Genomic DNA, 144,179 nt, shown 5'->3' on the forward strand with positions numbered 1-144,179 from the left:
AATGTAATTCAAAGTGATTCAAATTTTGCTTATTATTTTGAAAACTAAACGGAATTTCAATTCTGTGAAAGATTAAAGACAAAAAAAAATCCTAAAAGTGCCGACTACTGGTACACTTATCCCATGTGTACAACGCAATGATTAGCAGAAAACTTTTATGTAAACTGCTCCCGAGGTAATTTTTTAGAACGTCTTTTCCGTTCCTTTTTTAATATTCTCGTCATAATTTAAAGTCTTGTTATGCTGCGCAATTCCCCATTTCATAAGACTTACATATTTTTCTTAAGGTGTCGATAGGTTTTCTTACTGGCTTAAGTCATCAAGAGCCTAGGGTGAACAAGTATAGATTATAGCCTGAAGTAGAACTAAGTCAACCTAAAACAAAGGAGGAGCCAGTAAAAAACCTTCAATGTATCTGCACCTTCATTCCGGCTTGAAATAGTTACTTCGGTTCCAAGAGCCTGTGGGTGTTACAAACGATAAAACAAACCTTTAATACCATCAACCCTTCTGTAAGTGAAGCTTTTGGAAAAGTTATCATGAAACAATGCCAATTGGTTTTGCATTTGTTTGAAAAATATCCAAAAACGGAGAGAGAAGAGGTGAGCACCTAGGTGGGTATCCAGTAATTTTTAGTTGTTTGCTGCAACGAAATTGTTAACAAACGCCATGACGGCTAATACGTCAAAAAGTTACTGGCATGAATTGTGTGCGACTTGAAAAGTTCATTGTTAAAAACGACCCCCACACTCTCCCCCAAAAAAGGGGTGGAGTTTTAATAATTTCCTTTTTGATGGAAAAGAAGTAGTTGCTTAACATGCAAGAAAGAGACAGAAAAACGCCGCCCCATTAACAAAGGCCATCTTGAATTTTGCTGTTAGCATATGAGACAAAGTTAGGGGCGTGTTTTGGATGATAATAGCTCCCCAAACAAATGCCATTGCCTTAGAGCAAGAAAGAGAGGGAGAATATGATGTACACGAGTGAAAGAGATAGAATTCTACCTGTCATGTTGTTTTGCTTGGTGGTGGAAAACAAACGCTCGCTGTTCCATTGATGTTGCTGTAATTGTATTGCCCTGCTATTTGGCTTGGTTTATTTTACGAGGTTTTATCACCACCGGCACGACGCAAACGACTACCACCATTTCGAAGCGTGTGTGTGTGCAAGCGTGTTGGTGAAGACGGTTCAAACGCAAGTTCGGCAGTTGAATGCTTATCGGCTTTTCTTCCCTATCACTCACACACAGTGCCAAAATCTAACTGCCAGCGAGCCAACTCAGATAGGCCACAGTTTAGTTCGTGTGCTGCCACAAGCAATTCAGTATTTTATGATACGCAAACAAGTGAAGGCATACGACCGACAAGCCACGACAAGAACGACGGCAAAAGAAAGTTTTATTTCTTTAAAACCTCTCATCACATCAACGCAACGCAGATTTTACGGCGGTTAAATTATAAAAATATAAAAATTAATAATACAACAATTAACCGAAAAAAAAAACTACAACAACAAGAAGATTTACAATATAGCTAATTAGCAATAAATTATTGCAATTATTAATTAAAACAAAAAAGAATAAAACAACAGCGATTTGTGTGGAAAAGTAGAACAACAAACAGCAGTTAAAACATTTTTGGATTATCTCATAATTAAAGTGGATTGTCTCATATCTCGATTTTGCATAAATCGATAAATCAATCAATCAAATACTCCGACGCTCACACATCAACATTTTCTCAATTGAGCATAAGTTGAAGTTCCTCATTAAGAGAAGGAGAGTGGCAAACAAAGTGTTGTGACAATAGCTCACAGAGTAATCAAGGTTTAGTGAACTGTCATTGAATGACAGCTGACAAATAATTAATAAACAAAAAAGAAATTGACAAATAACGGGCTTTAAATCCCCCCAAAGAAGAATATCCAATAATAACAAAAAATAAACGAAGAGAGCATTAAAAGATTTTGCAACAAAACCAAGACAACAACGCGTGCAAGACAAGAAAAATAAAAAAAAACGACGAAAGGGAGAAATGAAAAACAATTGAGTGTTACAGAAATAGAAATTATTGCAAATGAAAAATGAAAAAAATGTAAAACATTGTAAATAATAAAAAAAAAAAAAACAAACAACAACCACAAAAATTATAAAATAATACCAAACACCAAGTGTTCTTCGCCACCAATCATCCCAGTGACAATCTATTTCTAACCTCAAAATTTTCTTCTTCTTCGAAAAACAAGCCGCGTGACCCACACCGCCATCACCACCATGGTTTCCTTCTACAACACCCTACCCTATACGCAAAAACACAGCGCCAATTTGGCCTACTCCGCCGGACAACCCTGGCAATGGACGGCCAATTATCATCACACGCCACCCAATCATCAATATCTGAGCGATATGGATTCAACACATGCCGCTGCGGCCCATCATCAAATGTACTATAATCCTCATGCCATGTATCATTCGGCCACAAATGCTGCTGCGGCCGCCGCCTCGGATTGGCATTCCCCTTCGTCGGCGGAGAATTTCTCACAAAATTCCCAATTGTTGAGCCAACAACATCAACAGCTCCTAAATGGTACCGTCGTTGGTGGCGGTGCAACACCATCATCATCGTCGGCCAGTGCCAGTAGTACAACATCGGCAGGTCCAGCGTCTGGCAGTACGACACAATTGAACGAGACCGTTAGCAGCATTGGCGATGTCCAGCATCCGCAGCAGCAACAACAGCAACAGCAGCAGGCCCAGCAACAGGCTCATCATCACATCACCGAGGGATTGCCATCACCGCCCATTACCGTTAGTGGCAGTGAAATATCCAGTCCGGGAGCCCCAGCCTCATCATCATCGCCGAATCACATAGCCCATCATTTGAATAATAACCATAGTCCATCGACGGCCAATAATAACAACAACAATACCATAAATCACAACAACAACAATCGTTCGTCACCGGTAAAATCGCATCAGTACTACGATTGGATGAAGAAACCCACATATCCGGCCCAGCCAGCACCTGGTGAGTTTGGAAACAGCATTCTTTTGCAAATATTGAGTTTGAATTTTATAGCAAAAAAAAAAAGAATAATTTTTTAAATTTATTATTTTCAAAATTATTAGTTGTTACATTTTGCATTTTATGAGATTCTTGTTTTGAATTTCTTTTTCAAAGTATGCCACCGTTTAAACTGGGCAGTTTTTTTTGTCAATGCCCGCAGGATGGGGAATAGCAACTCCTCTCATGACAATACTAAAACCTTTACATTGACTTCCTTACACGTTACTCGTAGGTGTGATATTTATTATCGAAGGAATTGACAATCTAAATAATGTGTTTTATTGACTCATGTTCGGTGTAAATTAGCCTTAAGACTCCTTTCCGCAAGTTAGTTGGCGTTTCCACAAAAAAAATTGTCTAAAATCAGGATTGTATTTTACTTTCCTATACACGCTAGTTAGATTATTTTCGTCAGTGTCTAGCATTTTTAATACAATAGTAGCCAAACATTTTTGACATTACGATACGATGAAAATATTGCTGATCAAAGGAGCAGAAAATAAACAAAAAATATAAATTTGTCAATGATATTTTGCCAACAACTTTTGGAATTTTTGAGGCGCCTACGTCTCAAAGACAAATTTTTCCATTTGAATAATTATTACATTAACTCGATTCCCCTGACTTTTGTATTGGGTTTAAAATTTATTAGCTTTGTTCGCATAACTTTTAATGATGGGAAGAGCAGAATGTTTTTAAATGCTCTCTGAGAGAACTACCTTAACCATAAAATATTGAAACTGAAAATTAAGAAACTTAACATGTCAGGCAATAATATACACGCTGTGTTTCCTCCCTTTTTATATCCTCCACCGAACTGTGGATGGTATATTAACTTTGTCACTCCGTTTGTAACTCCTCGATGTACTGTAACTCGAAATAATTGAGATAGCAGGCTAAAATGTTTAATGCACACATGTTTATTTTGCCAGTAGGCAGGTTAAGTTCGTTGATGGGCCATGTCGGTCCACGTTTTCGTATAACCCCCATATAACGGTACATCTGAATTTTCGACATTTTAATGGTATCATAGATTTTATAGAGCGGAATTGATTCAAATTTATATTTGAATATATTAATCTGTACTACAGCCTATGTCAAAAAATTGCGTAAGCAGGTCCACGTCTTCGTATATACCCCATACAACGGTACCTCCCAATATTCGGTATTTTGATGCTTTTAGCGACATTATAGACCGGAATTGTTTCAAATTTCGTATTTGAAGATCTTAATGAGCATTTCAAACTATGTCCGACTTGGTATAGGCCAACGGTACCTCCCAATATGTGGTATTTTGATGATATTGGCAAAATTATTCAACGGAATTGTTGAAAATTTGATATTTAAAGTGAATATTCGGTATTTTGATGATTTTAGCGACATTATAGACCGGTATTGTTTCAAATTTCGTATTTGAAGATCTTAATGAGCATTTCAAACTATGTCCGACTTGGTATAGGCCAACGGTACCTCCCAATATGTGGTATTTTGATGATATTGGCAAAATTATTCAACGGAATTGTTGAAAATTTGATATTTAAAGTTCGCAATGAATACTATAGCTTATGACAGAAAATTACTTATGCAGGCTCAAGTCTTCGTTTATACCCCATATAACGGTACCTCCCTATATTCGGTAGTTTGATGATATTAGCGATATTATTCTCCGGAATTGTTTAAAATTTCGTATTTGAAGTTTGGAATCGGTACTACAGCGTATGGTATTTTTTCCAATTTTTTTAACTTGTCAAGTTCTTTCAAATTGATGGACTCTTTTTTAATTGTCTATATATATAAAACCACTTTAAGAGAACTACTATACCCAGGAAGTGAGGGAACTGGAACCTACGAAAATTTTATTGTTTTCTGCCAACCGTTCTATATTGATATATCAGTTAATTCTAATTACCTTGACAATAATGTCTTTTTTGTTTACTCCAAAATATTTTTAAATCGCTATTTTTTCTTATTTTAGCCTCCACCAAAAATGGAGGGTATATTAAGTAATCGTCGGAAACACCTTAAATTATCTAAATTCCCGATAAGCATACAATTCTAAGTCGCTATCTGCTAAAAGCAGTATAGAGGTCACAACATTTAAGACGAACGAATGAAATTGGGCTCAGACGTTTGTAGTACCCCTAAATATTAAAAATATATAGGTCAACGTTTAAGTATAGGCCCCAAATAACGGTACCCCACAATTTTCGGATTTTTGATGATTTTAACCACATTTTTTTATGGAAGTGGGGATAAGATCAACGTTTTCCGATACAAAGGATAATGGTATCTCCCGATATTTTGATGATATTAGCCAAATTTCTGGATGGTATTCGGAATGGTATTTGTATTTAGAGTTTGTATTGATCTCCGGATATTCGGCATTTTTATGATTTTGTTAAAATCGTTTGATAGTTCGTAAAAGATTTTGCCGATATCAGAACATAGTCTATATTAGTTGAGATTTTTTTTGTAGCCCCATGCCCCATACTCGGAAAGGTTCAGCCCAGCCAAATTTACTTTTACATTTTTACTGTTTTTACAAATTTTAACTTTTTTTGGTACGGGGACAGTAAATGGTTGTAAAAATGGTAGATTCTTGCAGATGGCCGAACAAAGCTAATATCAATCATATCCTGATCAATAATGATAGATCTCAATGCCTGCAAAAAATTGTTTCTCTCTCTCTTCTATGGTTCTTTCTTTTAATTTCTGTAAGGATGTTTAACATTTTTCCGATTTTTTTGTTTCGAATTTCAAATAAATTTATTCGATTTACTAATGGAATAATTTGAATTTCAAATAAAATAATTCGAATTAAAAATTCCCGGTTTTTAAATAGAATGTTTTGAATTAAACCTGCAATAGGTGTAAATCCTTGATTTGTGGATGAGAAAAAGAAGCTATATCTTCCTCTCATCTGCGAACAGGGAATTGTGGGAGGAATGCCTATCTGCATTAAATTAAAAAGACTTCGCATACCCACAAAAGTATTTCAAAATGTTCAGGCTTATATGTAAGGTGGGTGAAAGCCCAACACGAAGTATTGCATTTCCAAAATTCTACACAAAGAATCTACTGGCCGAATTTCGAAAATATCACAAAATATGATGAAATCCTCATCTTGTACAAGAAGAACAACTGAAAATTCTGAATATTATTTGTTTGATTTTAATAAGTACAAAATTAGACATCTCATACCCTGACGCAATTTTAAAGCCATTGAAATCTTATAGTATGGAATTTGGCCTTAGACCTTCTCCCTGTGAAAGGGTTGTGCTAGAATTCGATGGAAGTTGGAAGGCGTACCCAGTAAAGAATTTTTTAATCATTCAAACGAAACGAATTGATTTTAACGCATAACTTCAGTTAGTCTACTTTGTCGGAAAGAAATGTTATTTTGGACTACGTAAAAGTCAATTTTATCCTCTGTTGCCATTTTTAAAACGTCACTTTTCTTTATGTGGAAAAATTGAAGCTTATAACTAATATTTTTCAATTAAAATCCGAAATTTCATTTCGATTAAAACTTGACGATGAAACTTAAATTTTGTATTTAGATTCGAAAAACATTATTTTTAGGTAATACCGAAGGAGTGGCAAAAATTTCATATAGATCCGTTTTAATTACGCTTGCTGTCATTGAAAAATTATATAAATAAAAATCATAATTTTTACAATTTTCTCCAAATTAAAATCATAAATATTAGGTTACCTATTGACAAAATGTTGTTGGTATTGTTGTGATTTAAATTTCATCAAACCTCTCGCCCGGTCTCTCATTCTCTCATTCATTCACATGCCATCATAATATTGACCACTTGGATTAAACATAATGCCAGGGCAATAAATGTTAATTGCAATCCCAAAGATTTTATGGACTTAATGGAATAACCACATAACAAACATACATACCGCAATATACACACATCTGTACACACACACACACACACTCATATACAACAAAAAATAAATGGTATGTGTGTTTGACATACCAGGTAGATGGGTGACTAAGTTTACATTTAAATCGAATGGGGTTCATAAATTGAAGAAGAAATTATACAAAAACTGTAAGCAACAACAACAAACGTAATTTTTTGTCTTTTTCGAGAGATAAAAACAACTGCAACAACAACAATAGCCACAAATAAACATTGACACAAGCAGAAAACACAAGCAGACATTTAGTGAAGCAACTCAGGGAACAGAGAAGAAGTGGGAACACACATCTTTAAGAAAAGGTGCCAGGGAACCAAAACAAAAACGAAATCAATCATTAATTTGAAGTTTGATTTTTTTAGTTCACAGAGAGGGAAGGAGAACAGAAATAAAACCAACCAAACTGTCATTTCGCTGGTGTTGACGTATAGTTGGCTCCCCTCAACTCCCTCATTGGATACACCATGAATGATTTATTTATTAGTATTCCAAAAATTAGTCGTCTTTAATTTTTATAACATCTTAGTGTGTTTTTTTGTTCCTCTTGCTCATTGAGAGTATTGATTTTGATTATGTTTATGGTCGTTGGGGATTTCATTGAGAAATCCACAACGGACGGGGGGAAAAATCAACTCAAATTGTTTGTTTTTTATATGTTTTGGATCATAAATCATTTGGGTTATCGTCAACAAACATACATGCATAGATATGTCAAAACCCCAAGAACACATAAACATTTCTTAAGGCACATTCACACATCAAGCCAAAGGGAAAGATTTTTAAGCTTTAAGTGCGTTTAGGCACGAGTAGAAACTATTAAATGGCTTATAAATAATAAATTTAATATATTGTGGTTTTGGTTTTAAATCAAAGGATATAAATTATCCTGGACAGATGGGGGATTCTGGTTTTAAAAAAAAACCTTTTATTCAAATGGCGGAAATATTTGAAATTCCAATGGCATGGAAGGGATTAAAGGGTAGAATTTTCTAAAAACTTATTTTTTGATGTGGAAATTGCTTAGCATTGCAAAATACTGGGTGAGATGAAAAAACTGCAACCAACTTCAGACTGCTGTCATTTCTAAGCCACTCGTCCGGTAGCTGTTTAAACTATTCAAGTGACAGCTCATTATATTTTTTACAAGCGTACTAAAGCATTTTGGTGAAAATTTTCCAGAAAAAAAGGGATTCGTGATGGAGTTCAAGCGTGATAGTGTGATTTCTTTATATTTGGCTGGAAAACCAAAAGTGGCTATCGTTAGAGCACCCCAGAATTTAAATACGAAAAAATCTTTTGTGTCTCGTACCATCGCACGTTACCGTGATACTGGTAGCGCAGCCCGACGTCAAGGATGTGGACGGAAGAAAAAAGCAACATCAGCAGAAATGATTCGCAAAGTAAAGAAGCAACTTGATCGAAACCCGCGTCGCAGTGGTCGAAAAAATGGCTCGTGAGCTTAGCACATCGCAATATTCCATTCAGCAAATATTTAAAAATGAGTTTGGGGTAAAGCCATTCCAAAAAGTGCAAGCCCTTACACCGCAACTGAAAGAAAATAGACTCCAAAGAGCTAAAGAGTTGCTTCGCTTGGCCGAATTTGGTTTTCTCTGATGAGAAAATATTCGTTGTCCAGCAGTTTGTAAACAAACAAAATCATCGTGTTTACTTGCCAAAGAGGTCAGCGGAAAATGTGCACCTTCGGTTGGCCACCACAACTCAAGGGCCGGCCATGGTGATGGTGTGGGCCGCCATAACAGCCGATGGTCGTTATCCGCTCGTATTAATCGACCGTGGCATCAGAATAAATGCCGAATATTATCGCGAAAATATTCTGGAGGGTGTATTAAAGCCTTGGGCACGCAGACGTTTTGGCCGCAGACCTTGAACTTTCCCACAGGACTCAGCACCATCGCACTCAGCACGCGCCACCCAAGAATCGTTACAAAATGAGGTTTCTTGCTTCATTTCCAGCGCAAAATCGCCACAAAAAATTTCCGGATACCAATCCGTAGGATTATTGTGTCTAGAGTATTTTGGGAAAGCAAGGTTGGCACTAAAAAATACCAAAGTGTCGATCACCTCAAGCAACGCTTCGCCGAGAATGGACCAAAATACCGCAGAGCAACATTCGCTAGCGTGTAACGGTTTCATTGGCCGTTTGAAGGCCACAATTCGTGACAAAGATGACCAATTCGAACAAATCTGAAGTTATTTTAAAATTTAATGCTATTTCCGACATTTTTCGCTTTCATTCAAAAATATTTTAAAAAATTTTAAAAAATATAGCGTTTGACTTTGTTGCAGACCCTGTATTATCTTTGGTGTCTTATAGTGAAGTTTTGTGAAGAATATTTTTGTCTTTGACGTTATTCTGCCAAAATGATGATATATAGAAGAATTTTGCATAAACTCACATGAAGTACTGATTTAACCTTAAAAGGTGTCCTTAATATTTATGAATTCCTGGCGTTTAGCTAAGATTTAGACTTTTGATGTCTTCTAGGACCTATAGTAGAATTTTATGGCAAATAATTTTGTAGAATATTTTGACTTGCTACGATGCCGTTTAACGCGAGTTTTTAATCATATTTCCAAAAATGGACCAAAAAGACCACTTTGGTTACTCGCCTGAGGGTTAAAGTTTTCTACCGAAATAATCCGTGTATAGTTATCAGTAACATTGCTGATACACCTAAAATGCAAGGATTCCAAGGAATCATCATTCGAAAATTTCAAAAAACATTGTGGAGGGGGAACATGTCTCCTCTATTTAGGTTACCTTGCTATTTAAGACTTCAAAATGCCGGCACCCGTATCTTCTATTTTTGGCTCTATTTTTTTTTATAATCTAACGAGGTTTTCCTGTAATTATTGATTATGTTTCCCGGTGTAATAAGTCATCACTGATACCCACTACTAGGCTGTGTGATCTGCAGACATTGACTCCCCTCTTTCCGAGATCGTTTTTATAAAAAACAACAATAAAATGATTAAGCCGGACAATTTTGCAACCACAAGATGCAATAATATTTAAAAGTGTCTATGCTTCAACCTTACAAACCTTTGGCTTACAGCAAACTCACAATACCCTCTCTCTGCACACATTGATCTTAATAACCCTTAACTTAATAACCCTTAATTATTGAAAAGATTTCTTTTTTTATGGCCAACCACGCCCCCACACCTCTTCAAAGGCAATTGCTCTACAACCCCCTTATGGACCCATTAAGACTCATAAATGAAGAAAATTCAATTGAAGCGGAAAGCCAAAAAACAAACCGTATGTCGCTATTTTCGTTTTTATTGGATGAACAAAATAAATTGGAAATTTTATTGGCCAATAAACAAAGTACTTGAAAAATTCTATCACGAAATAAAAAAAAAAAACACAAAAAAAAAAAAAATGAATATCAACCCTCCTTATACATGTTTAGCCTGGAAAATATGTAGACCGTTTCTATTCTTGATATGACATTTTTTAGAAAGAATCACTTTGGAGCAGCGACAGAGCAGATAACACGGCACTGGAACAAAAACGCTCTCAAAATAAGAATCGATATTTTTTTTTTGAACAATAACAGCAGTATGAGGAACGTAATGTATATTTTTATTGTGTTGTTGTTGTCCGCCGTGAAAAAAAAAAACAACAAAAATAATTCCTTTCTTAGTCTGGCTGGCTTGGTGACGGTGCTATTGGTTTCAAGTTTTCTCTACTCTGTTTTTTTTTGGGGGGAATTTTATAATCTAATCGCGCAAAAATTGAAATAAAATGTTTTATGGTCTCATCTAGGGTTAATCGGGTTTTGTTATCGACGGCAAATTGAAGGCGCGAAAACAAGAACAACATCAAGGGATATCTTCAATCTACTCGACAGTTTATTTTGCAAATGGAAATGTTGGTTCGATTTGTTTTTTTAGGCCTTTGTTATCCGAATAATGGATCGGTATATAGAAGTTTTAAAAGTACGTTTGAAGAATTATGTATACAAAGACGCGATAATCGAAAAAATAGCCAAACATTATGTAGGGAAATGGTTAATACGAAAACACTGAAGTTGAAAAATAAAACTATGAGACAAAATGCATTTTTTCAATAATTACGGGTAAAATCCAGCAGATTATGAAAGTTGAGTTGTAAAAAGAAGATACGAATATCGGCGTTTTGAAAGTTAACATTAATAAGTAAGCAAAATAGAGAGGGCAAGTTCCCCACTCTTCTAAAATTTTGGAAATTTTAGGTTTAAGATTCCTCGGAATCCGTGCATTTTAGGTATATAGTGTCTTCGGCAATATTTCCGATAAAAATTTGAGGAATATTTTCGTAAATATTTTAACCCTTAAGAGAGCCGAGAAAGAGGTGTTTTTTGGTCCGTTGTTTTTAAATATTCATATGGAATTCATATTCAGGAATTCTTATGTACTAAAAACACATTTTAGGGTTAAAGTCGTATTTTTTGTAAGTTTTCGGAAGAAAACAGCAACATCAGCAGAAATGGATCGAAAAGTAAAGAAGAGACTTGATCGAAACCCACGTTGCAGTGGACGAAAAATTCCTCGTGAGCTGAACATATCACAATATTCCATTCGGTAAATATTGAAAAATGAGCTCGGGGTAAAGCCATTGAAATTGCAAAAAGTGCAAGAACTTACACCGCAACAGAAAACCAGTAAAGAAAGCGGGGCCGACTTTATGATACCCTACACCACTTTGCTAATTTAGTTGAGCTCCACATAACACTTAAAACTTTTTATGGGAGAATTCAATCATACACGCTATGCTTATAATTATAATTTAAAGTTCAAAGGACTAAATATGCCGAAGCATTTGTATCTTTTAAATTCGGACTTGTATTGCCCATTTGGTGCACAATTAATTTGAAATCGGATAAAGATATATATGGGAGCTATATCCGAATTGGAACCGATCTCGATAACATTTGGCAAAGATATTTCTGAGCTGTATTTGATATATTTCCCTGAATATCGTTGTTACGAAGTGCATATTACGGCTGTGGGTAACAAATATAACAAATCGGATGAACAGTATATATGGGAGGTATAGCTATATCTGAACCGATCTTCACCAAATTTGACATACTAGCTTCTAGACTCAATTCGATCGTAAGTGCCAAATTTCATCCCAGTTGAACAAATATTAGACGTTTGGTGCACAATAAAAAGTAAATCGGACGAAGTTATATATGGGAGCTATATCCAAATCTGAACCGATCTCGATAAAATTTGGCAAAGATATTTCTGAGCTGTATTTGATATATTTCCCTGAATATCGTTGTTACGGAGTGCATATTACGGCTGTGGGTAACAAATATAACAAATCGGATGGACAGTATATATGGGAGCTGTAGCTATATCTGAACCGATCTTCACCAAATTTGACATACTAGCTTCTAGACTCAATTCGGTCGTAAGTGCCAAATTCCATCCCATTTGGACAAATATTAGACGTTTGGTGCACAATCCAAGGTAAATCGGACGAATTTATGTATGGGAGATATATCCAAATCTGAACCGATCTCGATAGAATTTTGCAAATATATTTCTGAGCTGTATTTGATAAATTTCCCCAAATATTGTTGTTATAGAGTGCATATTACGGCTGCGGCTGACAAAAATAAAAAATCGGATGATCAATATATATGGGAGCTATAGCTATATCTGAACCGATTTCGATCAAATTTGGCATACTTATTTTCAGGCCTAATTTGGTTGTATGTGCAAAATTCCATATTATTCGGACTGATATTACACGTTTGGTGCACAATAAAAGGCAAATCGGACGAAGATATATATGGGAGCTATATCTAAATTTTTACCGATTATCTCCAATTTCAATAGGGTTCGTCCTTGGGCCAAACAAATGTTGTTTGCAAAATTTCATCTGGATCGGGCAATAAATGCGAACTGTACTTTGTTTACAAAAATACATGGACAGACGGACGGACGGACATGCATAAATCGACTCAGAATGTGATTCTATGCAGGTCATCAAAACTAACTATGGGTCTATCTCGTTTCCTTTTGTCTGTTACAAACAAATGCACAAAGACATAATACCCTGACCACCTTGTGGTGTAGGGTATAAAAATAGACTCAAAAGAGCTGAAGAGTTGCCTTCCTTGGCCGAAAGTGGTGAACTGCCGAATTTGGTTTTCTCCGATGAGGAAACATTCGTTGTCCAGCAGTTTATAAACAAACAAAATGATCGTTTTTACTTGCCAAAGAGGTCAGCTGAAAATGTGCACCTTTGGTTGGCCACCTGAACTCAAGCGCCGGCCATGGTGATGATGTGGGCCACCAGAACAGCCGATGGTCGCTATCCGCTCGTATTAATCGAGCGCGGCATCAGAATAAATGCCGAATATTATCACGAAAATATTCTGAAAGGTGTATTAAAGCCTTGGGCACGCAAATATTTTGGCCGCAGGCCTTGGACATTCTAACAGGACTCAGCACGCGCCACCCAAGAATGGTTACAAAATGAGGTTCCTCGCTTCATTTCCAGCGCACAATGGCCACCAAAATCTCCGGATACCAATCCGTTGGACTATTGTGTCTGGAGTGGTTTTGAAAGCGAGGTTGGCACAAAAAAGTACCAAAGTGTCTATCACCTCAAGGAAGCGCTTCGCCGGAAATGAGCCAAAATACCGCGGAGCAACATTCGAGCAGCGTGTGACGGTTTTATTGGCCGTTTGAAGACCATTAGTCATGCCAAAGGTGACCAATTCAAACAAATCTAAACTTATTCTAAAATTTGATGCTATTTCGGACATTTTTTGCTTTCATTCAATAAAATAAAAAAGGAAAAGTTATGGCGTTTGACTTTATTGCAGTTTTTTTTATCGCGCCCTCTACACCCCAATATAACGGCTATATATTTTATTTATTTATATTTTAAGATTTTAACAGAATTTTTAACGAATTTTACTTTTTTGAAAATTCCAAAAATCCTTTCCGAAATGTTGGAGGGTATTCAAAGTTCTGCCCTGCCAAACATACAGTATTTTACTTGTTTTTAATAATAAATGTAAATTTAGCTAACGGACATTCATTAAATCTGAAAAATTTCCAATAGATCTAAATATTTTCGAATAGATTTGTCTGTTTTTCAAACTATGTGTATGTTTGTGTTATTTTATAATTGTTTATATAACCTTTACTTAGCACTATTTTACAATTAGCAAATAATAAATATTATTAAATAATTAACCCGGACCTGTAGCTTTCCAGCTAAGCAGCTAGCTAGAACGAAAGCAAAGTTAGCGTAAACGCACAATACCTTTCCATTGCCACCTCCTACGCTCTACGCTCATGTATCTCCTCTCCTCTCCCCTGATAATACAAACAAAAACCTTGTCATATTATTTTGCGCTCCAGCGATAAGCTTTTGTGTCTATTCTATTCTAGTTTACAAGAATTGTATGGACAAGAAGTTGGATATTTAGAATGTTGGCACTTGTAGCCACCTCTACATACATACATCTGTGAATGTTGTTTTTGTTTAAAAGTAAGCCACCAAAAAACAAAAAACAAACGCGATAAATTTTTACACCTTTTTTACGGTGGCATAAATTGTTCATGAATGTTATACTTAGAAGCTCCGTTTGTTGTTTTTTTTTGTATCCACGAGAATGTGTGGAGAGTTTATCTTTTAGGTTAAACGCATTATCCATAAAAACATACATATGTATGTATGTATGCATGTATGCATTTATAAGGAAAGGTGGAACAAAACAACAGCTGAAGCTGTTGGAAAACAAAACAAATTATTATATGGCCAGATTGTTTTATGATTGCTTAATGTCATTTCAAATATGACATATTTGAATGTGTTTTTTTTTTTGATAGAAATGGTGCTGGCGGAAATCGTTAACACAGGGGAAAATTAAGGGCTGTAGATATATTGTCAAAAAATCGCAAATAATTATTATAATAACTGAGCTGTGGAAAAAAGACAAATGTAATTTAGTAGGTGATTATTCTTATAGAACGTTTACATACAAATCTTAATTCGGATTAAAATGAGCTCATTGAAATTCCAAAAAGTGCAAGAACTTACCCTGCAACAGAATGAAAATAGACTCAAAAGAATTAAAGAGTTGCTTCACTTGGCCGAAAGTGGTGAACTTCCGAATTTGGTTGTCTCCGATGAGAAAACATTCGTTGTCCAGCAGTTTGTAAACAAACAAAATGATCGCGTTTACTTGCCAAAGAAGTCAGCTGAAACTGTGCACCTTCGGTTGGCCACCAGAACTCAACCGGCGGCCATGGTTATGTGTGGGCCGCCACAACAGCCGTCGAAATAAATACCGAATGTTATCACGAAAACATTTTGGCCACAGACCTTGAACATTCCAACAGGACTCAGCACGCGACTCCCAAGAATGGTTACAAAATGAGGTTCCTCGCTTCATTTCCAGCGCACAATGGCCACAAAAATCTCCGGATACCAATCCGATGGACTATTGTGTCTGGAGTATTTTGGAGAGCAAGGTTGGTACTAAAAAGTACCAAAGTGTCGATCGCCTCAAGCAAGCACTTCGCCGGGAATGGGCCAAAATACCACAAAGCAACATTAGAGCAGCGTGTGACGGTTTCATTGGCAGTTTGAAGGCCATAATTCTTGCCAAAGGTGACCAATTCGAACAAATCTAAGCTTATTCTACAATTTGATGTTATTTCCGACATTTTTTCCTTGAATTCAATTAAAGGTTAAAAAAATGTAAAAATTATGGCATTTGACTTTGTTGCAATTTTTTTATTTCACCCTGTATTTTAAAAGCAAAGACCAAAAGCTTGAGGGTTAAAATTTCCCACGAAAATTTTCCTCGTATTTTTGCCCGCAATATTGCTGACCACACTATATGCCCAAAAAGCACGGAATCCGAGGGATCTTAATTTGAATAATTTCCAAAAATGTGGGAAAGAAGGGAGAACTTACCTTCCGATACACACGTCTTATTTTTTTATGCCCTCTACCATAGTATGGAGGGTATATTAAGTTTGTCAATCCGTTTTTAACACCTCGAAATATACATTTTGGACCCCACAAAGTGTATATATTCTTGATCAGCATAAAATAAATCTATGTCGATTTAGTGATGTCCGTTCGTCTGCTCGTCTATTCGTCTGTGGAAATCACTCTGGCTTCCGAATGAAATGAAGTAGGTTCATAAAATTTTATTCAAATGTATATTATGTCTGCAGGACTTTTGGTATTGAAAATGGGCAATGTATTACCACTTTTTGGTATAGGCCCCATATAATGGTACCTCCTTATTTTCGGTATTTTGGTGATTTAAGCGGCAGTATTCACCGGAAATGTTTCAAATTTGATATTTGAAGTTCGTAATGAATACTACAGCCTATGATAGAAAATATTCCATGCAGGTCCACGCCTTCGTATAGCCACCATACAACGGCACTTCTCGATTTTCGGATGATGGATGATTTTAGCGACATTATTTACGGAAATTGCATCAAATTTGGTATTTGAAGATGGTAATGTATACCAAAGCCTATGACAGAAAATTGTCGGTGCAGGTTCACGTTTCGGTATTTTGATGATGCAGGTTCACGTCGTCGTATTGACCCTAATACAAAGGCTATATTCGGTAGTAAAAAAAAAATTGAAAATTGACAAATTTGTTCCAAGTGGTAGAGGGTATTCATAGTTCGGCCCGGCCGAACTTATAGCTTTTTACTTGTTTTAGCTCTACTTTCATAATCTGCTGGATTTTCTCCGTATTTATTGAAAAAACTTGAAATTTGTCGCACAGTGCTATAGAGGTTTATCCGGGTAAAGTTTTTTGCATTTAAACGCACTATTACATTTCAAGGGATATTTATATATCTAATGGCGGGATAATATGGTGTTAAACCAGGCAGACTACATTTAAAAATTTGTTTATGTTTTGTTTACTCTTTGTTTATGTTTCGCACTATGATTCGTTTTACAGTAAGTGTTTTGACAACTAATGTAGATGATCACCTACTGCCAGGGTTCTATAGTTGCTGTGTGTGCTATTGAATTTCGATTTGCAAACGATTATTTTTTCTTGTTTGCAAATCAAGTCATTGAACTCCATATTATTTAAATGAATAAACAACTTAATTGTCACTTCAAAAGTACCCCCCACCAGTCAAAACATACATAAAACGATTTAAAAAAAAAAAAAACTTGATTTAAATTTAGATTTGTTTGAAATTGTTTTTGTTGAACGTTCCAAATTTATTATTATTGCCACGACTACTTTATTGTATTATTAAACGATTAAATATTATGATTTTATTATGGAAGAAAATGATTTCCAATACGTTACCATTCCAAGTAAACCAAATAATCAAAATAATAAATGCATCATAAATTTTATATGTGTATGTATTTATTGGTGGTAAAAAAAAAACAAAAATAATTTTAAATATTTATATATTTTTGATTTTATAAACGTGCACATAACGCTCATCACGTTTCTGTGTTACTTTGTTGTTGCAATGCAAATTTCTCTATAAATTTTTGCCCACGCCACAAATACGCAGTGATTGACATTTTGGCTTTTGACGGCTTCACTGTCATTACGGAGTTGAGTGAAAGTTAAATGGAAATGAAAATACTATTTAATAGAAATGTTTTGTTTTTTGAGCTTCAAATGTTATTAAGTGTATTATTATATTGTTGACGTTGCTGATAAGGTGGAATTTCAACAGGGTGAATTTTGTGGTTCATTGGGAAAGTGACTTAAGTCATCATTTTTAAATTAGAATTTTTAATATAGAATTTTTATTGTTTGAAAGGCTAGTAGGATAACCATTTAACACTTCAAATTTAATCGATAAAAAAACGACCTAAGAGAGACAGGTTTATCGATAGTTATCGTCTTCATGAAGTTATTGTGGTAGCGTAGCCTGACGTCAAGGAAGTGGATGGAAGAAAACAGCAACATCAGCAGAAATGGTCCGAAAAGTAAAAAAGCGACTTGATCGAAACCCACGTCGTAGTGGCCGAAAAATGGCTCGTGAGCTGAATAAATGTTGAAGAATGAGCTCGGGGTAAAGCCATTGAAATTGCACAAAAAATGCAAGAACTTACACCGCAGCAGAAAGAAAATAGACTCAAAAGAGCTAAAGAGTTGGCTCGCTTGGCCGAAAATGGTGAGCTACCGAATTTGGTTTTCTTCGATGAGAAAACATTTGAGTTCAGTTGAAAATATGCACCTTCGGCTGGCCTCCAGAACTCAAGCGCCGGCCGTGGTGATGGTGTGGGCCGCCATAACAGCCGATAGTCTCTCTCCGTTCGTATTAATCAACCGTGGCTTCAGAATAAATGTCGGATATTATCGCGAAAATATTCTGGAGGGTGTATTAAAGCCTTGGGCATGCAAACATTTTGGTCGAGGACATTGGACATTTCAACAGGACTCAGCACCATCGCACTCAGCACGCGCTAACCAAAAATGGTTACAAAATGAAGTTCCTCACTTCATTTCCAGCGCACAATGGCCACCAAAATCTCCGGATACTAATCCGTTGGACTATTGTGTCTGGAGTATTTTGGAAAGCAACGTTGGCACTAAAAAATACCAAAGTGTCGATCACCTCAAGCAAGCGTTTCGCCGGAAATGGGCTAAAATACCGCAGAACAACATTCGGGCAGCGTGTGACGGTATACCTCCAGATATTCGGTATTTTGAAGGTTTCTGCCAACTTGACGTTTGGTGTTCTTAGTAGGCCCGTTCTCCACATACAAAAAATATACGCCACAGGTCCACAAAGTGGTACTGTACCTCCCGATTTTCGGTATTTTGAAGGTTTCTGCCACAATTTACAACCAAATTAGCTGAAACTTGATAATTGGGGTTCTAGATGGGTCAGTTCTCTCCTTGCGAGAAATGTTCGATTCAGGACCACAAATTGGTATAAGCCACATATAACGGCATCTCCCGGTTTTCGGTATTTTGAAGTTTTCTGCCATAATTTCCAACGAAATTAGCTGAAACTTGACGGTTGGGGTTCTTTGGTAGGTCTGTTCTCTACATACAAAAAATATTCGCTAAAGGTCCATTAATTGGTGTAGCCCCATATAACTGCACCTCCAGATTTTCGGTATTTTTAAGGTTTCTGCCACAATTTCCAACGAAATTTGCTGAAACTTGACTTTGTAGGTCTGTTCTCCACATACAAATATATGCCACAGGTCACACAGTGGTATAGTCCCATATAACGCTACCTCCATATTTTCGGTATATTGAAGGTTTATGCCAACATTTCCTACCAAATCAGCTGAATCTTTACATTTGGTGTTCTTGTTAGGTCTGTTCTCTTCAGATTTTCGGATTTTTTAAGGTTTCTACCACAATTTCCAACCAACCGGTCGGCCGAACTTAAATCTATTTTTACTTTCTCTTTTAAGTTTGTCAAATTCAAACGTCGACTTTTCGATTTTGGCCTTTAACAAAAAATTCGATTTTTCGATCTTTCGATTTTTCCTAATCGGTAAAAAATCAATTTTCGATTTGTTAATTTTCTAATCAAAGACAACTAAATTCCAACATTCAGCCCAAGATATATATCAGCTTTTAATATATCCTCTGCTTCAGAACGTGTACGAATGTATAAAATACCTTTTTCTCCCTTATGAAAACGAAACAAATTTGCAATGCCAGTAGATTTTTGCGGGTTCTGGAACATAATGATTATCAGACTTGGGAAAAATATCAAAAATTATTGTGACTTAGTCCATTTTTGTTAACAATGCCCCGGTAATTTTATCATTTCTTTATTCGATTGTTGGGTTGTTTTTTCCTGTGTTTTTTTGTTCTTCGGAAAAACCCAAAATTGTTTTCGACTAATCAACGACTTTCAATCATTCATTGCCTTATTTTAAATTCCCTTGATTGGCATGGACATTTTTTTGTTGGGTGTTTTAACGGGAATTTAAAGAAAAAAAAAAAAAAACATTTCAATTAACGCACGAGATTGTGGAATTTTATCTAAAAAAGAATCGGCGCCCAATGGTTGTTTTTAAAATTTGGAATTCGTACGTGTGTTTGCTTTTAATTTTGGGAGGAGAATGATAAAAAATATGTTTGTATTTTTATTTGGCTGGAGTTTTCACAAGTGCTGTTGAAGAACTTTTGGCGCCCAACGTCAATACATTTAAGAAAAAGAATTTAGAGGGAAAATATGCTTGAATCACAGATATTCAAAGCAATTATCTTAACTTTAACGTTTCCTGGGAATAGTTGTAAGCACACCACCAGTTGCACTCTGAGAACTATAGATTCGCATCCTGGCAAAGAATCAATAAAATTTAAGTTTTTAATTATACTCTCTTAAATAACTTTGAATCTCATATGTTTCAACTTCGCCAAAAATGAGAGAAAACCAGTCTCATTCAGTAGAACCGATTTACATCGATTTTAGTTTTGTCTAAATATTTCCATAGCAAACTGTAGGTATGCCTCACCTTATCTTCCACTCTTTTTTCTATTTCTTGTATACGGTGGCCCAGAGCAAAACATAATCCTTGAGCTAACATATCAAGAGAAACCTCTACTTATCCATTAAATGACATCAAATCTACAAGCACACGTTCGAAAGCCACAACAAATACACCCTAAACACACATGTGTGTGCCCATGGGTGTCACAATGTCTGCCACTGTTATTGTTGTTGGACCGGTGTTCTGTAGTTTTCAGATAACAATCGATATTCTTCGATACGCAACTTTGTACACATTCTCCATTTCAAATGTTCGGTATTGCATCTGCCATAGAATATTGAAATCAAATATGAATTTGACGAGCATTTGAGGCCATGATGTTTAGTCTAAGGTTGTATGAGTGTGTGTGTGGGGGTAAGAGTGTTATCAGACGTACACTACACAAATACAGATGGAATGTGAGGAAGGACATATGATAGGGTATGAAGTAAAAACATTTAATGAAATGTCCATCAAATGTCGTTGGCTATTATTCTAGGTAACCATTAAGGAGAGAAATAACAACAAACGCAATGAAATATGGAGTTCGACTGTAGTTGCTAGGGTTGCCAAACTCATTTCTTGTTTGGCTTTAGAAGACTTGGAAAGGAAAGAAGGTTTTGATTTGAAAGGGTTTCTTGTAAAGGTTGTATATCTATAAAAGAGTTGTACGAAGTCTTCTCTGCATAGAAGAACTGCCGAAAATACTTTCCTGTTTAAAAGAGAACTGCAACAGGTATTTCTCTGCATTGACGAGAGCTGTAGAAGGTCTCTTCTCTCCATAAAATAGATATACTATTAGAGTCCTTCAAATAGCTAAAAACGCCGAAAACTCAATAAGGAGTTATAACCATTTTAAAGTTTTATCCCTTCTCCTCATAGAAGAGGTCTTTTCTCAAAAAAAATCCTTAAAAAGTCTTCTTTTGCCTCCATAGAAGAGCTTTTAAAGTTCTTCTCTCCTTAGTTCTTCTCTTCTCTCCTTAATTTTTCTCTTCTCTCCTGTTTCAGGTCTTCTCTTTTCTCCATAGAAGAGCTGTTACTGGGCTTATCTTCTCTCCATAGAAGAGCTGTCACAGGTCTTCTCTTCTCTCCATAGAAGATCTGTCACAGGTCTTCTCTTCTCTCCATAGAAGAGCTGTCACAGGTCTTCTCTTCTTTTCACAGAAGAGCTGTTACAGGTCTTCTGTTCTCTCTATAGAAGAGCTGTTAAAGGTCTTCTCTTCTCTTCTCTCCATAGAAGAGCTGTTAAAGGTCTTCTCTTCTTTCCATAGAGGAGCTGTTACAGGTCTTCTCTTCTCTCCATGGAAGAGCTGTTAAAGGTCTTCTCTTCTTTCCATAGAGGAGCTGTTACAGGTCTTCTCTTCTCTCCATGGAAGAGGTGTTAAAGGTCTTTTCATCCATAGAAGAGCTGTTACAGGTCTTCTCTACACAGAAGAGCTGTTACAGGTCTTCTCTTCACAGAAGATCTGTTACAGATCTTCTCTTCACAGAAGAGCTGTAGCAGGTCTTCTCTTCACATAAGAGCTGTAGGAGGTCTTCTCTTCACAGAAGAGCTGTAGCAGGTCTTCTCTTCACAGAAGAGCTGTAGCAGGTCTTCTCTTCACAGAAGAGCTGTAGCAGGTCTTCTAATCACAGAAGAGCTGTAGCAGGTCTTCTCTTCACAGAAGATCTGTAGCAGGTCTTCTAATCACAGAAGAGCTGTAGCAGGTCTTCTAATCACAGAAGAGCGTCATAGAACAGCAGTTACAGGTCTAAGTCTATCTGTCTAAGCCGACTATGTAAAGAAGACCTGTCTTTGGTCGACTGCGTACAGAAGATCCTCCAAAGGGTTTCTCCGTATAAAAGGCTTGACGGAGGTCTTCTCTCTCCCAAAGGCCTTCTCTGCATAGAAGACCTGCCAAAGGACTTTTTCGTATAGAAGATCCGCCAAAGGCTTTCTCCATATGTGAGACCTATCAAAGTCTTGTCAAAGGTATTTTCCATATTGAACGCCTATCAAAGGTCTTCTCGGTATATGAGACCTGTTAAAGGCCTTCTCCGCATAGAGAACCTGTCATATATGAGACCTGTTAAAGGCCTTCTCCGCATAGAGAACCTGTCAATGGTCCTCTCTAAACAGTATTCTCCAGTTAATGAGAGTCGTATCCAGAAGTCATCAACATGTTTGATTTGTTGTCATGGCCTCCAATAAGTCCAAGAGTGCTATTTTTGAGAATTTTTGATAAGAGTTGCAACCCTAATGCAGTTCCATGAAACTCTCCATTTGATTGACATTTGGAATTATCGAAATGGTACCTATCGAAAGTGACTTAACAATAATTGAACTGCTTTCTACGATTACAAAGAACCCTGTAATGGTTGAAATAAATACCCATTTGCGATAGCTAGGACTCCCTACCTCCTCCCACTCTGCTCAAGAACTACATTGTGTCTGATTAGGTTTTTGGGGGAACCCAAATCAAATATTACTCTCCATATGGTTTGGTTTGATATGGCCTCATATAAATTTTATTTAAATTGACACCTTAAATCTGTATGTGTCATTAAAATTGACATGTGGCATTAGATGGTTAATTTTCGAGCTTTCCAGTGAAAATATTAGCCTGCCGGGCTGTCTGGCTTATCAGTGGAAAAGTAGCTTTGCTTGCAGTGCTAACCTGTCAAAAAAAACTCAGCCATTTTTTTGGCATTAATCTTGGTCGAACTTTCGTCATCGGTTTTCAGTTTCAGAACGAGCCATCGAGCGAGAGTGAGATTTTGTGATTTTGATTAGTCGAAAGAAGGGGTTTTCATTAAATTATCAATTGATTGTTGTGACAAGAAAAGCTTGCATTTCAATGTTGGTATTTTTTGTTTATTTTTGATCGCTGGTTTGAGGTTGAGGTACCATAGTTTGATAGATATAGAGTTAGAGGGCCTGCCTGTGAATATTATATGTGTCATGTAATGTCTAAACATTATCTTATGAGGGGATTAACTTATTTTTGGCTCGAACTACTTTTTGGTGGTGGTAGTGGCAGGGGAAGGGGTTTTTTGCAGAGAAATATATGAGCTCTTTGCCATCGTAGCAATGTAGAGTTATTCAGAGTATTTATACGGTAAACAAATAAGCAGAAAATTGATTGTAAATTTAAGGCCTATATTTTGGCTCTCGGAAAATAGTCTAAATCTCTGTGTATGCGTGAAGCTATTTTAATGGCATTATAATGGCTAGGGCTGTAAGTTTGTTCACCCTTTTCTCTAATTTCATGAGTCTGACTGCATAAATTCCATGGGATATACAACTTAAGTGACCAAAAGAGTACGTGCAACTACGTGGTAGCAATGGGAGCAATAGTTTCACCAAATTGTTGAATGGTTGAATATGAAAAAAGCTATCCGATTTGGGCTGATATTAAATATATGGTGAACAGTAACCGTAAAATCGGATGAAGATGTGTATCGAAGGTATATTCAAATCTGAAACGGTCTCTATATAAATGGCAGATGTATTTTTGAGCTGCATCTGATCTCCGGTATCAAATATCATCCTTCTTTCTAGGATGAATTCAGTCGCAATTTTCAAAATTCAGTCCATTTGGGCTGATATTAGCCATTTGGTGCGCAATAAATTTGATATCGGATAAAGATATATATGGGAGCTATATCCAAATCTGATTTGATCTCCATAAAATTTGACAGAGGTATTGTTGAGGTCCATAAGGTATCTGGTTCCAAAAATAATTCTTGTGGAGTGTATATTACGCATGTGAGGGACTTAAAACCTCAAATCGAACATATATTTGGAAGATATAGCTAAATATGAACCGATTTTCAACAAATTTGAAGTACTTCTTTCTAGGATGAATTCAGACGGAATTGCCAAAAATCAGGTCATTTGGACTGATATTGTTTATTCGGTAACCCGAAATCGGTTGAATATATATCTAAATTTGATTTTTACCAATTTCAATAGGGTTCGTCCTTGGGTCAAATAAATATTGTTTGGATAGTAAATGCGACCTGCATTTTGGTCACAAAAATACATGGACAGACGGACTGACATGCATAAATCGACAGAGAAAATGATTCTATGAAGATCCTCAAAAGCAACTATGGGTCTAACTCTCTACTACTAAAGATATTTTTTTGCAAAACACTAAACGTTTAACGTCGGGCACCATATTCAAAAACAAGGTATACATTTCCCCTACTTTGAGGTTTTTAAAGCCATTAAATTAATTTTTTATTAATAATGCAATCTATGGAATCCCTCAAGAAGCTATCAGCGTTGGGCGCCATTCAAGGATTTCAATCTAATTAAGAGTTACAGATTCTGTATTTAGTCAAAAAACCATTCTAAATCAAAATTTTCATTGGATTTGTCTGCTAAACAATAAATATTCACTTCTATCAAGGAGAATCTACGTTGGGCGCCACTTTTACAAACGTAATATGTCTTTTTTCCAGTTTGAGGTTTTTATGAAACAAACATAGAGTAGTTCGAATGAATAATTCTGTTCCAAGCTAAATCTATGAAATTTCTCAAACTCCAGAAATACCTCAGACGTTCCGAGTTGGGCGCCATTTTCAGCGGCATAGTAGGTTACATACTTTTGCATTTTCAATTAACAATATATATTTTAATTAAATATTAATTATAAGAAGAAGGTTGGGCGCCACGTATGAATTATTACAGCACAGACACCTACTCATTTTTCATAGAGCGACTTCCTTGGTTGAGTAATTTTGAGCATTATCACGGGAACTTTTCAGACTTAGTTCGAAAATTATCTCTTGAGACTAAACATTTAGGTAAAGCTTTATTTAGGGAAATTTGTCGATCTTCAAACCTGTCAGACTTTTTTAAAATCTACTTCTAATAAACTGGTTTACAGAATATCATATTTTAAAGCTAAGAATGTGATCAGATGACTTTTTGGGCTTGGAGTACATGAGACCGTTTCAAAGAAAAATAGACATACAATTTATATCTGTATTTTCATTAAAATTTTGTATCCAGTTTTTGGCATGTCGTTTGATTGAATTAGGCCCACATTCATATTATTATTATAATATTTGCCACAGATACCGACTACCGAACTTAGTGTGGAATCCAAGAGGATCATCATTCTTTCCAAATGCCATATCCTGCCAAAAAAAAAAATAAATAAAAATTTTGTTCAAATTCTTTTGAACGTCTTAAAGTATGCATCGCACTCTGTTCTCTAATAAAACTCATATGTTCACAATGAAATCCATATTAATCGAGATTTGCCTCCATTTTAGTAAAATTAAAATTTTAAATTTTAAGTTTTGTTAAATTAATGCAAACGGTTTGCATACACACAATCAATTCGATATGTCATTTCGAAGGATAAATTATTTGGTTTCATGCCATACTTTTATCAAAGAAAATACAAATTGCTTTCTAACGCCTAAAAGTATGCATTCAACTCTATCTATTGCAGAAACATATATTCACAGAAAAAATTCTTTATAATTTATTATGAATTGGACTTTTCCTCTATTTTAGAAAAAAAATTTACTTTCTTTGAAAAATTGATGTTTTTTTAATATTTTTACTTTTTTTGTAAATTAGGATTACTATTTTTAGATTCCTTGTTTTAAATTTCTGTTTTTTAATCCCTACACATTTAGTTTAATAATGTCAAATAATTGAAAAAAGTTATATTGATTAATTTCGGCAAGAATACAAATTATGGAGAAAATTTATTTAAAATGCCTAAAACTATGCACCACACTCGATGATATAACAATAACATATGGTCCCAAAGAAATTCGTTGTTATTTGCTATAGATTTTATTTTCCTACTCATTTAGTAGAATTATTACCTTAATTTGCAAATTAATGCTTGTTTTTTTTTGTTTTTTTTTGCGATTTTTCGATTTTTAGCTCCTTTTTGCCTCTATTTCTACACCCTTATTAATGTCAAATTTTCACTTATCATTAAAGGAAACTGCACAGATGCTGAACATTATATGGCACCAAATTTAGATGATTTCAACGATATATTGGATTCGAGCGGTATGGGTTTTTTTCCTGCAATTTCTATGACTTTGTAAATGAGTGTTGGCTTGCAAGGCATGTGGAATGTTTGAAAAGTTCAGTTTAGTTTTATTTTTTTGGTTTTCATGTCTACATTGTTGAAAATTTCAATTCATTTTTCTTGTTGTTAAAAATATTATTCAAGCATGACTTTAAATGTTCATCGTTTTTCATGGTTTTCTTTTTGAGATTTTTTTGTGGAACGTGTAATATTTTCTTTTTCGGTATCAAGCCACTGCATGGTACGTGTTTGAAATACTAAATATTTTTTTGGAAGTAGGTATTTATTATTCCAAGCATACGATGTTTTTTCGTGTAGATCCTTGGTTTTGTTTTTTCGGTTTTTTATTTTCAAAAAAAAAAAAATTCTCTCAATATTAACGATTCACAGCCATTTTGATTTGGAGGTCGTACATTCTGTGATTGCGTGAATTTGTGTTTCGATTCCATTGGTTTTCGTTTGTGCTCAGCCCCATCATATGCATGCTACTAGAGGCACCACACGCCATTTTTGCCATGGCATTTGTTTGATGGCGATACCATCAAACATGCAACATTGGCCACATTTATATGACTTGAAAAAAAAAAAAAAAACAGAAAAAAAATTTTTGAACAACAGCCAATTTAGCTTTAGCGAAGGCAAAACCGGTCTATGGTTTAACGTACCGGCCTCCATAATGGAAGGCATAACAAAAAAGGGGAGCTCAACCACCACATAAGCCAATCAACATCACAACCAATCGCCATCATTCGTTGCCACATTAAGCCTTTTTTTAATGGGGGGTATCCATGGATACAAAATTGTGGTTGAAAAAAGTTTTTTTTATTTCTGTTTTTTTTTAAGAGAATTATTGTCACGCAATCGGTTTTGGTTTTCGTGTTATTTCTAAAATTTTTACCCCTTCCATTGGGGTTAATGATTCCATGGAATTTATATATATTTTTTTTCGATGGCATCATTGGCCCCATTGAAATTAAGCCACGAAAAAATTCACGCCATTTTGTTTTTCGAAAAACAATTAGTTTTTTTTTTTGAAACATTGATGGGATTTTAGCATGAAAAATGTGGACAACACTTATATCAAACAATGCTATGTTGTTTTTAAAAAAACAAAAAAAAAGCTTGAAATTCGTACTTTGCTTATGAAAGTGGCGCCCAACGTTGATCTCATTTATATTAAAACAAATTTAATACTATTTGTGAAAGACCTGCAGGAATAAATCATAATATGCTACTTGAAATGGCACCCAACAATGTGTATGAAAATGGGGCCTAACGATAATCTCTTTTATGTTTCAATTTAATAGAACAGTGTTTGGCTTGCTTGTTTGGGATACCATAGTATTTTGTTGTTGCAAAATCGTCAGGCAAAATCCCATTATTGTTGTTTTTATAAAAACAACGTTTGTTTATGAGTGGAGAACGATGGTAATGTTTACCAGGGGGTAAGGTTTCAATTTAATGTAATATTAATTGGAAATGCAAAGAAACTGCAAGAATAAGTCAAATGGCGCCCAACGCTAATCACATGAATTGTTCTGTTGTTTTGAATAGAATAACATAATTATTTATTTAAAGAATACATCCCATAAATTATAGGTAGCAAGTGTACGTTTGTAAATGGAGCCTAAGCTTTGCAGAACTACATGAAGAAATCGTATTCGTATTAGAATATTTAAAATATATAAGACAATGAACGTTGGGCGCCACTTTTTTCCCCAAACTTAGCATTATTTCTTTTCCAAAACATTGTCTATGAAATTCCACAAACCCCCAAGGTACCTAAGACCTTTAACGTTCGGCGCCACTTTCAGAAAATATATTAAATATTCGTATTAGGCGCCCAACGTATTTGCCTATTTCGAGAATATTTTGGATTCAGTACAGGAAAGGGAAAAACATTAGTGTAGCTACAGAACAAATTATAGAAATTGGGGTCAAAGGTTTATTTTCTTTGGAACTATCTTTGAGAGTTTGCTTTGGAAAATAATATTTAAGTTAGACCACTCGCAATTTGTTGAAGTTCCTTAAAAAGAAAACGTCGTAATTTATTTCTGAGTGTGGCGCCCAACATTAAAGATGTTAAGTATTTTGGCGGTTTGAGTCATTTCAAAGACAACGTTTTGGAAAAATGTATTACTTTGCTACTTAAAATGGCGCCCAACGTTAAACGATTTTAGGTATTTTGGTGGTTTGTGTGTTTTCAAAGACAACTTTTTTGAAAAAAGTAGTACATTGCTACTTAAAGTGGCGCCCAACGTCGACTGGGTTATGTATGAGAGAAGGGAACTCTACGGAATGGTGCTTTTTATACCCTACACCACTTAGTTGTAAGGGTATTATGTCTTTGTGCATTTGTTTGTAACATGGAGAAGAAAGCGAGATAGACCCATAGTTACTTTTGAGGATCTTCATAGAATAACTTTCTGTGTCGATTTATGCATTTCATTCCGTCTGTCTGTCCATGTATTTTTGTGAACAAAATGCAGGTCTCATTTATTAGCCGATTGATATGAAATATTTCAAACAAAATTTGTTTGGCCCAAGGACGAATCCTATTGAAATTGTTGAGAATCGGTTCAAATTTAGATATGGCTTCCATATATATCTTCAACCGATTTCGGGTAAATTGTGCACCAAATGGCCAATTTCAGTCCAAATGACCTGAATTGGCACATCCGAACCAAATTCAGTCTAGAAGCAAGTACATCAAATTTGGTGAAAATTGGTTCAGTTATAGCTATAGTTCCTACACATGCGTAATATGCACTCCACAAAAAGGATATTTGGTACCAGATAATTTATAGAGCTCAAAAATACAATTGCCAAATCTTATCGAGATCTGATCAGATTTGGATATAGCTCCCACATATATCTTCAAACGATTTCGGGTTAATTGTGCACCAAATGGCCAACATCTGTCCAAATGACCTGAATTTTGGCAATTCTGACTGAATTCAACCTAGAAACAAGTACTTCAAATTCTGGGAAAATCGGTTCAGATATAGCTATAGCTCTCAGATATATGTTTTAACCTATTTGGCGTTTTAAGTCCCTTACATGCGTAATATGGACTCCACAACAATGATCTTTGGTACCAGATATCAGATACAGCTCAGAAATAGGTCCCTAAAATTATGTCAAGATCGGTTCAGATTTGTATATAGCTCCCCTTATATATATCTTTATTCGATTTCATGTTTTTGGGCACCAAATAGTTAATTTTAGGTCAAATGAAGTGAATTTTGGCACTTCCGACGGAATTCAGCCTATAAGCAAGTACTACAAATTTTGAAATGCCCATGACATAAGCTATTGTCATAAGTTTTGGACACTCCTTCTGCTGTTATTTTTAACAGTGGCGCCCAACGTATACAAGACTGATTTACTTATTTTGCTTTGAATATTTGGGTTATTTTACGCATATTGCTTTTGAAAGTGGCGCCCAATATAAATATGTTTTTATGCTATGAATTGGTCTTGTATGTATCTATAAAATGTGCTACATGTTTTGAAAGATAAAAAAGATACATTTGAAAGTGCATGATTTAAATTTTAAATCAAAATTTGATTATGAAATGCCGGCTTTCGTTAAAAATTTCCGCTCAGTGTTTTATTTTTGTAAATTATACAGATTTTGACCGAAATATATTAGTTTTCTGTCTTTTTATCCTGACGACAAAATATACAGTGGATTTCAACTTCTAATTTCAATGCGAAATCCCCTGGATTTTAGAGTCGATTTTATTTGACGTATACGAATATGAAATTGAGAGTTGAGTTAATTTACTAAATGTAAACGTACCTTAAGAGCATTCAAGTGTTTTGTCGGGACATAAGGCAGACTGGAATTCTAGAAAATACTAACAAAGTAAATTTTTCCATTTTTTGTTTTATAAATATTATCGTTTTATTATGGCTGCAAATTTTATCAAAACATATATTGATTAAATACCTGTTTTATTTTTTAATTGATCCCTTAAAATGAAATATAAAATTTATATTGTTGTTGTTGTAAAAAATATATTGCCCATTGATATCCATTAATTTTATCCAACAACGTATCTTTTATCGAATTTCTTTTAATTTTTTTTTATCAAAATTGTGAGAAAACACACCACCACCCCACCAAGAAAAATACTTTGAACCCCTTGTAACCCTATAACACACAAAAAAATTAAATCCCTGAAATGGCCACAGAAAAATAAACGTCAAATCGAATCAAATGATTTTATGATGTAATTTGCTGCTAATATTTACGATATCAACTCAGCTGATAGCATCTTAAGGATACAATCAAAATGCCAAATAATGTTATGGTTATATTGTCGCTTTGGTGACGCTCATCGAGACCGAAAAAGACCATCCAACCCAAACAGCCAAGTGAACATTTAACTGGAAAAGCACAAGAAAAAAACTTTTATAACTTTCACATATACACACACACACATTTGTCTTGAAGGGGGTGTGTGTATGTGTTTGGCGTTCTTTCTTATTTTGGTTGCTGTTCTCTATATCGTATGTGGCATATGCAACACTTGAGAAATTTACGACAGGTCCCAGTCCTAGTTATCCTTGGGAGAGATGTAGGGAGGTGTAGATAAACTTAAAGATTTTAGTGTGTTTTTAGCCACTAGAAAACTTTTATCTTTAAGTTGTGATTTTTTGCTCTTCCGAAATCAAAGTTTGGATTGTTGTATTAGTTTTAGGTGGAATTTAAATGGATATACGAGGCACGTATTGTAATTTGTGGGAAATCACCAATATTCCCACACATTACAAAATGGAAAGACATTTATTTAAAAAGTACATGGTCTCGAAATGTCTGCATCTGAAATAAATAATTGAAGAGAAAATCCAGCAGATTATGAAAGTAGGTTTTAAGACGAGACAAGTGTATTGGCGTTTTAACATTTTACATTGCCAAGTAACCTAGTTAGAGCTGGCAAGTTCCTCTCTTTTCCAATTTTTTTGATTAGTATTCGGATTAGTATTCCTTGGAATCTATTAATTTTAGTCATATGGCGTCTTTGTGGCCTTGACCCTTATAATAACTAAAATGAGTGGGTATTTTTATATAAAGGCTGTAACAAAAAGTGAACCTATATTGAGATTTTTTTGAGACTCCTTAGGTCATTATAAACTCAGCACGGAAGAGAAAATTAGACAAAAGATTCCTTTTTTTCTGAAAGTGTCGCCCAATGTCAAAGGTCTTAGGTATTTTGGTGGTTTGTGGAATTTAAAATACTATATTTTTAAAAAATGTCATATCTTATTATTTTATGTGGCGCCCAACGAGTTTGGAATTTTAAGTACTTGAGAGATTTAATATTTTAAAATAATGGCACGGTACAGTGTAAAGAATATACAAGGAGTGAAGGAGAACTGTATAGCCCCCATATAAATGTTCATATAATTATTCACTGTAATTATATCAAATTTGTTATTTGAAGTTCGTAATGGATACTGAAGCCTATGACAGAAAATTTTTTGTGCCCGCCCACGTCTTCGTATAACCCGCATATAACGGTATCTCCTGATATTCGGTATTTTGATGATTTTAGCGACTTATTCATCGGAATCGTTTGAAATTTGGTATTTTAAGTTGGATATTACAGCCTATGAGAGAAAATTATCTGTGCAGGTCCAAGTTTTGGTATAACATCCATATTTTTGATGATTTTAGCTTTGAATATTGTAATGGCTTATGACAACAGTTGCCTATGCAGGTCCACGTCGTGGTATAGACACTAACATAACGGCTACATTCGGTATTTTTAAGATTTTAACAGAATTTTTAACTGATTTTATATTCCAAAGTCTTTTCAAATGATGAAGGGTATTCAATATTCGGCTATTTTACTTGTTTAGTATCAATGAGGGGAAAATCTTACTTTGCTTCAGACAGTGAAGCCTGCACATCTAGAAACGTTTATTTTCAATTTGTTTTATTATGGTATACTTGAAAGAGAAACAGTTACAATTTTTTCAGAAAGTGGCGCCCAACTTTAAAGGTCTTAGATATTTGGCTTTTAGTTGAATTTCAAATCTACGTTTTGGAAAAGTTCGTACTTTTTAACTTAATGTGGAGCCCAATGTTGATCATGTTTGAGAGACTTTTGTTTTGAAATAATGGTATGTCAGTATAAACAATGCACAGGAAGCTAAGGAAATTTGTTAATCAAGTTCTGACATTTTTGCCCAAATTCTTTCTTGTGTCATTTGAGTGGCAATCTTACTCAGACCTAGAAACGTGGATTTTTTTTATCAAGAATTTCCATAAACGTATAAATTTGGAAATTTGTTTATGAAAGTGGCGCCCAACGTTAGAGGTCTTAGGGATTTTTGGATTTTTGTGAATTGTTAAGATTAAGTTTTAGAAAAATTCCCACTTTGTTATTAAATGTGACGCCCAACGGTGATCGTGTTGGGAATTTTAAATATTTGAGAGATTTTATATTTTGAAATGATTGTATGCCGCTATAAAGGAAGAAAGCAAAGGAAAATTTTTTATTGATTTTCGAAAATGGCGCACAATGTTATTTTGACTAGGGAATTCTACTTTCAGAACTATGTTTTGTTGGATCGTTGGATGGGAAATCTTACTTTTAGGCCATTTTAAACATTTGAATGATGTCTAATGACGTCCAGAGTTACATTTAGTTCAGAGTAGGACTAGATGGAAGTTTCAGGTGAGGAAGGCCATCATTCAAGCAAACTTTCACCCTTTGTTAACAGAACTTTGAGATATGTCAACAAAATGCTTACATAACGGTGCCCAATGCGTACATGGTTTCTTTACATATTTTGATTAATAGCTTTCGGAATGGTTAAAGCAATTTTGTTTCTGAGAGTGGCGCCCAATGCGTGTATGACTTCTTTATTTATTGAAATCGCAGCTTTCGAATTTATTGAGGTAAAATATTTTTGAAAGTGGCGCCCAACGCGAATATGTAATTTTTAGTTGTTTTTATTGCAGGAAAAGTCATGTGAGACTGAATGGTAGCTCTGACACTGCATAGTGGGTTTTTAAGACTGTTTAAGGACTTTCTAAATATTTTTATTTATTTTTATGTATATCAGAGTTGTAAACTCATTTTTTTAGTTTTTTTTGGGAGTATTTAATATTTGTAAGGATTATCAAAGCTACAAACGTGGACTTTTTCAAAAATATTAAGGGCTTTAAGGACATTAAAGAATATTATTTTGAATGTGCAGGTCTACATTGGTCTACTGATAGTTTCAAAAGTTTCCTGGGTCTAAAGAAATAAAATAATTAATGTACAAATCCTGATTTCTATTTCTTTGAATTTCTCTTTCTCCCAACTCATGATATCGATCCTCGTATACATTTCAACTCCATACAAGTGAAATTAAAGCACTTCATATACATTCATATTGTTTTTCTTGTTTGGTTTTGTTTCAATTCCAAAGAGATTGTCCAACAGTTTTTCTTTTTCATGTCCACTTTAGAGATTGTTGCCAAAATCCAACAACACAAGTTGTTACAAACAAACAGAATATTTCAACAGTTTTGTGTTTGTAGCCACAACAACACCAAAACTATGTTTTCCCAAGAGAACCATAAAAGAAATTACATCTCAACCAACAAACACACACACTCAACATAGACCTCTCCACAACTTCCCACAAGTCAGTTGGCAAAGAAAGTGATGAAGATGAACAAAAAATCGAATCAAGTTAAACTTTAACCTTAGCTCGGCTGCTGCTACTGCTGCAACCACTGACTGGTAGTCCTTCGCTCAACCTAACAAACCAGACAAATGTTTCCCAAGACATTTGAAATATGGCAACACGTCGAGCAAACAATCAACAACCTCTCTCGCAATGCGACACACACCGGCATTCTCTTTGCCTTGGAATAGCCACTTAAATGCAACATCCTTTAAATATGCCAGTCAAAACATTTATGGGGTGATAATTGTCCTGCCATTGTTTGTCAGCTTAAGTAAGGACCAGCTTGTGGTTTCATAACTTATTGTCTATGGCCTTTTGAGTTTGGCCACTGAGCTGGGCCGGATTATTGTCAACACAAATGTTTTTGGCTTACCTAAATGAGAGGGCGTACAATTGCCAATTATTTATGCGGTACAGAGAGGTCGGAATGTTTTGCTTTCATGCTCCGCATGGAAAGTCATTGGTGGTAGTTTTTGTCAAGCAAATTGGTTGTGAATTTAAATGAGAATAAGGAAATCCTGAATGTGTTTTACATTTCCATTAAAATGTCCTTTGGGTGTTGCATACATACACATATACATATATTTCCTTGTGCTCTTGGAGGACAGTTATAAATGTTATGCTTGTAATTAATTATGTTATAATTCTTTCATGGGGGTCTTTCCGTGATTCTCCATAACATCTGGTCAGTTTTTTTTTGGTGCTGCAATCTCACTTCCTTCCTTTCTGACATAATAGCCTACTCCCTGGTCTTATCTATTCCAGATGTGATTCACAACATGTCATCCGGTTATAATATCTTGACTTTTCGCTCATTGTCAAACATTTTCATTGTGCGCGAATATTTAAATTATGACTTGCCGTTCAGCGTTTCAGTTGACGGATGCGGATGCGTGGTTGGAATGGTTGTCGCTATCCTTGTTGACTTAACGAAGAGATAAACTGCGCCACATGTCAATCAAAAATAATAAATATTATTTTGCAAAAGACAACAATAACGTTGAAAGTATGTTAAATATTATCATTGGATGGTTGGGGAAGAAGGAGGAGGACAAATAGACAACGAAGTATAATTAACCCTACCTGGGAGAGATTAATTTTAAAATTTTAAAACTTTTCATATTTTCGAAGGATGATCTATATAATTAACCCTACCTGATTAACCCTACCTGATTAACCCTACCTGGGAGAGATTAATTTTAAAATTTTAAAACTTTTCATATTTTCGAAGGATGATCACCAATCTTTATTTCCATATCAACGAGGACTTCTTCACAGGATTTTCAAAAATATTTTTAGAAGGACATTCGATAATCTTAACTCCCCATATGAACGAGGATTTTTTCAAAGGATTTTAAGAATATTTTTTGAAGGACAATTGACAATCTTTACTTCCTATATAAACGAGGATTTTTCAAAATATTTTCGAAAAACAATCCACTATCCTTACTTCCTTTGTAACCGAAAAATTTTAAAAAATATTTTTAATGGTTAAAATACTCGGACTAAAAGTGGATTTTTAAGAATATTTTTCAAAGACCAATCAGAGCTTTAAACGTTTGTTAAAAAAAGATTTCCAAGAAAACCTAAATATTTTACAATTATTTTTCAAAGGTCTATCAAAGCTATACAGGTGGATTTATTTCAATTATTTGCGGAAAGGTGGACCTTGGAGGTACCATTAGATTTGAAACAGACTATATCAAAATATATATCCAATAGACATTTGTAGCAAAATCGATTGGAAAATGTTGTTAAGATACTCGAAATAGGTAAAATCCGGAGGTACCTTTATATGGGACTTTACTCCAAAATATGGACCTACATTGAACATATTCCGTAATGAATTTTTCTACCCCCTTAAAAATCAACATGCCAAAAAAGGGCCAAATCAATTGAAAAATATGGCCAAGATCCCGGATATAGTTAAAATCGAGAGTTACCCTAATATGAGGGTTATACCAAAACGTGGACCTATATCGACAACGATGGTTTCTTCTAACTAAGAACTCAAATCATATTTAGACCTGTACCCTCAGCTAATGTTCGTTTCTTTAAATTTATTTTGACTTGCCTTATGATTATTCAAACTGGCGCCAAGGCAGTGGGCCAATATTGTCCATCTCGCATCTGATAAAAATTTTGTCACATGCCAGGTTTGGGCTATATCGACTACTTCCTTTACTTTACCTGAGATATGTGTCCCCTTGGATGGGAAGGTATCAGAAGGAGTAGGCCAATAAATCCCATATTCACATCAGATCTTGTGCTGGTAAAAAATATTGGGATGTACCAATTTTCAGAATAACCATTTGCTAATTTTACAATTAATGTGGTAATGGAAATTCCAAATTTTTACAAGTTTTGGGCGAGGTACAAGAGGGAGTGGACCGATATTTTCCACATTCACACTAGATCTTGTGTTGATAAAAATATTAGGAAGTGCCGAGTTCAAAAAGAATCGGCTGCTTATTTTGCATTTTGTGAGGTTTATGGGTATTCCAAATTTTGACCCTTTGTGGGGGAGGTACCAGAAGGAGTCGTCCGATCTAAAACATCTGGATGACAGATTTTGTGTTTTTAGAAATATTGGGGTGGTCAAGCTTGAAAGGTATCAGATGCACGAAATTCGAATTTTTAAGCTCTATCTTAAAATTAAAGAGCAAAATATTTGAAGCCCCTTGTTTATGGTTAGGGCTCTTTATATAATGGACCCAAAAACCATTTTGGGCTCACCTCCATTCGGAATTTGTTAAGACTATTATTGAAACTTAAAACTTTTCAAGTGTGACTATTTAGGCTTTTTTATTTCTTTTGAAAATATAAAAAAAATATTGGAAATTTCAGTATTTCAGAATGTGAGTATTCAAAAAAAAAAAAAAAAAAAATCACAAATATTTTTTTGAAAATTTTCGAAAGATTCCCAGATCATTTCAAATCCACATAGAAGGTCTGTGAAGAATAATAGAAGTTCTGGGTATTGCTTAAGAGAGCTACAGAGTTTTTTTTATACATACATATACAAGATCTTTAGATTTTCTGAGAGGAGATGTGTAAAATTCGGCAGATGAAATGATATTATTTGGAATTTTTAAATATTTGAGAGATTATATTTTTTTAATTAATGGTATGTTATTTTGACTAGGGAATTTTACTTTCCAGATTTTCTTGCATAAATGGATTGGAAATCATTTTTTTTGCTTCAGCAATTAACTGCCATTGTTGGTTGTCTTGGGTATTTTAAAAATTTCAATGACGTCATATGATGCCCATAATTATCAATTTTGTATAAATATTCGAAGAAATTCCATTCAAAAATAACATAGATATCTCATTTAATTCTGAGTTGGCCTAGATGGAGGGGTCGGCTGAGATAAGTCTTCATTCAAGAATTCGTTTACCCTAATAGGACTTCAAGGTACGTCAACGAGATGCACACATTATGGATTTTTCTAATTGTGTTGTTCCTGTGAAAGTGGCGCCCAATGCGTAAGCCATGTACATATTTACATATTTTGATTGCCGCTTTCGTACCGTGGCGCCCAATGCGAACATGACTACTTTACTTATTTTAAATGCAGCTTTTTGATTGGTTAGAGCCAGTTTAGTAGCGCCCAATGTGAATATGTAATTTTTTTGTTTTTTGTATAAATGTCATGTGAAACTGAGTGTCAAAGCTTCAAAAGGGGATTTTTAAAATTGTGTAAGGAGTTTTTAAATCCTTAGTTCATATGACGCCCAAAGTTATCTATTTTGGATATATACTTGAAGAAACTCCGTTTAAAAATGCCAAAGATTTCATATTTAATTCAGAGTTTGGCCAAGTGAAAAAGATCGACAGAGGTTGGCATCACTCAACCAAATATTCGACCATTGTTAACAGAACTTTGAGATACGACAACGAAATGTTCACATTATACATTTTTTTATCATGATTCTAAAAGTGGCGCCCAATTTGAAGTTTTTTTTGTAGATGATTTTTATATAGAAGATCTATAGATCCTTTCATAGAATATTATCTTTTCATAAATCTGTGGATATTCCCATTGATGAGCCATAGATTTTCTTATAGCAAAACCTTAAAAAAATTTCATAGAATTTTTTTTTTTTTTTAGAATTTCTAATGGAGAATTCGTAGATCGTTTAAATAAAAACAGTAGATATTCTTATAAAAGTTCTGTAGATTCCCCAATAGAAGTTCTATAGGTCTTCAAAAATTCCATGAGTTTCTCATGGGAAACCCCTTACATATGCCAAATTTAAATATCTCCCATTCCACAGGTAGGGTATTGCGAATAGACATATTATCATCGTTCAACCCCAACAAAGAGAATACGGACTTGCTTGACGTTAACTGTCATCACTACATACCGAAGACGTAAGAACAAGTCAAGAAGAAAACATGAATCCGAAAGATGCTCCGGCGTTCATTCAAGCTGTCATCAGACTCGATGCTTGGTCTGCATGACTGCCTGACTGACAATTTTGTCGGTGTTGTTGTTCTTGTACTTACTGAACATCGTTTGCTCCGTTGTCGTTTTGGGTTATAAATATGCAAACACTTTGCTGTCTCCCTGGAGTTTGTTTTACCAATTTCTGGTTCATGTTGTTGTTGTTGGTGTTGCTGGTGGTTTTCAGTTCAAATAGCTTATTGTTATTATTGTGCGGTTCAGTGTTCTAATTTAAAATTTGGAGTGTGTGTGATTTCGTTAAATAGCAACAACACCACGGCCACCTCTATGTAAAATACGTGTTTTGTGAGTATTTGAATACGACACACAATTAAACACAACAACAGCAAAAAACACACACAAATAAATAAATATTTTCCCAAGCATTAGATGGAGAATAGGAACGGCAGAACAACTGCATGATAGATAATCGTGGTAAGAACAACAAATCTTGGTGTATTGCTCCAAATGCAATACCATCAACGACAACAACAACAAACACCATGCCATTCTAGGTGAACCAAAAATACGCAACCAGTAACAAAACGTTAAGGTGTACGTGCTTAGCCCGGTTCAGCGTCACATTCATTTATATGCCACCCCAGCCAGCCAAAGAGCTTATCTAAGGTCTCTTTCACACTATTTGTTTTTACACTTTTATTTAGATAAAAAATAACACACATGAAAAGATATAATAACAAATAATAGACACACTATCATCATGCCTGCCGACGAACTGAAGACTTACATTGAGAGACAGATAGCACAAATTTATTAGAGCAACATTTTGTTGTTGGCATTGTGAGTGCAGGAACATATGGGATGGTCAAATAGCTGAATGAAATGTGGCTATTTGTGTTTGGAAACGGACCAATTGTTTGTCACAATGTTTGTTGTGCAATTTTTCGATTGGGCGCCATTTAGTTAATTATTTGGTTTGTTTGAGAAAAAAAAATTGCCATAATTTGTCTAGACAATGTCAGATTTTACATTATCTTATTTAAATGTCATAGAAGGTAAATATGTTAATTATAAGAAACAGGAATGGGCAATACCGGCCTTCTCCTTTTATTACTTCCCCACAAAAGGTCAAAATGTTCGAAGAAAATAATGTACTCCACAGAAAGAGAAAGGATAATCGGGTTTTGCTCCAACTTTGCAAATCCTGTTATTAGCATCAGTGCCAGGCAGATGCGAAAATGGACAATATCGGAAAACTCCATCAAAATTTGGAAGAATTATAACTCTTATAAAATTTGATGTAAGTGTCCGATTATCTACAAGTTAAACACATCACAATATTTTTATTAACCCAAGGTCTGGGGGGGAAATTGGGAAATATCGGTCCACCCCTTCTAGTACCTCCCCCACAAAGGGTCAACATTTTGAATATCAACGAAGCTAATAAAACGCGAAATTAACATCCAATTCCATTCGGACTTGGCACATCTCAAAATTTCCATCAACACAAGATCTGTTACAAAGATGGTAAGGATCGGACCATTCCTTCTGGTACCTCCCCTATAAAGGGTAAAAGTTTTGAATAACCAAAACGATCATAAAGTTCGAAATAAGCATCCGGTTCTCTTCATATTTCACATATTTCATTATTTCTACTAATAAAAGATTTAATGAGGAGATGGAATATGCCGGTCCACTCCTTCTGGTAACTCCCCCACAAAGGGTCAGAATTTGGAATAGCCATGAAGCTCGTAATGCGAGAAATAAACATCTGATTCTCTTTAAATTTCGCACATCACAATATTTTTATTAACCCAAGTTCTGGTGTGAAGTTGGGAAATATCGGTCCACTCCTTCTAGTACCTCCCCCACAAAGGCTCAAAATTTTGAATATCCATGGAACTCATAAAGAGCGAAATTAATATCCGATTCCATTCAGACTTGGCACATCTCAATATTTTCATCAACACAAGATCTGTTATAAACGTGGTAAGGATCGGACCATTCCTTTAGTACCTCCCCTACAAAGGGTAAAAGTTTTGAATAACCAAAACGTACATAAAGTTCGAAATAAGCATCCGGTTCTCTTCATATTTCACAGATCTCATTATTTCTACTAATACAAAATCGAATGAGAAGATGGAATATGTCGGCGCACTCCTTCTGGTACCTCCCCCACATAGGGTTCAAAATTTTGAAGATCAAAACGCTGAAAGAATGCGAAATAAGCATCCAACTCTCTTCAAATTTTACACACACACAAACATTTTCGCTAACACAGGATCTGTTGTGAGGAAGATATATATCTGCCAACCCCTTCTTGTACCTCGCCCACAACGGGTGACAATTTTCAATAATTTTATCTGTCATAACTTGCGAAACAAATCAGCGATTCTCTACAACTTGCTGTATCTAAATATTTCTATCAACCAGAAATATGAATATGGAATTCATAATTTCGCATAAAATTGGATCAAGATATTCGATTTTCTTGTGATTTTCCCCATACCAGTATTTAATACATGAATGGGAAAAATTAAATATTTCGGTCCACCATATGTTCTAAAAATTATCACGTATCTAATATAAAGTGAAGGAAGTAATCAGTATAATCCAAACCTGGTACGTCGCAATATTTACCTTTCCTGCGGACTCTAACATTAAAATGACCTCCTCGATGTCTTTTCGGAATTTGGTTGAAACTTTAAATGTCATGGCGAATGTATGTTTCTCCCCTTAGATGCCAATTTTGACATTTGAGGGTACTACAAAAGTTGCTTTGTTGTAGCCATTCGGTTACCTGTTAAATCTATCTTGCACGCTCTTTTCTTAAGCAGTTCATACTAATCGCTAGAATCGATTAGGAAGCGATTAGTGAGCTGCTTATTTTGCTGCTCGGTATTTTCCGATATTGAAAATGTGGCCTCTGATTATTGTTAGAGAAAATCTTGAAGGTTGGATAAAATGGGAGTGATTGTTTAAATATTTTAGTCCATATAATTTTCAACTTATTTATCAAAATTATTCAAACTTTTGGGGGCTGGAAAGGAATATATTTTTATGTACATTGCCCCTATATTCGATTTATCTTAAAAGCTTTCAACTCAGATGATCTAGAGTTAGCATTTTTTTGTTAAGTCTATTTATAAATATTCAGTTTAGTTTTCTTCCATAACTAAAAAAAATCTTATGACACTTTCAAATCGTTCTCCATTCACGTGAATCCATTTACTAGCAGCCTTAATATATCATATGTGGAAAATTCCAAAAAAAAAAAAAAAAAATTAAAACACAAAACTCAAAACAAGAGGAAATCTCCGTAATAAAATCTCATAGGTGTCAAATCTATTTGTCATTTTCCTCGTCGAGAGGCACGAGAAGTCAGAACACAAGAAAAAGTTGCGAAATCATTTGCACAAATATAAAATACAAATCTAATATTTATTTAGATACCAAGAGGCATTCCTTTTTGGGTGTAATTTCATCATGCTTTATAATACGTGATCTGAAATCGCATGAAAAATGGTATTTTTCACTTTTTTTTTTGTATCCAGTATTTGCTCTGGTTTTTTTTTAAAGCAGAGTCAACAAAGATTCGAAAAAATAAAAATAATAACACGGTACAATGGAAAAATGGTGTTATCACACGCTCTCTGTGAGACACCTAACCCTAAAACAAATAAATCTAATCAAATAATAGAAATCATGACAGCAAGATGTTACAATAAAATTTAAAGAGGTCTGAATCGAGATTTGGGTGTGTATATGTTCGTGTGTGTGGGTTTGTCTGGGTAAATAGAATAGATGGCGGAGGAGGGAAATTTCTTGTCGGTCTCTTAAAGCCATTTGCTTATTTACATGAGCAGTATATATAGGTATGGGGTTTTTAATGTGAAAGCTATCAAATATGTCCTTGAGAAGTCGTATTTTGCCATTGAACTTTGAAGATTTTTGAGAATTCCGAAAAGAAGTCGATGAGTTTATTTTAATATTAAAGTCTTCAGAAGTGGAATTCTCTAACTCATTTGTGAGTAGATTAAATTAAAGTAGGTAGGACTTACTTTAATTTAATCTACTCAAAAAGTTAGGGACTAACGAAGTTAGGGACCGAAAGTATGAGTATTTAAATGTTAAGGATTTCCGTTGGTAACTCAAAGAACTAGTTAGAGAGTCCTACTGCTGTGAAGTTTTTGAAAATATATGATACCTCTAAAGGCAGATACTTCTGCTGCAGCAGAACTTAACCCTATATCGCAGAGCTTAACTTATTTAAATTAATTGCTACGAAATATTGGTGTTTGATATTATCTTTGTTTTTATACCCTCACCCATACAGCTACAGATACGGCCAAAACGTGCCTCATCGAAATAACGGTTTTAGACTCTAGGTCTCTTGGGACCAAATCCGTTTCAGAGCATTTCGAGTCGATGTAGAGATGTCCGTCTGTCTGTTTGTCAGGCTGGTGCGCACGGTAACTCTCGAGGGGAGAATCCGATTTGATTCAAACTTGGTTCATCGTAATATTATTGTCCAGCTCAGATCGAATTCGGAGATGGGCAATGTTGGTCCACTCCTTCTGGTACCTCTCTCACAAAATGTCAACATTTTCAAAGAAAATAATGAGAAAGAGAAGGTATGATCTGATTTTGCTCCAAATTTGCAAATATTGATATTTGCATTAGTGCTAGGTCAGGTGCGAAAATGGATAGTATCGGTTCACTCCATCAAGTACCTGCCACACAAACGGTCAAAATTTGGAATAATTCTGTCTTATAAAATCTGATGTAAGTGTCCGATTGTCTTCAAATTACACACATTACAATGTTTTTATTAACCCAAGGTCTGGTGCGAAGATGAAATATATTGGTGTACTCCTTCTGGTAGCTCCCCCACAAAGGGTCAAAATTTTGAATATTCATGAAGCTCATAAAACACGAAATTAACATCCGATTCCATACAGACTTGGCACATATCAGTATTTCCAACAACTCAAGATTTGTTATAAAGTTGGTAGAGAACGGACCATTCCTTCTGGTACCTTCCCCGCAAAGGGTTAAAACTTTGAATAACCATAACGACCATAAAATTCGAACTAAGCATCCGGTTCTCTTGAAATTACGCACGTTACAATATTTCTATTAGCCCAAGGTCTGGTGGGAAGATGGGATATATCGGTCCACTCCTTCTAGTACCTCCCCCACACGGGGTTCAAGATTAAAAAAAACAAGTTAAAAAGCAGTAAGTTCGGCCGGGCCGAACTTTTAATACCCTCCACCATTTACAACGAATTTGGAAATTTTCAAAAAATAAAATGTTTAAAAAATTCTGTTAAAATTTTAAAAATACCGAATATAGCCGTTATGTTGGGGTCTATACGACGTGGACATACATATGCATTGTTTGTCATAAGCCATTACCATATTCAAATTCGAAACTGGACCCGCACCGACAATTTTCTGTCACAGAACTTCAAATATCAAATTTTAAACAATTCCGGTTAATAATGTCGCTAAAATCATCAAAATACCGAACATAGCGAGGTGCCGTTATATGGGGGCAATACGAAGACGTGGACCTGCACAGACAATTTTCAGTCTTAGGGTGTAGAATCCATTTGGAACTTAAAATACCAAATTTGAAACAATTCCAGTGAATAATGTCGCTAAAATCATCAAAATACCGAATATAGGGAGGTACTGTTATATTGGGGCTATACGAGGACGTGGACCTGCAAAGACAATTTTCTGTCTTAGGGTGTAGTATCCATTTGGAACTTCAAATACCAGATTTGAAACAATTCCCGTGAATAATGTCGCTAAAATCATCGAAATACCGAATATCGGGAGGTACCGTTATATGGGGGCTATACGAAGACATAGACTTGCACAGATAATTTTCTATCTTAGGGTGTAGTATCCATTTGGAACTTAAAATACCAAATTTGAATCAATTCCGGTGAATAACGTCGCTAAAATCATCAAAATACCGAAAATCCGGAGGTACCGTTATATGGGAGCTATATGAAAACGTGGACCTACATGGCCCATTTACGAACTTAACCTGCCTACTGGAAAAATAAACATGTGTGCAAAATTTTAGCCATTTATCTCAATTTATTCGAAAGATAGCGTGATTACAACAGACAGACAGACGGACAGACAGACAGACAGACAGACAGACAGACGGACAGACAGACAGACAGACAGACAGACAGACGGACATCGCTAAATCGACTTAGAATTTTACGCTGATCAAGAATATATATACTTTGTTGGGTCTGACATGAGTATTTCGAGGAGTTACAAACGGAATGACAAAGTTAATATACCCTCCATAGTATGGTGGAGGGTATAAAAAAACAAAGCGCTCAAAGAAAGCGAAATAAGCATACAAATCCAGGCAGGCAGCAATATTTATATCATATTTATTTAGGTCCGATACGAAATGGACAATATTGGCCCATTCCTTCGGAACATTCTCCATAGGGGGTCAAGAATTTGGATAATCGTAACAGAAGTCAAAATAAATATAGGGTGAAATAAAAAAAAAACTGCAACAAAGTCGGACGCCATAATTTTTATATATTTTTTTTTAAATTTTATTGAATGAAAACAAAAAATGTCGGAAATAGTATCAAATTTTAGAATAAGTTCAGATTTCAGAAGTTCAGTGATCGAAACATTGGTATTTTTTAGTGCCAACCTTGCTTTCCAAAATACTCCACACACAATAGTCCAACGGAAGGGTATCCGCAGTTTTTGGTGGCCATTGTGTTCTGGAAATGAAGCAATGCACCTCATTTTGGCGCATGCTGAGTGCGATGGTGCTGAGTCCTGTTGGAATTTGGCACATACAACCAAATTAGGCCTGAAAATAAGTATGCCAAATTTGATCGAAATCGGTTCAGATATAGCTATAGCTCCCATATATATTGTTCATCCGATTTGTTATTTTTGTCCTCCGCAGCCGTAATATGCACTCTGTAACAACAATATTTGGGGAAATATATCAAATACAGCTCAGAAATATCGTTGCTAAATTTTATCGAGATCGGTTTAGATTTGGATATAGGTCCCATATATAACTTCGTCGGATTTACCTTTTATTCTACACCAAACGTCTAATATTTGCCCAAATGGGATGGAATTTAGCACATACGACCGAATTGAGTCTAGAAGCTAGTATGCCAAATTTGGTGAAGATCGGTTCAGATATACGTATAGCTCCATATATATTGTTCATCCGATTTGTTATATTTGTTACCCACAGCCGTAATATGCACTCCGTAACAACGATATTCAGGGAAATATGTCAAATACAGCTTAGAAATATCGTTGCCAAATTTTATCGAGATCGGTTCAGATTTGGATATATCAATCATATATATCTTTATCTGATTTCAAATTAATTTTGCACCAAGTGGGTAGTACAAGTTCGAATTTAAAAGATACAAATGCTTCGGCATATTTAGTCCTCTGAACTTTAAATTACCATTATAATCATAGCATGTATAATCGAATTCTCCCATAAAAACTTTTAATTGTTATGTGGAGCTCTACAAAATTAGCAAAGTGGTGTAGGGTATCATAAAGTCGGCCCCGCCCGCTAAAATAATTCCAGCAAATATTTCCATGCGTGAACTTTGAATTATTACGTTTGAAGTGACTATAGTAGTTTCCTTTTCGCTCCCATCAAACAATACAAAATCAACTCAATTAATTATGATCCAATAAATGCTAATTTATTTATTTAATAAAGTAATGAAAGCTAACAGCGGCAGGTAGTAACGCCATCCACTAAATCTAATTACCATCATCCATCATCATTCAATAAATAAATTTAATTACATTATTTATTAATAATAACGGCAAGCGGTACAACAACTAAAATAGACTACCAGACAATAATAACAATAATAATAATGAAAAATTCCGCATAATAATAATAAAAATGTCATAAATTCATAAATAATAACAATTGGCTGTTAAAGTAAAGAAGCGCAGAAAAATATATGAATTCAATAATTTCTTTTATCATTTTGCTATATCGAATGGACAATGCCAGGGAGATACACAGGTGGATGGGACAAAAAGAGAGAGAGAGAAAATCAAAGAGTATTTTCCAGGGACGTGGCCATAATACAGTTGATATTCCTCTCCCTGGAAATGTGAATAGTTTTACAGGTGTCCCACCCTCCCGCAAAAAAAGTTTATATATTCCAGGGCCTTGGAACTATGACAAACACATATTACAAATCCACTATTATAAAACCGTAAGCCTGAAATTCTCTAAATATATGAACGGATAACAATATACGGTACCATTTGTTTGCACGTTTCTTGTTGAGTGGTTCTTTGTCGGCACGCTAGTTTCAGGTGCGCTGATGATGACGATGTCGATGGCGGCAACTAAACAAAATATTACTCTATTAACAATTGATGATGATAACTACAACAACTAAATAAAAGAACCAAGTGGTGACTGACTAAACACTCAATTCAATTATCGTCATCCACATTTATTAACTTTATGACATTTGATGACATTCCGAACTATTTGTTTTCTCGGCTTTTTTTTTTGAGGTCTGATTACAACTCAAAAGCAAAAGGAGAAAATTAAACATTCTTTTGCAAATGATTGTAAATCTCAGATATATTATTGGATTTTGAAATATGAGTGCAAACGAAACGAATTTCAAAGGCCGTTTAAAAGAAAAGTAAACAAAGAGGATTAATTTATAACAAAATGACTTCTATGAGAAATAAAATGCAGAGGCAACGCAAAATGAACAAATGCTTAGCAGCGGTGCTCAAAACAGTGTTCTAGAACATGAAGAGAAAAAAGATATAATTTAAGAGAAAATTCAAATTAATGAACATCAGTCAGACAGAAGAATTAAAAAAGAAGAAGGGAAAACAGCAGCACTCTCTCATCACATAAAATAGAAAAATCACTCACCTGATTTAGTTAGATAAAGAGAAAATCAACGGTACACAGAGAGAGAGAGAGAGAGAGAGAGAGAGAGAGAGAGCGACGGTACACAGGAGAGCTTACAAATACAGAAAACGAATTGAACATAGATGGGAAAAATAATGAAAGAGAAATGCTTAAGAGAATTTAAGTATAACTTATTAATAATTTAATAATAATTAATAACTATAAAAAAATCAAAAAGTAAGTTGAAAATTATACGTACCTGTCTGCTTATTAAAGTTCCAATCATAACGGAACATCATAAAAGAGAAACAAACGCTAGCGTGAATTCTTGCCCATCTATGGAATTGGTAAATCCATAAACACAAAGGAGGGCAAAGATAATACGAAATCTTCAACCGATTCCGGGTTAATTGTGCACCAAATGGCCAATGTCTGTCCAAATGACCTAGAAGCAAGTACATCAAATTTTGTGAAAAAAAGGTTCAGATATAGCTATAGCTCCCTCGAATATGTTTCATCTGATTTGGTGTTTAAGTCCCTCACATTCGTAATATGCATTCGACAACAATGATATTTGGTACCAGTTTTCAGATACAGCTCAGAAGTAAGTGTTTATAATTTTATGAAGATCGGTTCAGACTTGGATAAATAGCTCCCATAAATAACTTTATCCGATTTCAATTTTTTTGTGCACCAAATAGCAAATATCAGCCTAAATGGACTGTATTTTAGCCTTTGCGATGAAATTAAGTCTAAAAGCAAGTGTCTAAATTTTGGTGAAAATCGGTTCAGATATAGCCATAGCTCCAACATAATACAATACGAAAGAAGAGAGAAAAAGGAACGATTAAACTATTTAAAACAAAACTATATTTAGGACCTAGTTCCTTTTGATAAAAAGAACGAGAAAGATTGATCCGCTTCGTAAACTGGATTATCCAACTCTACATGAGAATATTTGGAACAACTCTAGGTCAGTAAAAACTCTCGAATTTTTCTGAATACAGTGGTTCGAACACCGTAATTCCGGGAAAATATTATTTTTTGGGAGACGGACCCAGATACCCGGATATTTGACCTGAAAATCCGCCCCAAGACCCGGGGTTTTATAAAAAAACGCGATCCACAAATCCGATATGGACGCTATAGATATCATTTGAAAGCTAATGAAGATATCTATTCAACAGGTGGTAACATGATGGATGGAAGGATTGAAATCCTATCAAAATTATCGACTTTTTGGAACAGATTTTTATAAAAGAAAGAAAGAAAGAATCGAAAAAGTGCCCTTTTTGGGCGTACATAACATTTGTACCATAATTTAACGAACCAAAGTTTTTTCTAAATCTGATACTTCGATACTAACACCGGCGTTTTTCATACTAGAACATAAATTCAATGTGATGAACAGAAACGGGTCGACCGGGTTCAAAGACCCATATATCTACATCCAGGAAATGTGTTGTGGACTCCCATAATGGAGCCTCGTCGACTTTTTGTGGATTTTATAAATTCTGATCCAAAAACTCGGTAGTTTTGATATAACTCCCGAACCGTTTCCAAAAGTCATGTGATCTCTTATTGGATTGGTATTTTCATTTCAGCTTTCAATTGCCTGTATCGACTATATAGGTTTTGTAGATCCGTGTCTAATCCATCTTTCTGTTTAAATATCCGCGTATCCGGTCCGTCCCCAAAGAAAAAAATACTTTCCCGGCATCAGGGTAAAAATCTGAGAGATTTTACTAAACTAGAGTAAAGCCGAATTTTTCTGTGTTATTAGTATAAGTTGTGATTGACATAGCATAAGTTTGATTTATTGACAAATGGAGGCATGTCTAATAAATATTTATTTAATTATTGTTTAATAAAAGGTACTTCCAACATTTTGATGTCAAATACGTGAGTAACATTGACTTATGAAATTACCTAAATTGTTTCAAATTTCGTATTCAAAATTCATAATGGATACTACAGACTTTGACAAAACATTTCGTATAGACCCATATAACGGTACCTCCCGAAATTCGGTATTTTCATTATTTTAGCGACATTATTCACCGAAATTATTAAAATTTCGTATTCAAAGTTCGTAAAGAATACTAGAGCCTTTACCAAAAAAATTTCGTATGCAGGTCCATGTCTTCTTATAGCCACGATACCCCCTCAATTTGGTACTTTGGTGATATTAGCGACATTATTCACTGGAATTGTTTCAAATTTGGTATTTGAAGTTCGTAATGGATACTACAGCCTTTTAAAGAAAAATGTCTGTGTAGGTCCAGGTTTTGGTACAGTCCCGGTACCTCCCTTTATTCGGTATTTTGATGATTTTATCGACAAAATTCACCGGAATTTTTTCGAATTTCGTATTTAAAGATCTTAATGGATACTCCAGCCTATGACAAACAATTACTTATGCAGGTCCACGTCTTCGTATATCGGTTTTCGTTTAAGCGGTATTTTTCGGAATTTTTGAAAACTTAAGTTTTTTTTTTCAAATGGTGGAGGGTATTGAAAATTTGGCCTGGCCGAACTTAGTTGCTTTTCTGCTTGTCTTTAAGTTGTTTGGTTTTTTCTTTCACTTTGAATGCTATTCTACTAATTGCTTTTTCTACTTATTGTCTGTGTAAAAGCTCGCTGAACGTTTCCGTTTCGGCAAACGATTTTGATGCGATAGTTCAATCAAAAGGTTTGAACCAGATTGAGCGGAATTGAGATAGAAAATAACTAGATTTTACAACTCTACTCTCTATTTGGAACGTCTCTAGGTAGTGAACTATGAACAGGGGTGCTCAAGAAGAAATATCTCTTTTCAGTCAAATTTCTCTTTGCTTATTTAAATCAAGAACAAAACAGCGTTAAGTCATTATTTATACAAATATTTTTATCAATTTGCTTTATAAATTATTTTGGCAAACATTCGTGTTTAAAAACAATTAAATAGAACCGTAAAATATAAAGAAAAACAGAATATTAATTTTCTCTTAAATTACTTCTTTTTTCTCTTCATGTTCTAGAACACGGTTTTGAGCACCGCTGACTATGAACTAGTTTCCCGAACTTGAAATAATCAGTGAAATAAACTGGGTTTCACAACTCCACTCTTTTCTTTGTATAATCTCTCTATCTCGTTTGAACTAAAAAATTATTTAATTGTTATGTTTTGTATCCATTCTTTTGTACATAACATTAACTAGATTGCACGCATCACTCAAATATTTACATTGTTGCAATTCATTTCGTACTCATGCATGTTGAGTCTAACCCAAATAAGACAGTCCTTAAAAAAACCCAGGGTATTTAGTTATTGTATCATCTATCTACCAGCCAATTGATGCGGCGCATTTGATGTTAAAACCAAAACTGTTATACAAATGTTGCATTCAAAGCCCATATAAGCTGGGACAACAACAACCATATCAATGAGAATGCATGCAACTATAACAACAACAATATCTATTGACAATGGCGAGCATGTGGTTTATATAAAAATGAGTTAAATGGATTCAACAGCCAACTATTGTTTGATATAGCCTATAACAACTATTCCAATCAAAACATTATTCCAAACACTACCATCCACCCATCCAACCATCATGGCGTACAGATACTTGCAGGTATACATATGTGTTTACGAATGTTGTTGTTGTTGCTATTAGGGTTGATATGTTGAAAATATTGACAAATAAAAATGTATTTATCGTAAACAAATATTGTATGAATTCGATTATCAACAATGACTTCGAGGCCTATATTGTCGATACGATTAGATGTGCGTGCGTGCGTGTGTGAGAATATGTTTGATTGATTAACCATTGGTTGTAATGGCGGGAAAGGAAACCAGTTTGTTTTTTTCTTTTTTTAATGGATTCCATATTGGAGTCATTATGTCTGATAGGAAAAATGCACTCTTTCATGTGTTGTTGAACAAAAAACTATTTTAATGCGGAACGGAAATGGATGAAACATGGAAGTTAGATACATTTCATGACCGGGGAAACGAAGTGTTAGCTAAGGTTTGTTTAGGTGACCTTATTGTATCCGTTAGTTATTGTTATAAACGAGGAATGATATTTATAATAGTTTTAAAAAACAAGTGAAGAAGCAGCTAGGTTTGGCCGGGTCGAACTTTAAATACCCTTCACCATTTGGAATGAATTCGAAATTTAAAAAAAAAATAATAATAATAAACAAATTCGTTAAAAATTCTGTTAAAATCTTAAAAATACCGTATATAGGAAGTCGCCGTTATATTTTGGTCTAAACGAAGACGTGGACCTGCACAGGGAAATTTGTCACAGGCCATTACCATATTCAAATACGAAACTTGAAAAAAATCGGTGAATAATGTAGCTGAAATCATCAAAATACCGAATATAGGGAGGTGCCGGTATATGGAGGCTATACAAAGACCTGGACCTGCATAGACATAGATATTCATGTCACGGGCTGTGGTACCTATTAGGAACTTCAAGTACAACAGAGGGATGGAAAAATATGGCTATTGTAATTACGTTAGAGTTACAACGAATAAAGATAGGAAGCTAAAATGTTGCATAGATCAGTTCGAAGATGGGCTATATCGGTCCACGATATCGAATAGCCCCCATATAACGGTACCCCCACATATTCGATATTTTGACGTTTTTGGGGGCATTATTCACCGGAATTGTTTGAAATTTCATATTTAAAATTCGTAATGGGTTCTACAGCCTATGCCAAAAATTGCGTACGCAGGCCTACGTCTTCGTATAGCCTCCATATAACGGTACCTCGGTATTTTCGGCATTTTGATGATTTTAGTGACATTATTCACCGGAGTTGCTTCAAATTTCGTATTTAGAGTTCGTAATGGGAACATCAGTGTATGACAGAAAATTGCCTATGCAGGTCTAGGTCTTCGTATATGCTCCTTTATCAGTACCTACATATATGCGATATTTTGGTACAAAATTAACCGAAATTGTTTCAAATTTCGTATTTGATTTGATGATTTTAGCAACATTATTTACCTGATTTTTTTCAAGGTTTGCATTTGAATATTCTAATGGCTTAGTTGGCGTTCCTTTTGCAGAATAGTTTGTTGAAATAGTTAGATTCGAATTGTCAAAACTGTTGTGGCTGTGATTAAGTATTTAAGGACGAGACTAAGTGGGAGAAGAATCGAGAAACGAAAAAAATTGAATCGTGTCGACAAATGGACCAAAGGTGTTACATGGAGTATGGGAACTACTTAAACTAAAGGTGTTAGATGAACTATGTAAACTACAGGATCCATATGACCCACACGAACTATATGTACTAAAGAAACTATTCGAGCTACAGGAACTACAGGGTGAGTTAAAAAACTGAAGCAAAGCCAAATGCCATAATTTTAACCAATTGGTCACCTTTGGCACGAATTATGGCCTTCAAATGGCCAATGAAACCATCACACGCTGCCCGAATGTTGCTCTGTGGTATTTTGCGTCATTCCCGGCGAAGCGCTTGCTTGAGTTGATCGACTCTCTGGTATTTTTTAATGCCAACCTTGCTTTCCAAAATACTCCAGACACAATAGTCCAACAGATTGGTATCCGGAAATTTTGGTGGCCATTGTGCTCTGGAAATGAAGCGAGGAACCTTATTTTGTAACCATTCTTGGGTGGAGCGTGCTTGGTGCGATGGTGCTGAGTCCTGTTGGAATGTCCAAGGTCTGCGGCCAAAATGTTTGCGTGCCCTCCAGAATATTTTCGCGATAATATTAGGCATTTTTCTGATGCAACGGTCGATTAATACAAGCGGAGAGCGACCATTGGCTGTTATGGCGGCCCACACCATCACTATAGCCGGCGCTTGAGTTCTAGTGGATAACCGAAGGAGCACATTTTCAGCTGACCTCTTTGGCAAGTAAACACGATCATTTTGTTTGTTTACAAACAGCTGGGCAACGAATGTTTTCTCATCGGAGAAAACCAAATTCGGCATTTCACCACTTTCGGCCAAGCGAAGCAACTCTTTAGCTCTTTTCAGTCTATTTTCTTTCTGTTGAGGTGTAAGTTCTTGCACTTTTTGGAATTTCAATGGCTTTACCCCAAGATCATTTTTCAATATTTGCCGAGCTAACAAGCCATTTTTCATACACTGTGACGCATGTTTCGATCAAGTCGCTTCCTTACTTTTCGAACCATTTGTGCTGATGTTGCTGTTTTCTTTCGTCCACTTCTTTGACGTCGGGCTACGCTACCAGTATCACGGTAAGGAGCAATGGTACGAGACACAAAAGATTTATTCACATTTAAATGCTGAAGTGCTCTAACGATAGCCACTTGTGGTTTTCCAGCCAACTATCACGCTTGAATTCTATCACGAAAAACATTTTTTTCTGGAAAATTCTCACCAACGTGCTTTTGTACGCTAGTAAACAATATAAAAAGCTGTCACTGGAATAATTTTAACAGCCGTCGGACGAGTGTCTTAGAAATGACAGCAGTCTGAATTTGGTTGCAGTTTTTTCTCACCCTGTATATGAACTACAGGAACTATGGGAACTACATGAACTATGTTAACGTAGCGATATGAACTTGCGGAAGAGAATTTTATAAATAGTCGTCATCGAACCTAAGTTTAAGTTTATAAAGCCTGAAATTCAGGAATAACACATTCAGTTACGGATTGTAAATGTAGATGTCGTTATGTTCCAAAGTTAGTCTACAAACCACCGGCTTTATAAGAATTCCATTATTTCACATTCTGTGTCAATTTATGTCAAGGTTCTGAATATTTTTTTATGGGATTATAAATACTCCACCTGACGCTTAACCACAAGTTGTTTCTCTTTCTCCTCTCTTCCTGTCTTGCATTATTATTTGCCATTTTTTATATTCACATTCTTGTAAATGTTGCCATGTGAGACTGAGCGTTGGTTCTCTTTCTTTGCCATGGTGTAATAATAAATGATATGTAAATATTTTTTACACCTTACGAAGAAACAAAACGAACTTAATTATTTTACTATTTATTTTGTTTAGACAGAACTAGACAATTAAATGAAGCAAACAATGAACGAGTGATGAACAAACAATATCATCAGATACCCATATCTAAAAGCATCGCTCTCACTAATACCCATATTTAGTGCTGGAGACTATTTCAAGATCTTTTCTTTTTCTAATCAACGCTAGTTTTGACGACATTCTCCATGGCATGGAAGAAGAAAAGATAAGATAGATCAGGTGAATTCTATTTTTTTTTTATTTTTCGTATCATCTAGAAATTTTTGAGATTTAATACCGGGTATTTGTTGCCAGTTTGGAAAGTTACGCACGCAGCGTTGGCGGCGTCTCTCAACAAATATTACGACAAAAAAAGCGACAGATGATTTTGCAATATTAGGCAGTTTTATGCTTAACTTCACACAATCTAATTTTAAAATGTTGGATGGTTTTCTTTTATCTGAAATTTTGTTTGGAATAGTTTTAGGGATTGCGATGTGAGTTAAGAGGGGGATGAAAATTAAAGACAACCTAGCTAACAACAACTTTTACATGTCCCCTGAAAATAGATATGCTTTATATGCCTCCTATGAATTCAAGATCTTTTATTGGAGTTCTATGGATGGAGGACCATATACATGCCTTCCATGGAAAGAAGTTCAGAGGTCGTTTGAATATTTGATTTATACTTGAAGTCTGTTGCTTAAAGATTTTTTTTACGGGTCCAAAAAGATATATAAAAAAATTCCAATCTTAATCGCCATCTCTATTACCCATAACCCCATCCAAAAAAAAAAAAAAAAAAAAACACTTCCACGATTTTTTTGGTGAAGATATAAATAAAGCGAAATATTCAACTTATCTATGAACCGTAGGGTTTGGTGTTTTTTTGTTTGAATATTTGTTGTAGAATGAAAAAAAAAAAAAACAAACTCAAATATAATAAAATGGGTTTGTTGGTACGGGGTTTATGGTGGGTGGTTGGTTACTTGCTCGCATGGTACCCATAAGGCCTGCTGTTAATATCTCTTTTGTATGTGAAGGCAATTAAAGTTCATGTTTAATTGTGTATATATATTTCTTTTCTACTTTTTTTTGGGCAATTCTTTTTTTCTTTTGTACTTTTTTTTTGTTATTTATGTTTGTGATAAACAAAACGCATGCAAGAAATTAAGGTGTGAACAATTTTTTATTATTGTGTCACTCAGTCAAGTTTAATTTTAATTTAATTGTTCGTTCTGTTTTATTTTTTTTTCGTCTTGATATTGCTCGTGTTTTGTTGTTGTTGTTGTTGTTTTTGTAGATTTTTGAAGGTTATTGTTGACTCATATGAATGGAGTGGGTGTAATATTTAATCATAGGTATTTTTTTTTAAATAAATTTAAAGGAAAATGCGAAAATTAAATAAATATATATGGCGCCCAACGTTTTACTCCCAAATTGAACTCGAAATTTTTACTTTCTTTTGAACCGTTCCCATTATTGGTATATTTTGAAATAGTTTAAAATTAAACTTCGGAAATTCACAAAAAAAAAACAACAAAAAAACAATAAGGAAAAGTCAAAATTTTGTCGGCGCCGACTATATGATATCCTACAGAGCTTCCTTAACAAAAGAATTTATTTGGAAATTCACAAAAAAAAACAACAAAAAAACAATAAGGAAAAGTCAAAATTTTGTCGGCGCCGACTATATGATATCCTACAGAGCTTCCTTAACAAAAGAATTTATTTGGAGTAATCATACCACCTATCAACATTTGGCTTTAGAGCAGTTATAATTTGGGAACTAATACGGGTGAGATGAAAAAACTGCAACCAAATTCAGACTGATGCCATTTCTAAGCCACTCGTCCGACAGCTGTTAAAATTATTCCAGTGACAGCTCATGATATTGTTTACAAGCGTACAAAAGCATTTTGGAGAGAATTTTCCAGAAAAAAGTTATGCGTAATGGAATTCAAGCGTGATAGTGTGATTTCTTTATATTTGGCTGGAAAACCACAAGTGGCTATTGTTAGAGCACTCCAGCATTTAAATGTTAATAAATCTTTTGTAACGAGCGATTTATTCACATTTAAATGCTCTTCGGCAAATATTGAAAAATGTAAAGCCATTGAAATTCCAAAAAGTGCAAGAACTTACACCGCAACAGAAAGAAAATAGACTCAAAAGAACCAAAAAGTTGCTTCGCTTGGCCGAAAGTGGTGAACTGTCGAATTTGGTTTTCTCCGATGAGAAAACATTCGTTGTCCAACAGTTTGTAAAAAAAAAACAAAATGATAGGGTTTACTTGCTAATGAGGTCAGCTGTACCTTCGGTTGGCCACCAGAACTCAAGCGCCGGCCATGGTGATGGTGTGGGCCGTCATAACAGCTCGTGTTAATCGACCTTGGCATCAGAATAAATGCCGAAAATTATCGCAAAAATATTCTGGAGGGTGTATTAAAGCCTTGGGCTTGCAAATATTCTGGCCGCAGACCTTGGACACCCCAACAGGACTCAGCACCATCGCACGCGCCACCGAAGAATGGTTACAAAATGAGGTTTCTCGCTTCATTTCCAGCGCACAATGGCCACCAAAAATCTCCGGATACCAATCCGTTGGACTATTTTGTCTGGAGTATTTTGGAAAGCAAGGTTGGCACTAAAAAATACCAAAGTGTCGATCACCTTAAGCAAGCGCTTCGCCTGGAATGGACCAAAATACCGCATTTAAAAAAAAAAATGAAAAATGGTGGCGTTTGACTTTGTTGCAGTTTTTTTTATTTCACCCTGTATATCTGAACCGAATTTTCATTAAATTTGACGTACTGGCTTCTAGACTTAATTCGGTAGGTCGTGCCAAAATGCACTCCATTTTTGCTGATATTAGCCATTATTTGCACAATAAACCTGAATTTGGATTAACGATATATAAATATGTTAATAAAAAATAAAAAAAAGGTATTTCCGAGCTCTATAAGATATCTAGTACCAAATATCATTCTTTTGGAGTGCATATTACGAATGTGAGGGTCTAAAACACCATATCGGATGAAATATATATATAAGGAAGGTATAGCTACATCTGAACCGATTTCCAATTTTTATCTATTTGCTTCTAGACTGAATTCGGTGGGATGTGCCAAAATTCAGGTCATTTGGACTGATATTGGCCATTTGGTGGTCAATTAACCCATTCATATTCAGAATAAATTGTAGAAGTGGCGCCCAACGTGCGATTTATGGAGTCTTTTCGATTGTATATTTTCCTTTTGATTGTATATTTGAAAAATTGCTTATGACTAGGTTTGATGACGTTTCCCAAGAAATGATTTTGATAGAATTCGGGAATAAAGTGTCTCAGTGTAATAAAAATGGCACCCAACTTAAATATTTTTTTATTGTTTTTAATAACTTCAAAGCACTTTTTATCGGCATAAGATTGAATCTTATTAGTTTTTGAGAAAATATGCAATGAAACCAAACAGATATAATTTCATTGAGTCCAAATGGATACAATTTCTATAAGGTTTTGTGAAAAATTGGAAAATAATTTGAAACAAAGTTATCAAGCATATGAATTTTGAAAATGGCGCCCAAATGGATTTATTTTTGTACTGAATTTGGGCGCCCAATTAATATATACGTGTTGGTAGCTCTAATGACTTTTACTTCACTGTCTATCTTAAAATGTCCAAATAAGTTTGTTAAAATAGGCTAGGGATAATCAACCGGCTAAAAGGAATTAATCTAGTAGAAAATGGCGCCCAACGTGGATGTATTTTCCTATTAATTGATGTCCAACTGAAATATATTTTTGGTTATCTCTAATGATTTTTATCACACTGTCCATCTTCCATGACCAATTAACTGTGAAAGGCCGGTAGAAATAGAATAAACGACTTGTAAAGAAAATGGCGCACAACATGAATGTACTTTTCTACAGAATGACGCTCAACTGCAAAAAATTGGTTAGCTCAAGTCTTTTTTATGTTCAAGGAACCTAGTAAGAAGGTTAGAGATAGAAATAAAGTCTAAAAGAAACTACTCCAGAAAAATGGCGCCCAACATGGATATAGTTTCGTTAAGTTTTCTGTTTTAAATAATTTGAAACAAAGCTATTAGCCACAGTTAAATTGCTCTCAGACCAGCGTCTTCTTTCAAATTCTTTCACAATTTTTATTTATTATGTTCTGGCTTAGCTCCTCATTTGATATAAATCCTGTTTTCCCATTCGTAGTATGGCCTCGTCCTTTCGTGGGCTTCCCTGAAAAATTTTCTTGATGTCAATGTCTATACAAATATTGAAGTGATAAAATTGCATGAAGCTTTTATTTCAAGTATTTTCAATTTCCAAAATTAAATAAATCATAAAAATATTTAATTTTGCCCAAATTCAAATATCTAATTCCCTCCTTTCCCTTTTCTCTATTTTTCAGGTAAAACCCGCACCAAGGATAAATATCGCGTTGTCTACACCGACTTTCAGCGTTTGGAATTGGAAAAAGAGTACTGTACATCACGCTACATCACCATACGACGCAAAACCGAATTGGCCCAGACGCTATCGCTGTCAGAGCGTCAGGTGAAGATATGGTTTCAAAATCGTCGCGCCAAGGAACGCAAACAAAACAAGAAAGTCAGTGAGCCCAGCATTGGCGGTGTCCAGCATCCCGACTATGCCAATTTGATGGATACAAAACCGAAACTGGAACCCGGTATACATTTGCAACATTCCCTGCATTCGATGGCAGCCATGGGTATGCCAGCAATGCGTTTACATCCACATTTGCATGGGCATCATCATTTGGCTGTGAGTGCTGCCCATTCACATCAATTGCATCAATCGCCGCATGCCCAGATATCAGCGGCTGTGGGTAGCCTATCGATGTGACAACCTTATGCGACAAGCTTAGATGGCGGCAGCCTAGTTTGCCCAAATAGCAATAATCATAATTTTATTAATAATCAGAGCAGCAGCAGCAGCAACAACAACAATAGTAGCGGCAGCATCCACCATGGAGGTGATGAGGAACAAAGTATTTTGCATGATCTAGCAGCTGTGGCGTTGGGCGCCGATGATGTTGAAAGTGCATTGGCCGTTGTGGCGGCAGCTGCTGCTGTCACTGGCGCCGACGGCAATGACAATGTTAATGGTGACAGTACCGTCGGCGGCGTTGGCGGCCATGAATCAGCATCATGTCTAGCATGCAATAATCCAACCTGCCCTAGTGAATTATTATTACCACTTGGCCCATCGCACTGCCACACAGCTTAGATATAAAGCACAGGAGAGAATCACACCTGCACCCAGCCACAGCCACAGTGACGATTGGTCAATATCCTAACAGGGTTATATAAAATTTAATGTCTAGTTTTAGTGTTTATTTTTTGTTAGTTTTTAAGTTCCCCATAGAGTTGGGTGGCACCCCGATAACACCTTGTGGCCGATAATGCAAGTGTATGCGTGTGCGTGAGAGTGGGAATGTAATCATTTTGTCTGTATGTGTAAATAGTTGTTATTTTAGTATGTCAACTGCAGTTGAATATTGCACGTGTTGTCTTTTGTGATTGTATATTCCAACTGTTGTTGAGACGTACTAATTTATCGTCCCCCTCCCCCCCATCTCCCTACTTTTCCCTGAAAACCCTTTGTGTGGTTACATTCCTTCTCCTGCACACACCTTGCATTTTTGGCAATGTGTTATGTTTTTGGCCATCTCTTCTCCTCACCACCCCCAATCCCCCTTTATATTAAGTAAAAACCATTTATGTGTTTTTTTATTATTATTGTTTTTTTGTTTTGAGTTTTTTTATTTTTAGTTTTTTTTTTTGAGTTATTTTTATTTAATTTTTTGTCATCATAATATTGAACAAGAAAAAAACAAATAATTAAGCTAATATTAAGTTTACTACTACTACTACTATGCCTTACAACGCACACACACACACCCATACATAGAGAGAGAAATATCAAACATTTGTAGCCGTCCTTTAAAAAAAAAAAAAACAAAAGAGATCACAAGAAACCACAACTCGTAAGATTAAGTTAAAAAAACTAAATAATATTAAATTAAAAAGGGGGCGTAAAGGGTTATAGGCGACGAAATCGTTTTCTACTACCTCCCACAAATGGTTAGGTTTTGAAATTCCATTTGGTTTTCCTTTAACTATTCCAATTGGGAAATTTAAATTTCAAATCGATAGCTTACAACCCAAAACGCCTCCCACCCCTCTTTGTAATTATAAGTGAGAAAAAAACCAACAACATCAATTAACGAATTTTTGTTCAATACTGTGCAATTATCTATAACTACAACACACTTCTACCCCCACCCCCCCTCACTTACTTATCTTATGTAAATATGACCCCTCCCAGAACACAAATGAATTTCTAGTTTCTATTTCTACTATTTATGTGGTCATTCTTTATTTTTTAATTTTTAAATATAGCCTATATTTAATTAACGTTTATTACTTATTAAATAATAAGAAACAAATTAGCAACAACAACAAAAATATTTCTCTAATTTAGTTAAAATTAAATAAAATAATAATTAAAATTAAAATTATAATAAAAAAGCTTAAAGACAAAATAAATCTACTACTTATAATAAAAAATAAAAAACCAAATTGTGTATAAAATATTTTTTTAAAGATGGAAGGAATTTATTGACTCACAGGAAAAGTGCAGGTGGTAGAACATCACATCGAGAACATTCATCGCACATGCATGAATTCGACAAATTGCATATGTAATTTTGTAAGTTTGCCGACAGATGTATACCCTCAGTCAATGTTCGATTATTTAAATATATTTTGATTTCTGTTATGATTATTTAAATGTTTGACCCCCTAATGGAGTAGGTTGCTGAAGAAATGGCCAATATTCTCCCTTTCGTATCATACCTAAATAAGTCTATATCTATAGAAGAGGAAAATGTTTGTATGTTTGTAATTTATGGACTTGAAAACCGCTGCACAGATTTTCCTGAAAAATTTCAAGCGTACTACAAGATCGCCTAAAAGTAATATAGACTTCAATAAATTTTTGAATTTCTACTAGGATCTGGAGATATAGCATCAGAATCGGAGGTAGTTCCCAAAAATTTAGATTTTATACGCACATATCCATTGATCAATTACAGATGCAGTCTCCAAATTTGGAATGTTTAACGGAATTTGGAAAAAAAATAAATTTGCCAAATTACATTGAAATCGGTTCATATTTGGATATAGCTCGCATATATATATATTTACGGCCGATTTCACAAATTTGATGCACCGCGTGTCCGATTCCAATGAAATTCGGAAAAAAAACGAAATTTGGTACTGCAAAAAATTTTCAAATTATTATTTTGTATAGTATTTTGTTTCTGCAAAATGGTCAGGCTTAATCCCTTTATTGTTGTTTTTATAAAAACAACGTGTTAATTAGTGGAAAATGATGTTAATATTTACCAGGGGGTAAGGCAGGGAATTCCTAGGTTTCGGAAAGAGCCACCAATCCTCATCAGTTCCCTTGTTTCTTTTTTTTTGTCTGGGATATTATCCCCAGAAATTATTTTAAAATAAAGTGCGGTTGTAAGATTTAGAAGATTTTCCAAAAGAATTTTAGTTTTATTTGATTCTTTGATTGCTCTTCTATTGAGCTTATGATCTCGTCACTTGGGTAAAAAATGTTTTTTTTTTTCAAATTCTATTGAAATCGTTTGAGGTTTGGGTATAGCTCCCATATATATATTTCGGTCAATATCATGTATATTATGCACCAAACACGATATGTACAGGGTTAGATAAAAAACTGCAACAAAGTCAAGCGCCATGATTTTTACATTTCTCTTTAAGTTTTATTGAAGAAAGCAAAAAATGTCGGAAATAGCATCAAATTTTAGAATAAGTTTAGATTTGTTCGAATTGGTCACCTTTGGCACGAATTATGGCCTTCAAACAGCCAATTAAATCATCACAAGCTACCCGAATGTTGCTCTGCGGTATTTTGGCTCATTCCCGGCGAAGCGCTTGCTTGAGGAGATCGACACTTTGGTATTTTTTAGTGCCAACCTTGCTTTCCAAAATACTCCAGACACAATGGTCCAACGGATTGGTATCCGGAGATTTTGGTGGCCATTGTGCCCTGGAAATATAGCGAGGAACCTCATTTTGTAACCATTCTCTGGGCGGCGCATGCTGAGTGCGGTGGTGTTAAGTCCTGTTGGAATGTTAAAGGTCTGCGGCCAAAATGTTTGCGTGCCCAAGTGTTTAATACACCCTCCAGAATATTTTCGCGATAATATTCGGCATTTATTCTGATGCCACGGTCGATTAATATGAGCGGAAAGCGACCGTCGGCTGTTATGGCGGCCCACACCATCACCATGGCCGGCGCTTTAGTTCCGGTAGCTTACAGAAGGTGCACAGTTTTAAGCTGACCTCTTTAGCAAGTAAACACGATCATTTGTTTTTTTACAAACTGCTGGGCAACGAATTTTTTCTCATCGAAGAAAAACCAATTCGGCAGTTCACCACTTTCGACCAAGTGAAGCAACTCTTTAGCTCTTTTGAGTTTATTTTATTTCTGCTGCGATGTAAGTTCTTGCACTTTTTGGAATGTCAATGGCTTTACCCCGAGTTCATTTTTCAATATTTGCCGAATGGATTATTCCGATATGTTCAGCTCACGAGCCAATTTTCGGTCACTGCGACGCGGGTTTCGATCAAGTCGCTTCTTTACATTTCGAACCATTTGTGCTGATTTTGCTGTTTTCTTCCGTCCAGGTCCTTGACGTCGGGTTACGCTACCAATATCACATTAACCAGCGATAGTATGAGACATAAAAGATTTATTCACATTTAAATGCTGGAGTGTTCTTACGATAGCCACTTGTGGTTTTCCAGCCAAATATTAAGAAATCACACTATCACGATTGAATTCGATCACGAATAACTTTTTTTTCTGGAAAATTCTCCCCAAAATGCTTTTGTACTCTTGTAAACAATATAATGAGCTGTCACTAGAATAAGTTTAACAGCTGTCGGACGAGTGGCTTGGAAATGACAGCAGTCTGAAAGTGGTTGAAGTATTTTCATCTCACCCTGTAGTTGACTGAAGTACTCCATTTTCATACTTCTTCTAATACAAATAATTGGTTTGTGCAAAATTTTGAAGGAAATCGAACACTTATATCCAATTTTATGGGAAATAATAAATTTCGATAAATTACAAATTCATATCTGATTTCTGGTTAAGATAAATATTTAGATATAGCAAGTTGTAAAAAATCGCCGACTTGTTTCGCAAGTTATGACAGATTATGACCCTTTGTGGGTGAGGTACGGACGGGCACTGACATCACATTTTATAAGAGTTATAATCATTCAAATGTTTGACCCTTTTATTATTCATTTTATTCATTTTCATACCTAACCTAGCACTGATGCAAATATTAGGATTTGCAAAGTTGGAGAAAAATCGGAGTACGGTTTCTCTTTCTGTGCAGAAAATATATATATTTTTAATGTCGACCTTTTGTGGGGGAGTTACCAGAAGGAGTCGACCGATATATTCCATTTAAACGTCAGACCTTGGGTTAATAAAAATATTGAGTTGTGTGAAATTTGAAGGCAATCGGACACTTACATCACATTTTATAAGAGTTATAATTATTCCAAATTTTGATGGCGTGGTCCACACCAGACCTAGCACTAATGCAAATATTAGAATTTGCAAAGTTGGAGCAAAATCGGTTGATCCTTTCTCCTTTCTGTACAATAAAATATATTCTTTGAAAATGTTGACCTTTTGTGGAGGAGGTACCAGAAGGAGTGTACCGAAATTGCCCATTTCCGAACTGCATCTAAGTTTGATAATAGTATTGCGATGTACCAAGTTTGGACTAAATCGGATACTCCCTTCGAGAGTTATCGTGCGCACCATCCAGACAGACATACCAACGGACGGACATTGCTAGATGGACTCTATATGTTCCGACACTACTTTGGTCCAAAGAGCTGCGCATAACAATTAAAACTTTTTATGGAAGAATTCAATCATACACGCTATGATTATAACTATAATTTAAAGTTCAAAGGACTAAATATGCCGAAGCATTTTGTATTTAATATATTTCCCTGAATATCGTGGTTACGGAGTGCATATTACGGCTGTGGGTAATAAATATGACAAATCGGACGAACAGTATATATGGGAGCTATAGCTATATCTGAACCGATCTTCACCAAATTTGGCATACTAGCTTCTAGACTCAATTCGGTCGTAAGTGCCAAATTTCATCCCATTTGGGCAAATATTAGACGTTTGGTGCACAATCCAAGGTAAATGGGAGCTACATCTAAATCTGAACCGATCTCGATAAAATTTAGCTAAGGTGTTTCTGAGCTGTATTTGAACCGATTTCGATAAATTTTGGCATACTTATTTTCAGGCCTAATTTGGTTGTATGTGCAAAATTCCATACTAGTACACGTTTGGTGCACAATAAAAGGAAAATCGGACGAAGATATATATGGGAGCTATATCTAATTTTTTACCAATTTTCTCCAATTTCAATAGAGTTCGTCCTTGGGCCAAACAAATGTTGTTTGAAAAATTTCATCTCAATCGGATAATAAATTCCACCTGCATTTTGTTTACAAAAATACATGGACAGACGGACGGACATGCATAAATCGACTCAGAATGTGATTCTATGCAGATCATCAAAAGCGACTATGGGTTTATCTCGTTTCTTTTTGCCTGTTACAAACAAATGCACAATGACATAATACCCTGACCACCTTGTGGTGTAGGGTATAAAAAAAAAAACAGAATATAAAAAACATATGATTAAGTCACACAAGATTTTCCAAATGGCAGCAACATCTCCAATTAGCAACTCTCAAAAGAATCATAGATCCAAACAAACTTTTATTTTTGTTTTCAACAACTCCATATTAATTGATCACCCACAAAAATTAACGTATCAGCCGGGTTCCCATCCCGCATCTAATCAAAACAAATAACCGGTTCGATTCAATGACTTCGAAAGCGAAGGAGTTGATTAGCATGCATTTGGAAATTTAGCGACAAGTATTTTTAGAGCTCATGCACTAATTAATGAACTTGAATTGGCTCAAATCGGTCCGATTACCGAGAGTGGCAGTTCCAGTGAAATATCAAAACAAAAATATGTGTTAAGTGCGTAGGTGATAGATAAGTTTGTATGTATTTATGTGTGTGTGTTTTGGCAAATTTTTAAAACAATGGAGTGGTGATTTTGATGGAAAAAAATTGATAAAGATATAAGGAAGGCATAGTAAGAAGGTGGAACAGATCATGGTATACCCTACATCAATAAACCTTTATTTATTAAAATAATTTTGTACATTAATATCATAGGTCATTTAAAGTAGCTCAAAATGGATCTCGGAAGAGTATCCATTGCTGAATAGCAGGAGCACCTCAGTAGATTATTTGAAAACATAATTTGTCTAGAATTTCGTATTTGGACTTCACGTTAAGTATGCCCACTTAATGGTATAGATCGAGGATACTATATATCTAAAATGCACTGATTCCAACAAATCTTGACATAAAATTATCAAAAAATCTGGAGGAGGGAGGAACTTGCCTCCTCTATTTTGGTTACTTTGCCATGTAAATTATTTTTCAAAACGCCGCTACACATACCTTCCATTTTAGATCCACTTTCAAAATAAGGCATATGTAGCGGCGTTTTCAAAATTTACATAGCAAAATAAGGCATGTTACACCCTCCTCCAATTTTTTTTTTTGAAAAATTTGGGTTAAAATTTCTTGGAATCAGTGCATCTTAGATATATAGTGTCCTCGGTCTATACCAAAAAGTGGGCATACTCAACGTGAAGTCCAAATACGAAATTCTACGCAAATTATGTGTTCAAATGTGTCAATGCATTCAAAATATCTGAAATCAGATTGAAGCGTTTTACGGGGCCTGTACTAAAACGTAACAGAGTTGTCGGTAGGAGACCTTACTGTATACAAAATGTCAACTCGATATCACTTAAATAGCTATCTCTCAACCGATTAAACGGGCACCGGAAAATGGGACATTTTGGTATGGGCCCCATATGACGTTATTACCTGATTTTTGTTATTTTGAATGTCGTGACAACAATTTTGAACCAAATCATGCACAACATGACATTTGGAGTTCTGAGTAGATATAATCACATTATGCTTAAACTTTTGAAAACTGCTCCTGTATTTGGTGTAGGCCCCATATTACTGTGCCTCCAAATTTTCGGTATTTTGAAGGTTTCGAAAACAATTTTAAACCCAATCTTGAGTAACTTGATATTTTCAGTTCTAAGCTGACAGAATTTGAAGATAGGTCCTATATAATGGTGCTTCCTAATTTTAGCTATTTTGATGTACTTGCTTCTAGGCCATGTTCGGTGGGATATGCCAAAATGCAGGTCACTTGGACGGATATTGGCCATTTGGTGCATAATAAACCTGAAGACACCTAAAGACATGTATGGGAGCTATATCTAGATTTAAACCGATTCCACCAATTTTAATAGGGGTCGTCCTTGGGCCAAACAAATGTTGTTAGGAAAATTTCAACTCAATCGGATACCGAATATTATCGCGAAAATATTCTGAAGGGTGTATTAAAGCCTTGGGCACGCAAACATTATGGCCGCAGACCTTGGACATTCCAAGAGAACTCCACACCATCGCACTCAGCACGCGCCACCCAAGAATGGTTACAAAATGAGGTTCTTCGCTTAATTTCCAGTGTACAATGGCCACCAAATCTCCGGATACTAATATGTTGGACTATTGTGTCTGGAGTATTTTGCAAAGCAAGGTCGGCACTAAAAATACCAAAGCAAATACCTCAAAAAAGCGCTTCGCAGGGAATGAACCAAAATACCGCAGAGCAACATTCGGGCAGCGTGTGACTGTTTCATGGGCCGTTTAAAGGCCATAATTCGTGCCAAAGGTGACCAATTCGAACAAATCTAAACTTTTGCTAAAATTGGATGCAATTTCCGACATTTTTCGCTTTTATTTCATAAAATTAAAAAAAAATGTAAAAATTATAGCGTTTGACTTTGTTGCAGTTTTTTTTTATCTCACCCTGTATTCTTACCAGCTTAAGACGATTTAGCCCGGTCCGTCAGCCACATTTTCCTATGGAATTGTCTGAAATTCTACACAAGGAGTTCTTTGTGAGTACTTTACCCCCTGAAAGTACTTTACCCCCATATAACGGCACCTTCCGATATTAGGTATTTTGATGATTTTACCCACATTTTTAACGGAATTGTCTGAAATCCACACAATGAGTTCCTTGTGAGTACTTTATTCCTTAGAAGGGAATTGTTTACATAGGTCCACGTTTTAGTATAGCTCTCATATAACGGTACCCCCAGATATTCGGTATTTTCATGATTTTTGCGACATTATTCACCGGAATTGCTTCAAATTTCGTTCGAAACGTCTTCGTATAGCCCCCATATAAGGGGTTTCATTTGAGCGGTATTTTTCTGACGAAATTTTTTTGTTGGAATTTTTGAAGTTTCTTCCAATTGGTGGTGGGTATAAAAAGTTCGGCCCGGTCGAACTTAGCTTCATTTTTACTTGTTTTTTTTCTAAATCAGTGATAACGGCATGTAATCGACATTTCCATTTTAAAATTATAATTTTTGATGGGAAAATAATTAAATTATTACATTTCAAGTTTCCTTCTTCTCAAGTTTAGCACTGTGTTTTTGGAAAACTAAACAATATATGATTTTGAAATTTTCGGTACTGAAGTAGAATTTTGTCTTCTATAATAGTTCAAAAACATTTGTTCCAAAAGTCGAATTTCATTTCTGCGTTTTTGTTGATTTCACCCCTCTGTGCGGCGGGGTGTACATATGGGGCCAAATTTGTACTTATGGGGCCAAATCAACCCATAATCCGGAGAGAAGCCGACCCATACAAGTAGGACATACAATCGTTTTAGTTAGGAATATTCACCCAGTGATTGTGAAAAAATCTGCCCCTAGGGACGAGTTGTATTTCATAGTTTGAATTTGGCAGGTTCGTTATTCACAAACAAAATGACAAACTTAGCATTTCCAATCATGCATCCATAGATGATGATGCCTAAAACCAGTCAATAGTTAATTGTTAAACAAAAACAATACAATTTGTTGTTTATATGTTAATTGTTTAGAGAGTATTCATTAGTTCGATTAGGCACGAGACCACGAGTTTGCCCAGACTTCACACTGTCTTGGCTGTTTTATTGTGCGGGTGAATAGATAAATAACTAATCTCAAACTTGTTCGATTCATTTGGACGATATTGTCTGCTTATGTCAGTTGTGACAGGTGCTAAAAAATTGTCGACAAACAATTTGTTTGTTTCAAACAACTTGTTTGGTTTGGAGCTTTTTTTTTGGCAAGAGTGGTTTTTAACAACAGGGAATTCCCGTTTGTTTAGTCAACTTTTTCTTGAGATAATGTAACCATTTATGTCATAGTGTAATTTCAAGCTCCAATAGTTTTTTTGGGTTCAATATATGCTTTTGAACTATAGTTGCAATCGAATTAATTTTCTATTGGAAACACCTCTTTCGAAGTATACAATGGGGTGTGTGGTTTTATTTGTCAGCAAACCAAATGTTGAACCTTTCTATGATTTTTTATAATACAGTTTGAATTTCGTCTTGATGAAATAATTGAAATAGCAATTTTTTTGGTGTTTAAATGTTGAGATAGTTTAGTTGAAAATGGATGATAGTCCTAACGGACGTACATGTAATCTAGCGATCAGATCTGGTATGTCTAAGGAAAAAACTTTCCTTTTCGTTTTCTCTAACATGATTTAGGTCATTATTATTTTCTTTTTCAAAATCACTAATTTCAGGTTTACTTGACGATATTATATTTTTTGTCCTGAATGGGGTCCCCTATAAGAAGTTTGTGTTGCCTCCTATATCTTCGTTTTTCAAAAGGCATATATCGAAATTTCTTGCCTAAGCTTTTAGCTTTAGTTCATATATGGGTGCAGAAGTAAGGCGGCATATACAGAGTGAGATAAAACAAGTTAAAAAGCAGTAAGTTCGGCTGGACTGAACCTTGAATACCCTCCACCATTAGGAATGAATTTGGAAATATAATCCTTAAAAAATTCTGTTAAAATTTTAAAAATACCGAATATAGCCGTTATATTGGTGTCTATACGACGTGGACCTACATAGGCATTGTTTGCCATAAGTAATTACCATATTCAAATTCGAAACTTGAAATAAACGGTGAATAATGTAGCTAAAATCATCAAAATATCGTATATAGGGAGGTACGGTTATATCGAAGCTGTGCGAAGATCTGGACCAGCATAGACAATTTTCTGTCATAGGCTGTAGCATCTATTAAGAACTTCAAATATGACATTTTAAACAATCTCGGTGGGTATTGTACCTAAACTCGTCAAAATACCGAATATAGGGAGGTACTGGTATATGGGGCCTATACGAAGACCTGGACCTGCATAGACAATTTTCTGTCACGGACTGTAGTTCCCATTACCGACTCTAAATACGTAATTTGAAACATTTCCGAATGAATAATGACAGTAAAATCGTCAAAATACCAAATTTTGGGAGGTACAGTTATATGGGGGCTATACGAAGACGTGGAACTGCACAGATAATTTTCTGTCATAGTCTGTAGTATCCATTACGAACTTCAAATAGCAAATTTTAAACAATGTTGATTAATAATGTCGCTGAAATCCTCAAAATACCGAATATCGGGAGGTACCGTTATATGGGGGCTATATGAAAACGTGGACCTACATGGCCCATTTACGAACTTAACCTGCCTATTGGAAAAATAAACATGTGTGCAAAATCTTAGGCTTCTATCTCAATTCGTTCGAAAGATAGCGTGATTACAACAGACAGACAGACGAACATGGCTAAATCGACTTAGAATTTTACGCTGATCAAGAATATAAAAACTTTTTTGGGTCTGACATGAGTATTTCGAGGAGTTACAAACGGAATGACAAGGTTAAGGGTATAAAAACGTCGGAAAAAGCATCAAATTTTAGAATAAGTTTATATTTTTTGGAATTGGTCACCTTTGGATCGAATTATGGCCTTCAAACGGCCAATAAAACCGCCCGAATTTTGCTCTGCGGTATTTTGGCCCATTCCCGGTGAAGCGCTTGCACTTTGGTATTTTTTAGTGCCAAACTTGCTTTCCAAAATACTCCAGACACAATGGACCAACGGATTGGTATCCGGAGATTTTTGTGTGCGCAAGAAATGAGGAAAGGAACTTTATTTTGTAACCATTCATGGGTGGCGCGTGCTGAGTGCGATGGTGCTGAGTCCTGTTGGACTGTCCAAGGTCTGCTTTAATACACCCTCCAGAATATTATCGCGATAATATTCGGCATTAATTTTGATGCCATGGTCGATTAATACGAGCGGAGAGCGACCATAGGCCGTTATGGCGGCCCACACCATCACCATGGCCGGCGCTTGAGTTCTGGTGGCCAACCGAAGGTGCACATTTTCAGCTGACCTCTTTGGCAAGTAAACACGATAATTTAGTTTGTTTGCAAACTAGTTTGGAGAAACCCAAATTCGACAGTTCACTACTTTCGGCTAAGCGAAGCAACTCTTTAGCTCTTTTGAGTCTATTTTCTTTCTGTTGCGGTTTAATTTCAATGGATTTACCCCGAGCTCATTTTTCAATATTTGCCGAATGGAATATTGCGATATATTCAGCTGATGTTGCTGTTTTTTCTGTCCACATCCTTGACGTCGGGCTACGCTACCAGTATCACGGTAACGAGCGATAGTACGAGACACAAAAGATTTATTCACATTTAAATGCTGGTGAGCTCTAACGATAGGCACTTATGGTTTTCCAGCCAAATATAAAGAAATCACGCTATCACGCTTGAATTCCATCACGAGTAACATTTTTTTTGGAAAATTGTCTCCAAAATTCTTTTTTACTTTCAATGAGCTGTCACTGGAATAATTTTAACAGCTGTCGGACGAGTGGCTTGGAAATGACAGTAGTCTGAAATTGGTTGCAGTTTTTTCATCTCACCCTGTATATGGGAGCTATAGCTATATCTGAACCGATCTCGACGAAATTTTAAAAATTTATTTCTGAGCTGTATCTGAAGTCCGGTATCAAATATCATTGTTTTTGAGTGCATATGACGCATATGAGGACTTAAAACCCCAAAACGGATGAAACATATATATGGAAGCTATAGCTATATATTTAATTTACTTGTTTCTATACTGATACCCTTACCACTATGTGGTAAGCCAAGTTCGGTCGGGCCGAATTTTTAATACCCTCCACATTTTGAAAAAACTTGAAAAATTTCCAAAAAAAAAAAAAAAAAAAAAAAACACAAAATTCCGCTCAATGGGGGCTATACGAAGACGTGGTTCTACATTAGGAATATTTATTCATAGGCTGTAGTAGCCATTACGAACTTTAAATATGAAATTTGAAGCAATTCCAGTTAGAATGTCGCTAAAATCATCGTAATACCGAATATAGGTAGGTACAGTTACATGGGGGATATTCGATATCGTGGACTTACATAGACAATTCTCTTCCTGGAAAGGAATCTTCTGGTGTGGATTTTCGGGGAATTTCATTGAAAATTTTGACTAAAATCTTGAAAATACCAAATATCAGACGGTATCGTTATATGGGGAATTTACGATGTCGTGGACCCATATCGACAATTCAGATGGAACTCTTTGTGTGGACTTTCAGACAATTCAATTGAGAAATATGGCTTAAATCAAATAATGAATATCGGGAGGTATCGTTATATGGGGGATATATGATGTCGTGGACCTATATAGACAATTCTCTTCCAGAGGGTAGAGTACTCAGATGGAACTGTTTGTGGGGACTTTCAGACAATTCAATTGAAGAATGTAGCTAAAATCATTGAAATACCGAATATCGGGGGGTACCGTTGTATGGGGGTTATACAATATGGTGGACCAATGTAGCACATCTTCGAATTTGACCTGCCTGATGGCATAATTCTGATCTGTGCAAAATTTGATCTTCCTATTATAATTCGTTTCGTGATTACAGCAGATGGAAGGGCGAACATGGCTACATCCTCTTAGAATTTTACGCTGATCAGGAATACAGGGTGGGATGAAAAAACTGTAACCAACTTCATACTGCTGTCATTTCTAAGCCACTCGTCCGACAGCTGTAAAAATTATTCCAGTGACAATATTGTTATTGTTTACAAGCGTACAAAGCATTTTGGTGAGAATTTTCCAGAAAAAGATTATTCGTGATGGAATTTAAGCGTGATAGTGTGATTTCTTTATATTTGGCTGGAAAACCCTAAGTGGCAATCGATAGAGCACTCCATCATATAAATATGAATAAATCTTTTGTGTCTCATACCATCTGTGGCGTAGCCCGACGTCAACAAGGAAGTGGATGGAAAAAAACAGCAACATCAATCGAAATGGTTCGAAAAGTAAAGAAGCGACTTGATCGAAAACGGCTTCACAGTAGCCGAAAAATGGCTTGTGAGCTGACCACATAGCAATATTCGCTTCGGCAAATATTGAAAGATAATGTCGGGGTAAAGCCATTGAAATTCCAAAAAGTGCAAAAACTTATACCGCAAATAAAAGAAAATAGACTCAAAAGAGCTAAAGAGTTGCTTCGCTTGGCCGAAAGCGGTGAACTGCCGAATTTGGTTTTCTCCGATGAGAAAACATTCGTTGTCCAACAGTTTGTAAACAAACAAAATGATCGTGTTTACTTGCCAAAGAGGTCAGCCGAAAATGTGCACCTTCGGTTGGCCACCAGTACTCAAGCGCCGGCCATGGTAATGGTGTTGGCCGCCAAAACAGCCCATGGTCGCTCTCCGCTCATATTAATTGACCGTGGCATCAGAATAAATGCCGCATATTATCGCGAAAATATTCTAGAGGGTGTATTAAAGCCTTGGGCACGCAAGCATTTTGGACATTCCAACAGGACTCAGCAGCATCGCACTCAGCACGCGCCACCCAAGAATGGTTACAAAATGAGGTTCCTCGCTTCATTTCCAGCGCACAATGGCCACAAAAATCTCCAGTTACCAATCCGTTGATTTATTGTGTCTGGAGTATTTTGGAAAGCAAGGTTGGCAGTAAAAAATACTAAAGTGTCGATCACCTCAAGCAAGCGCTTCGCCGGGATTGGGCCAAAATACCGCAGAGCAAAATCCGGGTAGCGTGTGAGGTTTCATTGGCCATTTGAAGGCCATAATTCGTGCCAAAGGTGACCAATTCGAACAAATCTAAACTTATTCTAATATTTGATGTTATTTCCGAAAATTTTTGCTTTCATTCAATAAAATTAAAAAAAAAAAAAAAAAATAAGTAAAAATTATGGCGTTTGACTTTGTTGCAGTTTTTTTTTATCTCACCCTGTATATTCTTCAACCGATTTGGTGTCTAAGTCCCTGATACTCGTAAAATACTCGATACAAGAATAATATTTGGTGCTAGTTATCAGATACAGCCAAGAAATAACTGTTTTCAATTGATAAAAATCGGTTCATATTTGGATATAGCTCCAATTTATATCATTATCCGATTTCAGGTTTGTTGTGCACCATATGGCTAAGTCCAAATAGAGTGAATTTTTGCACTTCCAACCGAATTTAGCCTAGAAGCAAGTATTTCAAACTTGCTCTCATAGATATGTTTCAACCGATCTGGTGTTTTAATGCCCCACTTTCGGAATATAAACTCTACAATAATGAAAATTTGTAGCTCATAGAGCTCAGAAATGTCCAATATAAATTTTTTTTAACGAGAGCTCTGCTAAATGTGAATAGTGGTGTAGGATATCATATTGTCGGCCCCGCAAGACTTTTGACCTTTTCTTACTAATTTTTATTCCCAAATGATGATCGTAAGTTGAATAGGAGTTAGCCTGACCATTTCAATAGCAATTTTCTTTGTCCGACTTAACACTGGCTAATGCACTAAAACTTGTGAATTCCTTGGAAGGTTCGCTGTTATCCTTTCGGCTAACCTGTTTGATCGTTGAAAGGGTTTATTTGGAAACAACAAGTAGCCAGACCACAACAAGTCTTTTGAGAACACGAATTGACTTTTCAAACTAAAAGGATTGCTACCGGAACTAAAGGATTCGATGGAGAGAGTGGTGGCGGCTTTCTTTTCGAGATTATGACACAATACATGCATGCATTTAAATCTACCCAATTTTCCAGGGCAATTTCGTTTTGTATATTCTAGGTATTTTTTCGGATACATAAAATACAGCTGTGTACGTATGTACACACGGCTAATCATGTGTGACTTTTACACAATTCGAACAGTGGGAATATCTGCATACAATTACCCATTTACATTGAAGATAAACGTCAAAACAGCGTCCATCGATGGGACACAAAGAATTGATTCTGACATGTGAATTTGTGTTTTGTTTTATTTTGGCTTCGAAGCGACCTCGGAACAACCATATCAATTGGAATTTGAATGTTTTATAAACACAGTTGCCTTTTTTCTTGTGCAATCTTTCAGAATTTGGTTTTGTAACCTCTTTGCCTGCTGCCGTTGCTGTTGTTGCTTTGTTTATTTTACTTAAATTTTGTGTTTGTGCGTATGTATATTTTTTATAATTTTTAGCACATAAGTGTGAAAATTTAACATTCCGAATCTACCAAATTTTGGGTGACGTTGACTGACTTTCCATTATCAATAAACAGCAACAACAAAAGCAACAAAATTGAACATCGACACCTTTCATATGACAAATGCATTTTTGTTATGTGTCTCGCCCTTGCCCCCACCCCCTTAATTCCGGCGAAGTTTTGCACTCCAGACATTGGGTTCGTTCCTCTAACCGGGTTTTCAATTGAGGTGTTATAAATTTTCCATTTACTTTGCTTGTCGTACATTTTAGATATTCCGTTTTATTTCTTATCAAATATTTATGTGAGTGTGTATGTGTGTGTGTTTTGTTGTTGTTTTTTAGCAATTGCTTAGATGCACCAATGTACTTTGCTCTGTTCTCTTTCCAAAGTGTCACAAATGTGTGTCAAAATGACGAGGAGAAAAAAACGAAAAATATTTTCATTAAAACCACAGGGAATATTGATTAAGGAATCCTTTTGAAAATATTTGCCCACACATTAACCTGATGGTTTGCTGTTGTTTCTCTTCGTCTTGTTTGTTTGTATAATTTACGGACCACAAATAAACAAATATATAGATTGCTGTATACATACATACATACATATCTCACCCATAAAAAATCAATTAGGAAATTATAAAACGATTAAACTGGTGGGCAGCCATTAAGACAATTATTCCTACTTTGTATATTTGTGACTTTACAAAGGTTATCTTCAACTTTTTTTTTTTACCACGTAAATCTGTTTCAAGTTGTAATTGGTTATAATGAAACCGAAGGTAACTTCAAGGCTGGCTGGTCCCACCCGCAAAAGTGAAATTATTGCCCTTTGAAATATATATAAGTGGAGTGACATAGCCTCTTTCTTTAAGGTTTGCCCACGTCTGGAGAGTATAGCTACTTCTCTGGTATTGCTAATTAAGATAATTAAGTCATTCCGTTTGCAACACCTCGAAATATACATTTTAGACCCCACAAAGTATATATATATTCTTGATCAGCATACAAGTCTGAGTCGATTTAACGATGACCGTACGTCTGTCAGTCTGTCCGTCTGTGGAAATCACTCTAGCTTCCTAACGAAATTATGTAGGTTGATAAAATTTTACTGAAATGTGTCTTTCGTCTGCAGAACTTTTAGTATTAAAAATGGGCTATAGGTCCTCTACATAGGTAGGTTGATCACTATACAATTCTGTATCGATTTAACAATGACCATCCGTCTGTGGAAATCACTCTAGCTTACGAACGAAATGAAGTAGGTTAATAATATTTTACTCAAATGTAAAAAAAAATCGTATTTGAATTTCGTACTGGATACTAGAACCTATGACAGAAAATTGTCTGTGCCGGCCAACGTCTTCGTATAGCCACCATACAACGGTACCTCCCGATATTCGGTAATTGATGATTTTAGCGACATTGTAAAGCGAAAACGTTAAAAATTTGGTATTTGAAGTTCGTAATGGGTACTACAGCCTATGACAGAAAAACGGTACGTTACGGTACGTCCCTACATTCGGTATTTTGCTGACTTCAGTGACATTATTCACCAGAATTGTTTAAAATTTCGTATTTGTAGTTCGTAACGAGTACTACAGCCTGTAACAGAAAATTTCTTATGCAGGTCTACGTCTTCGTATAGCCCCCGTATAACGGTAGAGCCCGAAATTCGGCGTTTTGATGATTTTAGAGACATTGTTTACAGGAATTTTTGAATTTCATACTTGAAGATCTAAGTGGGCACTTATATCTAGGACAAACAAGTAAGCAAAGACTATAATCGTTCGGGGCCGACGATTTGATACCCTACAACACTACAATATGTTGCAAGCGACCTTATGACCAAATCCATTTTGGAAGATTTCGTTTTTGAGATGATGTCATAGAGAACTGCCCAGATGTTACCCTTAGCTTTTTAATCGGGGGCGTTTACCCAATATTTACGTACTCCGTCGTATAGCTAGTTATTCAAAACAATTTTACACGAAAGTTTTGGTCCATTTTTCATTTTGTACATTTAGGAGTTCAAATTGACCAACAACCAGTCGCTATACAGGTCACAATTGAAAACCAATCGACACGGAATTTGCATGAGGAGGGAGTTAAGGATATGGAAGAAGTCTAGAATTTTGGATGACCATTGTATTATATTTAGCAATAGAATGGAACACAACTTTTGTGTAAAATTGTTTTGAATGCCTAACAACACGACGGAGTGCGTATATATTGGGCAAATGCCCCCGATCAAAAAGCTAAGGGAAACGTCTGTGCAATGCTTCAAAAACGAAATGTTCCAATATGGATGTGACATGAGGGGCTTCCAACATATTGTAGTGTTGTAGAGTATGACATGGTAGGGTATATCATCTTCTGCAGTACTTTCGCAAAAATGCAGAGTGGCCACAGCCATAATAAAAATAAAAAAAAAAAAAAAAAAAAAAAAAAACCGTGCAAATATTCTCTGAACATATCAAATTTTAATGTTCTAACAATATTTTTATACCCTCCGCCATACAATGAGGGTATATTAAGTTCGTCAAATCGTTTGTAACACCTCGAAATATACATTTAGACTCCCATATTCTTGATCAGCATAAAATTCTATGTCGATTTTACGACGACCTTACGTCGGTGGAAAACACACTAGATTCCGAACGAAATGAAGTAGGCTGATAAAATTATACTCAAATGTGTATTTCGTCTGCAGGACTTTTCATATTGAAAATGAGCTATATGGGTCCACGTTTTATTATAGACGCCATATACCCGCACCTCCCGATATTCGGTATTTTGATTGATGATTTTAGCATTAGATTGATGATTTGGCAATTATTCACCGGAATTGTTTCAAATTTCGTATCAAAAAATCTTAATGGATACTTCAACCTACGACGGGAAATTGTCTTTGCAGGTCCACGTCTTCGTATACACTTTTTATTCAATATTCAGTATTTTGATGATATTACCGACATTTTTCAACGGAATTGTATTTGGTATTTAGAATTCGCAATCGGTACTACATTGGATATGCAGGTCCACGCCTTCGTATAGCCCCCTTATAACGGCACCTCCCGATATTCAGTATTTTGAGGATTTAAGCGACATTATTCATCGGAATTGTTTCAAATTTCAGATTTGAAGTTCGGAACCGGTACGCCAGCCTATGAAATATTGCGTATGCAGGACCACGTCTTCGTATAGCCCACGTCTAAGAGGTTTCATTTTACTACGGATTTTTTTTAAAAGTTCGGCCCCTCCGAACTTAGATGTTTTTTTTTTTCTTGTTCATCAATTTTTTATGGAAAAGGAATCGAGATAGACCCATAGTTACTTTTGAGAACCTTCACAGAATCACTTTCTAAGTCGATTTATGCATGTCAGTCCGTCTTTCCTTCCGTCCGTCTGTCCATGTATACTTGTGGACAACATTTAGGTTGCATTTAATATCCGATTGAGATGACATTTTCCAAACAATATTTGTTTGACCCAATGACGAACTCTATTGAAATTTGTGATAATCGGATCTGATTTAGATACAGTTCCTACATATCTTCAACCGATTTCGGGTTAACTGTGCACCAAATGGCAAATATCAATCTAAATGGCATAAATTTTGGCACATCCGACCGAATTCAGCCTAGAAGCAAGTGCATCAGATTTGGTGCAAATTGGTGCAAATCGGTTCAGAGGTAGCTATAGCTCCTAAGTGTATGTTTCATCCAATGTGGGTCCCTCTCATACATAATATACACTATACAACAATGATCTTTTGTACCAGATAATAGATACAGCTCAGAAATAAGTGTTTAAAATTTTGTCAATATCTGTTCAGATTTGGATATAACTCCCATATATATCTTTATCCGACATCATGTTTATTGTGCACAAAATGGTTAGTATTAGCCCAAATAAATTTTGGCAATTTCCACCGAATTTATCCGAGAAGCAAGCACATCAAAATTGGTGAAAATCGGTTCAAATATAGCTATAGCTCCCATATATATGTCTTATCCGATTTGGTGGTAAAATCCCTCCCAGGCGTAATATGCATTCTACAACAATAATATTTGATATCGGACATCAGATACTGCTTTAAAATACTGCTGCTAAATTTTATCGAGATCGGTTCAGATTTTTATATCGCTTCGATATACATCTACTTCCGGTTTTACCGATTATACTATATACTAGCTGAACCCGGTGCGCTTCGCTACCCCTTTTGATTTAATATGCATTCAAAATTTTATTTACGAATATATGTTGTATAAAGAAAAACAAATTTAAAAATTAAAAAAAAAATATTGCACTAATTTAATGCGTTAATAAACAAAATCATTACAAAAGCAGTAACATGATATGCATACACGAAGGGTTTGTCATTTGGATTTATTTATTTCATAGCAAATACCAAGCGTGCAGGAAACTGCAATTTTTTTTAAGTAGAGTGGTTTTTCTATTGCAATTAGTGAATTCGAGATAGCAACATACTTCGCCGTAATAAGCGTATTTCAAATAAATTGTTGTGTTGTTCTTTAGTGTTAGCCTAAGGCGTTGTGGGTCAATGGTTCTTATTAAAATCATATCCCAATCTGATCCGATTTAAATATAATTTTAAAAAAATTACTTTTACACCAAATTGAAATTGGTGCGTCAAATATGTGAAATCGGTCGAGAATATATATATGGGAGCTATATCCAAATCTTAACTAATTTCCAATTAATTTATCACATTTATTATTATAACCAAATTCCGCCACACATTCTGAATTTCAATGGAATCGGTCATATATATCGTGTTTGGTGCATAATATGTATGAAATCGGCCGAAATATATATGTTAGCTATATCCAAACCTCAACTGATTTCAATATAATTCGGCAATTTTTGCTGGTGCCAGATTTTGTCTCTCTCGCTTTGAGTGCATCAAATATGTGAAATCGGCTGAGTATATATTTGGGAGCTATAATCACATCTGAGCGTATTTGAATATAATTTGTCAAATTTATTTTTGTACCAAATTTAGCCACTCATGCCGAATTTCGTTGGAATCGTGTTTTGTGCATCAAATATGTGAAATCGGCGGAAAACCGATTTTAATATAATTTGACAAATGTATATTTGTTTTAATTTCCGCTACACATTCCAAATTTCATTGAAATTAGAGATACATGGCGTGTTTGGTGCATCAAATACATGAAATCGGTCGAAAATATATATGGGAGCTATATCCAAATCTGAACCGATTTCAATTTAATTTGACAAATTCATTTTGGCTCCCAATTCCGTTACTTATTTTAAATTTGATTACAATTGGAAATACATGTCGTGTTTGGTCCACCAAATACATGAAATCGGCCGAAAATGTATATGGGAGCTATATCCAAATCTGAACCGATTTCAATATAATTTGACAAATTTATTTTCGATTAAATCCCGTCACACATTCCAAATTTCATTGGAATCGAACATTCATATTGTGTTTGAGGCATCAAATGAATGAAATCGGTCGAAAATATATATGGGATCTATATCCAAATCTGAACCGATTACAATATAATTTGGCAAACTTATTTTTGTTCCAAATTCCGTTACGTATTCCAAATTTGGAGACTGTATCTTCAACCAATCAATAGATATGTGCATATAAAATCTAAATTTTTGGGAGGTACCTCCGATTCTGATGCTATATCTCCAGTTCCAAGTGGAAATTCAAAAATGTATATAGCCTATGTTACTTTCAGGCGATGTTGCAGTATATATGGAAATTTTCAGGAAAATCTATTCAGCGGTTTTCGAGTCCATAAATTACAAACAAACAAACAAACAAACAAACATACAAACATTTTCCTCTTTTATAGATATAGATGTAACATTAGGCCAAATTGAATTGATTTTTTCATATTCAACCGAATTTTACCATTTGGTGAAACTCGATTCGGTAATATAATGCTCCAATAGTCTTTTAATATAGTCCTTATCGAAGTCATATCATGCACTTTACAACAATGTTATTTGGTTCATACTTGGTCCGATCTACTTCACATAAATTCCCAATGTAAACTTTTTTGTTACGTGAGATCTACTAAATACTCATAGTGGTGTAGGGTATCCTATAGTCGGCTCCGCCCTACTTTTGACCTTTCCTTACTGGTATACATTTGGCCCTTTTGTGAAGCCTTCGGATCTTCCTACCCTTGTTACGAATTTCTCCAATAGGAATTTCATTTCGTGGGCAGATTTCCTCTTCGTCCATTATACTGTTGTTTTTATTGCCTATGTCTTCGCTTTCCAGGCACCCGTCATTGTTCTGCCTAAGCCTTTCTTTTCCTTTTGGCTCATAGTCCAATTATTCTGTCTGTCCAATTAATTTTGGATTTATTGCTGAAGCAATCACATTTATTAGATTTTTTGGACATATAGTTATATAAAACCTTTTCCTTAATTCTATTTACAAAAGTGGGCTTGTTGCCCACTTTCTAAAAGGTATCGGTCCATTCGATTATTGTTAGTACCATGCTACGTGGTGTGAGTTAGCAAAACTACATATAAGTACATTGAGAGGTTGTTTACTCCCACTACAAGTAGTCTACTCCCACTATCCTCTAGCACCTCTCTGTGGAGGACTTCCCACCTTTTAACGGTTAAAATCGATAGGCAAAAATGGTTGCCTTTGTCATTCGAGAGATCTTTGTCTTCTTCAACGCCCATGGGGGTGGTACTCTCTCAATCAGCTTCCCGAGGACTTTCACTGTGAAACAAAGTCAATCCATAATATGTTACCTTTTATCTCGAAGAGTTATTGGGTCCCCGCATTACCGGAAGTTGTTCAGTATTTTCTTGTTGACCTGGGCCTCAATTTTTGATCTATGAAAATGAAAGCTTTTATAAAGGAAATATTTTTCATTTTACATTTTCACAGAACGAGAATTGAGGCCCTGGGGCAGGATTCTAGTTCTATGAAAATATTAAATGAAAACTATTTCCTTTATAAACTTTTTCATTTAACACTTCTTTCCTTTATAAAATTTTTCATTTCACATTTTCATAGAAACAGAATTGAGCCCCTGGTCTTCATTCGACCTTGTGAATTTTCCGGGACCCACAACTGGTGTCAGAGTATGCACAGACGGCAATTTAAGAAAAAGATGGCGGATTTTTTCATGTTTAGCGGTACTCTTCTGTGTTGACTGAGCCTCCTAGGCAGGTTTCAAGTGTAAGTCTGTGGATAAGACGGCCTTTCCACTTTTCTTTCTGATTTTTCTGAGCTTAAGCTTTTGCGCCCCGAATAATACATTTTCTTTCCTCGGTTGGGTGATCACATCAGCTTTTCCCAAATTCGACCCCCTCAAGGTAGGTGTCTCAGTAATTAGAATTAAAAGAAAAATTAGATCACCCATCATCTCCCTATCCGCTACCTTGGGATCAGCCCGGTAGGAGACTAACAACTCACTGGGGAATTTTTTTTTATACATCGAAATATTTAAGAGAAATTTTATAGAAGAAGATACACTGTGCATCAGAATTATAAATTAAGTTGACTTTTCACAGCTTTATTCTATTCATAAGCAGTCATTTTTATACCCTACAACACTATGTGTTGGGGGTATTATAAGTTTGATTGGGCCAGAATTTATGTAACACCTCGAAATATTGGTTTCCCATATAGGAAAGTATATATGGATCTTCCTAGCTCGCCGAGCTGAGTCGATCCGTCCGTCTGTCCATGTTAATTTGTAATCACGCTACAGGTCGCAATTATGGCCCGATCCTTACGAAATTTTGCACGAAGGTGGGGTTGGGGTCAGAATAGAAACCTATTTCTTTTAGAGATGATCGCCAAATGTTTAGGGGTTGAAATGGACCAAATACTGAAAAAATGTCGGATTTTGCAGTAGCTATACAGGTCGCAATTATAGACCAATCGACGCGGATTTTCGCATGTAGCTAGAGTTTAGGGCGGGGAAGAAGCCTACCAATTTGGGTGGTCATCGGATAATATTTAGCGGGTAAAATAGACCATATTTTTTGTGTTGAAAAAATTCAAAATTTTTCATTAAACCGCGAATATTTTAAATCCCGGCGAAATCACAAAGCCATGACAAGGTTACTTCTGATCTTTACATTGATGTTAACATCCATCAAATCGGATATATAGCAAAATATGTGCGATATATATGTCTATCAAAGAAGATATGCTTAAAAGATATCTTATATGTCGAGAACGGCTTAACTGATTTCGACAGTTCTCATTAATACAAAATGGCCTCTTGGCAGGAAAAAAAAAAAACGTTTAAAAAAAATTGCATAAAAATATCTCTCTAAAGATAAAAATATTGATTTTGTAAAATGTTCTCATATTTTTTCAATTTTGTCATATTTTTGGCATATTTTCATTTTGCATTAAACATTTGGTAATATTTCTACAGCTAACAAAACTAAGTAGTTAGGATATCAGGATATCATATACAGATCGCATTTATGGCCCGATCCTTACGAAATTTTGCAGGGGGATAAGATTAGGGTCAGAATAGAAGCCTACTCTTTTTGGAGATGATCGCCATATATTTAGGGATTGAAATGGACCAAAAAAACTTCAAAATTGTCAGCAGGTCGTAATTATTGCCCGATCCTCACGCACATTTGAATGGGGGTTAGCGGGCATTGCAAAAGCCAAGCAGTTTTGGATCGGCATCCAAAAATATTCAATGTGTGAAATAGTTTGCCAACTTTTGTAGACAAAATACGAAAATGACCATTCCAGTGACTTTTTGAAGAATTCACAAATACAGGAAAGACGCACTTCTGACTATTTCGTTAACGCTGATTTCGTTGAAGAATATAGTCAAATGTCTGTATCTCATATAGATGCGTTTCAGTCAAAAACCAACAATAAATGTTAATCTTTTACCACTTCTGAGAGATTATAGGTGTTTGGGAAATATTGGTTCCAGATCTAGGAAGACCATTTACGTGCAACATCTACCAATAAATTGGAAATGAGCAAATTAGTTTAAGTTGCTATTATTCCAAAATTAGAGAACGAAACCTGATGGTTTTCTTTTATTATTTGTCACAACATCTTGTGGAATTCTTTCGAGTATCTCGCCTATATAAACTGTATCATTTATTATAGTGTTGTAGGGTATTCAACGGTCGGCTCCGCTCGACTGTAGCCTTTGCTTACTTGTTATAATCTGGAGTTAAATACTCTAAAAGCTAATTTTTTTCATTCAAATGTATTTTTCCTCAAATTTGTCTGTCATACAAATGATCGCAGATACAAACGACACAAAAGAAACCCGTTGAAAAAAATTAAATCTTAAAAAAAGATACCGATAGAAATGATTTATAACGCTCTTAACGAGATTTGCCGGAAACCCAGTCGGAAAAATAACAGATAACTCTGACCAATTAAGACAGCACAGCAAAATTTTTACGATACCAACAGCAGAGATTAAGGAAACCAAAAAAAAAAAAGGAAAGATGAACTAGTCACTCCAATGGCGAACCGTCATCGTTATTCTACTGATTGGCCAGCTAGTTGGACGTAAGCGTTTAATAAAATGTAAAAGAAATATCAATCCATATGGCCAACATGTCTTTATAGTTTTAGTTTTTGTATTTTCACAGCAATAAACAAATAAAATATTTTATAACATTTGCATCGTTTATAACTTGTTATTGAGAGGTCACCACCACTACTACGACTTGAGTTGAGGCTCTTTCAACAGGGAAAGAAACAAAAAAATGCCTCACTGACGAAATATTAAGTTAAACACTAATGAAGACATTCGATACGACCGAATGCAATTAACGATTTTTCTTTCTTGTTTTCAAATCGATCAATATTGAATGTAGGAGGGGAAGGGAACGGATTTATTTAGATATAAGAACCGACAGATTGATATTACAAAATCGAAGTTGTCAATACAAAAACTGCAACAATATGACACTGTGCGACAAAATTCAATTTTTTTTTCAATAATTACACAAAAGCTCCAGCAGATTATGAGTTAAAAATAGAAGAATTGAAAATAAAAGACCCGGTTATGGAAGTTTTGACAATTTACATTGCAGAGAAACTTTAATAGGGGGTTATATTCCATTTTTATACCCTCAACCATAGTATGGAGGGTATATTAAGTTTGTCATTCCGTTTATAACCTCGAAATATACATTTTAGACACCACAAGGTATATATATTCTTGATCAGCATAAAATTCTATGTCGATTTATCAATGTCCGTCCGTCTATCCGTCTGTGGAAATCACTCTAGCTTCCGAACGAAATGAAGTAAGTTGATAAAAATTTACTCAAATGTGTATTATGTCTGCAGGAATTTTGGTATTGAAAATGGGCTATGTAGGTCCACGTCTTCGTATAGGCCCCATATATCGGTACCTCCCAATATTCGGTATTTTGATGATTTTAGCGATATTATTTACCGGAATAGTTTCAAATTTAGTATTTGAAGTTCGTAATGGATGCTACAGCCTATGCCAGAAATTTGTCTGTGCAGGTACACGTATGGTATCTCCCTATATTCGGTATTTTATTTATTTTAGCTACATTATACACAGATTTTTTCAAGTTTAACATTTGAATAATAGCTTATGACAAAAGTTGCCTATGCAGGTCCACGTCGTCGTATAGACCCTAATATACTTCTACATTCGGTATTTTTAAGATTTGTACAGAATTTTTAATTGATTGCCAAATTTGTACCAAATGGTGGAGGGTATTCAAAGTTCGGCCCGGCCGAACTTACAACTTTTTTGCTTGTTAATTATATATTACATATCACGCATCTGAGGGACTTATACCCCCAAATCGGATGAAACATAAATATGGGAGCAATAGCTATATCTGAACCGATGTTCACCAAATTTGAAGTACATGTTTATAGGATGAATTTAGTCGGAATTATCAAAATTCAGTCCATTTGGGCTGGTATTAGCAATTTGGTGCACAATAAACCCGGTATCAAATAAATATATACACGGGTGTTATCCGATCTCGATCAAATTTGATAGAGGTATTTTTGAGCTCCATAATTTATCTGCTTAAAAACATCATTCTTGTGGACTGCATATTACGCATGTGAGGGACATAAAACCGCAAATCGAATGAAACATATATATGGGAGCTATAACTATATCTGATCCGAATTTCTTCCAAATTTGATGTACTCGCTTCTAGACCGAATTCGGTCAGATGTGGCAAAATTCAGGTCATTTGGACTGATATTGGTCATTTGGTGAACAATTAACCGAAATCGGTTGAAGATATATATGGGAGCTATATCTAAACTTGAACTAATTGTCACCAATTTCGTCCTTGGGCCAAACAAACTATTGTTTGGGAAATTTCATCTCAATCGGATAATAAATGGGACCTGTATAATTATAATTTTTATAAAATGCCATTTTCCGCCAATCACAGTATTTCTATCAACACATAATCTGGTGTGAAGATGAAATATATCAGTTCAATCCTTCTGGTACCTCTCCCACAACGGTTAAAATTTTTGAATAACTATGAAGCTCATAAAATGCGAAATGAGCATCCCATTATTTTCAAACTAAACACATTCCAAAATATTTTTGCTAACACAAGTCCTGGAGCGAAGATGGGATATATCGGTTCACTCCTTCTGGTACCTCACAAAGGTTCAAATTTTCGAATAACCAAAATGCTTATAAATTCCTAGTAAGCATTCAATTCCCTTCAAATTTCACGCATCTCATTATTTCTACTAACACAAGATCTGCTGTGAAGATGGAATATATCGGTCCAGTCATGAAGCTCATAAAACGCGAAATTAACATCCGATTCTATTTAGACCTGGTGCTTCTCAATATTTCCATCAACACAAGATATGTTATAAAGATGGTAGAGATCGGACCTTTTCTTATGTTACCTCCCCCACATAGGGTCAAGATTTTGAAAAACAAAACGCTGAAAGAAACTGAAATAAGCATCCAACTCTCTTCAAATTTCACACATACAAACATTTTTGCTAACAAAAGATCTGTTGTGAAGACTATATATATCTGCGAACCCCATCTGGTGTTTCAACAACAAAGGGTCACAATTTTCAATACTTTTAATTGGCATAACTTAAGAAAAAAGTAAGCGATTCTTTACAACTTGCTATATCTGAATACTCGTATATCTCGCAACCAGAAACCTGAGATGAATATGAAATTTATGATTTCGCATAAGTTTGCCGATTTTTTTGTAAGTTTGCCGATGCCAATATTTTTATCTGTATTCAATGAAGTATGAAAATGGAATACTTCCGTCGACTATATCTGGTACCGCACGCACACATTAACATTTTCTAAAAATTATCACATGTCGCATATAATATGAAGGAAGTAACCAATATACCCAAACTTGGCACGTCGCAATATTTATATCATATTTTTATAGGTCCGATACGAAATGGTCAATATTAACTCATTCCTTCGAAAACTATTCCACATAGGGTCAACAATTTGAATAATCATAACAGAAGTCAAAATACAGGGTGAGATGAAAAAACTGCAAATAACTTTAGACTGCTGTCATTTCCAAGCCAATCGTTCGACAGTTGTTAAAATTATTCCAGCGACAGTTCATTATATTGTTTACAAGCGTACAAAAGTATTTTGGTGAGAATTTTCCAGAAAAATAGTTCTCCGTGAATTCATGCGTGATAGTGTGATTTCTTTATATTTGGCTGGAAAACCACAAGTGGCTATCGTTAGAGCACTCCAGCATTTAAATGTGAATAAATCGTTTGTGTCTCGTACCATCGCTCGTTAAGGTGATACTGGTATCGTAGCCCGACGTCAAGGAAGAGGACGAAAGAAAACAGCACCATCAGCAGAAATGGTTCGAAAAGTAAAGAAGCGACTTGATCGAAACCCGCGTCGCAGTAGACGAAAAATTGCTCTTGAGCTGAACACATCGCAATATTCCATTCGGTAAATATTGAAAAATGAGCTCGGGGTAAAGCCATTGAAATTCCAAAAAGTGCAAGAACTTACGCCGCAACAGAAAGGAAATAGAGTTGCTTCGCTTGGTCGAATGTGGAGAACTGCCGAATTTGGTTTTCTCCGATGAAAAAACATTGGTTGTCCGGCAGTTTATAAACAAACAAAATGATCGTGTTTACTTGCCGAAGAGGTCAGCTGAAAATTTGGACCTTCGGTTGGCCACCAGAACTCAAGCGCCGGCCATGGTGATGGTGTGGGCCGCCATAACAGCTGATGGTCGCTCTCCGCTCGTATTAATCGACCGTGGCATCAGAATAAATGCCGAATATTATCGCGAAAATATTCTGGAGGGTGTATTAAAGCCTTGGACACGCAAATATTTTGGCCACAGACCTTGGACATTCCAACAGCACTCAGAACGCGCCACCCAAGAATGGTTACAAAATGAGGTTCCTCGCTTCATTTTCAGCGCACAATGGCCACCAAAATCTCCGGATACCAATCCGTTGGACTATTGTGTCTGGAGTATTTTGGAAGGCAAGGTTGGCGCTAAAAAATACCAAAGTGTCGATCACCTCAAGCAAGCGCTGCGCCGGGAATGAGCCAAAATACCGCAGAGCAACATTCGGGCAGCGTGTGACGGTTTCATTGGCTGCTTGAAGGCCATAATTCGTACCAATTGTGGCCAATTGGAACAAATCTAAACTTATTCTAAAATTTGATGCTATTTCCGACATTTTTTGCTTTCATTCAGTAAAATTAAAAAAAAAAAAAAAAATAGGAAAGAAAGCCCTAAAGTCGGGCGGGGCCGATTTTATGATACCCTACACCACTTTGCTAATTTAGTTGAGCTCCACATACAAATTAAAAGTTTTTATGGGAGAATTCAATCATACACCCTAATCATTATAATTTAAAATTCAAAGGACTAAATATGCTGAAGCATTTGTATCTTTTAAATTCGGACTTGTATTGCCTATTTGGTGCAAAATTAATTTGAAATCAGATAGAGATATTATGGGAGTTATATCCAAATCTGAACCGATCTCGATAAAATTTGGCAAAGATATTTCTGAGCTGTATTTGATATATTTCCCTGAATATCGTTTTTACGGAGTGCATATTACGGCTGTGGGTAACAAATACAACAAATCGGATAAACAATATATATGGGAGCTATAGCTATATCTAAACAGATCTTCACCAAATTTGGCATACTACCTTCTAGACTCAATTCGGTCGTAGGTGCCAAATTCCATCCCATTTGGGCAAATATTAGACGTTTGGTCCACAATAAAAGGTAAATCGGACGAAGTTATATATGGGAGCTATATCCAAATCTGAACCGATCTGGATAAAATTTAGCAAAGGTATTTCTGAGCTGCATTTGATATATTTCTCCAAATATTATTGTTACAGAGTGCATATTACGGCTGCGGAGGACAAAAATAACAAATCGGATGAACAATATATATGGGAGCTATAGCTATATCTGAACCGATTTCGATCAAATTTGGCATACTTATTTTTAGGCCTAATTTGGTTGTATGTGCAAAATTCCATACTATTTGGGCTGATATTACACGTTTGGTGCACAATAAATGGCAAATCGGACGAAAATATATATGGGAGCTATATCTAATTTTTTACCGATTATCTCCAATTTCAATAGGTTTCGTCCTTGGGCCAAACAAATGTTGTTTGGAAACTTCATCTCAATCGGATAATAAATGCGATCTGTATTTTGTTCACAAGAATACATGGACAGACGGACGGACGGACATGCATAAATCAACTCAGAAAGTGATTCTATGCAGATCATCAAAAGGAACTATGGGTCTATCTCGTTTCTTTTTGCCTGTTACAAACAAATGCACAAAGACATAATACCCTGACCACTTTGTGGTGTAGGGTATAAAAATGTAAAAATTATGGCGTTTGACGTTGTTGCAGTTTTTTTGTTTCACCCTGCATACATTTTTCTATAGCTTTTAAAAAGTCACCCCTTACACGATGATATCTTCTCAGCGTATTTAAAATGATGTTGTATTTCTTCATTGGGGAGTTCCAAATCTATATAAAATCATTAATATATCGATGAATCCCGAGGACAATTTAATGTTTATAACACATTTCCAAACATGAGAAAGTAATTTAATTCCGAATTTTATCATCTGTCAATTCTGTTTTATTTTTATTTCTCACATAATTTCATCCCCAAAAAATTTTTCATTTATCGAAACAGAAATAAAAATCAAAATGGCGCAAATCAAAATGAAAACAAAAATGGATTCCTGGAAGGATGATATTTTATAGCCTATGTATGTATGTATGTATGAGGGGATAATGCCTGGCCTATTGTTACAAACATTAACACAAATTTATAACACTGTCTTTTGATGATAGCATATGCAGGCGGAGAAGATACATACATATATCCTGCATATATATGCGCCACGACTTATCACAAAATGATGCGACGACGCAACACACAACAAAGTGTGAAGAGAAGGCTGGCAATGCAATCGCATTCACTCGACCATGCCATCCATCAAACTCTCCTTTAATAGAAGAAGGTATCATAAACTTTATGACAACGAATTAAATTGATACGAATTTGGGATGAATCTCCCAAAGTCCCCCTCAATACGGGCAGATGCAGCAATGACATGGAAGATTGGTTGGATGGATGAATGCATGGCATCACAAAATAAACTAATGGAAGCTGGCAGGGCATCTCTGAATGGCCGAATTCACAAAGTCACGTCAAGTCTGAAAGACAAACAGGCAGACAGACAGACGGATGGACAACTGATCCTCAATTAAGATACCCAGTTAGTTACTCATACCCGTGATCATCATAATAAAACTCTGTCGAATTTCATAGACAGTTTGCTTGGAGGCCATCCACACAATCGGATGGAGTATGGAATATAAAGTCTTCTTTATTTCGAATAACGATTTTTTAAAAAGATTCGACATGTGATATTTCTACAACGTCCTACACATCCTCCTCTCATAAAATCCGAACTGGAAAAAATATAACAAGGAATTCATATGAATTACTGTTGTTGTTGTTGTTGCCATTGCCATTGGAATGGGGTTTGATATAGACGATCTTCATAAATCATTTGACACGTTAGCATGCTGCTTGTGGTTGTTGTTGCTGTTGTATTCTTGAGGTTTCAAAGAATGTCTTTGTTTCTGGTCTTTGTCTTTGAATTTTTACTTAAAATTCACTCAAACTGCTCTGAGGGATATACATCACAAAATGGTTACAATCAAAGTATAATGAGTAGGTAGGTAGACGTGATGTGCCCGAATGAATAGACGAATGACGGCAAAGTGACATCTTTCCTGTCATTCGTCAATATTTACAATCCGAGATTAGGCAACCATTTTGAAAGAGCTAATCCCTTCCATGATGGTGTAAAGAGTCACATTTTAAGATGAGGGAATGTGTGTTTGAATGTAATTTGAAATGACTGAGATAGATTAATTTAATCCCTTAACTAAGTGTCATTTTCAGTTCAATTTTTGAGGCTACTAGATATGCGTACAAGGATAAACTTACATACATATACAATATGAGGACACTACCATAGTTACAATTCTTTCACTTGGGTTACCGATAAACCGATAAACCGGGTTACCGATAAATACAGGGTGAGATAAAAAAACTGCAACAAAGTCAAACACCAAAATTTTTAATTTTATTGGATGAAAGCAAACTAGTAAAAAAAGCTGCAAGTTGGAACGGGCCGAACATTGAATACCCTCCACCATTTGGAACGAATTTGGCAATTCTCAAAAACAATAAAATCCGTTAAAATCCTTGAAATACCGAATGTAGTCGTTGTATTAGGGTCAATACGAAGACATGAACCTGCATAGGTAATTTTTTTCATAAGCCATTAAAATATTCAAATGCGAAACTTAGACAAAAATCGGTGAATAATGTAGATATAGTCATCAAAAAACCGATTATCGGGAAGTACTGTTATATGGGAGTTATACGAAGGCGTGGACCTGTACAAACCATTTTCTGTCTTAGGATTTAGTATTCATTGCGAACTTCAAACACCAAATTTGAAACAATTCGGGTGAATAATGTCGCTAGAATCATCAAAATACCGAATATCGGGAGGTACCGTTATATGGGGGCTATACGAAGACGTGGACCTGCATAGACAATTTTCTGCCTTAGGCTGTAGTATTAAATACGAACTTTAAACGCCAAATTTAAAACAATTTCGATGAATAATGTCGCTAAAATCATCAAAATACCGAATATTGGGAGCCACTGTTATATGGGGGCTATACGAAGACGTAATTTTCTGTCTTATACTGTAGTATCCATTTCAAACTACAAATGCCAAATTTGAATCAATTCCAGTGAATAATGTCGCGGATAATGTAACGCGGACCTGCATGGCTCATTTACGAACTTAACCTGCCTACTGGAAAAATATACATGTGTGCAAAATGTTAGCCTTCTATCTCAATTCGTTCGAAAGATAGTGTGATTACAACGGAGAGACAGACGGACACACAGACAGACGGACATACGGACAGACATGGCTAAATCGTCTTAAAATTTTACGCTGTTCAAGAATATATATACTTTGTTGGGTCTGACATGAGAACTTCGAGGAGTTACAAACGGAATGACAAAATTAATATACCCTCCATAGTATGGTGGAGGGCATAAAAATGTCGGAAATAGCATCATGCTTTAGAATAAGTTTAGATTTGTTCGAATTGGTCACCTTTGGCACGGCCAATGAAACCGTCACACGCTGCCCGAATGTTGCTCTGCGGTATTTTGACCCATTCCCGGTAAAGCGCTTGCTTGAGGTGATCGACACTTTGGCATTTTTTAGTACCAACCTTGCTTTCCAAAATACTCCAGACACAATAGTCCAACGGATTGGTATCCGGAGATTTTGGTGGCCATTGTGCGCGTTGGAAATTAAGCGAGGAACCATTCTTGGGTGGCGCGTGCTGAGTGCGATGCTGCTGAGTCCTATTGGAATGTCCAAGGTCTGCGGCCAAAATGTTTGCGTACCCAAGGCTTTAGTTATAATATTCGGCATTTATTCTGATGCCACGGTCGATTAATACGAGCGGAGAGCGACCATCAGCTGTTATGTCGGCCCACACCATCACCAATGCCGGCGCTTGATTTCTGGTGGCCAACCCAAGGGGCACATTTTCAGCTGATCTCTTTGGCAAGTAAACATATCATATTGTTTGTTTAAAAACTACTGGACAACGAATGTTTTTTCAACTTTCGTCCAAGTGAAGCAACTCTTTAGCTCTTTTAAGTCTATTTTCTTTCTGTTGCGGTGTAAGTTCTTGCATTTTTTGAAATTTCAATAGCTTTACCCCGAGCTAATTTTTCAATGTTTGCCGAATGGAATATTGCGATATGTTCAGCTCATGAGCCATTTTACGGCCACTACGACGCGGGTTTTAATCAAGTTGCTTCTTTACTTTTCGAACCATTTCTGCTAATGTTGCTCTTCTTCTTCCGTCCACTTCATTGACGTCGGGCTACGCTACCAGTATCACTGTAACGAGCGATGGTACGAGACACAAAAGATTTATTCACATTTAAATGCTGGAGTACTCTAACGATAGCCACTTGTGGTTTTCCAGCCAAATATAAAGAAATCACACCATTACGCTTGAATTCTATCACGAATAACTTTTTTTCTGGAAAATTCTCACCAAAATGCTTTTGTACGCTTGTAAACAATATAACTGGAATAATTTTAACAGCTGTCGGACGAGTGGTTTTGAAATGACGGCAGTCTGAAATTGGTTACAGTGTTTTCATCTCACCCTCTATGTGCCATAGTGTATGCGATCAGGTCAATACACCACCATATTTAGATTTCGAAAAATTTTGTAATTAAATATAAGAATTGATTAAAATTTTAATATTTTTGAGAGGCAAAAACATATACTTCTTTTTAGATTTTTTTCCCATTTCAAAAGTAAAATAAATTTGTCAGGGAGGTACCAGAAGGGTTAAAAAATAAATATTCTATACTTTCGTACTTCATCTCTTTTCGGTAGAACTATGAAAATGTTCAAAATTGAAGAAAAACAATGTATGCGAGTTTAATTTTTCAAAATTGTGACCAACCGTAGCCCAGTGAGGTGAGATCCTCAAAAACGAAGATTAAGCCAGAGAAGCATTCTATCGCATTTAAACTTTTCTCAGACATTTATTTTATCCCTAGTATGGCTGATATTCAAAATGACACATCGGCCCAGGATTCGCGATACTTCCCGATTTTCGGTATTTTAAATATTTGGTCTACAATTTTAAACCAAATCTTGTGTAACTTGACATTTAGATTTCAGAGTAGATATATTCTCTTTATGAAAAACATTTTTAAGATTGGTCCAGTATTAGGTCATACAGATATTTTGAAGGTTTCTACCATAATTTCAAACCCAATCATCAGTAATTTAACATTTTGAGTTTTGAGCTCACAAAATCTCCCGCTGCCAAATTTTGTGAAGATAGGTCCACTATTATGAATAGGCCATATATAACTTCTTCCAAAATGTTGTGAAGATAAGTCAACTATTATATATAGGACCTATAAAATAGGCGTTAAGCCAGAAAAAAAAAATTATTGAAGACCAAAGAAGAAAGAAGAAGACTACATATTTTTATGAGAGACGAATAATGACAAAAAATATATATAAACAAGTAAGCAAAGGCAATAGTCGTGCGGGGCCGACCATGTGATACCCTACAACACTACTAATGCCCTTATCAATTTGAACAGGGACATTTGTCCAATATTTACGCACTACGCGTAAATATTCTTCTTATGCTTGTCGATTGGCTTCAATTGTGTGATCAGGAAATTTTTTATATTTTTGGTCCATTTCAACCCCTAAAAATATTGCGGACATCTTTGAAAATAATAGGCCTACCCCGTTCGAGCCTAACCCTACCTTGTGAAAAATTTCGTGAGGATCGGACGATAATTGCAATCTGTATAGAATAACTCCAACCTGTGTTGTAAGATAAAAAAATATAAGAAAATGTACTCTTCAATATTATAAGTCAAAATGAAAAAATCACATGCGACAAAAATTATGAAAAAAAAAAAAAAAATAAAATAATGTCACAAAATACTACAAAATCTATATTAACATCATTATTGACACCTTTTTATGCGATTTTTATAGATTTTATACTTTAATGCCATGAGGGCATTCTGAATTAACAAAATTTGCCAAAATCGGTTCAGCCATTCTTGAAGTATAAGTATTCTAGCTAACATCCCCTTCCTTTGCATATATACATTGTACATATTTCGCTATATATATCCGATATATTTTCTATCGGCACCTACATAACGGTCAGAATTGACCGGTTCGTCTATTTGTGATTTCGCCGGGATTAAAAATATTCGCGGTTTAATGGAAAATTTGACTTTTATTTAACACAAATGTTATGGTCTATTTCACCGAGTAAATATTACCCGATGACCACCAAAATTGGAAGGCTTCTGCCCAGCCCTTACCTTTAGCCTATGCTAACTTCCGCGTCGATTGGTATATAATTGCGACCTGTAGAGCAACTGCAAAATCAGGGAATTGTTCAGTTTTTGCTCCATTTCAACTAAATATTATGCGATCATCTCCAAAAACAATAGGGTTCTATTCTGACCCTATCCCCACCTCCATTTGCAATTTCGTGATGATCGGGCCATAATTGTGACCTGTAGAGTGATTACAAATTAACGTGGACAGACGGACGGGCGGACATACATAGCGGAGAGATAGGAAGATCCAAATATACTTTCCTATGTGGGAAACCAATATTTCGTGGTGTTACATAATTTTTGGCCCAATCAAGCTTATAATACCCTCAACACGTAGTGTTGTAGGGTATAAAAACAATTTATGCGAGTTTGATTTTTCTAAATTGTGCCCAACCGTAGACCAGTGGTGTGAGATCCTCAAAAACGGAGATTAAGTCAGGGAAGCATTCTATCGCATTGAAACTTTTCTCAGACATTTATTTTATCCCTAGTATGTCTGATATATAAAAAGGGGACTATCGTTCCACGATTCGGCATGGCCCCCACATAGCGTTACTTCATGATTTTCTGTATTTTGAATATTTTGACTACAATTTAAATCCAAATTATGTTTAATTTGACATTTAGATTTCTGAGTAGATATAATCTGTTTATGAAATATATTTTTAAGATTGGTCCAGTATTTGATATAGGTGTACCTCATTTTAGGTATTTTGAAGGTTTCGACCACAATTTCAAACCCAATCGTCAGTAATTCGACATTTTGAGTTCTGAGCTCACAGAATCTCCCCCTGCCAAATTTTGTGAAAATAGGTCCACTATTATGAATAGGCCATATATAACGGTCCCCAAAAAATTTTAGATATTTTAAAAACCACTCCTTCCAAAATTTTGTGAAGATAAGTCCACTATTATATATGGACCCTATAAAATATGCGTTCAGCCTGAAAAAAATATTGAAGACAAAAATGCTACATATTTTTATGAGAGAGGAATAATGATAAAATATATATATATATATATAACAAGTAAGCAAAGGCTACAGTCGAGCGGGCCGACCGTTGAATACCCTACAACACTATAATAAACGATACAGTTTATATAGGCGAGATACTCGAAAGAATTCCACAAGATATTGTGACAAATAATAAAAGAAAACCATCAGGTTCCGTTCTCTAATTTTCGAATAATAGCAACTTAAACGAATTTGCTCATTTCCAATTTATTGGTAGATGTTGCACGTAAATGGTCTTCCTAGATCTGGAACCAATATTTCCCAAACACCTATAATCTCTTAGAAGTGGCAAAAGATTAACATTTATTATTGGTTTTTGACTGAAACGCATCTATATGAGATACAGACATTTGACTATATTCTTCAACGAAATCAGCCTTAACGAAATAGTCAGAAGTGCGTCTTTCCTGTATTTGTGAATTCTCCAAAAAGTCACTGCAATGGACATTTTCGTATTTTGTCTACAAAAGTTGGCAAACTATTTCACACATTGAATATTTTTGGATGCCGATCCAAAACTGCTTGGCTTTTGCAATGCCCGCTAACCCCCATTCAAATGTTCGTGAAGATCGGGCAATAATTACGTCCTGCTGACAATTTTGCACTTTTTGGTCCATTTCAATCCCTAAATATATGGCGATCATCTCCAAAAAGAGTAGGCTTCTATTCTGACCCTAATCTTATCCCCCTGCAAAATTTTGTAAGGATCGGGCCATAAATGCGATCTGTATTTGATATCCTGAAATCCTAACTACTTAGTTTTGTTAGCTGTAGAAATATTACCAAATGTTTAATTCAAAATGAAAATATGCCAAAAATATGACAAAATTGAAAAAATATGAGAAAATTTTACAAAATCAATATTTTCATCTTTAGAGATACATTTTTATGCGATTTTTTAGACGTTTTATCTTTATTGCCAAGAGGCCATTCTGAATTAATGAGAACTGTCGAAATCAGTTCTGCCGTTCCCGACATATGTATAAGAGATCTTTCAAGCATATCTTCTTTGGTAGACATATATATCGCACATATTTTGCTATATATCCGATTTGTTAATTGTTAACATCAATGTAAAGATCAGAAGTAACCTTGTCATGGCTTTGTGATTTCGCGGGGATTTAAAATATTCGCGGTTTAATGAAAAATTTTGAATTTTTTCAATACAAAAGGTATGGTCTATTTTACCCGCTAAATATTATCCGATGACCACCCAAATTGGTAGGCTTCTTCCCCGCCCTAAACTCTAGCTACATGCGAAATTCCGCGTCGATTGGTCTATAACTGTGACCTGTATAGCTATTTCAAAATCCGACATTTTTTCAGTATTTGGTCCATTTCAACCCCTAAACATTTGGCGATCATCTCCAAAAGAAATAGGCTACTATTCTGACCCTAACCCCACCTCCATTCTAAATTTCGTGAAGATCGGACCATAATTGCGACCTGTAGCGTGATTACAAATTAACATGGATAGACGGCCGGACGGACATACATAGCTAGATCGACTCAGCTCGGCGAGCTAGGAAGATCCATATATACTTTCCTACATGGGAAACCAATATTTCGAGGTGTTACATAAATTCTGGCCCAATCAAACTTATAATACCCCCAAGACATAGTGTTGCAGGGTATAAAAACTGGCTGGAAATTAAGGCTTCATATCTGAAATAGACCAAAACCTTATCAATATATTAAACCAGTAAGGAAAGGTCAAAAGTCGGGCGTGGCGACTGGATGATCCCTACATCACTATGCGTAATTTATGTGAAGTAGATCATACCAACTATGAAACTTATTTGAAAGCGTGTCATGACTTTAGTTTAGAGGAGTCACAATTAGGGAACTATTCGTATATCCAGCTCTCAATCGATTTTCAACAAATTTGACGGTGGCTTTTGTACCTCTAGTATAGTGCATTATATTAAGAAGAATTATACAAAATAATATTTATTTGAGTTTGACAAAATGGAAAAATTCGATGGAATATGAAAAAATCTATCCCATTTGGGCTAATATACATATATAGTGGACAATAATCGTAAAATCCGATGAATACGTATATCGAAGATATATAAAAATCTGAGCCGATCTCGATAAAATTTGGGTGAGGTATTTTCGAGCTATATCTGATGTCCGGTATCAAATATCATTGTTGTGGAGTGCAGATTACACATGTGAGGTATTTAAAACCCAAAATCGGATGAAACATATATATGGGAGTTATAGCTATAACTGAACTGATTTTTTTCCAAATTTGATTTACTTTCTTCTATACTGAATTCGGTGGGACGTACCGAAATTCAGGCCATTTGGACTTATGTTAGCCATTTAGTGCACAATTAACCCGAAATTGGTTGGAGATATATGTGAGTTATATCTAAATCTAATCCGATTAATACCAATTTCAATAGGGTTCGTCCTTGGGCGAAAAAAATATTGTTTGCAAAATTTCATCTCAATCGGACAATAAATGCGACCTGCATTTAGTTCACAAGAAAATATGGTCGCACTGCGGGACGGACGAACGGACGGACAGAGGGACTAAGATGCATAAATCGACTCAGAAAGTGATTCTATGAAGATCCTCAAAGCAAATATGGGTCTATCTCGTTTCCTTCTCCATGTTACAAACAAATGCACAAAGGTATAAATTGCAGCGCCATCTTCTGTGCAATAGTATGACTAGTTATCAACAATACACGAAACAGGGTGTTGGATTTATTTGGGAGGTTGGTGTTTGTGCTATTCTCAGTCAATGAAACAATTTTGTTGTTTATGTTTCCATCTCTGGAAGCTGGACTTAGGGGAGACATAAGTATTATTTCGTTTTCGAAGTTAATAGCAATATCTCTTTGTTTTATAAACTTTGGATTAATTTGTATCTATGTTTATTATTTTTTTAATAATTTAAGATAGTATTTATACCCTACAACACTATGTGTTGGGGGTATTATAAGTTTGATTGGGCCAAAAATTATGTAACACCTCGAAATATTGATTTCCCACATAGGAAAGTATATATGGATCTTCCTATCTCGCCGAGCTGAGACGATCTAGCTATGTATGTCCGTCCGTCCGTCTGTCCATGTTAATTTGTAATCACTCTACAGGTCACAATTATGGTCCGATTCTCAGGAAATTGAAAATGTAGGTGGGGTTAGGGTCAGGATAGAACCCTATTTCTTTTGGAGATGATCGCACGATATTTAGGGGTTGAAATGGATCAAAAAAAGAAAAATTTGCTTATTTTGCAGTTGCTCCACAGGTCGCAATTATAGACCAATCGACGCGGAAGTTTGCATGACGCTAGAGCTTAGGCCTGGGCAGAAGCCTTCCAATTTTGATGGCCATCGGGTAATATTTAGTGGATAAAATAGACCATAACATTTGTGTTAAAAAAGTCAAAATTTCCATTAAACCGCTAATATTTTTAATCCCGGCAAAATCACAAATAGACGAACAGGTCACTCCTGACCGTTACATTAATCGATAGTACATATATCGGATATATATAGCATATATAGCGAAATATATACAATGTATATATACAAAGGTAGGGGATTTTAACTAGAATGCTTATATCTCAAGAATGGCTGGTCCGATTTTGACAAATTTTGTCAATTCAGAATGCCTTTTTGGCATAAAAGAATAAAATCTAAAAAAATCGCAAAAAAGATTCCAATAATGATGCTAATATAAATTTTGTTGTATTTTGTGACAATTTTTTTTATTTTTTTCATATTTTTTATCGCATGCGATTTTTATACCCTACACCACAAGGTGGTCAGGGTATTATGTCTTTGTGCATTTGTTTGTATCAGGCAAACGGAAACTAGATAGACCTATAGTTCCTTTTGATGATCTGCATAGAATCACATTCTGTGTCGATTTATGCATGTCCGTTCGTCCGTCTGTCCGTCCGTCCGTCCGTCCGTCTGTCCGTCTGTCCGTCCGTGTGTCCGTCTGTCCATGTATTTTTGTAAACAAAGTACAGTTCGCATTTATTGCCATATCCACATGAAATTTTGCACAAATCATTTGTTTGGCCCACGGACGAACCCTATTGAAATTGCAGATAATCGGTCAAAATTTAGATATAGCTCCCATATATATTTTCGTCCGATTTGCCTTTTATTGTGCACCAAACGTGTAATATCAATCCGAATAGTATGGAATTTTGCAAGTACGATCAGATTGAAGCTGAAAATAAGTATGAAAAATTTGATCGAAATCGGTTCATATATAGCTATAGCTCCCATATATATTGTTCATCCGATTTGCTATTTTTTTCCTTCGCAGCCGTAATATGCACCCTGTAGCAACAATATTTGGGGAAATATATCAAAAACATCTCAGAAATACATTTGCTAAATTTTATCAAGATCGGTTCCGATTTGGATATAGCTCCCATATATAACTTCGTCCGATTTACCTTTGATTGTGCACCAAACGTCTAATATTTGCCCAAATTGGATGAAATTTGGAACTTACGACCGAATTGAGCCTAGAAGTTTGTATGTCGAATTTGGTGAAGATCGGTTCAGATATAGCTATAGCTCCCATATATACTGTTCATCCGATTAGTCATATTTGTTACCCACAGCCGTAATATGCACTCCGTAACAACGATATTCAGGGAAATATATCAAATACAGCTCAGAAATATATTTGCCAAATTTTATCGAGATCGGTTCCGATTTGGATATAGCTCCCATATATAACTTCGTCCGATTTACCTTTGATTGTGCACCAAACGTCTAATATTTGCCCAAATTGGATGAAATTTGGAACTTACGACCGAATTGAGCCAAGAAGTTAGTATGTCGAATTTGGTGAAGATCGGTTCAGATATAGCTATATCTCCCATATATACTGTTCATCCGATTTGTCATATTTGTTACCCACAGCCGTAATATGCACTCCGTAACAACGATATTCAGGCAAATATATCAAATACAGCTCAGAAATATCTTTGCCAAATTTTATCGAGATCGGTTCCGATTTGGATATAGCTCCCATATATATTTTTATCCGATTTCAAATTAATTGTGCACCAAATGATCAATACAAGTCCGAATTTAAAAAATACAAATGCTTCGGCATATTTAGTCCTTTGAACTTTAAATTATAATTATAATCATCGCATGTATGATTGTGTATGTGTATGAGCTTTACTAAATTAGCAAAGTGGTGTAGGGTATCATAAAGTCGGCCCCGCCCGACTTTAAGTCTTTCTTTACTGGTTTCAATTTGACTTATAATATTGAAGTATTTGTTTTGTAATACTTTACAACTTTACAACACAGGTTGGGGATATTATATATATATATTGCAATTATCGACCGATCCTCACGAAAATTTTCACAAGGGTAGGGTTAGGCTCAGAAAGGATAGGCCTATTGTTTTGAAAGATGTCCACAATATATTTGGGTGTTTAAATGGACCAAAAACAGAAAAAAAAATCCTGATCACACAATTGAACCCAATCGACACGTTCAAGAAGAGAGTTAAGGACAGGGAAGAATTGTAGCATTTTGGATGACTACTGGATTATATTTAGCTATAAAATGGACCACAACAACTAACAGAACCAGGGAGTGTGTAAATATTGAGCAAATGTCCCTGTTCAAAATGCTAAAAGTAATATCTGGTCAGTGCTCCGTGACTTAATTTCAAAAGCGAAATCATCCAAAATAGATTTGGACATAAAGGGACTTCTAACATATTGTAGTGTTGTAGGGTATCACATGGTCGGCCCACACGACTATAGCTTTTGCTTATTTGTTTTTTTTTTCAAGTTTCGCATTTGAATTTGAATTTTGTAATGGCTTATGTCAAAAGTTGCCTATGCAGGCCACATCCTCGTATAGACCCTAATATTACGGCTACATTCGGTATTTTTAAGATTTTAACAGAATTTTTAACGGATTGTATTGTATTGATAATTGCCAAATTCGTTGCAAATGGTGGGAGGGTATTCAAAGTTCGGCCCGGCCGATCTTACAGCTTTTTTACTTGTTATTATGTAGAAACAGTACTTTATAAAAATTATCAATATAGGACCAATACATGTCCATTTTGCCGCCAAAGACAAACTCAATCAACAGCACTGGTTAAGTCAGGTTACAACTAAAAACTCGAATTTGATTTGGTTCTTCTTTAAATATTTTATTTATATTTGTGCCAACATACATTTATTAAATGCTTTCACTAATTTAACGGAAAACTTTATAGCAATCGTTGATCGTATAAATGATACGTTGTCCAATTATCATGAATGACAATCGTTGCGGTTCGTTTGAAAATGGATTAAGTTGTTGACTACACTAAAACAATAAACAGAAAAGTTAATTTCATGTGGTGTTTTATTTTTGAACAAAAAAAAAAAAAAAAAAAAAACTACCGTATGTCATGCCTAATGACAATTATTTTACATTTGTTAAAAAGTTGTGATTGTAATTAGATTAACGACTTTTTTGAAAAAGGCTATACAACGGGTGGAGTGATGGAATTGTTATTATTTTTAATATTTGTTTTATATAAAGTACATAGGTTGCATTTTATAAAAAAAAAAAAAACAATGTGCAACACAAAAACAAACACAAAACAAAACACATGCATCAATGTTTATATCGCAAAGTAACCAAAATAGAGGGACCCTGCAAAGAATATATATTCTTGATCAGCGTAAAATTCTAGGTCGACTTAGCGAAATCTTTCGATGTCTTTCTGTCTGTTTTAATCACGCTAAATTTGGAAAGAACTGAGATAGAAGGCTAAAATTTTGTCAGACGAACTTAATGTAAATGAGCCATGTCGGTCTACGTTTTGGCATAGCCCCGATCTTCGGTATTTTCACGACTTAGACGACATCTTCTAACATAATTGTTTAAAATTCGGTGCTTCGATTTTGTAACGGTTTCTACCTCCTGTGACAGAAGACTGCTGGAATAGGCTCATCATTTCTTTTGTTACTCATAAGCCGGTACCTACGAATATTTGGTATTTTGGCGATTAAAGGCACATTTTTTTAATTTGGAATTTGAAACTAGCAAAAGACAACAACCACTTAGCAGGAAATCAGTACGACAGTCTCGGCATTTATAACGGTTTTACCAACCACTGGCAAACATGGAAGTGGAGAAGGTTTTTTTACTTCATATTTTGAGGGGGACGAAATTGACGCTTTTTATAAGGTCAAGGTCTTTTTGGACAAAATCCGTTTTAGGACATTTGGAGTTGATCTAGCGATGTCCGTCTGCCTGTCTGGCTGTTGCGCACGATAACTCTCAATGGGAGTATCCGATTTGGCTCCAACTTGGTACATCGTAATATTATTATCAAACTTAAATCGAGTTCAGAGATGAACAATATCGGTCCACTTCTTCTGGTACCTACCCCACAAAAGATCCTCCACAAAGGGTAAAAATTTGAATAAGTATAATTCTTATAAAATGTGAAGTAAGAGTCCGATTGTCTTAAAATTACACACATCACACTATTTTTATTAAATGAAATATATCGGTCCACTCCTTCTGGTATCTCTCCCAATAAATCTTCAATATCCATGAAGTTCATAAACGCAAAATCAATATCCGATTACGTTCATATTTGGCACATTTCAATATTTCCATCAACACAAGATCTGTTATTAGGAAGGTAGAGATCGGACCATTCCTTCTGATACCTCACCCGAAATGGGCAATATTGGGACTTATGCAATGAGGGACTTAAACAAGAAATCGGATGAAACATATATATGGGAGCTATCTCTGGACCAGACTGAATTCGGATGGATGTAGGAATTTTTGACCTATATTGGCCATTTCGTGCGCAATTAATATACGGGTGAGATAAAAAGCTGCAACAAGTTTCAGACTTCTGTCATTTCTCAGCCACTCGTCTGACAACTTTTTTCAGTGGCACTTTGGTGAGAATTTTCCAAAAAAAAATTTTCGTGATGGAATTCAAGCGTGATAGTGTGATTTCTTTATATTTGGATAAAAAACAACAAGTGGCTATGGTCGCCCTTCGCTCGTATTAATTGACCGTGGCATCATAATAAATGCCGAATTTTATCGTGGAAATATTTTGGAGGGCGTATTAAAGCCTTTGGCACGCAATCATTTTGGCCGCAGACCTTGGATATTCCAACAGGACTCAGCACCATCGCACTCAGCACGCGCCACCCAAGAATGGTTACAAAATGAGGCTTCTCGCTTCATTTCTAACGCTCAATGGCCACCAAAACCTCTGGGTACCAATCCGTTGGACTACTGTGTCTGGAGTATTTTGAAAACAACATTCGGGCAGCGTGTGACGGTTTCATTGGCCGTTTGAAGGCCATAATTCGTGCCAAAGGTGACCAATTCGAACAAATCTAAACATATTCTAAAATTTGATACTATTTACGACTTTTTTTGCTTTCATTCAATAAAATTTATAAAAAATCTAAAAATTATGGCGTTTAAGTTTGTTGCAGTTTTTTTATCTCACCCTGTATATTATTAAAACATTAAAAACTTTTTGTAACCCTGTCATTCCAAAATCCCACCCTATTTGCTACAGTTAAAACAATTCGCATACCTCATTTATTAATTCAATTCAGAGCATCAATTCATTTCAAAACTATAGCTTGGATAAGATCGATTAGAAACAAATGGGAAAACGCTAATAATACTCGGGATTTACAGTTACAACAATTAAAATGAAATGTATTTGAAAAGCTAATAAAAATTCGGGATAACTTTGTTCTGAAGCAAACAAAAGAAACTTCAATACAATACCGTTTGTTTTTTGACAAATAAATTGATTTAATTACTTGCAAGTTTCATAAAATTTTCCTATATAAATTAGTGTTGTTAAATAAATGCGAAGGAGTAATAAAACGTTAATATTCCATAACTAAAAAAATGTCAGTGAAAATAATTTGCAGTGTTGCAATTGTGATTGCCCTGTTGGAAGTGGTTTTAGCCTGTGTAGGTGGTCCTTGAAATAGATAAGTCTCAAATAAATACAGTATTTTCTATATTTAAATTTATTTCAGAATGGCTATAAGGCGAAAATTCTGAAGGCCGAAAATTGTGCCGGTCCTGATGGCGTTATAACCCTTGATCCTGATTTCTCCGTTAAGCTCAATAAGAAATGTGAAATCGTCCCAACCGGATGTGTCAACAATAAGGCATTTAGTACCGCCAATTCAAAATATAAAATTGTTAAGGATGGTATGACAGTGGCCGAGGGCACCTTTGATATGTGCGGCATGGCTGATCAGGCTCCGGATCAGGCAAGACAGTATATGAACATGTTTGGTGTACCATCATCGTGTCCCGTTGAAGATGTAAGTAAATAGAAGTGAATAATAATCGTAAAAGATCAATTGTTAGTTGAAAAAGTTATAAAATTAAGTGGGAGGGTAAAGTCCTTTTCAAGATTTTTTTTGAAATTTTGGGTAAGGCAAAATTTATGATCACAAATCACAGGTAAAAAAATATGAGAGAAAAGAGACTTCCTGACCTTTTTTCAAAAATGGTTAAAAACTCCCTTTAAACGAGATCGCATAAAGTCAAAATATTCTATGAAATTATTTGCTATGAAATTTTACTGTGGGTCTTGAAATACACCAAAACTCAAAATCTTACCCATACACCAGGAACTCATATGCATTATAAATACAGTTTAGATTCAATGCTGTTCTTCATACGAGTTTCAGCTAAATCCTTCTACAAATCATAATTTTTGGTGGAGGACGTCAAAAACAAAAATATTGTTCATCAAGTTTCACTATAATTCACGAAAGAAAATGAATCTCTATTTTCACTCTATATTAATACAACATCTGCTCCAATTTTTCAAAAAAAAAAGAACAAAGGAGTAAGGAAAAGACAAAAGCCGGGCCGAGCCGACTATATGATACCCTACACCACTATACATATTTAGTAGAGCTCCCGTAACAAAATAATTTATTTGCAGTAGATCACAGCTCCTATCAACATTTGGCTTTAGATCAGTCATAGTTTGGTTTCAGAGGGAACTAATACAGATTGAGATAAAACCAGTAAGGAAAGCTCAAAAGTCGGGCGGGGCCGACTATATGATACCCTACACCACTATGCATATTTAGTAGAGCTCTCGTAAAAAGGTTTATACAGGGCATTTCAGAGCTCTATGAAATATTTGGTACAAAATCAAAATCTATCTAATTCTATCGTGCATTTTACGAACTATAGCTATCTCTGAACCGGGTTTCTCCAAATTTTACGTATTAGCTTCTAGACTGGTGATTTGGGCTGATATTGACCATTTAGTGCACATTTAACCCGAAATCGGATGAAGATATATATGGGAGCTATATCTAAATTTGATCCGATTCTCACCAATTTCAATAGGGTTCGTCCTTGGGCCAAAAAAATATTGTTTGGAAAATTTCATCTCAATCGGATAATAAATGCGACCTGCATTTTGTTCACAAGAATACATGGACAGACGGACGGACGGACAGACGGACTGACATGCATAAATCGACTCAGAAAGTGATTCTATGAAGGTTCTCAAAAGTAACTATGGGTCTATCTCGTTTCCTTCTCCATGTTACAAACAAATGCACAAAGACATAATACCCTTACCACTATGTGGTGTAGGGTATAAAAACTTCAACAAAGTAAACCGGCGTAATTTTCACATATTTTTATACCCTACACCACAAGGTGGTCAGGGTATTATGTCTTTGTGCATTTGTTTGTAACAGGCAGAAGGAAACGAAATAGACCCATAGTTCCTTTTGATGATCTGCATAGAATCACATTCTGAGTCGATTTATGCATGTCCGTCCGCCTGTCTGTCAGTCCGTCTGTCCATGTATTTTTGTAAACAAAGTACAGGTCGCATTTATTGCCCGATCCAGATGAAATTTTGAAAAGATCTTTTGTTTGGCCCAAGGACGAACCCTATTGAAATTGGAGATAATCGGTCAAAATTTAGATATAGCTCCCATATATAACTTCGTCCGATTTACCTTTTATTGTGCACCAAACGTCTAATATTTGTCCAAATGGGATGGAATTTGGAACTTACGACCGAATTGAGTCTATAAGCTAGTATGTCAAATTTGGACTCAGAAATACCTTTGCTAAATTTTATCGAGATCGGTTCTTATATAGCTATAGCTTCCATATATATTATTAATCCGATTTGTTATATTTTTTACCCACAGCCATGATATGCACTCCGTAACAACGATATTCAGGGAAATATATCAAATACAGCTCAGAAATATCTTTGCCAAATTTTATCGAGATCGGTTCAGATTTGGATATAGCTCCCATATATATTTTTATCCGATTTTAAATTATTTGTGCACCAAATGGGCAACATGTGTCCGAATTTGAAAGATACAAATGCTTCAGCATATTTAGTCCTTTGAACTTTAAATTATAATCATAGCGTGTATGATTGAATTCTCCCATAAAAACTTTTAATTGTTATGTGGAGCTCTACTTAATTAGCAAAGTGGTGTAGGGTATCATAAAGTCGGCCCCGCCCGACTTGAAGACTTTCTTTATTGTTTTTTTTTTTGTTAAATTTTATTGAATTAAAGGAAAAAAATGTCGGAAATAGCATTAAATTTTAGAATAATGGCCTTCAAACGGCTAATGAAACCGTCACACGCTGAATGTTGCTCTGTGATATTTTGGCCCGTTCTCGGCAAGCACTTGCTTGAGGTGATCGACACTTTGGTATTTTTTAGTGCCAACCTTGCTTTCCAAAATACTCCAGACACAATAGTCCAACGGATTGGTATCCGGAGATTTTGGTGGCCATTGTGCGCTGGAAATGTAGCGAGGAACCTCAATTTGTAACCATTCTTGGATGGTGCGTGCTGAGTGCGACGGTGCTGAGTCCTGTTGGAATTTCCAAGGTCTGCGGCCAAAAAGTTTGCGCGCCCAAGGTTTCAATACACCCTCCGGAATATTTTCGCGATAATATTCGGCATTTATTCTGATGCCACGGTCGATTAATACGAGCGGAGAGTGACCATCGCCTGTAATGGCGGCCCACACCATCACCATGGCCGGCACTTGAGTTCTGGTGGCCAACCGTAGGTGCACATTTTCCGCTGACCTCTTTGGCAAGTAAACACGATCATTATACCCAACACCACATAGTGGTAAGGGTATTATGTCTTTGTGCATTTGTTTGTAACATGGAGAAGGAAACGAGATAGACCCATAGTTACTTTTGAGAACCTTCATAGAATCACTTTCTGAGTCGATTTATGCATGTCCGTCCGTCCGTCCGTCCGTCCGTCCGTCCGTCTGTCCATGTATTCTTGTGAACAAAATGCAGGTCGCATTTATTATCCGATTGAGATGAAATTTTCCAAACAATATTTTTTTGGCCCAAGGACGAACCCTATTGAAATTGGTGAGAATCGGATCAAATTTAGATATAGCTCCCATATATATCTTCATCCGATTTCGGGTTAAATGTGCACCAAATATCCACTATCAGTCCAAATTACCTGAATTTTGGCACACCCAACCGAGTTCGGCCTAGAAGCAAGTATATCAAATTTGGAGAAAATCGGTTCAGATATAGCTATAGCTCCCATATATATCTTTCATCCGATTTGATCTTTAAGTTCCTCACATTCCTACTATGCACTCCACAACCGTGATATTTGGTACCAGTTATTAGATGGAGCACAGAAATAGCTGTTTTAAATTTTATTGAAATCGGTTCAGATTTGGATATAGCTCCCATATATATCTTCATCCGATTTCGGGTTAATTGACCACCAAATGACCAATATCAGCCCAAATGGACTGAATTTTAGTACATCGGACCAAATTCAGCCTAGAAGCAAGTATATCAAATTTAGTGAAAATCGGTTCAGATATAAATATAGCAACCATATATATGTTTCATCCGATTTAGAATTTTAGTCCCATACATTCGTAATATTCACTCCACAACCGTGATATTTGGTACCAAGTATTAGATGGAGCACAGGAATAGCTGTTTTAAATTTTATCGAAATCGGTTCAGATTTGGATATAGCTCTCATATATATCTTCATCCGATTTCGGGTTAAATGTGCACAAAATGGTCAATATCAGCCCAAATCACCAGTCTAGAAGAAGAAGAAGAATACGTAAAATTTGGAGAAACCCGGTTCAGAGATAGCTATAGTTCGTAAAATGCACGATAGAATTAGATAGATTTTGATTTTGTACCAAATATCTCATAGAGCTATGAAATGCTCTGTATACACCTTTTTACAAGAGCTCTACTAAATATGCATAGTGGTGTGGGGTATCATATAGTCGGCCCCGCCCGACTTTTGAGCTTTCCTTACTGGTTTTTAATTTAAGCCTTATCGAAGTCGTATCATTCACTATACAGCAAAGTTATTTGGTACTAGAGGTACAAAAGCCTCCTTTAAATTTTGTTGAAAATCGATTCAGAGCTGGATATAGTTTCCAAATTGTGACTACTCAAGTGCCATGATACGCATTCAAATAAGGTTCATAGTTGGCATGATCTACTTCAAATAAATTCCCAATATACGGAAGCTCTACTATATACGCATAGTTGTGTAGGCCACGTCCGATTTTGAGTTTTCCTTCCTGGTTTTTTGATTTTTTTTTTTTTCTTTAGGCATTTTCAAGTTTGAATTAAAAGTTCCAAAGGAGGAAAGGGGAAAGTACCAAAGGAAGAAAGGTTCTTGGTAAATTTTATTTATTGGTCTCGGAATCAAATAAATTTGTAAAATTAGTATGCACCCCAATAATATATCATTTATTTTGGTTCACAAAAAGAACCTTTCAAAGTTAAGTAGTTTCGATCTACAAACCGAGTGCTTTAAGTGCACGTGGGATTTTAAACACCCCAGATTGGTTGTGGACATGTAAATTCAGAAATTGTAAGAAAGTTTGGCATTAATTTACGAAAATCATTTGCTCGTAGTCCTTTAGCTTTATTTTTGAGAAAATTCGCCTAGCCTCTCTTTAAGACTTTTTTGGTATGAATACCATTTCCTAATCATCTATTTGTTTCTTTATTTTTCAGAATAAAATCTGCTCGAATGACAACAAGGTTGACCTTTCACAATATAAATCCATGCTTAGCCTTGCCCGTGGAAATATTGTTATTGATTCGGAAATTGAACACGATACGGTAAGTATTGGCATGTTAGCAAAGCGTGTTTTCAACCGTTATTAACATTTCAAACCATTTTATTTTACAGGGTAAATCATGCTTCCATGTCGAAATTCAAATCTCGAAATCTTAAAATGCTAGGTGGTATAGCTTAATAGGAAAATACCTAAAATACGTAATTGGAAATTATTATTGGACAAAATTTTTAGTTGTCATTTGATAAGGCAAATAATTTTGTAAATTGATTTTTTATGATAATAAAAATACAATGAACATTTGAATAATCTACATAAGTTGTGAAAATAGGTTCTGATTTCGATATAATTCCCACATTTAATTTAATCTGATTTCATATTTATTATGCACCAAATGCGTAATACCTTAAGAATAACAAAGTAAGCCAAGGCTATAGTCTGACGGGTATGATCAATTGATTTACTTTAATTTACGATAAAGTTTCTGCAGATCTGAAACACTTTTTTTACTAGACTGAAGATTACTCTTAGAAATATACCCATATCCACCAAATAATAAAAGTAAATGGTTGCTCCTCCTTTCGAATAATCATCATAGATCTGAAACCAATATTTTCCAAAAACATACGATCTCTAAAAAGGCATCGGTATTTGACGAAGCAGATCTTCCTAATACGTCAAATACCAAATTCTTTTTTTCAGAATGAACAGAAATTTTAAATTTAAAAATTTGTTTCCATGCATATCGAATATTTCATTTTCATTTCATTCTTTAAATAATGTGACTAGTCCTGCAAAGTTTTTACATTGGCTTAATATTTAGTAATGGGTATGGGTATTCAAATTCATATTTGAAAATGTAGATTCGTCTATATGATTTCCTGCATCTCACCATCCAAAAGTCTAGGCTTCAGCGTTGCCCTAAACTCCAATCGCATAATAAATGGCATGTCTATTGGTCCTTAGTTGCGAACTGTAGTAAATATTTGCGAATATATTCCAAAACAATGTGATCCTAATCTGAGCCTACCTAATATAAAATTTATTATTGCGAACTAAATGTAATACTCCAACACATAGTGTTGTAATGTGAAAAAAATATAACAAAATGCGCAATCCAATATTGTAAGTCAAATTGAACAAATCGCATGCGATAAAAAATTTGACTAAAAATTAAAAATATCGAAAAATATGACAGAAAATATTATATTTTTATCAGCCGTTTTTTTTTTTTTTTTGCTATTTTTCCAGATGTTATTCTTTTTTACCAAAAGGCCATTCTGAAATGGTGAGAATTGTTAAAATCGGTCCGGTCGTTCTTGAGTTATAAGCGGTCTAACTAACATACCCTTCTATGAATATATTTTGCTTTACGGGTGAAATAAAAACAAGTAAAAAAGCTGCAAGTTCGGCCGGGCCGAACTTTTCAAAGAAAAAAAAAAAAAAAAATCCGTTAAAAATTCTGTTAATATCGTGAAAATACCTAATGTAACCGTATATTAGAGTTTATACGACGACGTGGACCTGCATAGGCAACTTTTGTCACAAGCTATTACAATATTCAAATGCGAAACTTGAAAGAAAAAAATCTGTTTGTAATATAGCTAAAATGATCAAAATACCGAACTTAGGGAAGTACCATGGTGGGTATAAAACGTGGATCTGCACAGACAAATTTCTGTCATAGGCTGTAGTATTCATTACGAACTTCAAATACCAACTTTGAAATAGTTCCGGTAAATAATGTCGCTAAAACCATCAAAATACCGAATATCGGGGGGTACCGTTATATGGTGGATATACGAAGACGTGGACCTGCACAAGCAATTTTCTGTCATAGGCTGTAGTATTCATTACGAACTTCAAATACCAACTTTGAAATAGTTCCGGTAAATAATGTCGCTAAAATCATCAAAATACCGAATACCGGGAGGTACTGTTATATGGGGGCTTTACGAAGACATAAAACCTACATGGCTCATTTTCTGTCTTAGGATGTAATATCCATTACCAATTTCAAATACCAAAATTGAACAATTCCGATAAATAATGTCGCTAAAATCATAAAATTCCGATTATCGGGGGTACCGTTACATGGGGGCTATACGAAGTCGTGGACCTACATAGCTCATTTTCTGTCTTAGGACGTAGTATACCAAATTTGAAACAATTCCGGTTAATAATGTCGCTAAAATCATCAAAATACCGAATATCGGGAGGTACCGTTATATGGGGGCTATACGATGACGTGGACCTACAAGGCCCATTTTGAGTTGTATGCTGTAGTATCTATTACAAACTTCAAATACCAACTTTGAAACAATTCCGGTTCATAATGTCGCTAAAATCATCAAAATACCGAATATCGGCACGTACCGTTATATTGTGCTATACGAAGACGTGGACCTACATGGCCCATTTTCTGTCTTAAGTCGTAGCATATATTACGAACTGTAAATATTAATTTTGAAACAATTCCGGTAAAAAATGTCGCTAGAATGATCAAAATACAGCATATTGGGAGGTACCGTTATATGGGGGCTATACGAAGATGTGGACCTACATGGCCCATTTTCAATACCAAAAGTCCGGCAGACATAGTACACATTTGAGTAAAATTTTATTAACCTTATTCATTTCGTTCGGAAGCTAGAGTGATTTCCACTGACGGACAGACGGATTGATAAATCGACATAAAATTTTATGCTGATCAAGAATATATATGCTTTGTGGGGTCAAAAATGTATATTTCGAGGTGTTACAAACGGAATGACAAACTTAATATACCCTCCATACTATGGTGGAGGGTATAAAAACTGCAACAAACGCCATAATTTTATTTTATTATTTTTTTTAATTATATTGAATGAAAGCAACAAATTTCGGAAATATCATCAAATTATAGAATAAGTTTAGAATTGTTCAAATTGGTCTTCCAACGGCCAATGAGACCGTCACACACTGCCCGAATGTTGCTCTACGGTATTTTGGTCCATTCCCGGCCAAGTGCTTGCTTGAGGTGATCGACATTTTGGTATTTTTTAGTGCCAACCGTGCTTTCAAAAATACTCCAGACACAATAGTCCAACGGATGGGTATCCGGAGATTTTAGTGACCATTGTGCGCTGGAAATGAAGAGAGGAACCTCATTTTGTAACCATTCTTGGTGGCGCGTGCTGAGGGCGATGGTGCTGAGTCCTGTTGGAAAGTTCAAGGTCTGCGGCCAAAATGTTGGCGTGCCCAAGGCATTAATACACCCTCCAGAATATTTTCGCGATAATATTCGGCATTTATTCTGATGCCACGGTCGATTAATACGAGCGGAGAGCGACCATCGGCTGCCATGGCGGCCCACACCATCACCATGGCCGGCGCTTGAGTTCCGGTGGCCAACTGAAGATGCACATTCTCACCTGACCTCTTTGGCAAGTAAACACGATAATTTTGTTTGTTTACAAACTGCTGGACAACGAATGTTTTCTCATCGGAGAAAACCAAATTTGGCAGTTCACCACTTTCGGCCAAGCGAAGCAACTCTACAGTTTTTTTTTCAATAGCTTTATCCCGAGCTCATTTTTCAATATTTACCGAATGAAATATTGCGATATGTTCAACTCACGAGTTATTTTTCGGCCACTGCGACGCGGGTTTCGATCAAATTGCTTCTTTACTTTTCGAATCATTTCTGTTGATGTTGCTGTGTTCTTCCTTCCACTTCCTTGACGTCGGGCTACGGTAATGAGCGATGGTACGATACGATGTTGGAGTGCGCTAACGATAGCAACTTGTGGTTTTCCAGCCAAATATAAAGAAATCACACTATCACGCTTGAATTCCATCACGAATAACTTTTTTTACTAGAAAATTCTTACCAAAATGATTTTGTACGCTTTTAAACAATATAATGAGCTGTCATTGGAATAATTTTAACAGCAGTCGGACGAGTGGCTTACTAATGACAGCAGTCTGAAGTTGGTTTCAGTTTCTTCATCTCACCCTGTATATGTGATATCTTGGATATTAGCATCAATGCAACGGGCAGAGGTGACCTTTGAATGCATTTTTTGATTTAGCTGTGATTATCAATATTCTAGGTTAAGTGGAAATTTTCGTAATTTTTTACATAAAAGTTATGGTCTATTTTATCCGCTAAATATTATCCGATGACCATCCAAATTGGCAGGCTTCTGCGCAGTCCTTAATTCTTGCCCCATGCAAAATTCAATTGGTCTATAATTGTGGCGTGTAGAGCCACTCTAAAATCATAAAAAAATTATTTTTAGTTCCAATTCAACCCCTAAATATTTTGCGATCATCCCCAAAAACAATAGGCTTCTATTTTGACCCTAACCCCACCTCCATACTAAATGTCGTGAGGATTGGGCCATAACCTACCTAGAGCGTGATTACAAATGAACATAGGCAGACGGACGGACATATATAGCTAGATCGTCTCAGCTCGGCGAGATAGGAAGATCCATATTAACATCCTATGAGCGGGAACAATAATTAGAATTTTTGGCCCAATTAAACTTATAATACCCCTAACACATAGTGTTGTAGAGGAGTGAAATAATTGACTGACTTACTGTGAAACTGACTTACGCCCACACGAAACGGGTGAAACTAGAATCTTGAAATTTTTCAAAGGGTCAGACTTGGGGCGTAGGTTATGTGAGAAGGCTGGGACTTTGGAAATTCGCACTGAACGGATACGAAAACTGCTAAAATCAACTAAAAATTGAATACTTTGTATTGGACAAATGGTATGTACTAGGGTGAAATTTGGAATGAGTGGAGTGCAGATTAGATGTACCAAGATGTTTTGGAAATGTGTACTATAATTGTACGAAAAATACTAAATAGTACTAAATTAGATATTGGGTGAAGGGATAGAGATAAATTTCTGAAATTTCATATTTGTCATCAGCGTTTGAGATTTGGCGGTGGTTTGGTAATGCGTCCTATATTTGTACGAACAGTACTAAATGGTTTTAAATGTGGTATTAGGTGAAGGGATAGGGTAGGAATCCTCAAATTTGATATTGAGGTCTCTGTGTGTATCTGGAATTGATATATGGAGGTGGTTTTGGAGATGTGTGCTATAATTCTTTGAAAAGTACTAAGTGGTACTATTTTTGGTAATGAATGAAGGGATAGGGCTGGAATACTCAAAATGTATATTGAGGTCTCAGTGGGTATCTGAAATGTAAATATTGAGGTGGTTGTGAGAATGTTTGATTTATTGTGAATGGGTGTAACTGGACCTTTGAAATTTTGTATTGGATTCCTGTTGGTGAGTAGGTTTGTGATAAAAAGGTGGTTTTGGAAATGTGTACTAAAAGTGCGAGAAATGTTCTAAATTGTACTATTTTTGATACAATTTGACAATGTTTGAAATCGGCAATTTGCTATTGGCGTTGCTGTTCATGTGTGGAGCCTAGACATATGGAGGTTGTTTTGGAAATGTGTACTATAATTGTACGAAAAGTACTAAATGGTACTAAGTTTGGCATTGGGTGAAGGGATACAGATAAATTTCTGAAATTGGATATTTGCCATCAACGTTTGAGATTTGGCGATGGTTTGCTAATGCGTCGTATATTTGTACGAACAGTACTAAATGGTACTAAATTTGGTATGGGGTTAAGGGACAGGACATGAATCCTCAAATTTGATATTGAGGTCTCTCTTGGCATGTGGAATTGAGGTGTTTTTGGAAATGTGTACTATTATTGTCCGAAAAATACTAAATAGTATTGGGTGAAGGAATAAATCTAAAATCCTGAAATTTGATATTGAGGTCTTTGTTGGCATCTGGAATTGAAATATGTAAGTGGTTTTAGAAAAATGTATTATAATTGTACGAAAAATACTAAATAGTACTAAATTAGGTATTGGGTGTTGGAATAGAGCAGAAATTTGATATGGATGTCACGTTTGATGTCTGTGGTTGAGTGAAGGAGCTGGTGTTGGATATGCGTAAAATTTGGTAATGGGGAAATTACAGAGGTGAAATCCTGAAATTTGGTATTAATGTTACCACTGTTCATATCTGAGGTTGAGATATGGAGATTGTTTTGAAAATATATGAAAAGAATTAAATGCTACAAAATTTGGTATGGATTAAGGTTGAGGAGAAATGTACTATGAACGTACGAAAAGTGTCAAGTGTCACAAAATACGCCGATAGGTGTTGGTATAGAGTTGCTCACTGTGATGGTTCGAAAGGTACAAAATGTTACTAAACATCCTGTTTAGTGAGTTGATAGAGACTGAAAACTATAATTTGATATTGAGGTCACTGTTGGTTTTCAGGATAGTTTTGGACAAACAATTTTAGACAGGCTATACGAAAACGGGGATCGAAATACCTGATATTAAAATACCATTTCATTTTCAAAGCTGTAAGTAAAATAATGTGCACTCCAGGTGTGTGTCTAGTGTACCAATCATTTTTATACCCTCCATCATAGTATGGTATATATTAAGTTTTTCATCCCGTTTGTAACACCTCGAAATATACATTTTAGACCCCACAATGTATATATATATTCTTGATCAGCATAAAATTCTATATTGATTTAGCCATGTCCGTCCGGCTGTCCGACTATCCGTCTGTCCGTATGTGGAAATCACTCTACCTTCCGAACGAAATAAAATAAGTTGATAAAATTTTACTCCAGGACTTTTGGTATTGAAAATGGGCCACGTAGGTCCACGTTCTGGTGTATCCCCCATATAACGGCACCTTCCGATATTCGTTATTTTGATGATTTTAGCGACATTATTCACCAGAATTGTTTCGAATTTGGTATTTGAAGTTTCAAAGGGATACTACAGCCTAAGACAGAAAATTGTCTGTGCAGGTCCACGTCTTCGTTTATCCCCCATATAACTGTCCCTATATTCGGTATTTTGATGATTTTAGCGACATTATTCACCGGAATTGTTTCAAAGTTGGTATTTTAAGTTCGTAGTGGATACTGCAGCCTATGACAGAAAATTGTCTGTGCAGGTCCACGTCTTAGTATAGACCCCATATAAAGGTACCTCCCAATATTCAGTATTTTGATGATTTTAGCGTCATTATTCACCAGAATTGTTTCAAATTACGTCAGTGACAGAAAATTGTCTATACAGATCAAGGTCTTCGTATAGGCCCCATACATCAGTACCTCCCTATATTCGGTATTTTGACGATTTTAGGTACAATACCCACCGAAATTGTTTGAGTTGTCGTATTTGAAGTTCGTATTGAATGCTACAGCCTGTGACAGAAAATTGTTCATGCTGGTCCAGATCTTCGCACAGCTCCGATATAACGGTACCTCCCTGTATACCATATTTTGATGATTTTAGCTTCACCGTTTATTTCAAGTATCGAATTTAAACATGGTAATTGCTTATGACGAAGAATACCTATGCAGGTCCACGTCGTATAGACCCCAATATAACGGCTACATTCGGTATTTTTAAGATTTTAACAGAATTTTTAACGGATTTTATCTTTTTGAAAATTGCCAAATTCGTTCCAAATGGTAGAGGGTATTAAAAATTCGGCCCGACCGAATTTACAAATTTTTTACTTGTCTTTATTCCGTTTGCTAAAAATTTTCTTATATTTTTCATGTATCTTGGATAGAGCTCTGAAACTTGACTTATATCTATCTATCTATCGAATTTTACTACAAAATACTTGTAAATAACCGTTTTACTAATTGTTTCAAAAAGCTTTGGCAACGAGAGCTTATTCCACAAACAATTCTAGCTGAAGAACACCGACCACTGACTCAAAAACATTTTTTTATGTAATTATTGCCTAATCATGGTGAAACTAAACTTATTCGACCGGTTACCTTCTGTAAACGAAAGTAAAAAAAAAAATTACTGTTCCAAAATTGTTTTTCATTTTTTGATGACATTAGTCATCGCCATTAGTGGTGCAATGCAGAAATAATTACAATAATCTCCATTTTGGTGATGATCGTTAATATCGGGCTAAATATTCCCAAAATTATACAAACAAACTCATTAAAAATCAAAAATTATTTGTTGGTTTTTTTTTTTTTTTATTTTACGTTTTCCCAATAGCAAAGGTCAAAGTCCATTGGTGAACAGCTGTTATCACTGATGTCCGGAGTAATGGCGTGAAAAATTTGAAAATAAATACCAATTTGATACTCGTGTACTTTTGTAAACGACAGGGGCCTATATAAAGTTGCAAATTGTTTTAGGTCGACCACAGTTCTTTACGATTAACAGTAAACGAGAGTTATTAGTAATTTTCAATCTTTTTATTACAAATCATTCAAAAAAGGCATAAAAAATGCTGTCGATTAAAATTTTCAAATTTGTTTTATTCGCTGTGTGCATCGAGGCCGCTTTGGCATGTGTAAGTAATAAAGAGATTATTTCAAATTTTAGTTAAGCTACGGAATTTGAAAGGACTTAAAGAAATAAAACTGTGGATAAGTTCATAATAATTTTAAAGAGTTACAACTGTTGATGTTTTAGAGAGTAATTTTAATGTCTTTTAGAGAGTACAGCCGTGAATATTTTTAAGAATATTTTTTAAGAAGATTCAAAGACTCATTCAGGGTTTTTTTGGAATGTTTTTAGCGGACTTTCGGAGTATAATTGTGGATATTTTAAAGAATGATTTAAAAGACCATGAATATGGATTTTAAGAAACATATTTAAATGATTTTTACGAACATATTTGGAGGATTTTTAAAGAAATTTTTAGAAAATGGTTGAAAGGTTTCTAAGAACCAGAAAGGGGATTTGAGAAACATTTTTAAGGTATTTTTATGAATTCTCTGGAAGGATTTTTAATGGATTTTAAGCAGACTATCTAAAGGAAATTTAAGAATATTTTTAAATTATGTTCGAAACATATTTTTAGAAGAATTTTTTTTTGAAAAAAAAAAATACTTTTAGAATTTTAAGAACAGTTTTAGAATGGTTTGGAATGTTCATTTATTAAAATTTTAAAAATATTTTTGAACTATTTTCGCATGTTTATTTAAAAGATTCTTTGGAATAACAAATGTGTATTGTTGAACGATTTTTAAAAACCTCAAACTTGGATTTTTTTGTAGGATTTTTAAACTCATTTTCAAAGGATATTTTAACAAATGTTTAAAGAATTTTCAATTATATTTTTGAAGCACATATCACAGCACAGTCAGAAATGTAAATATTTAAAACAAAATATTTTGAAAAAAAAAAAAAAATTAAAACAATATTTTGGAAGGATATTTTAAATCCACAAACATTTCATCAACTCTTTTGATAGATTTTCATAAGTATTTCTATGAACATTCTTGAAGGATTTTTAAGAGTTACAATTGTCGATTTTTCGACAGCTTTTTTTGTACTCAAAATTTGCAATTTTTTCATCGTACTAAATTTTTGGACTTTCAAGGTTTTATATATCTTATTCCAGTTTTCCCTTTTTGGGAAAGTACAATAGGAAAATATTTGATATAAGAGATTTAGAATTATATATCTTATATTATCTTAGCCACATACAGACATACAGTACTTTTCGTACAGTAATAGTACACATTTCCAAAATCACCTACATATCTCAATTCCAGATACTAACAGAGACCTAAATATCAAATTTATGAATTCAAGACCAATCCCTTAGCTTAATGCCAAATTTAGTACCATTTAGTACATTTCGTACAAATAAAAGATGCATTAGCAAATAAAAGATGCATTAAGCAAATCACCGCCAAACCTTAAACACAGGTTCCATCAATAAACTATGTATCAAATTTCAGAACTTTGTCTCTATCTCTTCACCCAATACCAAATATAGTACCATTCAGTTCTCTTCGTAAAATTATGCTACACATTCCCGAAACTACACTACACATGAACAGCGATCTTAATACCAAATTTCAGAATTCTAGCACTATCTGTTCACCCTATATTAATTTGTGCCAAATTTAGTACTATTTAGAACTCTTCGCGCTCTGGTAGTACACTCTTCCGATACCATCTCTTTATCACAAATTTGTGCCAAATTTAGTACTATTTAGAACTCTTCGCGCTCTGGTAGTACACTCTTCCGATACCATCTCTTTATCACAAACCTACCACCAGCATCAGCACCAGCACCAGCACCAACACAAACCAAAAACCAATAGAACATTTCAAAATTTCTTCTTCATCCCTTCACGCTAAACCGAACAGTTCTAAATTTAGGAACATTTAGTACAGTTCGTACACTTAGTTCACATATATGAAACGTATTTTCCAACTTTGATTCTTAAATCAAATTTCAAGTTTTTAGCTCTATCCGTTCTCATATTACAAAATGGTACCATTTTAGGAATTAAATACCATTTTAGAACTCTTCGTAACTTTAAAGTTCGAATTTCCAAAAACGCTATAGCAAAACTTTCCTTCACTCTATCAGTGACTCTCGTTCCAAATTTCAGAATTCTAGCTCATTTAGTAATTTTTTGTACACAAAATAGTACATTTTTGTACATTTTAGTGCTTTTCGTACAATATAGTACTCCTCATGTAAAATTTCAAGATTCTAATTTTATATTCTCAGACAATCACGGTTAGTTCGCCAAAAGTATGGAAGAGGGGGGAATTTCCCCCTCTATTTTGTTAACTTTGGGATGTAAACTTTAAAAACGTCGGTACAAGTTTTTTCTATTTTTAGCCTTCTTTCATTATCTACTAAGTTTTCTTGTAATTTTTGAAAACAAAAAAGAAAAAAAAAAATAATTTTGTAGAACATTGTAATGTTTTGTTTAGAAATTATTCTTCGATTTCCTTCGAACTTTGATATTTCCAACAATTCTTGAATATTATTTTTCATATCTTTCCGATCTTTAATAGAGGATTTATAACTATAACAAGTAAAAAAGCAGTAAGGTCAGCCGGGCCGAAATTTGAATACCCTCCGCCGTTTGAAACGAATTAGAAAATGTGCAAAAAATAAAATTTCATAAAAATTCTGCTAAAATCTTCAAAATACGGAATATCGGAAGGTGCCGATATATGGGGGATATACAATATTGTGGAAAAATCTATTTCTGGGGGTAAAGTACTCAAAATGAACTCCTTGTGCAGAATTTCAGACAATTTCTTTGAAAAATGTGGCTAAAATCATCAAAATATGGAATATCGGGAGGCTGTGGGCTCTAAACAACATCGTAAACCTATATAGACCATTCTCTTTCAGGGAGTAAAGTACTCACAAAGAACTCCTTGTGCGGAATTTCAGACAATTCCGTTGAAAAATGTGGATAAAATAATCAAAATACCGACTATCGGGAGGTACCGATATATAGGGGGGATATACGATATCGTGGACCTATGTAGACAATTCTCTTTCAGTGGATAAAGTACTTACAAGGAACTCCTTGTAAAGAATTTCAGACAATTTCATTGCAAAATGTGTTTAAAATCATCAAAATACAAAATATCGGCGCTTAACGTTATATAGAGGCTATACGATATCCTGGGCCGATATAGAAAATTCTCTTCCAGGGGGTAAAGTAGTCTCAAGAAAATACTTGTGTAGAATTTAAAACAATTTCATTGAAAAATGTGGCTAAAATCGTCAAAATACCGACCATCTTCGAACTTGACCTGCCTGCAGACAAAATTTAGACTTGTGCAAAATTTTAGCTTCCTATCTTAATTCGTTTTGACTGTAGCGTGATTACAACAGACGGACGGACGGATTTAGAATTTTACGCTGATGAAGAATATATATATACTTTGTTGGGTCTAAAATTATTATTTCGATGAGTTAAGAACGGAATGACGAACTTAATATACCCTCCATACTATGTATGGTGGAGGGTATAAAAAGGAATTGACTATCACATTAAATCCTCTAATATATTATATTATTATATCTTTTTTTGTTCATTTTTAGAATGGCTTCAAGGCCAATCTTATTAAGGCCGAAAATTGTGCCGGAGCAGATGCCATCATAACAATGGATTCGGATTTTTCCGTCAAGCTTAACAAAAAATGTGAAATTATACCCAGTGGCTGTATTATCAACAAAGCTTTCAAGACGGCCGTCTCCAAGTTCAAGGTAACCAAAGATGGTATGGTAATCAAGGAGGGTAAAATGGATTTATGCAGTATGGCCGATAATGCACCATCTGAGGTTAAGGATTACTTGAAAGTGTTCGGTGCACCAGCATCGTGTCCCGTCGAAGAGGTAATTAAACAAATGCACATAAATAAGATGATATTTAAAAATTGTCCTTCTCTGTTAGACCAAAGTCTGTGCCCATGATCACAAAATTGATTTGTCCAAGTACAAGGCTCTTTTGTCCGTTGCCCGTGGTCACATTGTTGTTGATTCGGATATTACTCATGACACTGTAAGTTATTCATTTAATGAACGTATTTTTTTTAATTAATATAATCCTTTCCTCTCTTTTAATTGTTTCAGGGTAAATCCTGCTTCCACGTTGAAATGGAAATTACAAATTAATAACTAATGTTGGTATTTAAATATTTTTGAGGAGTTAATGTTGTATTCGATATTTATTTTATTATGTTTTATAATTTTTTCCCTCCCTATTGGTATTATTAAATGTAAATAAAATGGAATGGACCACTAAATAATTTTGTGTTTAATGAAATATGGAGGCTTTACCGAATAGATTCGGTAAAACGAACTGTAAAGCATTTTGTTGGAAATAAAGGTAGCAAAATTCATAATACTCGAATTTGAGAGACATTAAGAGGCCATTTTTTTTTGGCCATTTTTAATATGCATATCATCCACATAATGACAAAGCTTTATAAAGTGATTATTTTACCCTACAACACTATGTGTTGAGGATATTATAAGTTTGATTGGGCCAAAATTTATGTAACGCCTCGAAATATTGGTTCCCACATACGAAAGTATATATGAATCTTCCTATCTCGCCGAGCTGAGTCGATCTAGCTATGTATGTCCGTCCGTCCGTCTGTCCATGTTAATTTGTAATCAATCTGCAGGTCGCAATTATGGTCCGATCTTCACGAAATTTAGAATGGAGGTGGGGTTATGGTCAGAATAGAACCCTATTGCTTTTTATGATGATCGCATAATATTTAGGGGTAGAAATGGACCAAAAACTGTTCTACAGGTCGCAATTATGGACCAATCAAGTTAGTTAGCATGGAGCTAGAGCTTAGGACTGGGCAGTAGTCCTCCATTTTTGATATTCATCGGGTAATATTTAGTGGGTGAAATATACCATAACATTTGTGTTAAATAAAAGTCAAATTTTCCATTAAACCGCGAATATTTTTAATCCCGGCGAAATCAAAAATAAGCGAACAGGTCAATTCTGACCATTACATCGATGCCGATAGTATATATATAGAGGATATATATATATATATATATATTGAAATATTAGCTAGAATACTTATATCTCAAGAATGGCTGGACCGATTTTGACAAATTTTGACAATTCAGAATGCGCTCGTGGTATAAAATTATAAAATCTAAAAAAATCGAATAAAAATAAGTCAAAAATGATATTAATATAGGTTTTGTAGTATTTTGTGAAATTTCCTCACTAAAATTTTCAAAAGGGTAGGGTAAGGCTCAGATGGGATAGACCTATTGGTTTTAAAGATATCCGAAATGTATTTGGGGGTTGAAATGGACCAACAACTAAAAATGTTCCTGATTTTGCAGCCGTTATAAAGGTCACAAATAGAAACCAATGGACACGAAATCTCGCATGAAGTTCGAGATTAGAACAACGGGTAGAATGGACCACTACTTTTGTGTGAAAAAGTACCAGCATTACTTACAGGCGATATTCGAAATACACAAAAGGCGAACTTCTGGCTTTTTATGTTGATTTCGTTGACGAATCCAGCCAAATATCGTAGACAAGCAAATCATATAGATGAGTCTAAATTTGAAGATACAGAGGGGCATGTTGCTTTTGGAGATGATTGCAAAATATTTAGGGGTTTAAGTGAACCAAAAACAGAAAAAAAAATTCCTGATCACACAATTGAAGTCAATCGACACGCCTGAGAAGAGAGTTAGGGACAGGGAAGGATTCTAGTGTTTTTGATGGAAAATGGACCCCAACAACTTACAGCATGACGGAGTGCTTGAATATTGGGCAAATGTCCCTGAAATCAGAAATATTCCGAAATCGATCTGAATATAAGGGGGCTTCTAATATATTGTAGTGTTGTAGGGTATCACATGGTCGGCCCCGCACGACTATAGCCTTTGCTTACATGTTTATAATATTTTTCATATTTTGTCATGTCTTTTTTATCGAATTGAATTATAATACTATGTATTATATTCGTCCGATCCTCACGATATTTTGCATGGGGTGTGGTTAAGGTCACAATTGAAGAGAAATGGAGTAAAAGGTTAAAATGTTGAAGTCGCTCTATAAGTCACAAGTAAAAAACAAACGACACTGAACTTTGCATGGGATTAGATTTTAGGTAAGTGGAAGTCTAGAATTTTGGATGACTATTGGATTATATTGTGCGGGTAAAATGGACCACAACCAAAGGCAACATTTGTTCAGGACTGAATGACATTATTTCTACTCTACTAAAATGGATTTAGACCTAAGTAGGCTTCCAACATAGTTAGAGTTGCCGCACCACAACAGCCTTTGCTTACTTGTTTCTATCTGCTTTAACCATTTCGTCGCTTAAAGACTTAAATTGAGGTCAAGAAATGGGGTTGTATGTCTTCGCTATTTTGTTTTTTTCTCGACGTAAACTTCAAGAACACCCAATACACTTGTCTTTTAGCTCTTCTTTCATAATTTGTTACTCCTATATATATGTCCGTCTGTCTTTTGTAGTCACGCTACAGCCCAAATAACATGTGCCAGGTAAGATTTTACATAGAGTTAGCTTTTGTCTGAAGGCAGATCAAGTTTGAAGATGAGCTATATCGGTCAATATTTTTATGTAGCCACCATATAACCGTACCTCCCTATGTTCGGAAGTTCACAATTTCTAACGGACTAATAAAAATTTCGGTATTTAAAGTTTATAATGGGATCTATAACTGTACCTACTATATTCGACATTTTAACGATTTTAGCCACAATTTTTAATATATTAGAAAAAATCCGGCAGTTGGAGTTTTTGCTATACAGGTCGCAATTGTGGATCAATCAAATCGGAAGTTAGCATGGGGCTAGAGCTTTGGACTGGGCAGATGCTTTCCAATTTTGATGGTCATTGGGTATTATTTAGTGGATGAAATAGACCGTAACATTATATATACATATATATATATATATATATATATATATATATATATATATATATATATATATATATATATATATATATATATATATATATATATATATATATATATATATATATATATTCTTGACATAATTTCAAAAGCGAAATTTTCCAAAATGGATTTGGGCATATAACATATTGTAGTGTTGTAGGGTTATCACATAGTCGTCCCCGCACGACTACAGCCTTTGCTTACTTGTTATTAGTATCTTTGTATTCGATTTTTCTACATTTTATTCTATTCTGTAAAAAAAGGTTATTCCAAATTAATTAAAATTGTCAAAATCCGTCGTTCTGGAGTTATGAGCGGTCTAACCAATATCCCCTTCTTTGATGTATGAGATTGTATATATTTTTCATATATATGTATATATGCGATATCGTGGATGTAATCATCAATGTAAGGGACAGAAGTGACCTTTTCACGTATTTGTGACATTCGCGGTTTAGCGCAAAATTTTGGTATTTTTATACCCTACACCACATAGTGGTAAGGGTATTATGTCTTTGTGCATTTGTTTGTAACATGAAGAAGGAAGCGAGATTGACCAATAGTTACTTTTGAGGATCTCCATAGAATCACTTTCTGAGTTGATTTATGCATGTCAGTCCGTTTGTCCGTCCGTCCGTCCGTCCGTCTGTCCATTTATTCTTGTGAACAAAATGCAGGTCGTATTTATTATCCGATTGAGATGAAATTTTGCACATATCATTTGTTTGGCCTAAAGTCCTAAAGTCGGGTGGGGCCGACTTTATGATACCCTACACCACTTCGCTAATTTAGTAAAGCTCCACATAACAATTAAAAGATTTTATGGGAGAATTTAATCATACACGCTATGATTATAATTGTAATTTAAAGTTCAAAAGACTAAATATGCCGAAGCATTTGTATCTTTTAAATTCGGACTTGTATTGCCCATTTGGTGCAAAATTAATTTAAAATCAGATAAAAATATATATGGGAACTATATCCAAAACTGAACCGATCTCGATAAAATTTGGCAAAGATATTTCTGAGCTGTATTTGATATATTTCCCTGAATATCGTTGTTACGGAGTGCATATTACGGCTGTGAGTAACAAATACAACAAATCGGATGAACAATATATATGGGAGCTATAGCTATATCTGAACCGATCTTCACCAAATTTGGCATTCCATCCCATTTGGGCAAATATTATACGTTTGATCTACAATATATGGTAAATCGGACGAAGTTGTGTATGGAAGCTTTATCCAAATCTGAACGGATCTTGATAAAATTTAGCAAAGGTATTTCTGAGCTGGATTTGATATATTTCCCTAAATATTGTTGTTACAGAGTGCATATTACAGCTGCGGAGGACAAAAATAACAAATCGGATGAACAATATATATGGGAGTTGTAACTATATCTGAACCGATTTCGATCAAATTTGGCATACTTATTTTCAGGCCTAATGTGCAAAATTCCATACTATTCGGGCTGATATTACACGTTTGGTGCACAATAAAAGGTAAATCTATGTATATGGGAGCTATGTCTAAAATTTTTACCGAATATCTCCAATTTCAACAGGGTTCGTCCATGGGCCACACAAATGATCTGTGCAAAATTTCATCTGTATCGGACAATAAATGCGAACTGTACTTTGTTTACAAAAATACATGGACAGACGGACGGGCGGACAGACGGACTGACATGCATAAATCAACTCAGAAAGTGATTCTATGGAGATCCTCAAAAGTAACTACGGGTCTATCTCGCTTCCTTCTCTATGTTACAAACAAATGCACAAAGACATACTACCCTTACCACTATGTGGTGTAGGGTATAAAAATCGCATGCGATAAAAAATAAGACAAAAATTGAAAAAAATCGACAAAAGATATGCACTTTTTTATTGGTATATTTTTCCTCGATTTTCTAAGATTTTATCGTTTTCTGGCAAAAGACCATTCCGAATTGCTGGGAATTGTGAAAATCGGCCCAGCGGTTCTTGATTTATAAGCAGTCTAAATAAGATCAATTCTTTTACTATCACTGTAATGGTCAGAAGTGATCTCTTAATGTATTTGTGATTTGTATAGGAAGATCCATATATACTTTCCTATGTGGGAAACCAATATTTCGAGGTGTTAAATAATTTTTGGCCCAATCAAACTTGAAAATTTTAGAAAAAATCCGATAAGTACCACTTAAATGAAAACCATTATATGGGGACTATACGAAGATGTGGACCTGTATACGAAATTTTTTGTCATAGGTTGTGGTACCCATTACGAACTTCAAATACAAAACTTGAAACTATTCCGGTGAATAATGTCGCTAAAATCATTGAAATACTGAATATTGGAAGGAACCGGAATTGTTTCAAAATTGGTATTCAACGTTTGTAACAGATACACGTCATCGTATAGCCCCCATATAACGGTACCTCACGATATCGGTAATTGTTTCAAATTTGGTATTTGGAGTTCGTAATGGATACTACATCCTAAGACAGAAAATGAGCTATGTAGGTCCGCGTCTTCGTATAGTCGACATAATGGTACCACCCGATATTCGGTATTTTGATGATTTGAGCGACATTATTTACCGAAATTGTTTCATATTTGGTATTTGAAGTTCGAATATGGATACTAAATCCTAAGACAGAAAATGAGCTATGTAGGTCCACGTCCTCGTATAGCCCACATATAACGGTACCTCCCGATATTCGGTGTTTTGATGATGTTAGAGACACTATTTACCGGAACTATTTCAAATTTAGTATTTGAAGTTCGTAATGAATACTACAGGCTATGACAGAAAATTGTCTGTGCAGGTCCACGTCTTCGTATAGTCCCATATAACGGTACCCCACGATAATGGGCATTTTAATGATTTTAGCGACATTATTTACCGGAATTGTTTCAAATTTCGCATTTGAAGTTCGTAAAGGATACTACAGTCTATGACAGAAAATTGTCTGTGCGGGTCCACTTCGTATAGCCCCCATATAACGGAACCCCCTATATTCGGTATTTTGATGATTTTAGCGACCTTAATTACCGGAATTATTTCACATTTTGTATTTGAAGTTCGTAATGGATATTACAACCTGTGGCAGAAAATTGTCTGTGCAGGTCCACGTTTTATAACCCCCATGGTACCTCCCGGTATTCGGTATTTTGATGATTTTAGCTACATTATAAACAGATTTTTAAGTTTCGCATTTAAATATTGTAATAGCTTGTGGCAAAAGTTGCCTATGCAGGTCCACGTCGTCGTATAGACACCAAAATACGGCCACATTCGGTATTTTTACAATTTTAACAGAATTTTAAACAGATTTTATTTTTTTGAAAATTGCCAAATTTTACCATATGGTGGAGGGTATTCAAAGTTCGGCCCAGCCGAACTTACAGCTTTCTTACTTGTTTTAGTTTGCCCGTCTCTATATGAAGAGCCAAAAAAATATGATGGGATGTGATAAGTAAACCGTGTCACTCATTCTTTTCAGGACAATTAAATCCATCAGATAGATCCCAGACAGATTTGGCTCAATTAAATTTGTCCAACTTTAATTACAGATCTAAAACTGATAAGAAGTGAATTAGCCTAGGAACCACTACTTGCACATGGTATATTTAATATTTCATGGTACATTTAACTAAACAAATTTTTTTGGTAAATCAATGAAATTATTGGAACTCGCCATTTTTAGTGAAATTAATTCAATGAAGCGAATCATATTTTTTGAAAGTTTTTAATTTTAATTACAATGACCCTGGGCATATTTTGGTATATAAAGTTCGGCACTGCAATAAAAAAGCCATAAGGTTTGCTAAGTCTATATGGAAATAATTTACTTTTAAAGTTTTTATTTGGTTTTTTGCAAAAGTGAAAATGTTAACGAAAGCAGTCCTAAGTTTTTTACTTTTTGGAATGGTGTTGGATGTAACCTTGGCCTGTGTGAGTAAAAAACAAGTAAAAAAACTGTAAGTTCGGCCAGGCCGAACTTTGAGTACCCTCCACCATTTGGTACCAATTTGGCAATTTTCACAAAAATAAAATCCGTTAAAAATTCTGTTAAAATCTTTAAAATACCGAAAGTAGCCGTATTTTAGGATCTATACGACGACGTGGACCTGCATAGGCAACTTTTTTTTCACAAGCTATTACAATATTTAAATGCGAAACTTGAAACCAGTATAGAAAGTCCTAAAGTCTGAAGGGGCCGACTTTATGATACCCTACACCACTTTGCTAATTTTGTAGAGCTCCACATAACAATTAAAAGATTTTATGGGAGAATTAAATCATACACGCTATGATTATAATTATAATTTAAAGTTCAAAGGACTAAATATGCCGAAGCATTTGTATCTTTTAAATTCGGACTTGTATTGCCCATTTGGTGCAAAATTAATTTGAAATCAGATAAAGATATATATGTGAGCAATATCCAAATCTGAACCGATCTCGATAAAATTTGGCAAAGATATTTCTGAGCTGTATTTTATATATTTCCCTGAATATCGTTGTTACGGAGTGCATATTACGGCTGTGAGTAACAAATACAACAAATCGGATGAACAATATATATGGGAGCTATAGCTATATCTGAACCGATCTTCACCAAATTTGGCATACTAGCTTCGGTCGCTTGTGCCAAATTCCATCCCATTTGGACAAATATTAGACGTTTGGTGTACAAAAAAGTAGATCCGACGAAGTTATATATGGTAGCTTTGTCCAAATCTGAACCGATCTCGATAAAATTTAGCAAAGGTATTTCTGAGCTGCATTTGATATATTTCCCCAAATATTTTTGTTACAGTATTTACAAAATATTTTTGTACATATTACTGCTACGGAGGACAAAAATAATAAATCGGATGAACAATATATATGGGAGCTATAGCTATATCTGAATTGATTTCGATCAAATTTGACATACTTATTTTCAGGCCTTATTTGGTTGAATGTGCGAAATTCCATACTATTCGGGCTGATATTACACGTTTGGTGCACAATAAAAGGCAAATCGGACGAAGATATATGTGGGAGCTATGTCAATTTTTTTTACCGATTATCTCCAATTTCAATAGGGTTCGACTTTGGGCCAAACAAATGTTGTTTGCAAAATTTCAGCTCAATCGGATAATAAATGCGACCTGCATTTTGTTCACAAGAATACATGGACAGACGGACGGACGGACAGATGGACTGACATGCATAAATCAACTCAGAAAGTGATTCTATGGAGATCAAAAGTAACTAGGGGTCTATCTCGCTTCCTTCTCCATGTTACAAACAAATGCACAAAGACATAATACCCTTACAACTATGTGGTGTAGGGTATAAAAAACTGTTTATAATGTAGCTAAATCATCAAATACCCAATATAGGGAGGTAACATGGGGCCTATAAAACGTGGACCTGCACAGACAATTTTTTGTCATAGGTTGTAGAACTTCAAATACCAATTTTGAAACCATTCTGGTAAATAATATAGCAAAAATCGTCAAAATACAGCATATCGGGAGACATGCATACGAAGACATTGACCTACATTGCCCATTTTCTGTTTAATGCTGTAGTATCTGTTACGAACTTCAAATACCAAATTTGAAACAATTCCGGTAAATAATGTCGCTAAAAATATCAAAATACAGAATATCGGGAGGTACCGTTATATGGGTGCTATACGAAGACGTGGACTTTCATGGCCCATTTTCAATACCAAAAGTCCTACAGACATAATACACATTTGAGTAAAATTTTATCAACCTATTTAATTTCGTCCGGAAGCTAGAGTGATTTCCACAGACGAATAGACGGACAGTCGGACGGACATTGCTAAATCGACATAGAATTTTATGCTGATCAAGAATATATATACTTTGTGGGGTCTAAAATGTATACTTCGAGGTGTTACAAACGGATTGACAAACTTAATATACCCTCCATAGTATGGTGGAGGGTATAAAAAAAATCTATATTTTATTCAAGACATTTTATTTATGGCGTAATGTCCCAATTGATTTTTAAATCTCTTTTTTAGAATGGTTACAAAGTAAAAGTTTTGAAAAGTGAAAACTGTATTGATGACCCCGTTGTAGCAGCTGATCCGGAATTTACCCTGAAACTTAATAAGAAATGTGAATTTATACCCACGGGTTGTGTTGTGAACAAAGCTTTCAAAACGGCAGTGGCCAAGTATAAAGTCACAAAAGATGGTGTTGTCGTCAAGGAGGGCAAAGGTGATGTATGCAGTATGGCCGGACAAGCGCCGGATAATATTAAGAAATATATGGAAATATTTGGTGCCCCAACATCGTGTCCCGTGGAAGCGGTAAGGAACTACACAAATTATAAATGCGGTTATTTTTATATTTTTCTGCTACTTGCGTTATTTTTGAAGGGCAAAGTATGTGGAAACGATAATAAAATCGATATAACCCCCTTCAAAACGTTGTTGAGTCTTGCCCGTGGAGTCATTTCTATACATTCGGATATAACGCATGATACAGTAAGTTATTTTATTTATTTATTATTTTTTTAATTTAATAAATTTAATTTTGTTTTTATCTTCAAGGGTAAATCATGTATAAATGTGGAAATAGAAGTTACCAAATAATGGCTTTGGTGCAGTTCATGAAGTGGGTACTGCCTAGCAATAATCCATGTTTTAAATGTATCAACTAATTATATTGAATAAATATAGTTTTTTTGAGAAAAGCAACAAATATGTGAATTTTGAATCGACTCCACAATTCTATGGAGGGTATATTAACTTTGTGAGGAACTCCGTTTGCAACTCCTCGAAATACTCATGTCACACCCAACAATGTATATATATTCTTGATCAGCGTAAAATTCGAAGTATGTTGGTATCACGCTATCTTTCAAACGATTTGAGATAGAAGGTTAAAATTGGCACACATGTGTATTTTGCCAGTAGGTTTACATCGTAAATGGTCCTTGTCGGTCCACGTTTTCGTATAGTTCCCACATAAGTTCCTGTTTTCGGTATTTAAATAATATTAGCGAAATTATTCAATGGAATTGTTTCAAATTTGATATTTAAAGTTCGTAATTTGTAGTACAGCCTATGACAAACAAGTAATAAAGCCTTAAGGTAAGGCCTGGCCGAAAATCTTAATAATAAAAGAAAGTTACAGTTATATTGAGTTCTATACGAAAATTTGGTTGTGTACAAGCAGTTACCAAATATAGGGAGGTACCGTTATATTGGGGTCTATACGAAAACGTTGATGTGCACAAGCAATTATTGTCATAGGCCACCACAATATTCAAATGCGAAATTTGAAAGAATTCCGAGTAATATTTTCGCACAATCATCAAAATATCGAATAAAGGGAGGTACCATTATATGGGTGCTATACGAAGAAATTGACCTCCATAGGCAATCTTCTGTCACTGGTACCCATTAAGATCTCCACATACGAAATTTGGGTAAAGCCATTGAAATTCTAATAAGTTCAAGAGTTTACACCGCAACAGAAAGAAAATAGATTCAAAAGAGCTATAGAGTTGCTTCGCCGTAAGTGGCGAACTGCCGAATTTGGTTGTCCACCAGTTTGTAAACCAACAAAATTATCGTGTTTACTTGCCAAAGAAGTCAGAGGAAAATGTGCACCTTCGGTTAGCCCCTAGAACTCAAGCGCTGCCCATGGTGATGGTGTGGGCCGCCATAACATCCGATTGTCGCTCGTATTAATCGACCGTGGCACTAGAATTATTGCCGAAAATATTTTTTCTGATAGTCGTGAAAATATTCTGGAGGGTGTATTGAAGCCTTGGGCACGCAAACATTTTAGCCGCAGACCTTGGACACCCCAACTGGTCTCAGCACCATTGCACTCCGCACGCGTTACCCAAGAATGTTTACAAAATGAGGTTCCTTTGAGGTTGTACTATTGTGTCTGGAGTATTTTGAAAAGCAAGGTTGGCACTAAAAAATACCAAAGTGTCGATCACCTCAAGCAAGCGCTTCGCGGGGAATGTGCGAAAATACAGCAGAGCAACATTCGGGCAGCGTGTGACGTGTGGTTTCATTGGCCGTTTGAAGGCCATAATTCGTGCCAAAGGTGACCAATTCGAACAAATCTAAACTTATTCTAAAATGTTGTCCTATTTTCTACATTTTTTGCTTTCATTCAATAAAATTTAAAATAAATATAGCGTTTGATTTTGTTTTTTTTTTATCTCACCCTGTACATACAATGTTTCGCCATACAAGCCAGAACCCAATGTGTCAAAAATCATCAAACTACCGAATATTGGGGGTACCATTATATGGGATCTATACCAAACTGTGGACCTACACATACAATGTTTCGCCACCGGAGCAAGAACCCATCATTACCAACAAAAACCAATTTTTAGACAAATCCGTGAAAAAAGGTGGCAAAAATCATAAAAATACCGAATATCGGGAGGTTCCGTTGTATGGGGTCTATACCAAAACGTATGGCTTCAATGTTTCGCCGCACATACAAGAACCCATTATATCCTACATATACCAATTTTTAGATAAATCCGTGAAAAAATGTGACAAAAATCATCAAAATACCGAATATCGGTAGGTACCATTATATGGCGTCTATACCAAAACGAGGACCGATATATCTGATTTTCAATACCAATCACCCTAGACATAATACAAATGGTTTTCCTAAAGTTTGAAACTCTACGACAAATAATGTGGGCTGTATCGTGACTTCAACAGACAGACAGACTGACATCGTTATATCGAATTTTATGCTGATCATGAATTTATATACTTTAGTGGGTCTACGACGAATATTAAGGGATGTTACGAAGGTGGAGGGTATACAAATATGATAAAAAAATAAAAAATATTACAAAATAAAAAACCAGTAAAGAAAGTCTTAAATGCGGGCGGGTCGACCTTATGATACCCTACATCACTTTGCTAATTTAGTAGAGCTCCGCATAACAATTAAAAGTTTTTATGGGAGAATTCAATCATACACGCTATGATTATAATTATACTTTAAAGTTCAAAGGACTAAATATGCCGAAACATTTGTATCTTTTATGTTCGGACTTGTATTGCCCATTTGGTGCAATATTCATTAATTTGAAATCGGATAAAGATATATGGGAGCTATATCCAAATCTGAACCGATCTCAATAAAATTTGGCAAATATATTTCTGAGTTGTATTTCATAGATTTCCCTGAATATCCTTGTTACTGGGTGCATATTACGGCTCTGGGTAACAAATACTACAAATCGGATGAACAATATATATCGAAGCTATAGCTATATCCGAACCGATCTTCACCAAATTTGACATACTAGCTTCTAGACTCAACTCGGTCGTAAGTGCATTCAATTGGGCAAATATTAGACGCTTGGTGCACAATAAAAGGTAAATCGGATGAAGTTATATATGGGAGATATATCGAAATCTGAACCGATCTCGATAAAATTTAGCAAATGTATTTCTGAGCTGCATTTGATATATTTCCCCAAATATTGTTGTTACAGAGTGCATATTACGGCTGCGGAGGACTAAAATAACAAATTGGAGCTATGGGTATATGTGAACCGATTTCGATCAAATTTGGCATACTTATTTTTAGACCTAATTTGGTTGTATGTGCAAAATTTCATACTATTCGGGCTGATATTACACGCTTGGTGCACAATAAAAGGCAAATCGGACGAAGATATACATGGGAGGTATATCTAAATTTTAACCGATTATCTCCAATTTCAATAGGGTTGGTCCTTGGGCCAAACAAATGTTGTTTAGACAATTTCATCTCAATCGGATAACAAATGCGACCTGCATTTTGTTAACAAAAATACATGGACAGACGGACGGACAGACGGATTGGCATGCATAAATCAACTCAGAAAGTGATTCTATGGAGATCCTCTAAAGTAACTATGGGTCTATCTCGCTTCCTTCTTCATGTTACAAACAAATGCACAAAGACATGATACCCTATGAGATGTAGGGTATAAAAAAAATAAAATCCGTTAAAATGTCTGTTCAAATCTTAAAAATACTAAATGTAGCCCTCATATTAGGGTTTTAACGACGACGTGGACCTGCATAGGCAACTTTTGTCATAAACCACTACAATATTCAAATGCGAAATTTGAAAAAAAATATCGGTGAATAATATAATAAAAATCTTCAATATAGGGAGTTACTATTAACGCTAAAATCATCAAAACACTGAATATCGCGACGTACCGTTATATGGGGGTCATTTTCAATACCAAAAGTTCTGTAGACATAATATACATTTGAGTAAAATTTTATCAATCTACTTTATTTCGTTCGGAACTAGAGTGATTTCCACAGACGGACAGATGGATGGACATCGCTAAATCGACATAGAATTTTATGCTGATCAAGGGGTCTAAAATGTATATTTCGAGGTGTTACAAACGGAGTGACAAACTTTATATACCATCCATACTATGGTAGAGGGTATAACAAATGAGCAAAAGTTATAGTCGTGCGTCACCCACGATGTGATACAATGTGATGAAATAATGCCATATAGTCCTTTGGTTTGGTTTACCTTTGGTTTTTGCCCCTGGTAAATATTAACCCGTAGGCATATGGCTTGTATTGAAACCTTCTGTCGTGCTGGTAAATATATTGGCGTATTTTATTGGCATATTTTTAGGCGATGTTTTTAGATTGGTGAGAAATGTCATACTCCGTCCAGCCATTTTTGAATTATTAGCGGTCTTACTAACATCCCCTTCTTTGATATATGAGACCGTAAATATTTTTCTATACGGCTATCGGTATCAAAGTAACGTTCAAAAGTGACATTTTTATGTATTTTTGATTTCGCCGGGACTAAAAATGTTTCAATGGAAGTTTCGGTATTTTTTTAAAAAAAAAAAAAGTTGTGGTTAATTTTTTTATTATCTGCCCGCCCTGTCCCAAACTCAAAATTGCGTTTCGATTGGTCCATATAAAAAAAATTATTAAAATTTTTAAAAATTATATTTTTAACTCAATGCAATTTTAAATCTCGAGACTTTAGACAATATTAATCTCCTTGGCGGCCGAAATCATGCCAACGAAACCATCCAAAACCTCTTTGGCCACGGGTAAAATCATTTCTGGTGGCAAAATGAAACCATATTCACCCTTGTCGCGCAATTCAATGGTATATGGAATGGGGATGCCTTTAACGCCATAAGCCCATTCCTTGCCAGAGCCAGAGACTTTGTCTGTGAAAAGAAAATTTAAAATCATTCAATTTCAAGGCAATTCGAAATTAAAAGTGATATTGTAACTCACAAAGTGTTGTGGCACTGGAACCATAAGTGAAAACAGTGTTGTAACGGCGATACAAAGCATCAGCAAAACCCTTGGCAACATGCATCATTTCACCATAGTGTTCGGGTACCTCAGTGTCGGTATGGCCCCAAGGTGACAAAACATATTGGCCATAGGAATGCAGGGATATGTAGATTTTAATGGTATCTTCCGGAATGCTGGTGTTAATAAATTGTGTCATTTGTTTAATTTCGGGATCCGATTCAGCATAGGGACCAGCATATGTTTCCGAGCAAGGATCGCTGGAGGCACCAGCATCTGCAGAAAAAAATATATTTTTTTCTTGTTGGACTCCCCATTTTTTTTTGATCTACTTACACATCCAGAGGAAATCGAAATTACGATTCAAATCTGTTCCAATACATTTGCCCGTGGGATCTGAAGGTAATCTGGATTTGCGCCACATGCGATTCTAAAAAAGAGAAAATAAATGCAATATTCGGCATCTTAAAATTGAACATCTCGTTACACCTACCACTTCATGTGAATGCACAAAACCGTCAACATTCAATACCGGAATTATCCACCAGTCAACACTTTCGGCCATTTTTTGTACACCAGGATTACGAGAGGCCAACAGTTCATCGATGACATATGTGATTGTAGCCGACGTAATCCATTCACGAGCATGAATGTTCGATTCAATGAAGACAGCTTTATTTCCGGGCTTATGTGAAATTTTAAGACCTCTAATCAAGCGACCCTCATACGAATGACCAATATCGAAGAGTGTTACTTTATCCGGATAACGTTCAGCGATTTCATCTATCCACTGATAAATTTCATCTAACTTGTGGAAGTTTTCCCAATCGAATCCATACGATCTGGTTTTCGGTTGTTCGTTATCGATTAAGCTAAAACGAAAGGGGGGGAAATAATTAAACAACTTCTAAAAATGCTATCGTTCAGGGGGGCCTACTATGTGATATCCTACACCCTTAGATGGTACAGTTTGACAGTTTTTTAGGTTATCGACTGTCAAAAAAATTTAAACCTGTAAAATAGTCGAAAAAGTAGAAATCCTCGCATAATGTGTCGCCATGTATTGTATTATAGTGAATTTTGATCCCGCTTCTGTTTTTAAAAACAGCTTTTAATTATTAGTTTTTTTATTACTTGCCGAGGTTTATGATTTTTTGACGGAAAGTTCTAGTCCCCAAAAAATTAAAAAAATAAAGTTTTGGTATTTGACGTAGTAGATACATAATGTTGGAAACGTGTAAATAATTTCCTACCATAGCGGATGGCATCCAAACTTTTAAAAAATTTTATTTAAAATTGGCTAAATTCATCCAAATCCTGAGATTCGAGATGTTATGTTATGTAATGCCTCGAGGTTATGTAACACCTCGAAATATTGGTTTCCCACATAGGAAAGTATATATGGATCTTCCTATCTCGCCGAGCTGAGTCGATCTAGCTATGTATGTCCGTCCGTCCGTCTGTCCATGTTAATTTGTTATCACTCTACAGGTCGCAATTATGACCCGATCTTCACGAAATTTAGAATGCAGGTGGGGCTAAGGCCAGAATAAAACCCTATTGATTTTGAAGATGATCGCATAATATTTAGGGGTTGAAATGGACCAACAACTAAAAATGTTCCTGATTTTGCAGCCGTTATAAAGGTCACAAATATAAACCAAAGGACACGAAATCTCGCGTGAAGTTAGAGTTTAGCACAGCGGGTAGAATGGACCACTACTTTTGCGCGAAAAAAATACCAACATTTCCATTCTACCGAATCGCTAAAAATAATTTAAAGGCTAAATCCAAAATTCACAATAGGCGAACTCCTGGCTTTTTTATGCTGATTTCGTTGACGAATATGAGAAGAGAGTTAAGGACATTGAATAAGTCTAATTTTTAAAAGCTATATCTTCCAAAATGGATTTGATCATAAGGGGATTTCTAACATAATGTAGTGTTGTAGGGTATCACAGGGTCAGCCCCGCACGACTATAGCCTTTGCTTACTTGTTTTTTAATTTTATTGAATGAAAGCAAAAAAATGTCGGAAATAGCATCCAATTTTAGAATAAGTTTAGATTTGTTCGAATTGGCCACCTTTGGCACGAATTATGGCCTTTAAACGGCCAATAAAACCGTCACACGCTGCCCGAATGTTGCTCTGTGGTATTTTGGTCCATTCCCCGCGAAGCGATTCCTTGATGTGATTGACACTTTGGAGCGAGGAACCTCATTTTGTGGCGCGTGCTGAGTGCGTGCGATGGTGCTGAGTCCTGTTGGAATGTCCAAGGTCTGCGGCCAAAATGTTTGCGCGCCCAAGGGTTTCATACACCCTCCAGAACATTTTCGCGGTAATATTCGGCATTTCTTCTGATGCCACGGTCGATTAATACGAGCAGAGAGCGACCATCGGCTGTTATGGCGGCCCACACCATCACCATGGTGCACAATCAAAGGTGCACATTTTCAGCTGACCTCTTGGGCAAGTGAAAACGGTCATATTGTTTGTTTCTCATCGGAGAAAACCAAACTCGGCAGTTCACCACTTTCGGCCAAGCGAAACAACTCTTTACCTCTTTTGAGTCTATTTTCTTTCTGTTGCGGTGTAAGTTCTTGCACTTTTTGGAACTTCAATGGCTTTACCCTGAGCTCATTTAACAATATTTGCCGAATGGAATATTGCGATATGTTCAGCTCACGAGCCATTTTTCGGCCACTGCGAAGCGGATTTCGGTCAAGTCGCTTCTTTACTTTTCGAACCATTTCTGCTGATGATGCTGTTTTCTTCCGCTCACTTTCTTGACGTCGAGCTACGCTACCAGTATCTCGGTAACGAGCGATAGTACGAGACACAAAGGATGTATTCACATTTAAATGCTGGAGCGCTCTAACTATAGCCACTTGTGTTTTTCCAGCCAAATATAAGGGAATCACACTATCATGCTTGAATTCTATCACGAATAACTTTTTTTCTGGAAAACAATATAATGAGCTATCACTGGAAAAATTTAAACAGCTGTCGGACGAGTGGCTTAAAAATGACAGCAGTCTGAATTTGGTTGCAGTTTTTTATCTCCCCCTGTTTTTCAACCAATTGCGCGTTAATTGTGCACCAAATGGCCAATATCAGTCCAAATGACCTGAATTTTGGCGCATCCAAACGAATTCCGTTTAGAAGCAAGTACTTCAAATTTTTGGTGAAAATCGGTTCAGATATAGCTGTAGCTCCCACATACATATTTCATCCGATTTGGTATTAAAGTATCTCACATGCGTAACATGCACTCCACAATAATGATATTTGATGCCGGACATCAGATGCAGTACGAAAATGCCTCTGTTAAATTTTAACCAGATCGGTTCAGATTTTTATATACCTTCGATATACATCTTCATCCGACTTTAAGATTTTATTGGCGACCATATATGCAATAACAACCCAAATTGAATAGATTTTTTCATATTCAACCGAATTATTCTATTTGGTGAAACTCGGTCGGGTATATCTTTTGCTCCAATAAATATTTGTATACCCTTCGCCATACTATGGAGGGTATATTAACTTTGTCATTCGTTTGTAACTCCTCGAAATACTCGTGTCAGACCCAACAAAGTATATATATTCTTAATCAGCATACAATTCTAAGTCGATTTAGCGATGTCCGTCTATCTGCCTGCCTATCTGTCTGTCCGTCTGTCGGTTGTAATCACACTATCTTTCGAGCAAATTGAGATGGAAGGCTAAAATTTTGCACACATGTTTATTTTTCCAGTAGGCAGATTAAGTTCGTAAATGGGCCATACAGCTTCACGTTTTCATATACCCCCCATATGACGCTACCTCCCGATATTCGGTATTTTGGTGATTTTGGCGACATTATTCAACGGAATTGTTTCAAGCTTGGTATTTGAAGTTCGAAATGGATACTACAGTCTAAGACAGAAAATTGTCTGTGCAGGTCCACGTCTTTGTATAGCCCACATATAGCGGTACCTCCCTATATTCGATATTTTGATGATTTTAGCGATATTATTCACCGGAAATGTTTCGAATTTGGCATTTGAAGTTCGTAATGGATGCTACAGCCTAAGACAGAAAATTATCTGTGCAGGTACACGTCTTCGTATAGCCCCCATACAACGGTACCCCCCGATATTCGGTATTTTGATGATTTTTGCGACATTATTTACCGGAATTTTTTCAAATTTCGCATTTGAAGTTCGTAATAAATACTACAGCAAAATACATAAAATGGGCAATGTAGGTCCACGTCTTCGTATAGCACCCATATAACGGTACCTCCCGATTTGTGGTATTTTGATGATTTTAGCGACATTATTTACCGGAACTGTTTCAAAGTAGGTATTTAAAGTTTGCAATGGATACTAAAGCCTATAACAGAAAATTGTCTGTGCAGGTCCTCGTCTTCGTATAGTCCTCATATATCGGTTCCCTCCGATATTCGGTATTTTGATGATTTTAGCGACATTATTTACCGGAACTATTTTAAATTTAGAATTTGAACTTTGTAATGAATACTACAGCCTAAAACCGAAAATAGGCCATGTAGGTCCACGTCTTCGTATAGCCCCCATATAACGGTTTGGCGACATTATTTACCGGAATTATTTCAAATTTTGTATTGGATACTACAGCCTATGCCAGAGAATTGTCTGTGCAGGCTTATGACAAAAGTTGCGTATGCGGGTCCACGTCGTCGTATAGACCCTAATATGCGGCTACCTTCGGCATTTTCAAGATTTTAACAGAATTTTTAATGGATTTAAAATTTTTGAAAATTGCCAAATTTGTACCAATTTGTGGAGGGTATTCAAAGTTCGGCCCGGCCGAAGTTGCAGCTTTTTCACTTGTTTTACTATTAAATATGCAAATTGGTGTAGGGTATCACTGACTTTAGGCCTTCTTTTATACCCCCCCCCCATACTATGGAGGGTATATAAACTTTGTCATTCCGTTTGTAACTCCTCGAAATACTCATGTCAGACCCAACAAAGTATATATATTCTTGATCAGCGTAAAATTCTAAGACGATTTAGCCATGTCCGTCTGTCTGTCTGTCTGTCCGTCTGTCTATCTGTTGTAATCACGCTATCTTTCGAATGAATTGAGATAGATAGCTAAAATTTTGCACACTCGTTTAGTTTTCCAGTAGGCAGGTTAAATTCGTAAATGGGCCATGTAGGTCCACGTTTTCATATAGCCCCCATATAACGGTACCTCCTGATTTTCGGTATTTTAATGATTTTAACGACATTATTCACCGGAATTGTTTCAAATTTGGTATTTAAAGTTCGAAATGGATACTATACCCTAAGACAGAAAATTGTCTGTGCAAGTCCACGTCTTCATATTGCCTCCATATAACGGTACCTCCCGATATTCGGTATTTTAATGAATTTAGCGACATTATTCACCGGAATTGTTTCAAATTTGGTATTTGAAGTTCGAATTGGATACTTCACCCTAAGACAGAAAATTGTCTGTGCAGGTCCACGTCTTCGTATAGCCCCTATATAACGGTACCTCCCAATATTCGGTATTATGATGATTTTAACGACACTATTTACCGGAACTGTTTCAAAATTGGTATTTAAAGTTCGCAATGGATACTAAAGCCTAAGACAGAAAATTGTCTATGCAGGTCCAGGTCTTCGTATAGTCCTCATATACCAGTACCTCTCGATATTCGGTATTTTGACGAGTTTAGGTACAATACCCACCCAAATTGTTTGAGATGTCGTATTTGAAGTTCGTAATGGATGCTACAGCCTATGACAGAAAATTGTCAATGCTGGTCCAGATCTTCGCACAGCTCCGATACAACGGTATCTCCCTATATACGATATTTTGATGATTTTAGCTACATTATTCACCGTTTACTTCAAGTTTCGAATTTGAATATGATAATGATTTATGTCAAACAATGCCTATGTAGGTCCATGTCGTATAGACACCAAAATAACGGCTATATTCGATATTTTTAATATTTTAACAGAATATTTTAAGGATTTTATTTACAAATGCGTTCCAAACGGTGGAGGGTATTCAAAGTTCGGCCCGGCCGAACTTAGTGCTTTTTAACTTGTTTTTCTATTAAATATGCAAAATTGGTGTAGGGAATCAAAAAGTCGCCCGTTCGACTTTAGGACTTCTTTTTCTGGGTTTACTCGCTACATTTTTTCCCATCCTATATAATTTGGAAATGCATATCTGGTTAGTAAAATTTTCAATATTTTTTATGTCGCAAAATCCGACCGTATCAGTTTCTACTTTGCATGTATGTATAGTAGATATGTAACTTGTCTGCTGATTAAATTTTTCCACTTACCTTTGAACATTTTCAATTTTAACTCTATATTTGATATTGTGTTGCTTCAAACGCTCTTCAAAGGCTGATTGTTCCGAGGGCTTGAGCATAACGTCATAGTTTTCTCCAAATTGATGGATGTCATTCCAAAAGTCCAGCTAAAAGTGGGTGTGGGGTTTCAAATAAAATTCTGTTGTATTATTACACCATCTATAATATTTATTCTT

At 35.4% G+C, this 144,179-nt stretch overlaps 5 protein-coding genes across 5 annotated transcripts in view; 4 read left to right on the forward strand and 1 right to left on the reverse strand.

Annotated features, from left to right (window-relative positions):
- Positions 1-1,279: 1,279 nt before the first annotated feature.
- Positions 1,280-61,084, forward strand: LOC101896878 (homeotic protein caudal). Its single transcript, XM_005182737.4, has 2 exons — positions 1,280-3,026; positions 59,005-61,084. The coding sequence occupies exons 1-2, from the start codon at positions 2,273-2,275 to the stop codon at positions 59,457-59,459; spliced, it is 1,209 nt and encodes a 402-aa protein (XP_005182794.1). The 5' UTR covers positions 1,280-2,272; the 3' UTR covers positions 59,460-61,084.
- Positions 61,085-105,483: 44,399 nt separating this feature from the next.
- Positions 105,484-111,320, forward strand: LOC101898779 (uncharacterized). The gene is made up of 4 exons (XM_005182749.4): positions 105,484-105,845; positions 105,914-106,207; positions 110,938-111,045; positions 111,116-111,320. Exons 1-4 carry the CDS (start codon positions 105,780-105,782, stop codon positions 111,158-111,160), a joined length of 513 nt encoding a protein of 170 aa, XP_005182806.1. The 5' UTR covers positions 105,484-105,779; the 3' UTR covers positions 111,161-111,320.
- A 7,920-nt stretch (positions 111,321-119,240) lies between these two features.
- Positions 119,241-123,613, forward strand: LOC101898604 (uncharacterized). Its single transcript, XM_005182748.3, has 4 exons — positions 119,241-119,397; positions 122,923-123,216; positions 123,275-123,382; positions 123,454-123,613. Exons 1-4 carry the CDS (start codon positions 119,332-119,334, stop codon positions 123,493-123,495), a joined length of 510 nt encoding a protein of 169 aa, XP_005182805.1. The 5' UTR covers positions 119,241-119,331; the 3' UTR covers positions 123,496-123,613.
- A 6,511-nt stretch (positions 123,614-130,124) lies between these two features.
- LOC109612441 (uncharacterized) lies at positions 130,125-133,018 on the forward strand. The gene is made up of 4 exons (XM_020036494.2): positions 130,125-130,252; positions 132,348-132,638; positions 132,708-132,815; positions 132,882-133,018. The coding sequence occupies exons 1-4, from the start codon at positions 130,187-130,189 to the stop codon at positions 132,921-132,923; spliced, it is 507 nt and encodes a 168-aa protein (XP_019892053.2). The 5' UTR covers positions 130,125-130,186; the 3' UTR covers positions 132,924-133,018.
- Positions 133,019-137,283: 4,265 nt separating this feature from the next.
- LOC101896701 (zinc carboxypeptidase) overlaps positions 137,284-144,179 on the reverse strand; it is a 7,186-nt gene continuing 290 nt past the window's right edge. The window contains exons 2-6 of the mRNA XM_005182736.4: positions 143,974-144,110; positions 138,130-138,508; positions 137,973-138,066; positions 137,616-137,912; positions 137,284-137,545 (exon numbers count right to left, since the gene is read on the reverse strand). Coding sequence (XP_005182793.1) covers positions 137,352-137,545; positions 137,616-137,912; positions 137,973-138,066; positions 138,130-138,508; positions 143,974-144,110 — 1,101 coding nt within the window. The 3' untranslated portion in view covers positions 137,284-137,351. The remainder of the gene's footprint in view (positions 137,546-137,615; positions 137,913-137,972; positions 138,067-138,129; positions 138,509-143,973; positions 144,111-144,179) is intronic.

Source organism: Musca domestica, unplaced genomic scaffold (genome assembly GCF_030504385.1).
Source record: "Musca domestica strain aabys unplaced genomic scaffold, Musca_domestica.polishedcontigs.V.1.1 3, whole genome shotgun sequence".
Classification (NCBI taxonomy): Eukaryota; Metazoa; Arthropoda; class Insecta; order Diptera; family Muscidae; genus Musca; species Musca domestica.

What these genes read in the sequence shown, in the direction of transcription:
- LOC101896878 (XM_005182737.4), top strand. Translation starts at nt 2,273, where the DNA reads ATGGTTTCCTTCTACAACACCCTACCCTATACGCAAAAACACAGCGCC. An exon ending in TCCGGCCCAGCCAGCACCTG is followed by an intron (nt 3,027 to 59,004) that starts GTGAGTTTGGAA and finishes TCTATTTTTCAG; the next exon opens with GTAAAACCCGCACCAAGGAT.
- LOC101898779 (XM_005182749.4), top strand. Translation starts at nt 105,780, where the DNA reads ATGTCAGTGAAAATAATTTGCAGTGTTGCAATTGTGATTGCCCTGTTG. An exon ending in TGGAAGTGGTTTTAGCCTGT is followed by an intron (nt 105,846 to 105,913) that starts GTAGGTGGTCCT and finishes AATTTATTTCAG; the next exon opens with AATGGCTATAAGGCGAAAAT. An exon ending in CGGAAATTGAACACGATACG is followed by an intron (nt 111,046 to 111,115) that starts GTAAGTATTGGC and finishes TTTATTTTACAG; the next exon opens with GGTAAATCATGCTTCCATGT.
- LOC101898604 (XM_005182748.3), top strand. Translation starts at nt 119,332, where the DNA reads ATGCTGTCGATTAAAATTTTCAAATTTGTTTTATTCGCTGTGTGCATC. An exon ending in CATCGTGTCCCGTCGAAGAG is followed by an intron (nt 123,217 to 123,274) that starts GTAATTAAACAA and finishes CTTCTCTGTTAG; the next exon opens with ACCAAAGTCTGTGCCCATGA. An exon ending in CGGATATTACTCATGACACT is followed by an intron (nt 123,383 to 123,453) that starts GTAAGTTATTCA and finishes TAATTGTTTCAG; the next exon opens with GGTAAATCCTGCTTCCACGT.
- LOC109612441 (XM_020036494.2), top strand. Translation starts at nt 130,187, where the DNA reads ATGTTAACGAAAGCAGTCCTAAGTTTTTTACTTTTTGGAATGGTGTTG. An exon ending in TGGATGTAACCTTGGCCTGT is followed by an intron (nt 130,253 to 132,347) that starts GTGAGTAAAAAA and finishes TCTCTTTTTTAG; the next exon opens with AATGGTTACAAAGTAAAAGT. An exon ending in CATCGTGTCCCGTGGAAGCG is followed by an intron (nt 132,639 to 132,707) that starts GTAAGGAACTAC and finishes TTATTTTTGAAG; the next exon opens with GGCAAAGTATGTGGAAACGA.